Source organism: Castor canadensis, chromosome 9 (assembly GCF_047511655.1).
Source record: "Castor canadensis chromosome 9, mCasCan1.hap1v2, whole genome shotgun sequence".
Classification (NCBI taxonomy): domain Eukaryota; kingdom Metazoa; phylum Chordata; class Mammalia; order Rodentia; family Castoridae; genus Castor; species Castor canadensis.
Genome location: NC_133394.1, coordinates 11,124,255 through 11,268,433, shown reverse-complemented (window position 1 = coordinate 11,268,433; position 144,179 = coordinate 11,124,255). Strand labels below are relative to the sequence as shown.

General features: G+C 38.0%; 1 protein-coding gene across 3 annotated transcripts; it reads right to left on the bottom strand.

Annotated features, from left to right (window-relative positions):
* Positions 1-64,402: 64,402 nt before the first annotated feature.
* Positions 64,403-131,103, bottom strand: Il15 (interleukin 15). Of its 3 annotated transcripts, XM_020186894.2 has the most exons (9): positions 130,963-131,098; positions 125,473-125,645; positions 103,052-103,173; positions 76,244-76,342; positions 75,170-75,267; positions 73,759-73,843; positions 69,365-69,409; positions 67,417-67,554; positions 64,403-64,809 (listed from the first exon to the last, which is right to left on the bottom strand). In XM_020186894.2, exons 4-9 carry the CDS (start codon positions 76,253-76,255, stop codon positions 64,699-64,701), a joined length of 489 nt encoding a protein of 162 aa, XP_020042483.1. In that variant the 5' UTR covers positions 76,256-76,342; positions 103,052-103,173; positions 125,473-125,645; positions 130,963-131,098; the 3' UTR covers positions 64,403-64,698. The 3 variants fall into 3 exon arrangements, with proteins under 3 accessions (XP_020042483.1, XP_020042482.1, XP_020042487.1); XM_020186893.2 differs by lacking the exon at positions 125,473-125,645 and having other exon boundaries at positions 130,963-131,103; XM_020186898.2 differs by lacking the exons at positions 103,052-103,173; positions 125,473-125,645 and having other exon boundaries at positions 130,963-131,095.
* Positions 131,104-144,179: the final 13,076 nt, after the last annotated feature.

The window sequence follows — 144,179 nt, the reverse complement described above, 5'->3', positions numbered from 1 at the left end:
CAGAATTACATCAGTTCTGAAGAAAATAAATAAATAACTCAAATGTCTGAGTTGGGCACATGTGTCACGGGCTGACAAAGGAGTAGCTTCCCCCACATATGGGGACATGACTTAATGGTGCATGACTTAGGTAACAGCAGGATATTTTTCCTGTTAGGAAGCTAGCAATCTGCTCCTTCTTTTTCTACTGAATGATTTATTTTTTTCATTCCTTTCATATTATTCCAGTTCACAGCAGATACTTCTAAAATTCTTTTCATGGGTTTGAATTTCTTTCTGCTTCTAGTGAATCCTTCTGAGGGGGAAAAAATGTCATAGGTTTTGGTTTCAGGTCATATTTTTTGACTCATGTCAAATATAAAGAATACAGTTCAGGGATTCAAAAGAACCAAACAGATTCTTGGGCAACAGTTGACTCTGCCAGGCAGGTGCTCTGCCACTTGAGCCACACCCCCAGCCTTCTTTTTGATTTAGTTATTTTTCATATGGGGTCTTACATTTTTGCTTGGGCTGGCCTTGGACCATGATCCTCACACCTGTTCCTCCTTTGTAACTGAGATTACAGACTTGAACCATACACCTGGCTTATTAGTTGAGATGGAATCTTACTAACTTTTTTTTGCCCTAGCTGGCCCCTTACTGTGATCTTCCTGTTCTCTGCCTCCTGAAGAGGTGGGATTGAAGGCATTAGCCATCAGGCCTACTTGAATGTTTTATTAACAGAAAGGAAAAAGCACAAGTAATTCACAACATTAGAGATTTGCTAAGGATTGGGCAATAAAGGAAATTTTATGCAGTTATGAAAATTGATGGCTATAAGTTAACATATATAAAAACACAGTATAAAAACAAATTTACTGTATGACTAAAACTATGTAAGGATATGAACATCCAAAGTTATATCATTGACTCTCTTAAGGTGATGGATCATGAAAGAATTAGAGGTATTTCTTCCTATTTTGCAGAATTTCTATAATGCTGTTATATACCTTTTATAAAGAAAATTTTACCAAGCACCTCATTATCCTGTAGCCTGAAAGCCTGGGGTGGTGAAAATAGAAAGTCCTCTTCTCTGAGTAACTTTATAGAGCTGGAGGTTACTTGCTGGGCTGGAGCAATTTCAACATCAAAGTGGTTGGGGCAGGCAGCAGTACCTGAGAAAGCAAAGAGAAAGGTCTAATTTTAACCCAGGCCCAGGCAGGAAGGGGGGAAGTCTTTCATATTATTTCCACTTCTGGTGAAATGAAATTGTTTTATATTCTGAGCTTCCCTGTTAATCATTAGCAAAACCTAAAAAAATCATAAATACCAAGGAATTAGCACCTGGATTTTAAGACTTTGAGCAACAATATTTCAAATGGGTAGCTTGGAACTAGTTAATTTTGTATATAGGTCTAAAATTACATCCAACACCTTCAGTCTGCTCCAACTCTAACCTTCATCATTTTATGATTCATAATTTCTAGTCCCAACCTCATCACACTGCTTTTGCTTTGGAGATCTCATTCCTAGAACCAGTTTCATTTTTCCATGTCAATTTAGCCCTTGGGCTATTAAATACATTCCTACAGCCACGTGCCCTGAGTTCTCTGAAGTTCCTCTACTACTGTAATACATTTACCTGAAATGGAAGTAAGAAAACCACTTCTCCATGTCCTCTAGAAATAATTTCAGATGGACATTCTGCTTGCCTCCAAGTCTTCCCACCTGCTCTCCCCAGCAATTTATGATGCTTCTTTGGATCTACACTTTCTCTCTTCAACTGCAAAACAGCCTTATCACCATTATGGAGTCTCTCTGTACAGAAGTCAGAATTAAGACAGTCAGACCTTCTCAACATTTTTATATTTACTTTATTCTTCTCAGAATTTTTGACAGCAAACTTAAAAAGAAATTATAAGATCCAAAACAACATTTAAAAGAAAGCATATGTGTTACAGAGCAATTATCAGCACAGTACCACAGTGTTTCCAGTCTTTACAGAGGCATCCATGGCTAATGGTTCATTTGCTTGATCACTCCTCACAGCTGTCTCATGGTTGGAAAATGATGGTTTATCCCCAGGGTAAGCTCTCTCTTCCCCTTCATAAGATAATAAAACAAAGTTCTAAAAATTTCTCAGAAAATAAGAGTTTTCATTGGTAACCATCTGATGTTCCACTGGGCCTTTGACAAATCTTTTCATGCAGAATCTCATGGGCTGAGCATTTCAATGTTCTCTGTCACCCACATACTCAGTAGTGAAACAACAAATTTTACATATCAGTTAAAATGTGATGATATTTGGAAGTAATATCAGCAAGATGATAGAAAAGGAAGCCTCAACCTCATCTTCCCTCATGGAGACACTGACTTAAAACAGTACACAGACCAATTTCCTTTATGAAAAAAATCCAGAAAACCAGTAATGGGTTACTACATACCAGGCAAGCCTGAAACCAGCCTAACTAGATCTAGTAAGTCCTTTTGGTGGTAAAGTGGATTTTAAAAAATCCAACTATATTCTCAGTACAACAGACTCACTTAAGGCTTAAAGATAACATAAATTGAAAAAGAAAGAATGAAAAATGATACTCTGTGCAAACCAGAAGATAATGGGAGTATGTTTATATTGGATACAATAGAGTTCAAATCAACAGCTGCTGTAAGAGACAAAGGGTTTCATATGATAAAACAGTCAATTCTTCAGGAAGAGATAACATCTATAAACACATATGCACCCAGTTGCAGAGCACCTAAAAAGATGAAGCAAAAATTGACAGAAATGCAGAGAAAAATAGACATAAACACAACAGAGGTTTCAGGATTTTAATAATAGATAGGCTATCCAGACAGATGATCAATAAGGAAACTGAAGACTTGGAAAACAATGCAAAGCAAACACATATAACAGACATATATAGAACATTCCACCCAAAATCAGGAGAACACACATTACTCTCAAATATACACAAAATATCCTCCAGGATAGATAATGTGCTAAGTACAAAACAAATCTTAATATATTTAAAAAGACAGAAGTCATTACAAGTCTCTTTTTAATACCACTATGGAATGGTATCAATGACATAAGAAAAAAACCCAAAAATTCACGACTGTATGGAAATTAAAGAATATCTCAAAAAACAATGAGTCAAAGAAAAAAAAATCAAAAGTTAGAAAATATTTTTAGGCAAAGAAAAGTGAAATTAAAAATATCAAAACTTATGAGATGCGGCAAAGCAATCTTAAGAGTGAAAAATTGATAATCATAAATGCTTAAGTGAAAAAAGAAGAAAGTTCTCAAATAGTCTAACTTTACAAGCCAAGGAATTAGACAAACAAGAAGAAACTAACTTAGAAGGAAGGAAATAATAAAGATTAGAATCAGAAGGAACATAATAGAGAAAACAATAGGAAAACAATCAATGATACTGAGTTGATTTTTAAAAAAAATCACCAAAATTAACAAATGCTGTCTAGGAAAAAAAACACAAAAGAGAGAAGAGTCAAATAGAAAAAATCAGTTATGAAAGAGAAAACATTATAACTGATGCTACACAAATAGAAAATGGTACCAGAGGATCAGCACAGCTATCTCTATTCTTACCTGGGTTATAGAATTCAGGCAGTATGTGAAATATAGTGAAAGCATTTGAAAGTTTATTAATAGTAAAGTTTGCTGGGCACTGGCATTTCACACCTATAATCCTAGTTACTCAGAAGGCAGAGATCAGGATGATGGTAGTTTGAGGCCAGGCTGGGCAAATAGTTCAGGAGACCTTATTGTGAAAATACCTAACACAACAAAGGATTGTTGGAGTAGCTCAAGAGGTAGAGCACCTGCCTAGCCAGCATGAGGCCCTGAGTTCAAACCCCAGTACTTCCAAAAAAAATTGTAAAGTTTATATAGAAAGACACTTTCACAGATGAAAGTAGGTTATCTCAGAGAGGTCGAAAATAATGATCACTTTTACCCAAGCACAGGCTTTTATTGAAGTTTAAGGGGCTTGGAGTGTCAAGTCCCTTTCTAGGACTGGCCTACAGGCAATGATTGACATGAAAGTTGTGAAAGAATTGTGAGATGTCTCAATAATCACTCTGTTCATGGAATTGCCTAAGAAAAACCCACAAGATGAGGAAAACTTACAAGTACAATGAGATTACAATGTCATGGTAGGGGGCCAAAGGCAACTTTCTGTCAAAGCGGTCCACGTTAACCTGAGTAGATCAGACTTGTCTTTCATATGGGACCAGATGCAGGGGACAAAACTGCATTCCAGAGCACAGTTAATCTTGAGGAGGATCTAGAGGATCTAGCCATATCAGACCTTCTCCTTGCCACTCCCACCAAGCCTCCTTCCTATTAGTCATATTGGGGTCTTTGCATATCTCCATCACTCACGTCTAACTGCTACCAATCAAAAGGACTATAGGAGACTTCTATGAACAATTACAAATTGGACAGCCTAGAACAAATAGATGAAATCTTAGAATCTTAGACACATACAACTATACAAACTGAAACTATGTTGAATAGAAGTGGTAAGAGTGGTCATCTTGTCTTGTTCCCGATCTTAGAGGAAAAGATTTTAGTTTTCAAAACATTAGGTATGATATTGGGCTATGGATTTTCGTGCATGACTTTTATGTTCTGGCAATTTCCTTCTGTTTGTAGATTGTTGAGTGTTTATGATCATGAAATAGTATCCAGTTTTGTTAAATTTTTACTGTATTTATTGAAGTGATCATGCAAATTTTATCCTTTGTTAATATGTGTATTACATTGATTGATTTTCATATGCTGAATTATTCTCGCATCCAGAAATAAATTCCACTTGGTCATGGTGTATAGTACTTTCAATGTGATATTGAATTTGCTTTCCTCTCACTCTTATGGAGGAATTTCACATCTATGCTCATCAGGGATATTGGCTGGCAGATTTCTTTTCTTGTAATGTCTTTGGCTTTGATATCAGGATAATTCTAGACACATAAAATGAGTCTGGAAGTGTTCCTCCATTTTGAATTTGCTGGAAGAGTTTGAGAAGGATTTGGATTAACTCTTAACTTTGCTATAATTCTCCAGTGAAGCCATCTGGCCATGGATTTTGACTTTAAGAGGGTTTCAAATACTGATTCAATCTCCCTACCCATTTTAAATCTGTTTGGACTTTCAAATTCTTCAGTATTCAGTGTTGTTAGGAATTTTATCCTCCTTAAGCCCTGAAGGCTTAAGCATACTGCGTGAGGCACAGCTGGCTAACAGTAGAGTCAGGACTGGTACCCAGAGCCATCTGGCTCCAAAGCCTACACTCTTTCTGAAACAGTGGTGTGTCCCATAGAGTCCAGGAATGAGATACTTTTAGACATAACAAGAAATTATCTTGAATAATTTAGAAATGCTACATTAAATAACAGTAGGCTTTATCAGAGTTTTTTTCTTTTCAGTTTACTTTGAATATTTTTAACATAGATGTAGATATTCTTGTTTGGTGCTAGAATACCCTTTAATAGCTCACTACTAGTTGCTAGTATTCCTTTTCAATAAAAAGAGTTCATGCATCAGGCTGAGAGTTTTGGCAGACAACCAAATCTAGCTAAAATTTATCAGCAGTTTTTTGTTTTTATGGTTGCTTTCTATTTTGGGCAAATGACAAAATGATTTTCTACATATAGCAATGATAGTAATGTGAAATTTTCTTTAACAACAAATGAGTTTTGAAAGTCAATGTCAATAAAAGCATTTAGTAAATAATAGCACACCTGCTACTCAGAACAGCAGAACTCATGGTAATGAAATGTGAATAGATAAAATGTGGGGTAAAAGATCAGATCTAAGCTGTTTCCTATGACATTGGCAACTTTTGCTTATCAGATATCTCTCAATAGTGAGGAACTCATCCCTTCAGTGACCATGCTTCCTCCCACTAGAGGTTTGCTCAGGTCAGAAGCAGAAAGGCTCCTATGTCACTGAGTCCAACCTCCCATTTCATGGATGAAGAATCAGGCTCAAAGACAGAGGTGGCTTGTTAAGATTACATAGAACACTAAAGCTGTTTTGGGACTAGAAATCACATCTCCCAATTTCCCATTCATACTCTGCTCTGTACCCTACTGCTTCCATTACATACATCCACCACAGGATATCTATTTGTCATCACTCACTCTTTGTTCCCACAGCTGAAGGACATGCCAAGCAAATCCCTCTCAGATCAGCAAAAGAATTAACCACTATGCTCCAAGGTATGCATGATGTTGTATGTAATAATTTATTCTTTTTTTCTTATGTCCCTAGGAGGAAAATAAGTAGGTATCATCCTTTGGAAAATAGGAAAGTGCTAAAATAATTTTCTGTAAGTTTAATTATCTTGCAGAATCCTAACTGACAATAAAACATATTAGGAAGATACATTAATCACTAATCTCTCTCTCTTTCCAGGGCAGGGGTGGGGCACAAGAAGAGGTCATGTGAACACATGTCAAGATGGAGTCCACCTATAAACCAAGAGGAGTCTCATCAGAACCCAACCATTCAGACACCCTCATTGTGGACTTCTAGACTCTAGAAATGTGAGAAAATAATTTTTGTTTAAACCACCCACTCTAATTGTATTTTCATTTGTATTAGCCTGAGCTGACTAATACAAATGAGTATACAGTTTAGGCCATGAAAGATGAATAAACTGTAGACGTCTGTTGTGCAAAAAGGTACATACAGTTATAATTACAGTACTGTAAACTTGAAAATATATTAAGAGAATAGATTGCATACCCTGTGTTTCTTAATGGAATAACGAAAATGTGGTACTACTTACAAACTCTCATGCTTTACCTCATGCTCTTCTATAACTCATGTCTTCTCTCTCCACATACAATTTTTCTAGCCGCTTTGCTGCTTTGAGCATAGGTTTTGTCAATTATCTCTTAGATTTTGTTTCATTGCTTTAATGTCTTTATTTTCTTCCTTTTAAATTTGAATGTGAAGAAGTAATAGAACCCATGGTATAAAATTCAGGAGATACCAAAACTCATACAATCAAAAGTAAGTCTTCTCCTATCTCTGACCTCTGTCATTCATCCTGTCTTCATAGCTTTCTAGGAAGAGTCTATGCATAGATAACATGCATGTATTTGTCAACACAATGACATTTAAACAGGATTTCCCATTAGTCTCTTTGCACTTTTATCTAAGTCATGGAGCACACACAGCACATCCATATAAGTACCTCATTCTTTTTAAGACCAGTAATAAAAGAGTTCATACTTTTTGCAGAATAAGTTCTGCCATGCTATAGTTAGAAGATTAAATTCTGGATTCAAATCCCAGATCTACCCAGATCCCATATGCAAAATATTTAAATGCTTTGTGCCTCAGTTTCCTCATGTATGAAAGAGAAGTAACCATCATCTCTACTTCACAGGTTTATCACAAAGAAATTAATTAATCAATACATATAAAACATATAAAATGGTATCTGATACACAGTAAACACTCAACATTTTTCTGTTGTTACTCATACAGTTTTATACTGAAATATATTGAGGTTGTTTTCAATATTTTTATTTTACAAATAATTTTTTCAATAAGTCATAAAAAGTCATTCTGTATGTATGCAAGAATAGTCAGAGGAGAATTTCTGAAGGTAGTAATTTCTAGGTCAAATGGAACATGCGTTTTATATATTCATGCATATTGCCAAGCCACCCTCCACTGAGAAAGCAATAATTTATTCCCAACTAACAGTGATATAAGAGTGCCTTTTCCCACTCACGATTGCCAAAATGACAGTTAAAAAATGATACTGCAGCAAAATTCTAATTTCAATTACCTTTTCATGTTAAGCATATTCCCAGATGTTTAAGTCTCCCTCTCCCTCTCCCTTTCCCTCTCCCTTTCCCTCCCTCCCTCCCTCATTTTTTAGCAGAACCTACATCTGTTTTGTTTGTACAGATAGCACAGAAGGACCAAGTCTCCCGGCATATAAAAGCCCTTCTGTCTTCACATTAGTGACAGAGGTCTTTGCTAGACCCTTCATGGGGGTCTGCCCACTATTGGAAGCTTGACCTGGAGCCAGAACTAAAGCTGGAGCTAAAGTCTGAACCTGGCCTTTGGCCTTGGTACGAGCCTGGTCTTGGCCTTGGGTGGCAGAGCCTGAGACCCTAGGCAGTGTGTCCACTAGCACACTTCCTGAGTAAGAGGTGGCTGATGTAGGCAAGTCCATTGAGCTTGTGGCTGACACCCTTTGAGATCATGGGCTTTTCCTCCTTGGGCTCTAAGAGTGCCTCAACAGGTATGTGCGCCCATGGCCTTTATTTTGTTTGACTGCATCTTTATCAGGCCATTCTTGTGCATCTTTGCAAAATGCATTTCTCAGGAATTTGGATCTAAGCCCTAAAGAGAAACCCGTCTTTGTGACAGGGTTTTCTTGATGCCATCATTTCGTCATTCTGTTTCTTGTACTTGGCCATATCTGTATTTTAACGCATAGCTCTTGAAGTAGCTGGGAACAGAACTCATTTCTCTCAATCTCTCTCTCTTTTTCTCTCTCCTTTCCCTCTTTCTTCTCCTTCTCTCCTTCCCTCCCTCTCTCTTTCAATCCATTCATATTTATCCCTCATTTTTTATTTCTTTCCTTCTGCTTCAAAAATACTCTGCAAGTACCAGTGACTGGATGATTACTTCTTTTAATTGTCTTCTCAGTAAGAATTCTGAATTCAGAAAGTATTGTCTTTCTGAATCATTGACCATCTTTCCATGTCTTGATCAGTGTCCTCCTGGGGCACTCAGGCGACTATTAAATCCCACATTCCTGTTCTTCCTGGCAGCACGTCCCTCTCCTTTTCAATTCTTCCAGGCTGGCTATGTGAGCCTCGTGCCAATCTAGCTTACCATATAATTTAGCATCCATGCTGGGATACTTTTTTGAGAGGAAAAGAGAATCTTTTAGTAATTACCCCAGGGCAATAGTTGTAAACGGGTTCTGTGTTATATCTCAACCAAACCAGAACATATGCTCTATGTAGTGAGGTCCTGTAGACATTTTCTTTTAATTGTTTTCTTCCTTCTCAAGGATCCAGAGCTTCCTTTCTTAGAACAATTACTCCTTGGATTTGCACTCTGCTAGATGGGGTAAGTAGTAGTATAACTCATCATAGTCCCTTTTTCCTTACTTCACCACAAAGCAACCACATAATAACTTGGAATTTCAGGGATTTTTCTACTATAACTTTAGGGCTTTCAGACAGGGTAGTTATCAGATGGATAGAGGAAAACATGCCCAGATCTTAGTACTAGCTAAGGGGACAGCCTGAAATGAAACATGTGATCAGGGAAGATGATCTGACTTCCTAAGGGTGGATACCTTCAAGAGCTCTAAAGTGACTACATCATTGCAACAAAAGATGAAGGTTAGTTAAGTTTTATGCCATCTGCAGACCTAGTTCTGATCCTGTGAATGTCACAGATTTATGGAAACCATCACAGATGTTTTCAGTTTTGTTTTGTTTTGTTTTAAAAACCAAGACAGCAGAAATAATTCACTCTCCAGCCAAAGAGACACTACAGGAACAAGAGGAAGAAGGCAGACCACTGACATGTGACACTGTGGATCTGGAACTCCTGTCACAGGGAGGCAGCTTGTCCACACCACTAACCCGTGAGCCACACAGCTGCTTGGGATTTTCATCAAGGCTGGATTGGCATTGCATCAATCAGTCTTTCCTTTATCTCTTTCCACTTCCACATGTAAGCCTGGCTGATAGGGATAACCTTGTGTCTTTTGTGTGGATTATAAAAGGATTGTTTTGTGTATGGCTAGAGGCTGAAAGGCATGATATAATATCTGTGCCTGTAGAACAAGAATTCAAGAGGTTGAAAGGGATTCACCTTTATAAATAAGTCTTATGTGAGGCAATGTAAGGATTTGCTACAAGCTAGGCTCTTCGCCCTAATAAAGTCCTCCATAAAGACTTACCTACAGGCAGGAGAGGCCACCCAAGGCGACAGGAGAATTAAAAAATCTTCAAATACAAAGCTGATTATTGGTAAGACTATGCTTCTCTATAGTTTTGTACACATTGAAATTCTTACTTACTCATATGTAGTGAGAATCTTCCATGCATCATACACATGAATTTGTTAGCAGACCAAGGAAGAGTTCACTGAAAAGGCCTTCAATAGACATATACAGTGTGGAAGGATGAAAAAAATTGTTAAGAGCAAAGGCAGAAAAAAAAAAAAGCTAAGTATGAAATCCAGATAGGAAGAGGATGATAAAATTAGACAAAAAAAGTCAAGTTGAAAGAAGATTGAAAGTAAAATAAAATCAGATGAAGACATTGAGTTCAAATAAATAATTTAGACTGAAGAGAAGAAAAATGAGGACATTTTCCCCCCTTTACCTGGAGACTAATATGGATCTCCTAAAAATGCCAGATAGTTTCAATTAACCGTGTGGGACTGAGTATGGTCAAAACTTCTGAATTCTGTTTAGTTTTTCCAAGCTAGAGTTCTTAAAACTCTAACCTAATGACTTCATAGTCAGGGTAGTCACCCTACTACTTCCTTACCTGAAATCTATCTCCTCCTTTTTAGTTGTTAGCACATCTCTGAGGACACACTGATCTTCCAGCTTATTCTCTGCCAATCCATTCTATGCATTGCTCCCCTCAATGATCAACTTTAATCCTACTAGGTCTGATTCAAAAATCTGCAATGAAAGCCCAGGCTTAGTGGCTCACATCTGCTGCAATCCCAGCTACTCGGGGAGCAGTCCAAGCCTGACTGGGTAAAGAGCAAGATCCAAAGTACAAGGTCAGGGGTATGGCCCACATGGTAGAGCATTTGACTAGCAAGCCCAAGGCCCAGAGTTCAATCTTCAGTAGGCCTCTACCCCCCAAAAATCTGCAATGATTTCTTCAGCTTCTAAGAGTAATATTTAAAGCATTCATCACTTCCTCCCCTCTAGAGCACTGAACTCAATATACTTTCAACAAATGCTTATTTTTTAAAATTTCCAACCATGTAACTTTCAAACAAAGCCAATAGTATGTATGAATGCATTATTATGCTTTTATTTGCAATTTATTAATGAGCACCCTGAGAAAGATACAGAAAATATTGCACAATTAGTCAGGAGAGAAAAAAGGACAAGAGTGCCAAGCTCTGACCTTGATGTTTACAACTTTCTTGTTAGAAAATGCTCTTTTGTAAAATTGTATTTACTTATTATTTATTTATTTATTGGTGGTGCCAGAGTTTAAACTCAGGGCTTTGTGCTTACTAGTCAAGTGCTCTACAACTTGGGCCAAGTCCCCAGCCCTTTTTTGCTTTAGTTTATTTTCAGATAGGGTCTTCTTCACCTTTTGAATAGGTTGGCCTCTAACCATGATCCTTCTATCTCTGCCTCCCAAGTAATTGGGATTAAATTTGTTCTCCACTACATCCTGCCTCTAGAACGTGCTTATCTCTTGTTTGTTGGGTTGATAAAGGAAGCTGACCATTGTCCCAATTACTGAGACATAGTTACATTTTTCACATCTGGGGTTTTCCCCACTGACTCTTTAGAGGAAGATAGAATTCTTTGCAAAACAATTCCACTGTATACCGGGACAGCCAGATGTTTCATGAATAGAACAGAATCCAAAGATATTGCAGTCATAATGGAAAATAATAGATAGACCTGACTGCATGGTGTGGATGCTTTGTAGATGAAGGGAGAGATACAAACCTATAAAATGAACAATACTCCGGGCAGTAAAGGATCAACTCAGCAGGCTTGGGGAATTCAAACTCTGTATGTTCCAAAGAAAGTCCTGGGCTTTCCTGGCTCCTGAGTGGGATAACCTCAAATCCCATGGAATGCTCTGCCTGGTTCATGTCTTTCAATACTTGGGGACTTTCATTACGCCACAGAGTTCATACTAATATGATTTGTGGTAGGTACCTTGGATCATACTTAATCAGTTTGACCTCTATAGGAACCGGAGCCTGAGGTCTGCCTCATAGATGCTTGTTGTATATGTGACTGATCCCCATTGAAACTTGGATTCCAAGGCTCAGCTGAGCAAACTCTGTTTATCATACATCATTACTGGGAGAATTAAGTTCTGTGTAGATAAGCCCACTGGGAGAATAGAACTGGAAGTTTAAACCTGGTCTTTCCTGGACTCTGCCTTCTGCACTTTCTACGGTTGCTGATTCTAATCTCTATCATTCATGGCAGAAAACCACAACCACGACTGTGACAGCCTTGATGATTTATGTGAGACCATCTAGTGAATCATTGGCCCCAAGAGTGATCATGAGGATTTCCAATGCAATACTCTCAGCAGCTTATTTACAATTAAGGGAAAAGCTAAAAGACCATTAAGCTGACCTAAAATGTGGTAAATTGGCATGTGAAATAATTATGGTAATTATAATTTGTATTGATACTTTATATTTGCAACTCACTTTCTTTGATCCTTCCAAAACTCTACAAAGTGAGCATTATCCTTGTTTTTTGGAAAAGAGTTTTGGAAAATAAATAATATTTATTACTGTATAAAATATTATCTCACACTTATTTTTTTTCATTTTTCTTTTATTATTCATATGTGCATACAAGGCTTGGTTCGTTTCTCCCCCCTGCCCCCACCCCCTCCCTTACCACCCACTCCACCCCCTCCATCTCCCCCCACCTCAATACCCAGCAGAAACTATTTTGCCCTTATTTCTAATTTTGTTGTAGAGAGAGTATAAGCAATAATAGGAAGGAACAAGGGGTTTTGCTGGTTGAGATAAGGATAGCTATACAGGGCATTGACTCACATTGATTTCCTGTGTGTGGGTGTTACCTTCTAGGTTAATTCTTTTTGATCTAACCTTTTCTTTAGTACCTATTCCCCTTTTCCTATTGGCCTCAGTTGCTTTAAGGTATCTGCTTTAGTTTCTCTGTGTTAAGGGCAACAAATGCTAGCTAGTTTTTTAGGTGTCTTACCTATCCTCACCCCTCCCTTGTGTGCTCTCGCTTTTATCATGTGCTCATAGTCCAATCCCCTTGTTGTGTTTGCCCTTGATCTAATGTCCACATATGAGGGAGAACATACGATTTTTGGTCTTTTGAGCCAGGCTAACCTCACTCAGAATGATGTTCTCTAATTCCATCCATTTACCAGCGAATGATAACATTTCATTCTTCTTCATGGCTGCATAAATATCTCACACTTATTTGACTGTAACAATGAACAAGTATTATCTTACAAATTCTAAAAGTCAGAGATCCCAGAATGGCGTAGCTAAGTGGTCCTGGCTGCAGGTTTCTCGTGAGATTTAGTCACCCAGAGTCACCTCATGGTGAGAACCCTTGAGAAGACTCCTTCCAATGGCTCTTGGTTGGTGCCCTCAGTTCCTCACACGCTGCTGTCACTGAGTTTGAGTTTCTTACCCTCTAGTCTTCTCCAGTCCTGCAGCTGAATTCCCCTAAGGTGAGACAGACAGAGGGAATGAATGTATCAGGCACACTAGCCTCTCCTTACCTGGAAATGTCTTTCATCTTCTCTGAGGAACTTGTTGATTTCTTCAGCCTCCAGTTACATTGCTTGGAGTCTAAGAGGCAATCCTTCACTCCTATCTCAGAAACACAGCACAGTATAGCTTCATTATTTACTTATCAGTAGTTATTAATAATCATTAGTTTTTCTCAAATTTTTGTTAATTGTTTTGACTCCCCCTAAAATAATTTTAGTTATTCTTCTATTAGTGAATATTTGCTGTTGGTTGTATGCTTAATACTGGTTTCAGATTTTTTTACTATATTATTATAGTACGGAGGGTACAGTTTGACATTTACAGAAGTTCTTACAATATATCATAGTTGAACTCATCCCCTCCATTATTCTCCTTTACCCCCTCCCCCCATTCCTGGAGTCGTTTCCATAGGTCTCATTTTTCCATTTACATACATGAGTATATAATATTTCTACCACATTCACCCCCTACACCCTTTCCTTATGTCCTTCTCCCTCCCACTGCTACAATTCTCCAGACAGGACCTGTTTTACTTTCCTGTTCGCCATTTTTTTAAAAAAGGTGTTTTTGTTTAAGATAGCTCTGCAGGGAGTTTTCTTGTGTCATTTCCACGTAAATATGTATATACACATATATGTATTGACAAATATACATATATATAAAACTTCCATTGGTTCAAATTTTGTGAAAATCTAACCATCTCTGAATCAATGAAATTTTATCGATGTCCATGTTTTACTGTAATCATGGCTGTCACCTCCTGCCTAATGTAAGGTACAAATCAATTTAGCCACAATGAAATCCTGCCTCTTTCACCTCATTCCTCATACCTTCAAGCAACTTTTTTGTTAAAATGTTCTGGAATCTCCCAAGAATAAGTGAGAAATCAATTTAAAAAACTATGCTACCTTGACCTACAGTTTTTCAACTTTACAATGATGTGAATGCAATACGCACATTCAGTAGAAACCCTACTTTGAATTTTGTATTTGGGTCTGTTCCCAGGCTGGCAATGTGTAGCTCCATACCCTTGCAGTGGTGAGCAGTGGCAGCAAGCCACAGAGCCCATCAGTCAGCCAAGCAAAAGTGAGGGTAAGCAACCCTACACTACTGCTGCTAAGCTGTGAAGTCTCATAAGTTAGGTGGATTAAATGCATTTCTGACTTACGATATATTGAACTCACAATGGGCTTACCAGGATGTGCCCATCATAAGTTGAACAGCATGTATATTAACCGTGATGTCCAAAAGTCAGTTAATCATCCATCAGAGCATTTTATGTCAGCATGAGGTAGGTGCTCACACAGACAGACTGACAGGTATTATTTAGAAAAAGGGAAGAATACAGTTTTCTTTCCAAGGAAGGTCCTGTAAGTGTCCTCTGAGCAGCAATTTCAGTAAATGTAAGTAGATTCTCAGATAAATATCAGAAATGGGTTTCTGAAAACTTATGGAGGGAGATGTGATGAGAGGCAAGTGCCACATGTGATTACAACATCCTGGGAGAGTTAAGGCATTTGGGAGATATGTGTCATGTATTCTACTAGCAGTTGTTTGTTATTCAGTTACATAAATTTTAGAGAAAATTTGTGTAAGTTTTCCACTCATTGCTGAATCTAATTACAAGCTATGTAGCTTAAAACAACAGATATTTATTAATCTTATAATTCTTGAGATCAGACGTTTGACACGGATATCATTGGGCTAACATTAACATGACATCAAGGTAGTCATGATTTCTTTGCATTCACAGCTCCTAGAGGTCACTCCCATTCCTTGGTTTATACTGCCCTATCCTTGTCCTCAAATCCAGCTATGTTGCATCCATCCATGCCTTCTTCTTTGATCCTATAATCTTCTCAGTACCTCTTCTGCCTCCCTGTTCCACTTTCAAGGACCCTCAATCACAACCATACAATTCAGTACCTATTTTAAGGTCAATGGATTTGCAGCCTTCATTCCATCTTCAATCTTAATTTACTTTCTGTACGTGAATTAGTTAATCAGCTAATAGGTTCACCTGTTCAGGACTAAATTATGGACATCTTGGGGTGTGTGTGGGAGGGCGTATTCTGCCTAATTACCTTTGATCTTCATATGGTTAACACTTTATTGATAAAATCATTACAAATTTTTCAACTTTACCTTGGAGTACTAGAGATTTTAGGCTCCTTTATTCCACAAAGTATATTCTAGTACTCACCACAAACTTGATAAAAGGCCAACAAGTTGAGTTTTAAAATGGAGACCACAGTTCCTATCCTACTGTGGACACACTGGGGCAAATAGCATGACTCTTCTGAGTCATGATTTCTTTCTCCTAGCATATGGGTGACCATATATTTCCATCTCAGGTCACAGAGTTATCATGTAGGATGATGTGATGAATATATATATATAAAAAATATATTATATTATATTATATATATAATATATATATAAAATATATTATATTATATTATATATATAATATATATATAAAATATATAAAATCTCCTTACTTCATAGACATAAAACAATATATCTATCAGTAGTAATGTTGATAATAATTTAAATGTTCTATTTAATTGCCAGTTTCTTATTTCAAAGCTTCAAGACAATAAATGTTATAGGAATTAAAGGCCCACAGGAAAAAAATGTCCCTTATACTTTCAAAGAATGAACTATAAGTCCAGCCTTTCTTTCCTAAGTTAATTGCTTTCTTGAGGGGCTGGAGCTTTTGGCTCCCCCAGCGTCTTTTCTTCAAAGGATCTGGTTTAAAGTAGACACTCTCTATTACTGATGTAAATTCTGTGATTATCATTATTGGCTACATCTTCCACTTTCTGCAGGTGGCCTTTTTTCTTTACCTGCCTACAATTGCATCAAGAGAGGAAACTGATACTTGTTTAAGTGAGGGATGCACACAGGTGGGCCAGAGCCCATGGTCCTCCATTTAAGGGCACACTTTCATTTTCTATGCAATTAAGGGTTTAATTGAGCATCCAAATTTAGCAGTGCATTTGCATGTGCAATTAATTATGATTTAAAAGCACTCTGTGTTAATGGTTTCTTTTCCATTATCTACAAATGTAATTACTGAAGGATGGATTGAATTTGGAAATCATTAGGGAAAACGTTTTCTTACATACCCTGAGCCCAAAGCTGTAAGTGTCAACATTGCAATTAGAAATATAAGGCTGAAAAGGGAAAGATGGGGGTGGGGGCTCTAGGAAAAGGCCAGAATTACTAATTTGGGGAGATCACAATATTTTTCTTGCTTACTGAAATTAATTCATATTATAGTCTCCATATGATTTCACTCAGGCAGAGCAGAGATAAACCCTGGGTGTGCAAAACTACATTAGAAAGGTAAAACCTCACATTAAAATATTCTAAAAGGAGGAAATAACCTTACTAATTTTTCATAAATGACAAAATTAATGTGTAGTTCTGCATAGAAGTATTTGGTTTTCTTGATCAAAGAAAGTAAAGATACGACCTTAAAAAATTGAGATTAAATTTCAATTAGGAACCAGCAACAGGTGGTCAAGGATAGACTGACAACATAGATAAAGGAGAGAATACAAAAGTTTTGAATAAAATTGGATGTGGTGGCACACACCTGTGAGGCCAGCTACTTGGGATGTAGAGATAGGAGGATCTAACTTCAAGATCAGCATAGGGCAAGGTTAGCTCTAGACCTAATCTGAAAAACAAGCTACAATCCCCAGTACCATAAAAATTATATATATATATATATATAGTATTGTAAATAAAGAAAACCGAATAGAACCTTATAAAACAATAAACAAATGTATCCTCTCCCAGTTGGACTCTGATTCTTCTCTTTGTAAGTCACTTTTAGGTCACCACAGTTAACATCTGTGCAGCACTGATCCAGAAAAAAAGATAGCATGCTTTGACTTGCAATTTTTATATTATAAAATAGCATGCCTGTTTTGCTCCTTGCTTGTGTCTCTCTCCTCATTAAAACCATTTAAATTTCCTTGCACATCAAGACATTCAGATCTTCCTTACTGAACACTATTAAACATATATTTGACTATTCTTATTGATGAACATCTACATTTTTCTTTTGTCTTTTATATACCATGGAAAGAGCATTTATATAATTACATTGGCATACTTTGATACAAACATATAAAGAATACATTTTTAGAAATAAATCTGCTGACTCAGATGATATGTGCATATGTACATTTTAGATTTTGACAGGCCTTAGAAAAATGCACTAAATATACATTAAAATATGACAATATTTATCAACAACAATGTCTGAGAAGGCTAATTTCCCCAACACTTTTAGCAATCTATTATCAATATATTAAACCTTTTGCCAAGCTAGTGAAAGAAACATATTGTGTTTAATTTGCATTCTTGTTAGTTTTGATGTTGGTAATATTTCACGAGATTATTTTAGAAGTTAATTTCCTTTGTTGTGAATGGCTCACTTAAATTCCTTTTGGGTTTTTCTTTCTCTTCTTTTTAAACTGCTTTGCAAATTCTAATATTTAGACCTAATCAGTTGTCCATTCTGTATGCTACATGTATTTCCCATTCTTTTATTGGTCCGTTGGTTCTTGCTGAAGTCTTCTGCTTTGCAGTAGCAAAATATCTCTGATTTTATGTTAGTTATTGTACTTAAAAACTAATTTGTAGAAATTATTGGAGGTGTAAGAAAAGGAGGCTTTTTCTAAAGAAGATTCATATATGTGTTACAAGGACAATCTTAAACCAAGTTCAAGGTCTGAGTCCTGTTTCCCACAAAACATGACCATTCATTTACTGTTGAGGTATTACTTATTTTTTTTCTGGATAATAATTTACTGTGGGGATTATGTCCACTAGAATGACCACTGAACTCCCTGTCTTCTATAAACCTTAGAATTTGATGCTTCCTTTACCTCTCTTATCTTTCATGGATCTGAAAACAAAGTTCAATTTTTTTTTTTTTTTTTTTTTTTAGGAAGGGCAGATATTCTTAATGGAAAACTATTTTTAGGCTCTGCTCATCCTTCTAGAATGCCTGCTTTGTCTTCCAGTCCATTTTGTCTTGGCGATTTCTTGCTTTGATGTCTATTATTTGATTGCTTTCTAGAGGATTCTTAAAGTGCTTTAGCCAGCAGTTGCAGTTGTAAGCCGTACGAGGTTTGCCTCCATAACTTGAGACATTACCTTCACTGGAAGCACTTGGCTTTTCTCTTCACTAATTCCACCCCTCTCCTTGGGTGAAGGCAGTGATTTTCGGCTCTTTTTTCTAGTTTTTTGAGAATAAAATGAAGGTGATTTACTCACTTTTGTTTTCCTTTTAGGTAATGCATTTAGTTAGTTGTATGATTCTCAGCTACTACTTTGGCTACATCCACTAGTGTTGATATATAATTGATTTTAAATAGCAATTTAGTAATTAATTTAATTATAACTAAGTTACTAAAAATGGTTTCTTCTTAAGATGTCACTGTTTATATTCTTATGGCCACCTCTCTCTTATTAATCCCTTATTTATATTATTCTATGCTACTTATGTGGCTTATAAGCCATATAGTTTATTTTTTTTTGAAGTAGAAATATTTACTTTTTAACCTAATACTTAAACAATTTTTATATCTACCTCTTAAAATGATTGTGTATGTTTAAAAGTTTCCTTTGTCTGGACCTATTTTAAGATATCTACTAGGATAAGCATTTATAAATTTTACATTTATTTCAAAAAAAATTAAGATCTATTTATGAAAATATCTGTGCTAACATTCCATTAGTTTTCAAAGTGTTCATTTACCATTAATAAAGAATTCCCTGGAAGAATTGCCTTTGGTTCAAATACAGTTCTTCAAATTACAGTTAATAGTTAAATCCTCATCTACACACTCAGAATGAAGTATGAACCACTTGGCAAAAGCAGGTCCTCAGTCTCTCAAAAATACTTCTCAATAAGAGAAAGACAAGATGTGGAAAACACACCACTCTCACAACTGTAGAGAAAACCCCCAATAAGCTATCAAAAAACAATCTAGCTCACAAACTTTAAATATAAAACAACCAAAAATAATCCATCCTATAAGGAAAGCAGTGTCATAAAAGAACAGAACAAGATATATAAAGAGCCCCAGAATCCAATAAAATAATATATATATATACAAATATATATGAGTAAAGAAGCAATACAGGAAAGTGAAGAGAACTTACATGTTCTAATTATTATCTTCAGAGAAAGTCATGGAGAATGCAAAAAAATTAAAAAATTAAAAAATCAAATTGGTAAAATTCAACTATTAGTAGAATGCTTGAAACACTAGATTCGATAGATGATAAAGTCCAAAACATTTTGGACAATTGGAAGGAAAACTTAAATGTACAATATATGAGGAATAACACTGCAGAGGACATGTAGTGTTGGACCAACAGCCAACTAAGAAGCACTGTAGAAGAAAAAACATAACTAAGTTATATTACAAGGCTTTATATGCTAGGCTGAAGAAATTAATTCTATGGTGTCACCATAGTCTATAGTCTATAGACATTAATACTATATGTCTATATTGAGCTATCTTGTAATCTATCATCTCTCTCTCTCTCTTTCTCCTCTCTCTCTCTCTCCATGTGTATCTATTTTGAGAATTAAGTTTGCGAGTGACATTAATTAGTATTTCTTTTAGGAAACTATTTCTTATCAACAATGTAGATTATAGACAGGTAAAAATAGTTAAGTGTTTTAGGAGTTTACATTTATAAAGTGCTGTCACGTGTATTTTTTTTACAACAGTGATGTGGGACATAGTTGTTATTATTCACATTTGACGATTCCTATTCAGAGAAAGGCTGTTGCTCACAGAGGTCAGATCTGAGACCAAAGTCCAGTTTTCCTGATTCCAACTGGGCATTCTTTTTCCTCTTAACTGTTCTCTGTTCTTCCCTGACATTTCAAGTGTAGATGGCACCATTTCTGCAACAATACCTAGTCTTCAACTCATATGGAAACTTCTCTAATAAATCTAAGGACATGTCTGAGACTGGCTTGCTATTCAATAAATCTGTTTTCTCTTATTTTTAGGAAAATGGTTAGGTGACATTTTCCAGATTGCTTCCTGTTAGATGTTTCTATGAACTAATTTCTAGCCCATGGAATTTGAGAAGCAATTGTGTGCATCTCTTCCAATCCTGGCACCTAAATCCTCTCATGCTCCTCCCTCTTCTGCCATTTTAAGATAGTTATGGAGAACATATGGAAAGCCAAGTGCTGAAGGTGGTTCACCATCTCAGACTGGGTCATTGTTGGGAGGAGAGCCACCAGAAAAATAAGGACTTTCACAGATTTGACACAGGAAATAATTTTCTACCACGTGGAGCAAATTATAAATAATATTTAATCATATATTATAACTACACATTATATATGCATATATTTCTAAATGGCAGCTAACTAAAACAGAAGAAAATTCAAAATCCACATGAGAAGATATTTAATTTTTCCATTGTCAAAAAAAGGCCGAAAGTAAGAAAGGTTTAGATTACAATGCAACTTTGTGTTCTTGAGTGTTGTGGCCTGGGATGAATTAATCTGCCTTTCTGAGTGTTATGTCTTCAGGAATACCATACCTCCTTTCAAAATTGAGAAAAAGATTCCTGGCAGCAGTGCTTGGCACAGAGTTGGTCCTCAGTTACATGTTCTTTCCTTCTTCCTGCTCTGCATGTTGCTATAAAGTTGCCAGGAACAACAATAACACAGTAAGGAAGGGACAAAAAACATATTGAAGAATCAAGATTTCCTGGAGTATTTTGATATGAAATCAGTACCTCCAATATTTTCCCAGACTTACAGTGAAATAAAAACACATCTCTATTTACTGTAGCTATCTTGCCCACATTAGGTTAAAATTTTAATTTTCTAAAACAAATGAAGTGTAAATCTACAAACTGGAAAAAAATCCATACCTTAATAAAGTGTATTTCATTTGAATGTCCCTTCATTTCCTATTTACTCTCCAAGGGACTCTTTGAGTGCAGACAAACTGGAATCCTTAGCTGTTAAGTAGCCATTTGGAATTGCTTAGTCAATGCTGAATTTCAAAGTGAATGCATAGACAAACTTTATTATCACAGCTACTTTCTAAATGAATTCCTAAGAACGTATGTCCCAGTGTATCATGTATTTTCTTTAGATTTCTCTAGATAATGCCAATTATACTAATTAGATCTATGTACCTTAAATATATAGACACATTTTCTTATGAGTTGTGGAAGATTTCTTTCTAACAAAACATTTATTCTGAATGAGTTCAAGCTCTGCCCACTCTTGAAAGCATCATAGACTTGGAAGTGAGGACTTCAAGTGTCTAAATGAGCCAGCAGCTAACTAAACATTTTCTCTGTTAATTGCTTCAGGTATTTTGCCGTAGTAGTATGAAGCAAAGTAATACAGAAGATTACAGGCTTTATTCAGCTAATAAGCATCAGGGGACACCTGAAGACAGGTGAGCTCCAAAGTGAAAGTAGGCTGAAGTTGCAGAAGGTGAGAAGTTTTCACCTGTGACTGCTGTGAACCTTCCTTTAGAGGTTTTCTGAGATTTGTGCCTGTTGCTCAGCATTGTTAGTGCAATTCTACCCTCATACCTGCCCTATGATACTTTTCATACTCAGGTTTTGAAGGGAATATGGTTTGTTGGTTAAACAAAGTGTGAGGGGGAATATATGAATGTTGCAAAAAACAAGAAAAGAAAAAAGGAAAGGGAAAAATTTGAGACTTTCTCTCATGGATATTTCAGTCCTTTAGATGGCATGACTGTTACTCCACACACATTCTCTTCCATACTCTTTCTCAGTTTTGATCCTTAGCAATAAGAGAAAGATCTTTACCATGTAATATGTCTGCATTTCCACAATATGAAAAACTATGTTTGCTTTTGGTTTACAACACGATTTCCTCTTTTATCCTTCCTGTAAACAAACCGCCTGTTTGTTCATTACTGAGTTCTTTTTTTTCCTGTCTTCAGCCTAGAGGTTCTGGCTTAGTTTGCAAACCATGCTTATTTACACATTCATTTCTTCCCAGGACAACCTCTTAAAACTTTCAAAACCTCCCTGCTGACCTAAGAATATTTGCTTAATGACTTTAGAGTATTAAAGCATGACTTTAAAATATATTCCTTTGTTGGGAACCAAAAGCCACAGTCTGACAAGGTCACTGTGGCCTAGCAGCATTCTGACAAGGTCGGAATTTCAGGTGCACCATGTCTGTATCACGGTGGGAAGGAACGCTAAATGGTTTCCCTTGACTGAAAAGAAGTTTATACTTAGTCAAGGACACTGGCAGTAAGAATGCAGGGTGGCAAAAACAGAAAGGTTGTAACTAGGTCAGAGTGTTTGTGATATTTTAGTCTCTTTGTCTTTTGTATAAAGTTTGCTGAGAAAAATAAAATTTTGCCAGTTGGTCGCCAGCCTTTTGGTCACGTGTCTTGTCATTCCCTTCCTGAGTGAGTCCTTTCGTGTGTCTTGTCTGTTCATTCCTTTCCTGAGCCCTTTCGGGTCAAGGACCTCTGCGATGATCCTGGCATTACTTTTTTTTTGGTGGTTGTAGTCGCTGGTAAGTAGAAAATACAGATTCTTGTAACCTACTTGGATGCATCCAGACAGGATATGCAGATGAAATGAGGGTGATAATAAAAGTTTGTTAAAGGTTAGGAAAGGATTTACAAAAGGCTATAATGGGCCAGGTTGGAGGTGGAAGCAGACACAGAGAGAGTGCTCTGTTATAGGATGTTATTTAAAAGATCACACTAACCTGTGGGAGGGAACAAACCTGAGCAGTTTTTGATCACTGATAATCAGCAATGTGGGGAGGGGTTTGAGTGTTCCCTGGGCTAAGGGGGTGGTTTGGGCTAGGATCTGATCAATATTCATGTTTCTGTCTGAGGGATAATGCAGAGTAGAATCACCCTAAGGCTTTGTCTTACAGTTTTCAACTGCAAAGGATAGCATTGAGCTGAGATACAAGTTAAGCATGAAATGGACCAAGAATAAGCCAGCCACAAGAGGTCTGAGGAATCCTTCTGTTCTAGTCTGCCTCAGTGGGACTGGAGTTTGAACTCAGGGCTTCATGATTGTAAATCAGGCACTCTACTTCTTGAGCCACACCTCCTGTCCACTTTGCTCTGGTTATTTTAGAGACAGGGGTCTTGTGAAATATTTGCATGGGCTGGCCTGGAACCACTATCCTCCATATCTTAGGCAGCCTCCCAGGTAGCTAAGATTATAAGCATGAGCCACTGGAGCCAGCCTAAAATATACATTTAAAAGAATATACAGGCCAGGCACAGGTGGTACACACTGTAATCCTAGATGCTCAGGAGGCAGAGATCAGGAGGATTGCAGTTCAAAGCCAGCCTGGATTCAAGAGACCCTATCTCAAACAAATCTATTACAAAAAAGCAGGGGGTGGGAGGAGACTAGTGGAGTGGCTCAAGGTGCAGGCCCTGAGTTCAAGCCCCAGTATTGCAAAAAAAAAAAAAAAAAGAGCATAGATTTTTAAAACAGAGAGCAGTAACTGTTACGAAATCTGCAGTGATAGCAATATGAAGATTAGTATTAGACCAGCAGTTCTTTGAAGCTTTCAGTGATGACTAAACTACTTATATTTGGATTACAATTATTTTTTATCATATTTTTATTAATACAAATGAAATCACTGCCTTGTTGGAGTTCAAAATATATACCTTGAAACTACTGGTTAACTGATTATCCCTTTTTATTTCATTCTAATACACAGATGATATGCAGGAATTTTTGGGTGTTGAGGGTTCTTGGTCCACTCTTAGAAAGTAAAGGCGGACTCAGGCAGCAGAGGTCAGAAAGATTTTGTTTGTACAGAAGAGGAAAAAAAAAGGCTGCATGAGAGCATGTGGGGGACCCAGAAACCAGTGTTCCTGTGGGTCAGGTTGGAAATTGAGTTTTATAGCCTTTTTTTTTAATTACACAAGGGCGGAGTTGTCTCTCTGGTGCAAACAGACATTTCCTGGGAAGGAGAAGTGTCTCCCTGGAAAATTATCACCTTTTGGGAACACACAGACCTCCTGCAGTCTGCCCTTCAATTCTCCTTCCCAGAAAAATATGACATACATGGCTCCAAAGGTAGACTTACATTATTCCTCTCCTTAAGATTCATAACTTCTTGGAGTTTTCCACACATATTGCAAACACTCTCTGATAGATAATGCTTTGGTAATTTCTAAAGTTCTTACCACAACTGAGACACATGTCACACTTAAAAGCTGATTTGTGATCATTAATGATATAAACTATTGAATTATTTTATCATAATACTAATTTAATCACAAGTCCTTTTACTCTACACTCCAGGCAAGTCTTCCCATCACACAGGTGGACATAGAACTTTGCTGAAGTCCAATAACTATTAAGTCAATTAATTTGGCCTCTTGATGGCTCAACCTGCCCAACAAGGCTGTAAAAACATTGTTTCCTTACCCTTTGTGTCATTTGGCCATGACCATTTTCATGTGCTATTTCAAAAATGGTGGCTTTGTCATTTTCCTAGGTGAAGTGGAGCAAGAAGGTGACTTTGGTAACTGCATGGTTAACCTCACAAGCATAAGAGAAAAGTACTGTTTAAGACCAGCAATAGGCAAGAGACTCTGGCAGGGAAAGTTGGTTATACACAGGGTCTTGTTCTCTTCCTACATTGTTTTTGCTGTGAACCTCTTGTACTGCAACCATATTTCCATAAACAGAACTGAACCATGCTGCTGTTGCCATCAGGGACTGTGTGACTGACCTGAAAAAGGCAGGTGGTTGAGAGGTGTGTAGAATGCAGAGTACATGCCCCTCGGAAAAATGCAACTGCTAGTAGTTGGATCTCAAGGACTTGTGATAATTAAAATGGTGTTCTGTGATCATTTCTCTTTTAGCAAACATTCTCTACACTCCAACTTAAAATTGCACATTCTTTTTGCCTAAATATGTTCCTGAGGCCCAACTGTTTAGTCCTACTATTTTGAATTATGATTGTGAACAGTGATAGAAGGAATATGAATTTTCTATTTCATTAGAGGGCACTGGTTATATGACTACTGACATGAAAATAAACTACTTCTCAGAACATTAAAACTAGAACATAGTAAATAATGCTATTAATATGATTTTTATGTCTAAGCCTTCAAACATGAGGGTTTCTACTAGAAGCTTTAAAATTTTAAGGTTTATTTTGGCTTTAGTAACAAATAAAATTTTTATTCACTTATTTTTATCTATTTATTTATTGGTTTTATTTGTTCATTTATTGTAGTATTGAGGATTGAACTCAGGGTGTTGTATTTGCTTGACAGGTGCTGTATATCTTGGCCCACACCTTCACCCTTTTATATTTTAGTCACTTTTCAGATGAGTTCTCACATTTTTTGCCTGTGCCAACCTAGGACTATGATCCTACTACTTAACCTCCTGAACAGCTGGTATTACAGCATGACCCACCAGGCCTGACCTGAGAGATGGAATTTTTAGATCATTAGGTTGGAACTGTTTGAAGGCCTCTGTGATTTACCAGGCAATATCAAACAGCAGTAAGACACCTTAGTGATCACAGTGGTCTGAAAAGATGAAGAGATAAATGGAGTTATGGGAGGAAGAATGGAAAGGAAGAAGGAAGGGAGAGGAGGGAGGGAGAAAAGGAGGGAGGAAGAAACATGGATGAAGTAGCTCCATTCTCTAACCTATGAACTTAATATGAAGCTTGAATAACTTCTCATAGGATAAGATTTATGTCCACAAAGGCAAAACTTTTCTCTCCTCTCTGAAAGTAGGAGAAGGATAAGTCATGATGCAGCTGCTCAAATCCAGTTCCATTGGAAATAGGAGGACACCAGTTGAGTTTTCCCCAAGGCAAAGGCTGAAGCTCTGGAATCTAAGCACCATCCCCCTTTCCAAGCTCTTGCTCTCTGTTCCTGCACATCTGTTCTCATTTCAAATGCAGTTCAGTTCTGCGATAGAGCCAGCATGACCTCACCCTATCCGGCTGAATTTGCAAAGATTCAGAGGAGAAGATGAGAGCAAGCACCTTCATTCTGAATTTCTTTTGGGGGACAAGATGGTGACAAAAAATTGGGTGTAAACAAGACTTCTATTTAGAGTAACAAAGTTTTGCCAAACATGATTAAGAGTTTGGTCAGGGCTGGGCATAGTGACTTATGTCTGTGATCCCAGCTACTTGAGAAGGGGAGACAGAACAATCATGGTTTGTGGCTAGCCTGGGCAAAAAGTTAGTGAGACTGAACAAGAAGATTGTCTCAGGCAAGGCTTTAGGACATGAGAAATTGCTACTTACACTATAAAAGTGAGTTCAGGGCAGAGACAAAGAGCCTCATGCAGAGATAACTGTCCATTTCTGCCTTCCAATGTCTCCTTTTGCAAATAAACTTTCTAAAGCAGATCTCCCCTGCTGCCCTTATATAAACAACCCCAGGTCTCTAACCCAGCACTGGCTCACCTATTAACACCTAACACGTTCCTTGTAACCTGATGCCTTGCCCTGCCCTTGAAGTATCCTGTGAATCCATTGTTGGAGGTCCAGCATTTTGAGTGTAAGCTCATCTGGGACACTGGCATAAAATAAAATCTGAGTTATCCACTCCAATTGCCATGGAACACCCCACTGTTGCCCCTCAAGAAGGCAGGAGGAGATGATTACTGGCCTGACCAGGACCTGCGGGCAGTCAGCAACACCATTATCATACTGCACCCAGTAGTTCCCAATCTCTACCCTCTCCTGAGCCTTCTACCACCACAAGCAAGTTGGTTCACCTGCCTGAACCTAAAGGATGCTTTCTTCTGCCTCTGCCTAGCCCCAGTTAGCCAGCCTCTGTTCCCTAATGGGAAGACCACCATACTGGAAGAAAAACACAAATGACCTGTACTATTTGCCTCAGGGATTCAAAAACTCACCCACCTTGTTTGGGGAAGCCCTAGTAGCTGATTTGTCAACTTACCCAGAAGAAAATCCAAGCTGTGCTTTGCTCCAATATGTGGATGATCTGCTCCCAGAAAGCCATGACCAGGAGAAACGCTGGAAGGAGACAAAGGCATTGATAACATGACTCTCTGAGGCAGGCTACAAAGTTTCCTAGAAAAAGGCCCCAGTTTGCCAGCAAGAGGTCCGATACCTTAGATTCGTCACTTCAGAGGGACAATGCACCCTGGGTCCGGTGAGGAAGCAGGGTATGTGCTCCATCCCTCAGCCGAAGACCAAAAGAGAGGTCTGAGAATTCTTGGGAGCAGCCACGATTCTGTCACATCTGGATATCTGGATATTCAAGCCTGGCCAAACCACTTTACGAGGCCACAGCAGGCTCCTGAAAGGACCCTCTAAACTGGGACAAGACCAAGAAAAGGTTTTCCAGGAGATAAAGAGATGGTTAACCAGTACCCCTGTGCTAGGGCTGCCAGATGTAACATGACCATTCAGTCTCTTCATCTGTGAGAAAAATCACACAGCTCTGGGGGTCCTCACCCAAACAGTGGGTCCATGGCAGCGGCCAGCAGCCTACCTGTCAAAGTATTTGGACCCAGTGGCCTCAGGGTGGCCTCCATGTCTCTGAGCCCTGGCTGCTACAGTAACCTTAATCAGGGAGGCCGACAAGCTCACCCTGGGACAGGACATTGATGTTAAGGTCCCTTATGCAGTCATGGTTCTAATGAATGGACAGAGTCATAAATGGCTGACTAGGTCCAGAATGGCCCATTACCAAGGACTACTATGAGAAAATCCTCAAGTCAGGCTTGAAACTATACGAACTTTAAATCCTGCCACCTTCCTGCCAACAGAGGAAGGGCTCCCAGATCATGATTGCGAAGAGTTGATAGACAAAGTGTACTCCAGCAGGCCAGACCTAATGGATGCCTCCCTCTCAGATCCAGAACTCGAACTCTTCACAGATGCAAGCAGCTTTGTCTAGGGCGGATGACAAAAGGTCAGTTTGCAGTAACCACTGCTAACGACATCATACATGCTGAAGCCCTACCACAAGGATGATCTGCACAATGAGCTGAACTTTGGGCATTGGTCCAGGCATTACTATATGCAAAGGGAAAGCAGGTGAACATCTACACAGATTCTAAATATGCCTTTGTTACCCTGCATGTGCATGGAGCAATATATAATGTAAGAGGACTGCTGACAACAGGGGGAAAAGAGATTCAAAACAAAGAAGAAATCCTCCACATGCTAGAAACAGTCTGGGAACCATCTCAAGTGACTATTATCCACTGCAGAGGCCACCAAAGCAGCACGGACTTGTCAGTAGAGGGAACCACCTGGCTGACCAGGTAGCAAGAAGGGCAACAGAAGAGCTAAGCTCTCTTGAAGTGCCAAAGCAAACTGCCAAACTTCTTTTGGCTTCAGAGCTGCCTCCCACCCCAAATTACACCAAGGAGGAAGAACAATGGGCAAAATATGAAAAAGGAATAAAACAAAAGGGAGGCTGTGGAAGTTGCCTGACCAGAGACTCTCTGTCCCCAGTGCTGTAGCAGCCCCTGTGGTAAAACAACAACACAAGCTAATGCACTTGGGGAGAATGGCCCTGGAAAAACTGCTGGACAAATACAATTTCATTCCCAAGATCCCCACCTTGTGCACCCAAGTAAGTGCTAGATGCATTACATGTGCACGAAACAACACGAGTCAAGGGTCTAAGCCAAGCCCTGGGGTACAAATAACAGGTACCATGCCTTTTGAGGACCTGGAAGTGGACTTCACAGAGGACAAGTCCTGTCAAGGATACTGGTACCTCTTGGTTCTTGTCTGCACTTACTCGGTGAGTTGAGGCTTACCCCACATGCACAGAGAAAGCATGAGAGATAGTAAAGACCCTTTTAAGAGAAATTATCCCCATATATGGGCTTCCCCTTTCTATCAGATCAGATAATGGACCAGCCTTTGTGGTGGAAATAGTCCAGGGTCTGGCTAAAATTTTTTAAATAAAATGGAAGCTCCATACAGCATACAGGCCTCAGAGTTCAGGGAAAGTAGAGTGCATGAATCAAACCCTTAAAATTACCTTAGCTAAACTTTGCCAAGAAACACAATCTCCCTGGATAAACATGCTACCATTAGCCCTGCTCAGAGCACACTGTACGCCTAAACATTCCAGCTACTCACCCTTTGAGATTTTATAGCAGACCCCCTACCGTAATAAACAGGCTCAGAGGGGACCTCAGGCAAATTTGTAATCTAGACATGTCCCGGCATCTCCAGGCCTTAGGAAAAACCCTACGCCACATTTCCTGGGAAGTCTTAGAAAGGTCCTCAATTCCCATGGATAACTGGGCCCATCCCTACCAACCCAGGGATATGGTAAAAGATTAGAAAAAGGAACCGCTCCAACCCAGTAGGATGGGTCTCCATCTAGTAACATTAGCAACTCCCACAGCTGTTAAAGTTGCAGGTATCACTCCCTGGATTCATCACTCCTGAATAAAGAAGGCAGCAGCTCCAGCAAGACCCCAACAACTGGCAGGCCGTCCATGACCCAACTAACCCCCTCAAATTGAGGTTCCAGAGGACGTCACAACAGCACACCATTGCCCAAGAGAGCTCCAGCCCGGCTCCAGCCACCTCCCAGAAGCTGTTTGGTCAACACACAGGGAAGCCTGAGGATTCTCCTGCCAAGACATAAATGTATCCCCTTTTCTGCCACCCATACCTTATTCTGCTGATTAGCATTCTTGCAATACTGTTTGCAGTAGGACTGGCCATCACTGCTGTCCAGGATTGAAACATAAGCCAAAAATTACTGCAGGCCTTCTGTCATCTCCTCATAGTAGGAAGTCTTACTGCTGTTTGGTGCTATCTGTAGCCGAGACCCCAGTCCAAGGCATGAGGGCTCTGATGTGTTTTTGCCTTCTGACTCTAATACATTTTAAAGTTGTCCTATCTAGAGAGCGGACTGACTGCTAAGCTTGTATAAAACTGCTCTCCTCAGGGAAATCTAGGGTATGCCTTCACCTATTATCAATACCTGTCACCCGCATGCAGCACATGAATTTCTGAATGTACCAGAGGAAGGACAATTTACTATAAAGGAAAACTGACAGGCCTCACAGGGTTCTGCAGGAAAAAAGGCACTATAGGGCAAATGGTTTGCTGGCAGAAAGATGGGGACCTCTTAAAGTCCTGGAACGATGAAATGACAAGAGGAGGAAATAAGCCTCCTTATGTCTGGGCACCCTACCCATCTACTCCATCCTCATAAGGGAAAAGCTGCAGATATAGAGAGGCCATCCAGAGCTGATTACCTAGGCGGCTATGAGCCTATAAAAGACACTGATCTGCCAGCACCATGATCCCCATTAAGGCTTCCTTCCAGGACAGGAAGTTTTAACTTGGAACCCCAACTGTACAACATGTTAAATGCAACTCACTGCCTCCTTAATCTTATAAACCCACCATTGGCTGGTGATTGTTGGCTCTGCCTGTCCTCAGGTCCTCTCCATTATGTGGCAACCCCAGTGAGCCTCCTCAACCAGAGTGTGCATTATGCAACTTCCAACTCTACCAGCACAAAACCTAAAATAAGAAATATACAGCTATCTCAGAGGGCCCCTAATTGTATCTACAATTCAAGAGGATACTATCTAGTTGGAGAACTGGCTGCTAGCCAATGTGCCCAAATCCAAAACTGTACAGCCACCACTATTAGATGTACAGTTGGCAGACCATGGTGCAGTGGCCAAGGAACCTTGCTTATCAGTGCTTGCCAGCTAACTGGAAGGGCATTTGCACATTAGCGCTCCTCACTCCCCAGATAAACATAGTGCCTAACAATCAGACCCTCCCTGTACCTTTGATGGCCCACACAAGGTCAAAAAGAGCTATCCAAGTCATACCTTTATTAATTGGATTAGGGTTAATGGCTGGAATAGGAACAGGCATAGGAGGAATTGCCTTGTCAACCTCCTACTATAATCAATTATCCGTGGACCTAACAAATGACATAGAACAAGTGGTTAGGTCCATAGTGACCATGCAGGATCAGCTGGACTCCCTAGCATCAGTGGTCCTCCAAAATCAGAGAGGGTTGGACTTACTCACTGCTGAAAAGGGAGAGCTCTGCCTTTCCCTAAATGAAGAATGTTGTTTTTATGTAATCAGTCGAGAATAATCAGAGATATGGCTCAGCAATTGCAGGACCAGGTCACATGTAGGAGACAGGAATTAGCGAATTCCTGGAACAGATGGAGCAGCATCTGGAATTGGGCCTCATGGCTACTCCCCTTGTCTGGTCATCTTTTCATCCTCCTACTGGCACTGGTATTTGGCCCTTGCATTCTTAATGCCATAACTCACTTCATTAGCTCACGAATGGCGGCAATAAAGTTGCAGCTCTTGGTAACACAATATAGGCCTTTGGGACAGGAGGAACCTAATGGAATCCCTGAAAATTAGGGTTGATGCTTGACAAGTAGGAAAATCATCAAAAAGGGGGAATGAAGAAGAAGATTATCTCAGGCAAGGCCTTAAGACATGAGAAATTGCTAATTCAGCTATAAAAGTGAGTTCAGGGCCGAGACAAAGGGCACTATGTAAAGATAACTGCCCATTCCTGCCTTCCTTTGTATCCTTTTGTAAATAAACTTTCTAAAGCAGATCTCCCCTGCTGCCCTTATATAAACAACCCCAGGTCTTTATCCCAGCACTGGCTCACCTATTAACACCTAACATGTTCCTTGTAACCTGATGCCCTGCCCTGCACTTTAAGTATCCCATGAATCCATTGTTCAAGGCCCAGAATTATGAGTATAAGCTCATCTGGGACCATTGGCATAAAATAAAATCCGAGTTCTCCACTTTTCTGAGAGTCACTTTGTTTCTCATTGACAATATTTCCACAACAAGACCCTATTACACTGGTTATACTAGTGTATAATCCCAGCTACATGAGAGGCAGATGTAGGAGGATCATAATTTAAGGACAGTCAGGACAAAAAAAAAAAAAGAAAGAAAAAACACCCTACAAGAACCTATCTGAAAAATAAATAAAACAAAAAGGAACAGGAGTGTGATAGAGTATCTGGCTAGCAAGCAGGAGGCCCTGAGTTCAAATCCCAGTCACACACATACAAAATAAAATAAACTAGTAAGAAAAAGTATAGTCTAAGATAGTTTAATATTGGCCGGAGCTTTCTAGGCTTAGAGGAACAATGAGAAATTGAGTTTATTGGAAACTTTTTTGAAATGCATGCACTCTTCCAAAAAACCATTATACTTAGAAGTTAACAGCATAAAACTGTTGCCCATTGCAAGTTGCTTGCTGAGTCTGGAAGCTGTGTGATGCAGACTAATCCTCTGGTGGCTGTCTTCACCCCCATTGTTTTCTTTATTAGGAAGCAAAGATTCCCATATGTTTCCTTATAAGACAGAATGACTCAGCCATTCTATATTTAATGCACCCTTAGACAGCTGCTTTAGGTTTTATTTGCTGGTACAAGAGCACAGCAATCCATTGTGACACCGTCTGTTGGTAAAATGAAGAGAATGACCCTGGTGACAGAGAACTTTATATTTCGGTTGAAATATGCAGAAAAATCTGAATCTTTTCAATGCTATGATTTGCCAGTATCTCTCAAATGGATGCCCATTTAAAGCCTAGCATTAAATCTAATCACATATTAAAAGTGTTCATATTGCCTTGATTAATACGGGGGTCAGGTACATGGTACATATTCACTAGCAGTCTTCAGCAATCAGTAACATGTTTTCAGGAAGTCATGGTGGGCCCTGAAAGGAAGAATTATGTGAGAGGACTTCCATTTTTTCTAAAGGTGAGGTCTGCTAAAATTATCTACTACCTTTTTCTTTTTCCTCTCCACTCAGTTGCCTCAATACTTTGAGGCATATATATATAGCATATAAGGACTTCCAAACATCAACTCAGAAGGTTTGAATGAGAAAAATGTACTTACCCAGCTCCCTTTTGCTACCTGAATGTTTTGTTTTCTTCATTAATATGTCTGAACACCATTCACCCAATCAAAAGTTTTGATTCTTGGGCAAAATCTTAGAATTGCTATTTTTATCACTACAAATCTAAGATCACCAAGTCTTTTAGTCTCTTCTCTCTAAATATTTACTGTTTCATCTCTTTCTGTATTAACTTTTAAAAATTTAGTTCCAGTAGTCCTACCTGCCTGATGGTAATTGATACGCACTTAATCATCCTCAACCAGTGTCTCTTCTCCCTTATCCATGACCTATAAAACTATTGTCCACAGTGGTGTTGAAGTAGGACATCTCACTAAACAAAGTCAAACTGGTCTTTAACTTTATTTAAGGCTATTCAAGATTCTTTATTTATTCAAGGTTATTGAAATAAGGAAAATAAATTGAACTCAAATATGCTGAAACAAATAGCTGGAAGGTTTTTAAGAGCTAACGTGGGGGAGTTTCCTGCCACCTGTGTTTGCTGATGGCTCTTACCCAAAGGAAAAGTAAACTTTCTCTCATCGTCATGATGAAGATAGTTTTACAACTTGGAGCAAGGAGACTCTGAAGTAAGTTAGGTGCCTACCCTCCCACAAAGACTGACAGATAAGGGCAATATCTACCTCCATGATTACATTTCAAAGAAGCTCCCAGGTTTGGCACAAGGCTTTTGGAGATATTTTACATACCTTCTAAAGGAGCCCAGAAAGAATTTGCAATTATTAGTTTTGTAAAGCACATGTTCAAAGAAAAGGTCTGAGGCCTCAGAGTCCTGAGGTGTGTTAGTTTTTTATCACTGTCACAAATGCCTGAGATAATCATCACACAGAAAAAAGGTTCATTTTTCCTCACAGTTTTGGAGACTTCAGTTCATGGGGGCCTGTGGTGAGGCAGCATATCGTAATAGTGGAAAAAAGGGCTCACTTTACTCCAGAAAGTGAAAGTGAAAGAAGAGGAAAAAGGGCTGGAGTCCTGTTATCCCTACCAAGGTTCTATAAACCCATGACCTATAAACTTTCTACTACCCCACCTTTCACCACCTCTCCACAGCATCAAGGTGGGGAGTAAGTCCTTAACACATGGACTTTTGGGGAACATTTTAGATCCAAGCTGTAGCAGGAAGAAATCTGACTAAAGGTTAGTCAAAAATTAAGGACATCTTAGTTTATGGCAATGGAGGCACTTTTTCTAAAATACAAATATTTCTGTTCTCATTTAGGTTAAAATCTAAACTCCTAATTTGTCCTACAAGACACCTTTACCACTTTTCCACAGTTTCGTGTTTCAGACATATTTAAGAATTTGTGAGTTTCTAAATTCAGCATATGTGTTTTTGGCTCTGTGCCTTCATGTTATCCTACATGCTGTGTTTTCTATTGAGGGGGTAAATTTTCCTGTCCTATTTGTTGACTAAACTCAAATTCCATGACCTCTATGATGCCTATTCCAGATGAAAGTATTTACTCTGTCATTAACCACATGACAGCTTATAAAATTATGCCTTACTGGATGATAATGGGTATTTCTAGGTTTCTAAAAGGTTACACAGGAATGGTTAGAAGTGTGTAGTTTTCATACAATCTTCCTAGTACCCATGATAGAGCCAGTTATCTTGAAAGTACTCTGTAACAGTTTCGATATGAAGAGTCTCCCCAAAAAGTTCATGAGTTGAAGGCTTAGTCCCCAGCCACTGGCACCATTGAGAGTGACCAGATCATGACAGGATTCACTTCATCAGTGGACCAATCCATTCATAAGTTTAGAGCTAAATAGGTTAATAGAAGGTAGGGGGTCTCATTTTAGGAAATAGGTTACTGAGGGCATCTTTGAGTAGTATGCTTTGTCCCTGGTCCCTTCCTCTCTTTCTGTCTCTACTTCTTGGCTGTCATGAGGTGAGCAGCCTCCTAGTCACATTCTTCTGACACCATGATAGTTTGCCTTTGTCAGGGCCACAGCAATGGAGCCAGCCTACCTGCCATTCACTGAACCCTCTGAAATTGTAAGCTAAACTAGAATTTCTTCCTTTAAATTGTTTTTCTTGGATATTGTGTCAGAGTGACAACAATTTAAATGCTGGTTAATATTTTCTAACCAAATTAAAGATTGAGGAATGATTTAAAATGTCACAAGAATGAGATTACAAAATTATTTAGTCTAAGGGAAGGCATGAGGCATGACACTGCATTCCCCAAAGTCATTCTGACCTAACATGGCAGGCTTCTGCAGGTTCTCAGACCCTATAAAGACAATAAGTAACACTACTGAAAGACTTTTCCTCCTCCTAACAATTCTTACCCTGGAAACTGTAGCATAATTGAGCAACAGCCCGTTAACATCCTGTGCTAGTCTAATTGCTCAGTGTAACTATACTTCCTTTATCCCCTGAATCTTGCCAAAATTTGTTGGAGGTGATGTTCTTGATGATGGCTATTCTAACAAGAGTGATATGGGATCTTAGTGTGGTTTTGATTTGCATTTCCTTTATGACCAGGAATGGTGAGCATTTTTTCATGTATTTTTTAGCCATTTGGATTTCTTCCTTTGAAAAAGTTCAGTTCAGTTCAGTTTCCCATTTCTTTATTGGGTCATTGTAAATCACCAGCTTTTTAAAGGGTAGATTTAAAAAAAAATAATAATCAAGTATAACTCAGAATAAATTTTGAATAAAGAATATAAGTCAATTTTTAAAAGCTGTATTAGCATTTTTCATATTTTTTAAAAATTAGTGCTCAAGATTTTAAGCAAAAAGCATATCATTTGTAAGGACCTAGTTCCAAGGACTTGCAAGGGCATCACTGACTTAGGTAAATGAGACAAATATGTTAATAAATTAGTATTAATACTTTAAATATGTTTGGGAAGCACCTCTGGGTTTGGCTATCTCCTCTGTGAGTTCTTTTTTGAATACAGGTTGACTTAATAGTGTGCAATAGTCTCATTGTTTAAGGCTTCATGGCAAAATAAAGATTAAGTCCCCTGCTTAATTAGCTTAACACACTTCCTCCCTGTGAAGTCATGCTCCACTGTGATAATGAGTCCTTTAGTCAGTCTTGTAATGCTGAGGTACTTCCCACTAAACAGCTGTCTTGCACCTGCTAGTGAATGAACCTCATTCACTGTAAGAGTGGTTAGTTCAACTTAAGTTGGGTTCATCTTAGTAAAAAGGAAAATTTTAAATCCTCAAACATTTTGGCAAAAAATGACATTCTTTAAATTATTTCAAATAATGAAGCTGATATCAGGCTTCATTATAAACCAGTTCCATAGAAGGAGAAACATTTTAGGTCAAAAATTAAATTGGAAAACTTAAAAAAAATATATTTTTTCATGAATATAGTTTACACACAGTGAAATACAGAAGCATAAAGTGTACATGTCAAAGGTTTTGGAAAATGGATACATTTGCCAAAATGTATATGGTATAAACCATATCTCTACTACATACAGAATATTTCCATCACTGTGGGAATTTCCCTCCTGTCAGTTGAAACCCCACCTGAAGAAAACACCCTAGATTTGTTTTGTCTATTTGAGAACTTCATGCAAATGGAATCTTACAAGACATGTTTTGGAGAAATTCTTAATGGTTAATATTAATGTCGAGGGGCCATTCCGGCTGTTCTTGTCTTTGCTGGGCTTAGGAATAAGCTCACGAGACACAAAGAGTGCACAAACAGGTAGATTTATTAGGGATACAAAAGGCTTAGCTAAAGTAGTGCAGTGGAGCCCAGAAACCAGTTCTGTCAGAAGGAAGGGTGGAGGTTTTCTTCTTCCCCCATCTATGTGGTCAGCACCCATTAGCAGCCTATCAGTGGCAATAGGTCAACACCCATTAGCAGCCTATGGTGGTAACAGGTCAGCACCTGTCTGCAGTCTATGGTGACAATATCCTGTTTTCCACCCTGGCGTTTTTCACTCTGATGCTCCTTTCTGGGACTCACTTGTGAAATAGCTCCACTGGTTTTGGGAAGTGCAACAGAAAGTCACTCCCTGAACTAAGTTCTTTGTTTTCATGCTTCTGAGATCCAACAAGTCCTCCCTGTGAGAGGGATGCCCAACTTCTGTTGGGATGGGGCAACAATTCATCTAGAAATTTCTTCCTGGAGGGGGCAATGTGAGGAAATGGGAACAGGGGTGTTGGTCTCATGCATGGGTGGCCTTGTGTGGTCTCCAGTGGGCCACAGTAGAAACTGGCTGAAGTTTCTTGTGTCAGAACCTGGGGATATTCCCAGACAAGGAAATGGAACTTGATCTTGTTCACCTGTTGAGAGATGAACCAGGCTGTAAAAGGACCAGAAGATGGTCATGGACCCTGTACTCATTCGGGTTGTTTCTTCTTGAATAGCAGCCTTAAGTTCTCCAGAGTTTCACAAGAGTAAGTCAATGGTGCTGACCATTGGACTTCAGGAATGGGAGCGTTCTGGTCTGGCGTCCAACGTTTGACCAGAGAAATATGAATCCAAGAGTCTAATCTGGAGACCTTTGAACCTGTAGGGGTAGACAATAGGGCCAGATAGGGCCCCTCTCAGGGAGCCTCAGAAAATCCCTGAGAGTCATGGGTAAGTTTGACCAGAACCATGTCACCTGGACAAAAGGAAGGAGGGCCTTTTAGTGAAGGTTCATCCCATCCAATTTCAGATAAGCTCTGTTGAAATTTGGCTAGCTGAGTTGTATGGGAGAGGAGTCTTGTTGTCCTTCAGGCTTTAGGGGATACTGTTTTTGATGTGGAAACTGTGAGGGATCTTTAAGTCTTATTTGAACTGTAGTGAAAGGCCATTTTTGCTTGTCCTACAGTCACTCCATCAGTCCATACTGTGGGATCCACTTGTTCCTGAAGAAGGGGGCCACAGAGACAGTCCTCATGGGGACTTTAGTTGAGATAGTAAGTCCTACCCCAACAAGGGCACTGGTCTCGGGGCTATAAGAAAAGAGTGACAGAAGTGGAGGTCTCCTCCTTAGCAAACCAGAGGCCAGGTGAAACAGCGCTCTAGAAGCTGGCCAGATATGCCCCAAATGATAACCTTATCATTGGACTGGGGACCAGGAGAAAATGGCAAAACAGAAAAATGGACTCCACAGCTAGGAGAAAGATGACCTTTTGTTTCTCCACTCTTATGGTTACCCGAGGCTCCTCAACATTGATGTCAAGAAGTGGAGCCTGGACAGGAGGCACTAGGGCCCATCAATCCCACCTTCTGCCTGGATAATGGAACACTTAGACCTCCAGTGGTTACCCTTGCAGATGAGGCAAGGTCCCAGTGGGGGCCGGGGCTGTCTCCTGGACTGTCCCTTTAGGCTGTCCACAATGATATCAGTATCAGTTGATATTAGATCAACTACTATAAGAGAGAGTTTAAGGAGGGAGGGAGTCAAGAATTGAGAGGAAAAAAGCCTTGGTGCACTGAGGTTTTAGCTTCACCATATAGCTTTGGCAGTCCCATATAAGCCCCTGGCTGGCCCTCTAGTTCTCAGGTTGCCTGCCTTAACAGCTATAGAGGGCTCAGAGCTTCTTCCCCAGGTTCTCAAAGGAGAACCCTTCCTTAGCGAGAAAGAGAGAGAGAGAGAGAGAGAGAGAGAGAGAGAGAGAGTCATCTTGAGAGATCAACCACAGCTAAGACATGATGGGGGCGCTCTTCTGGAGGACAGACTCCATCGAGTGCCAGACAATCATGGCCACTTCCTAAGCAGCCTTCCAGTTTGGTGCAACCTGTACTGACCTCAGGTGAAGAAGCTCCCCCTTCATGGTTGCCGCAAATGTTGGGGGGCTGTTCCAGGAGTTCTTGTCTTTGCTGGGCTTAGTAATAAGCTCACAAGACACCAAGAGTGCACACACAGGTAGATTTATTAGAGATAGAAAAGGCTGCACCTAAAGTAGCAAAATGGAGCTTGGAAACTGGTAGCTCCCTCCAGCAGAGGGGCTTTTAATGTTCTGTCAGAAGAAGGTGGAGGAGTTTTCCCTTCCTCCATCTACATGGCCAGCACCCGTCTGTAACCGATCAGTGGGAACATCTTGCTTTTTTCATCCTGGTGATCCTTTCTAGGGCCCACTTGTGAAACAGCCCCTCTGGTTTTGGGAAGTGCAACAGCAAGCTGCTCCCTGTACTAAGTCCTTTGTTCTCATGCTGCTGGGACCCAAAAAAAGACTGAGTCATGTTGCTGTATGTATTATCATTTTTCTTTCTATTACTGCATAGTATTTTGTTATGTGACATCACACTTTATTTGCCCATTCTTTTTTGTTTTGATTTCTTTTTCTTGTTTCATTTTGTTTGTTTTGCATCTGGGATGTTTCCACTTTGGGACTATTATGAATAAATAAACTATTTAAGTCATAATACCTATAAGTGCAATTGCTGAGTTGTATGATAAGTATATGCTGAACTTAATAAGAAATTGCCAAATTGACACACCTAGTAAGAATGAATGAGATACCTATCTTTTCCACATCCCATCCAACATTTGGAGTATAAATCTTGGTCATTGCAGTTATCCTAATTGGTGCATAGTAGATTCTGATGGTGGGTTTGATTTGCATTTCCCTGATGACTGGTGGTGTTCTGCACCTTTTCATGAGCTGGTTAGGCATTTGTATGCCTTCTCTACTTAAGTAGCTATCAAGTCTTTTGCCCATTGGGTTGTCTTTTTATGATTGAGTTGTAAGAATTGCACACATATTCTGGGAAAAGAATCCTTCATCAAATATTTGTGTTAAGAATATTTTCTCTGAACTGAAGCTTGCCTATTTATTTTCTTTATGGGGAATTTTCATGAGCACAAATTTTATTTTTTGATGAATTTCAGTTTAGCAAACCTTTTCTTTTACAGTTCATGCTTTACTTAACCGAAGTAGTGAAGATTCTCTTATGTTACCTTCTAGAAGTTTGATCATTTTAGCTTAAGGTATAAGCCTATAATCCATCTTAAATTATTTTTCATGTATAATGTGATATGTTCTATTCTTTGTAAATATAAATATCCAATTCTTTAAGCACTATTTGTTGAAAAGATTTTGATTTCTCCATTATGCATTTACATTCTTGTTTAAAACAACTTGATTTTGTATGAGCAAGCCCATATCCATGCACTTTGGATGGATGGAAGCTACTACCTAGAATGACTGTGGGGTTTGCTCCTGCTTTCTTCCTTAATGTTTGCACCTCTGCATCAATCTGGGGAGTTTCTCTCGGCTCTTTTGGTCCTCAACCAGTGGATGGCTACCATCACTTACTACTCAGTGCAACGCTTGGATTTCTGTAAAGTGTCTCAGTCCTCCTTCCTGTTACCATACTCAAGTAGACAGAGAAGGCTCTGCTCCATCCCAAATCATAAGCTGTTATTGTCTCATACTCAGTGGAAGGTCTGATGTCTGGAATATCTCTCTCAGTTCTTTTTCTCTTCCCAAGATTAAAGGGAAGCATAATTGCTTGGGCTTGGACCACTTGTACCTTATAAAATTTTCATACTTTCCCTGCCTTGCCATCAGTCTTTCTGGGGAGCTCCAATGAAGGCTTGTGTTAAACTGTTGGCAGGTAGTGTAGAGTCCCTCTTTGTCCTGGATACTCAGGGTTTATAAATTTTTACACCAGCCTACTCATCCTTTCAAAATCCTTAAAAGTTTACCTATTTTCTTTATACTGTGTCTACAGCAGCTCCCTCTTCACCATCTACTCTACCAAAGTTGAAAATATCCATAGGTTCCTTCTCTCCCAAGAGTGAGGCAGACTAGCAAACAAGGAACAAAACCCACCAGGAACTCCCTTCTCTTAATCCACCTGATGTCTTCATACTAGACTTTTTTCACTACTCCCACAGCACCACACTGAGCCATTTCTAGAGCAATAAATCCTAAGTTGTAAATACACTGGCAGTCATAAATGTCTTTGCAGGATAGGATCTAAAGAGGTGCCTTTGAGTCTGGCTTTTCTGGTAGACCTACCTCCAATTTGACCTTTCAGGCAAAATCCTCTATTTAAGACTTATGAATATTGGTTGCATCTAACAATATGATTAAAGACCTGGAAAATAGCATAAGCACATGCCAAGAATGCTGATGTTTTGTCATAAGGCTATGCTAATTAAACCTGCCAGCCGCCTTAGCCTCTCCCTAAGGACAGCCTAGATTTTTCAGGTCTTACAACTTATAAATTATGCTTGAACAAAGAGATCAATATTTCTGTGCCACCCTGGTAAGAATCTACTGCTGCTCTTGCAGTGCTTTCTCTTATTATTTCTTTCCTTTTCTTTCAATAAAGTTTTGCTATTGTTTTGCAGTTTGTGTCTCTGCCCAGTTCTCTGCTCAGGTGACAGCTTTCTCCATCAACAAATGGCTCACTATCAGAGGAAAGGTCTGTTGCACTAACTGGTAAAAAATGTCCATTGTAGAGAGAATAGCAGTCAGTGCAGCCACTAGACACTGTTCAGAGGTGGGACCTTAGAGATGACTGAGTCATGAGAACTCTAAATTCATGAATAAAATAATCCCTTGAAGGAGTCGTGGCTTTAAAGGCTGTTGGGAAGTAGTAGAAACTTCAGGAGGTGGGGTCTAGTCATAGGGGAGGTCCTTGGGGAAGTGTCTTTGAAGCAGACAGCTTGTCTATGGCCCTTTCCTCTCTCCCTGTTTCCTGGTCATCATGACATAAGCAGCTTTGCTCCACTATCTGCTCCATGTCATGATGCTATGCCTCACCACAGCCTAGAACCAATGGAGCCAAGTGACCATGGACTGAAACATTCCTCCCGCTGAATTGATTTTGTCAGGTATTTTGTTATAGCAAAAGAAAGCTAACAACCTCAAAGCATTTACAATGAGACATCTGAGTTACAGTAACATCATTCTCTTTACAAATATTATTAAATATTTAAGCATTAAACAAATAACAACAAAAACATGATCTTTAGCAGAATAGATGACACTATTACCCATCAGTGGATAACATTTACATACAGTAATTAAGCCCTGGATATTAAATTAACCAAAAATTATAGTATTGATATATTGACATGGGAAAAGTATGTAGGAGTGTCAGGGCAAATGAGGGTGTAAAGATCTCATCATCCTGAGAAGATACTCAATAGATAATGACTAGAATTAAAAATAAAAACCAAGATTATGAGCTTTGACTTTAGAAAGATGAGGAGAAAGAGGAATATATGAAAATTCTTGGTAGTGGTTGGCACCTGACAGCAAGACTTAGCATGTAGTAGGGACACGTTTGCTTCATTAATTAGATTTCGTGTGTTATTTGCCTCATAAAAAATCTGTACATGATTAATTTTATAAAAAACAAAGATACATATTTAATAGAACAAAATAGTTTTCATGTGTGACATGCAATAACACTACAAAGTTATTTTTTTCTTGGATACATTTTATGCCAAAACATAATTTCTCAATTTTGAATAATAGTGAGATTTTAGCACTTTCATTTTAAGTAGCATGAGGAATCCCATCTGCAGGAAGAAAAAAAACCTCATGAATAGGCTGAAATATGCTTTATTTTGTAATACCAGCTTCCAAGTCTAGACAATCACCATAACAGATTACTTCACACAAATGCTCTCCTCTTTCTAATATATGGTTCAGGTGAAAACACCATTAAAAGCAACATCCAAAGGGAAAATAAGTCATAATGTTAGCTGAAAAGTCACACACTGAATAAAGGGCCAGGGCAACCCTGTTTAGCTTACTGAGGAAGGGCACTAAATGGCTTAGAAAAAAGAACTGAGAGAGTGGGATAGTTTAGTACATTATTATATTAGACTTAGTCTTCTGGTACCATGCACTTGTTACAAACTACCATCTCTCCCCCGTACCACAGTTTAAGCTCAAAAAATTAACACTGTAATTTCTTTTTACAAATGTTTTTAAAATAATTTAAAAATCTTTAAAAAATAACTTTTATTTAACTGGATTACATAGAAAAGTTTTTAAGTGAAAACTCAAATATGTTTGAACTATCATTTTGAACTACATCATGGGGGAAGGGAAGAATAGATTTGCAATGAAATTTCTTTCCCTCACTTTTTTTCTACAGGAGGAAATGGGAAATTGCTAATGGATAGAGAATTGCTAAGCCATTAGATCTGTTTGTTTTCAGGATTTGAAAAACAAATTGAGTAGTATTTTCCCACATGCTGGCTCCAACTTTTTTTTCTTTGGGTAGTACACAAATTCTTAAAATTTTTACTTACATGTGGAGACCTCTTGGAGATGATGCAGTGCAAGTGGTCAGGACCACATGGAAATTTTTTAGAAATTTCTCTGAAAGAAATTTTAATGTAAGTTATACTTGTTGGGGGATAAAGAATCAAAATCCTTAAGTTCTTGTCTTAAGTCATTCTTCAAATCATTTGACAGTATTAAATGAGGGTCCCAGTTAGCCTGCCACTTTCTCCTTTAAAAATATAAAAAAGTAAAAATATGCCCTAATCTATGGCTGGAGAGAAAGAGTGTTTTTAGGTTTTATGTCTTATACTTAAATAAAAAATGTTAGCTCTGTTCAAAGAAAAACTATTTTAGAATCATTATGCTCCTTTTATATTTGCAGATCCAAATCTCAGTGACACCAACATAAATAAGAACACAAGAGGATACAGTTTACAAATTTACAAGATTTATGACTGCCAGGAAACCAGAAACATGGACCCTCAGGCAAGAACCTTCTCTGCCTATGAGCAAACCAAACAAGCCAGTTTTTTTTTCTTATTCAGAGAGCTGATTGTTGAGCAGAGAATCAGAGCAAAGAAAGCAAGGAGAATTCAAAGACTGAATGAAGTTTAGGATCTGGAAGCTTGTACATCTATCATTGTGGGAGGAACAAAGCTACCTCTGGTAGGAACTAGTCAAATCTTCTGTGACGAGCCCCTTTTCCAGGGATCAAACACATGATCTTCCCTCAGGTTTGTTTGCCTCTGTGACCTCCTTTATCTGTGCCCTGGTGATGATCAAAGTTCTGTACCTCTGACATGCTGCTTTTTCAGTTACATGAACTCTATCAAAATAGGTATATTCCACTCACTGACTCTTTCAAAAGGCTTTGCAAAACTAATTCGCTATTCTCTGCAGATGAAAGCAAGCCAGTAAGCTTTATTCCCAATCTACTCATCGATGCCATTTTTCTGTATCTTTGTTTGTGAATATTGCTAATGCCACCAAATAGATTCTTTGCTCAAATAACAGAAAAACAGGCAGACCAAAGAAAAAGGATTGAGAGTCCAGAAAGGATCTAAGAGTAATTATGGGAGAATAATCTCTAATGCCTTTGGTTAATCTTTTGAGGAAATATTAACTCATATCTCCAAGCAAAGTAATGGAAAAAATTATTTCAAAACCAAAATGAAACAACAAAACCTAACTGGATTTAATTTTGAACTAAGGAAAAGATTTCCAAGCGCGATGACAAGGGCTAAAACATAAGGAAAACTCTTGATAGGACTGACCACTGCTATACAGATATTTAAAAATTCCTGCTGAAAACACGACAAAAGTACTTGATAACATGCTCAGAGTCCTTCTTATGCCCACACTCCTTTTGAAGGCAGTAGTCATATTTATATATAATAATTTTTGTAAACATTCATCCACCCTCTAATCCTGGTTCTACTGATGAGAGAGAATGCACAAAAGAAACAGCAGAGAAATAAAGCACTGATTGTTCAGTATTGACCAGGGCTTAATGCCACTTCTGCTTCCACCCTCCTCCCATAACCACTAACGCACTGGAACAAGTGAGGACATGGCTTAGGACCTTAGGACCGGGTTTTAAGTAGGACTTCTTTTCTCCCACTCTAACCTCTGAACGTGGGGACACTTACCCAACCTCAGGAACTTGGAGCCAAGGGAGAGATTTGTGTTTTCAACTCACCTCCCATTCAATCACTATCATGGTCAAGAATACTAAGAGTGACTAGTTTAGAGAAGGCTAGAAGGATGGTTAAGTTTTGGAATAAGGCTTCAACAGAAAATGAGACAAAACAAGAACCCTTCTTGCACCCAAGTCTGACTTCTCATTTAAAAATTTTACCTACTAGTGGACAAAAGAACTGTCAGTGTGATTGTGCCCTTTGACCAATGTAACTAGCCACTCTAGTGGAAAAAGGGAGCATGACAAACAGGGTGTAAAAAACCAGATGGATCTCCATTTCTCTAAATGTGCGAGGTAGAGGTGTGTCCAGTCTTATGGGTAGAAACAGAAATATCCAAAGGGGAGAAAGTTCCCACTCAACATAATGTGTCCTTAAAAATATTTATTGTCTTTCACTGGCACGCAAGTGTCCTAAGAAAATAATTAGAAGTATGAAAAAAGTTTTATATCAGGGATACTCACTGAAGAGATGCTTCAGAATAGTGAAAGTGTAAAATAACTAAAGTACAATAATGGAAGAAACAACTGGCGGGGGCACTGACTCACACCTGTAACCCCAGCTCTGCAGGAGGCATAGGTAGAAGGGTTGCCACCCAAGTGCAGCCCTGTTAAAAAGCAAGACCCCTTTCTGAAAAATAACTAAAGCAAAAAGGGCTGGAGGTGTTGCTTAAATGGTAAAGCGCCTGCCCAGCAAGCACAAAGCTCTGATGAGTTCAAACCCCAACAATGCCAAAAATTACAAATAAAAAAATTTGTACTGTGAGGTTATGTTAATACCACAAACTGCTAAATTTCTGTTAAAACTGAGGTTTGCAATAAATTAGGTAAAGATCACTTAAAATATTTCAGACTGAAGAAATGCACATACGAAGGAATGGACAATTACTTTAAAACTGTTCACAGTGATTATCTCTAAGTGCTAAGTAGTTCTCTATGTGCTTTTTTATTTTTCCCTTACTAAACTCTGAATTATCTAATTTCCCCATCACAAACATATGGAGTTTGTATAAATTAAGGAAATTTTTCATGAAAGAAAACAATTGATAATATGAGTTATGGTGCAAAGCAGAAATGTGTCAGAAGTTGAGAGACAATGTAACTATCTGGCTTTTTCAGGAACCACTTCCCAACAACTCAGTAGGTGACTCGAAAAGCTTGCTTTGAACTTCTGATTAGGACCTATTATGGCTCTCTCTAAAGTAAAGAAAATTTGGTTTCACATTTTTCTTTTTTGACTCTATGAATGAACTAAGTTTGGAGATCTTCAGATTCATTCAACTATTTATCTAGTTATAAGTGGACTGAATGCATGATTTACTAGTGCTTTGGAGATGCAAAAAAGAGAAAGTCTTCCTCTGAGATCAACTTGATGCATATTCAATACCTATTTTGGAAAACAAATTATGGCTGCTTTAAATACTTGATTACAATCATCAGTAATATGGTAATACGACACAATGCATAGATTTTTTACTAAAGATTACAAAGAGTGAAACAGATCTGGATGGTCTAGACTGTCATGATGAAAGATTCTTAGAGAAGATGTAACTTACACTTGCCTAACTGAGCAAAAAAGAAAGACTGGCACAGCTAATAAGCATAAGAGGAGAAATACAGAGATGAAGTTAGAAAACTGAAGTGGGGTCTTTTGATGGAAAGTTTCAGGATCCAGATTGAGGAAATTTTTATTTGATTTCAAAGACAATTATAATTTTTTGAACTTGTGTCCATAATTCAAATCTTTATCATTCTTCCATATTTTTTCTATGGAGTCAATTGATGACCACTCTAGTGAGATTTAGGATGCTGCTATTTTTGTTTGTTTATTTGTTATACCATTTCTAGATAATATAATCCTCAGACAAGTTCCCTTCCAGGACTTCTAATTAGAATTGTGGTTTTCTTACTCTAAAGGCCTGGTCCCTGAGCACTGAGATTCAGAGAATGAGTTTACAGAGTTCAAGGAAAGATAGATCATGGAGACATCACCCAATATAGGCCAAGGAGGACCCAGAACCCAAGCCAGTGATAATTGTTTATGCAAGTGCCTCTGTCTACTTTCATCTTTTTTACGTATTTCTTTCTCAGAAACCTCTCTGAAAGAGGTAGCACTGACAGCCAGTATTTGTGGTCTAAGTTCAGGGATTCGGAGGTACTCCTTTATGTGAAAAGTAAGTGGTATTATTTTCCAGGGATCGTACAGTGAAATGGCTACAGGGATCAGAGTTGCTCAAACGTGAAGGTTAGGCACATGATGGGTCCTGGGACTCTAAATGGCCTTTGCAATGGCATAAAAAACACTGGGCTAAGCTGAATACTTCATCGAACCTCCAAGTGACTTCAAAATAGCATCAAAATGTCACAAATAACCCAAATCACTCTCAAAGACTACCAGAAAAACCCAGGGACAAGTCTGCTGGAAGATTCTTCCTAGACTATGTAAGAAACTTTACCTTGAATAAGCCACCAAAATTCCCTGGTAGATGGCTGAAAACCAGTCTTTCTGTGGACACTGCTCTCCTTTTCGACACCAGTCATTATTTCTGTTTGATTAATTTTCCCATGTGTTATTGTTAGGGTGAAGAGGAAGATAGCCTTGAAACAGGGTTGTAAAACATGGTAAACTGTCAATTAAAAGCTGTAACCTCGGACAGAGCTGTGAGGAATTGCTCATTAGAGCCATGCAAAGGTTTGGGACCAACTTGAAAGGCACCATGCAGAGATAAGCACCCATTCCTGCCTTCCTTTGTCTCCACTTGTAAATAAACTTTCCAAAGCAGGCCTCCCCTGCTGTTCTTATCTAAACTTTAGGTCTCTAACCCACTACTAGCCCTACTTTATGGGAGAGCACATTCCTTGTAACCTGATACCCTGCACTGCCTTTTAAATATCCTGTGAATCCTTTGTTCAGGGCTCAGACAAAGGTACACCTCTGAGCCTGTTAGAGTAAAATTAAAATCTGAGTTCTCCACTCCTCCGAGTGTTGCTTGGTTTCTCCTCTGACTATATTGCCACAACAAATGGAGGGCCCAGCGAGATTCCAACTGACTGGCCCCTTGTGCCACCAGCTGGCGGCTGGGCTGCATCGGAGTAGGGAGGGACACGGGACTGAACGAGGTGCCGCGCCACCCGATGGTATTTGGGGTTCTCCTTCACCCCGTGCCCCAACTCTCTGAGCAGCCTTGACTCAGCTTGGACTCCAAGGAGAAGTGGACCAACTCATCTGGCCGTCTGATCTGGACTCAGTAAGCACCACCCCTGGGGAAATCAGTCCTAAATCAGGTCCCGTCCCACTGGACGGAAGGGGATTTTGATCCACTCCTGGGAACCTCGGAGAGGAGTTCCACAGGTCAGGCTCTTCTCCCAGAGAGGGGGAAGGAAAGTGTTATAACTTCGGTCTGAATGTGTATATGTGTGTGTGTGTGAATTTGTTTAAAGCATGGGCAAAATTTAATCTGCTCCTGGAATTCCAGCCCATTTTATGCACGTTTAAATTGACAGTTTTTCTGGCATGCTTAATTTATAAAACTTTTTGTGTGTGTATGTAAACATCTTAAAATGGTTCTTAAATTGATACTATAAGGTTAATATGATATTCAAGGAAAAAAGACAGGATATTTGTTTTAAAGATCTTTGTTATAAACTGCTTAGGCTTTTACATTTAAATATGTAAACACCTTAAGGACGATTCTTATTATGTAGTAAATGTAAAAGTTATTACTCTGTTCTACTGCTACCTTAAACAACAACAACAACAAAAAACAAGCTTTCAAATTTATTTCAGTCAGGCCTCACTAGGATGCAGACACTCAGGGGTTAACACTCTGGCTTAGCCAGGAAGGAAAAAAAAGAGGCTACAGTCTGCAACAAAGTCTTGGAATTTAGGTAGTTAAAATGACCTTAGCCTGTTTCATTCTGTCATAAATAAAATCTGGGATTTAATTCTCTCTTCTAATATGGGTCTATTAACAAATGAGTTTTCTATAAATTGCTTTTATACAAAAAAAATAATTTCAGGGTTGCTTTCTTGTTTTTTTTCATGCAAATATAAGGCTCTAAGTTAAAAGATTTTATGAGTTATTTTCAACAAGTAACAAAATATATAAAAGTTATTAAGGATATGGTTTTTTCAAAATAAATAAAGGGTTAAAAAAATACTTTTAGATAAAGAAGAGGATAAAGACCAGCTCCCCAGAGGATACAAAATAAATTGTCACAAAGATACAGAGTAAATTGTCATAAAATGGTACAGCTTATAGATGGTATATAACTGGTTAAAGTTAACTAAAATCCAGTTAATTAAAGGTTTTATAACTTCAAAGTTTAATGTACTGATGTTAAACTAAAATTTAATTCTCTAAGCTCATAACAACAAGGCTACCTTAAAAATATTATATTGGTCTAGATAACATTTACAAAAATTGTCTTATAATTATTTTGTTTTGTCAAGATAACTCAAAAATTTTTGATACTCCAGGTTAATCCATAAATTTGTCAAGATAACAAGAGTTTATTAAAACACAGAGAGACAAGAGGCAGCTGAACACAGGGAGTACTGCTGCACTGATATGAGGGTTAAGACAGATTTACTTATGTAAAGCCAAAGTGCACCTTCCAGATAGGATATAAATAAATAAGTAAATAAATAAAAACTCCAAAAAGGAGCACTACACTGGAAGTCAAGATCTCCAGTTTTTATTAGACATAACAGAGTGGAGGTGTTAGTCCTACTCCTTCCACATGGCAGGTGGAGGAAATTTTTCCCTGAGATGACCAGATTGGGGCTGTTATTTTAGGGGGGGTTCCATTGACTGCAGGTTGATGGGATTCTGCTATATGTCAAGAGCCATCTGTTAATGTCAACTATCTGGGATATGATTTCTTATCAACATCTGAGCCATGGTTCTTGGCCACTATGTTTCCTAACTTCACACTTAGTCCCCATAAATATTTACCTGTGTTCTCTGGTGATTTTTGTCAGGGTTTTAACTACTAACTGAGTCATGCTCATTTAAGAGTTGGTTTATGTTGGGGTTAACAATGAGGACAGCCATGTTAGGACTAGACCCTTCCCCTTGCAGCTGGCTCACCTTTGTCATCCTGGATATATGCCAAGGACAGCTGGGCAGACAGTGACTTTCCTGGTACTTTTCCACTAGCCCCCTATGGGGCTAGTCTAACCCAAGCCTGTATATGGCATTGGGCTCTTGCTGTCTTGCTGGGGTCCCCCTCCACAAGGCTCCTGCCTGAATAATAAACCCTGTACCAGTGTTTCAGCTGTCTCTGTGCCTATTCCATGCCTCTTATTTTCTAACAGTTATGTAAAACTTTCTAGATGACCTCATGGTTAAACAACTGTTGTCTTGGATGATTCTAATACAGTTTGTACCCTAGGCTAGTTTGTGACTGGGCTGTTTGGGTTTGCTAAAACTGTTCTTTCCCCCTACAACTGATAAAAATCTAAAGTTTTACTTCAAGAGCAACAACTAAATTAATATGTATATTAACCTCTATAGAGTTGTGATGCTGTTGCTGGTTCCTGTATATTAAGTATATTTGTATTTTCAAGTATATCAAGTCTTCTACAATACAAAATTTAGATAAACATGGTAACAAAAAGTTAGTGGTACTGATGTACTGTTCTGTTGGTTGCTAAATTGTCCATCAAAATTTTAACCATGGCTCTTTTAAGTTTTTGTCATTTCAGTTCTGATCCTCCTGGGACATTTATAATCAAGTCCATAAAAATGACTCTAATGAGTGCCTATGTGTCAACCAAGCTAACTAGACATCTGCTTTTGTTAGATTTTGTTTTGTATTGTCCTTGTCTAAAAGTGCACTGCCTAAGAGCTGTTCCTTCTAAGCCTCTTTGTTGCTTAAATTAGGCCAAAAGGGTCTAGTTGGCACTGACTCCCACCTGATCTGCTCATTATTCCCTCCCAATGTGGGACTGAAATCAAACAAATAGAATCCAGGAAAAAGCAACCAATCAAGAAAGATCTTCAGTCTGCAGCCACACTACCCTGAATGCACCCGATCTTGTCTGATCTTGGAAGCTAAACAGGGTCAGGCCTGGTTAGTACTTGGATGGAAGACAGATCTTCAGAAGAGACTGTTCGGAGACTAACAATTTGGAGACAAAGCGGGGAATGCCATCAAAGTTCCAATGGAGTCATTGGTGCCAGACCTCTCAAAGATAACCAAGGCCAAGAGGATTAAAGAAATGGTTCTTATGCATGCGTGGCTATCTGACATTAAAGCTTTTCCAGACACAAACTCACATTTTTAGACAGGGTCTTCTACTTAAATAGAGGCAAAATAACTATTTTTACTGGATCTAAACATGTCCTTTAATACTTAAAGATGGTGTTTTTAACTTTAAAAAAAAAAGTTTTCTTGGACATATATACTGACAGTATATTGTTGCCAAGGTAATTCTACTCAGTTAAAAAAAAAAAAAGGAGAGATATGATACATAAAAAAATTAAAAAGAAACTACTCCAACCCAGTTGTACGGGTCCCCATCTAGTAATGTTGGCAGCTCTTAGGACTGTTGAAGTTACAGGAGTCACTCCCAGGACTCATCACTCCTGGATAAAAGGACAGCCGCCCCTGCAGAGCCCAACATCTGACAGGCTCTCCATGATTCAACTAACACCCCTCAGATTAAGGTTCCAGAGAACTTCACAACAGCATGCCATCACTGGAAAGATCTCCAGCCCTGCCCCAGCCACATCCCGGAAGCTGGTTGGTCAACACACGGCAGAAGCCTGACGATTCATTCACCAGGACACAGATGTATCCTCTTCTCTGTCACCCATACCTTATCCTGCTGATTAGCATTGTGCAATCTGTTTACACGAGGACTGGCTGTCACTGCTCCCCAAGATTGAAATGTAAGCCAGAGATTACTGCTGGCCTTCTGTTATCTCCTCATAGTAGGAAGCCTTACTGCTGTTTGGCGTCATCTGTAGCCCAGACTCCAGTCTCAGGCATGAGGTTTCTGATGTGTTATTGCCTTCTGACTCTGCTACATTTTAAGGTTGTCCAATTGGGAGGCTGGGATGACTGCTCAACCTGCATAAGGCTGCTTTCCTTCCAGGGAAAACTAAGGTATGCCTTCACCTTTTATCAGTATCTGTCACTCGTGTACAACATATCAATCTCTGAATGTACCAGGAGAGGGACAATTTACTATAAAAAAAAGCTGATAGCCTAACTGGGTTGCAAAAACAAAGACATTATAGGGCATATGGGTTGCTGGGAGAAAGACAGGGACCCCTTAAAGTCATAAAACAGTGGTGGAAATAAACCTCCTTATGTCATCCTACCCTTCCACCCCACTCCCATATCAGTTTACTAAAGGGAGAGCCGCAGATCTAAAGAGGCCACCCAGAGGTGATTACCTAGGTGGACCTGGGCCAGTAAAAGACATTGATCTGCCACCACCATGACCCCCGTTAAGGCTTCCTTCTAGGACAGGAAACCTTAACTTGGAAGTTAAGCTACCGCCATTATATGTACAGTTGACAGGCTATGGTGCACCAGCCTGGGATTCTTCCTTGTCTGAGGGACTCTTGCTTACCAGTACTTGCCAGCTGACTGGAAGGGCATTTGCACATTAGCATTCCTCACCCCAGATAAACATAGTGCCTAACAATCAGACACCCCCACCTTTAATGGCTCATGTGCGGTCGAAGAGAGCTACCCAATTCGTACCTTTATTAATCAGACTGGGGATAATGACTGGGAAAGGAACAGGCATAGGAGGGACTGCCTCATCAGTCGCCTACTATAATTAATTATCTGTGGACCTAACAAATGACATAGAACAAGTGGCTAGGTCTATAGTGACCATGCAGGACCAGCTAAACTCTCTAGCATCAGTGGTCCTCCAAAATGAGAGTGAGTTGGATTTACTCACTGCCAAGAAGAAGGGCTTTGACTTTTCTCAAACACAGAGTGTTGTTTATGTAAAGCAGATAGAAATGGTCAGAGATAGGGCTGATTCCATTGTCTGGCCTCTCCTTATGCTTCTGATGGCACTTGTGTTTAGTATGTGCCTTCTTAACGCCGTAACTAACTTCATTAGCTCGCAAATGGAGGTGATAAAGTCACAGCTTCTGGTAACACAATATAGGTCTTTGGGACAAAAAAAAAAACCTTATAAGATTTCTAAAGTGTAGTGTTGATGCTTGTCCACAAGTGGAAAAAGCATCAAAAGGGGGGAATGAAGAGGAAGATAGCCTTGAAACAGGGTTGTAAAACATGGTAAACTGTCAATTAAAAGCTGTAACCTTGGACAGAGCTGTGAGGAATTGCTCATTAGAGCCATGCAAAAGTTTGGGACCAAGATGAAAGGCACCATGCAGAGATAAGCACCCATTCCTGCCTTCCTTTGTCTCCACTTGTAAATAAACTTTCCAAAGCAGGCCTCCCTTGCTGTTCTTATCCAAACCTTAGGTCTCTAACCCACTACTAGCCCTACTTTATGGGAGAGCACATTCCTTGTAACCTGATACCCTGCACTGCCTTTTAAATATCCTGTGAATCCTTTGTTTGGGCTCAGACACAGGTACACGTCTGGGCCCCGCTAGCGTAAAATTAAAATCTGAGTTCTCCACTCCTCTGAGTGTTGCTTGGTTTCTCCTCTGACTATATTGCCACAACAAGGGCACTGAAGCAAAATCACCCAGAGTGACAATTTTGTTTTTAAGTATTTGCGGAAGCAGCTGTACAGGAAAGATCAAATTATTAGGCCTTGAGGAAAGTGAAGTTAGGGAGAAAATAAGAAATAATTTTGTTGTGGCTCTAATAGAGAACAATCCTGGCAGCTTTTATGGCCAAAAGATCATAAAAAAATTTTTCTCCAATATGAACCTAGGATGAGAGAATTAAGCACTGAACAGAGTCCTTGACTTCTTCTACTCTTCTGTAAAAGGATGATTGATATGTCACAGAGACAGGAAGACAGTGCCCAAAAGGGGAAAGTGATACACGTATAGAGTAACACTCAAAATATCCAGAAGTCAGAGTAAAGGTAATAGGTAAATTTTTACTTATCCTTCAAACTCTTTGCATTGCCTCTTTAAAGAGACATGCTTTAACTTCCATCGGGCTATTTTAAAGCCTTTTGAACACTCTTAAGAACATATGTGTAACAGTGTGCTCCTATTTAGCCTCTATTGGGTTAGAGATAGACATTAATTCACACTCTTCACCTGCTACATATGCCCTTGGAGAGATTGGGTTTCTGTTGGTGTGGAGTGGAAGTTCTAATTTGGAAAGAAGGAAAAGAATTAAACAAAGACATTGACAATAAAGTGATGAGTACAAGGAAAGTGTTCCAAACCTGATACAGTGGTTCCCAATGGTGCCATCTACAATGTGTTATTAGAAATGCAAATTATTTCTCCTCCTCCTCTCTGGATCTTCTGAAGCAGAATCTTGAACTCTGGGTCCAGCCATCTGTGTTCTAAGAAGGCTTCCAGGTGAACCCAGTATATGCAAAAGTGTGTGAGCTACTGCAGTAGACAAAGAGAACCATCTAAAATTAATAACTGAAAACATGGCATGATGCCTAAAGGGAGTGGAAAAGAGTGGGCCTGCCCATTACCTGATAATCTCCTTCAGGGGTCTTTCAGTTTTTATCAGGTGAGCCCTTTAAATGTGATTTTACCACCTTATTCCTTATCCTGTCCTCCTTGAGATCTGGAAAACCTGGCCCTGAAACATGGAAGACCCAGAGCCACTACAGTTTGAAAAATCAAAGGACAAAGGAGAAATACATTTATAATTTTGCATTAGTAAGTTACTCATGAGATGGTAAATTTGTTGCAGAATGTGTTGGTCATACAACAAATTTTTTTAGTCAACTGATGATGATTTCCATAGACATTAATTCATTCTAAAATCAAAGATTATTCCACTGTTCCAATTTATGGTTAATAAGCTTTCATTAGCTCATTTTTGTCATCTAATGCAATAGTTAATACTTGTATTTCTGTTTTATCAATGCAATATTTAAATTACTGTACAAAACATCATGATGTTTCTGTAACAAGGTACATTGCTGGGAATTAAACAACTCATTGAAGGCAGCCATAAGTCAAAGCAACATCAGAACATCCTGGACTTCAGAGGAACACTCAAGAGTTGGGTAGAGAAGTCAAATCCATCCTTCTTGGTCCCTCAATTTTTAAAAGTATCAGAAATGTGTTTTTGTGGATTATCAGCCAGAATCCTCTTCAGAAAAGGAGAAAGAGTACTCTGATTGATTGATGTCTCTGAGAAAAAGAAGTCACCTTTTTTAGGGGGGTAAGGGTGCTTGTTTCTATCAAGCAATAGATGTGTCAGAAGCAATGTCCCCGAAGTGCTTGCTAGCTCAAGGGTGCCTGTGGAAAGGGTATTCTTTTTGTAGCTAATGTAAATTACAGTGCCTTCCTTTTTAGTTCTGTGATTTGAAGTGACAGTCTATTAAAGGTGTTCCTGACATAAATAGGATTAGGTGGTAATGGGAGAATTAAACAAGAATTATGCTTGGCTGGTAACCTTGAGCCTAATAGTTTTTTAGGAATAGCACAACATTCTTTCTTTCACTCCACTTTTACACTGTGATCTATTCATATAAGAAGCAACTTCAAGAACTGAAAAATTATAAATCAGAACCACTATTTTCCACCACATTTTCTTTATTACCATATATTCAGAGACTTTGTCAATGATTAGAATTTGATTGTAGGTCAAATTAATATGAGTTCCATGATAACCATGACCTTAATTCCTTGCTAATCAAAAAAAAAGTAGTGGCCAAATTGTCCTGCCTTTGTCGCTTAATGGTGAGAATATGAAATCATTCATTAGCAAGGGTAATTAAAGAACCTGCATGAAAAAATAACTGTGACAAATTCCAAAGCATTCAATCTCCCAGCAACCCTGATACTTAAGAGTTGCAAAGCAATGCAACCTGCTCAGTATTCTATTGGGTTAGAGTTGTGATGCAATGCAGCCTTTACAAGTATGTGATTCTTGACCAATGTGAGTAGGACAAAATGAGAAGATGCATACCTAAGGTCATTCATCATAATATAAGCAATGGAAGCAATTGTACTCAGTAGTGATAACAGGGTAAGCACTGCAGGTTTTGTTATAGTGAGATAGGCAAAATCTAGTGGCTAAAATACTTTGAAAATTGGAGACAGAATAGGAATTTGGGGACATTGTATTTATTCCCTGTAGAAGATAGCAATTAATCAACATTAGTAGTACACATAAGTGCTGAAGTTGGACTCGGTATGAAAAGGAGCAGTGACTAGTTGGGTTAAGGGTGGTATTCCTCAAAGCAACCAGCGACTAAGCCAAAAAGCACAGCATATAGCCAACTTGTTTTAGAAGATTACTGGTAAAATTTGATGGGTAGAAAAGGCTAGAACTCTAGTTCTGTTTATAACCAGGAGATTAAAAAAAAATAGAGGGAACTCTTCAGAGGAAATCCTAGGAATAAATAAGACTGGACTTGTTTTTGACCTGAAGTCACCCTCAGTTATGTTGATTATAACTCTTAGTGACAGAAATCTAAAAAATTCAGGAAAGGGGGTGGGGAAGAAGTATTTAAGATCTACTCTTTGTTAAGAACTGAGGTTGACATCTAATTTAATTCACAACAATCTTGCTAGTCAATAATGTTTTTTGAGCTTTTTAAAATGTAGTTAAAGGGCTTGCTCAGGACTGGATGACCAAGATCACGTTTACTCTCATATCTCTCCAGGTGGCATCACTCAGTCATGGCTATGGTTTCCTGGAACAGTTAATAGGCAAAATCTCTCTGGAGGAAACTTTATGAGTTTTACACCTTTGCTGCTCTGGTGTGACCTCTGGACCAGCATTATCATGACTCCTGGGAACTACTGTGTAAGAATTTGCCTCTTAACAAAACCTTAAAAGGCACATTAAAGTACAAAGTTGTACATGAATACAATGTTGCCTGACCCTGTGGCTTAATAGGAAGCATTAGGAATTCCTAGAGGCATTCTTAAATTCTTCGGATTCATGGAATGCTCTAAGAATCTGAAGAAAACTTTGGACCTACTCCTGGACAAGACTACATGGATGGATACTCACACTTTTACTTTCTGAGTTTGAAAGACCCCTAAATACTATGTATGGACAACCTAGTTTTGTGTAGACTCTATGTTGAATTTGTCTTTGAAAGGTGACTAAGGCAATGGAGAAATGAAAACCAATATAAGAAGTTTGGAAAAAGTGAAAAACAATAGTAAAAGCAAAAGTAAACTATTTCCATTAGCATTCTTACAATTATAAGTTGTGCTGAATATCCATTCCTAGAAATTGGCAGAAAACCTTAAGTCACTTGTGTGGACATGATGAATTTCTCTACATGTATTTCTCTTTTTATTTCTTTAAAATCAACTTTACTCATGGTTATTTAATGTCTTAGCACTGCTACAGTTTGAATGTTAAACGTCCGTGTGTCAAATGCATGGCCACCCAGGTTGGTGCTATTGGGTATTGGGGAAACCTTGAAAGGTGGGACTTTTGGAAGGACCTTAGGTTATTGGGACATACCTTTGAAGGGGGTTGTGGGGCCATGGTCTCTTCATTGTCTCTGTTGCTCCCTGGCCATTAGGTGAGTGGTTTTGGTATGCTTCACCACAGGCCCCAAATTGATGAGTCTGCCTAATCTTGTACTGGAACCTCAAAAACTAGGAATCAGGATAAACTTTTTCTACTTGTAATTATCTCAGATATTTTGTTATAGTGACAGGAAGTTGAGTGACACAAATCTCAACGCCACGATCTTCCGTGTTCATAAACATGCTTTTCTAAGATGTCTGAATACCTTGTTCTTAGGGATTTTTAGATATAATTTGAATTATGTTTTCAAAAAATTATTTTGATAACTTTGTAACTATTTAGATATACATGAATAGTATTTTTATTAACTATGAAGTCTGGGGTGGAAAAATATTATTCTTTAGAATAAACTATGCAAGTTTTAAACACTTTTTTTTTTTTACTATTTAACAAAATTTCAAAAACCATAATCATTAACTGTTAACTGACTTCTTTGCTTTTCTCTGCCTGTCCTTCAGACAAGCGAGGGAGGTCTATGTTGTGAAGAAATTTCACTCTTTCCTAACCTGATTAGGCATCTGTGACAAGTTTTGGACAAGTAGTGATATAAACTAGATTAAGTCATCATCTATCCTTCTTCAACAGAGTATTGAGTCTTGCCCAAGTCTCTACTAGTGACTTCTTACTTCATCTTCAATAGAGTCTTTCTCTTCTCTATTATTTTTAAAAATATTTTTTAAACTCTTCCTAGCTGTCAGTACTCTTAGAAAAGGATTCATGATCAATCTAGCTTCATGTGGTATGAGCTCCTCACATAAATTTCTTTTTTTTTAATAAATTTTTATTGGGATGTATTTGTTATACAAGGAGGGTTCCATAGTGACAATTCTTATTAGACTCCCACATAAATTTCTTTATAACATTTAGAATAATTATGAACCAGCAGCAGTTTCACAAAAATACTACAAAAACAGCAGTAAGTTCCACTAAGTTTATGGAGAACAAAAAAAAACTGCTTAATTTGTTTACATCTACATGTAGATATTAGATTTAGACTTCATTTAATAACAGTCTGGTATGTATTAAATTTTTATATGAATAACCAACCAGTAACTAGTAAATAAATTCTAATAAAACTGAAACATCTATAAAAAAAAGATGCAATTCAGAATAGCTAAAAAAATCATATCAGTAATATAACATTTTATTTTTCACCTTTTTCTTTAGTTTTAAAGCAATTAACAAATTTTGAAGTGGAAAAAGAATGAACAAAAAATTGAATTGACTAAACTATTACAATTCAAAGTGTGTTCTCCTTGTCATTGTTTTAAATGTTAAAAACAACCCAAAATTCCAAGCAGTCATACAAAATTGAGGTAATGATCAAAGCAGTAAAAATGGTGCCAACTATCACCAAAGCTGGCTTGAAGAAAGCTGAAGTTTTTAGCAGTGACCATCAACTCAACTGCTTCTACCAGGGTTGAAGCCCAAGCATATACCTTAAGTCTCCAAATTTATTCCTATATATTGTGCAATGTTTATTAACAGGTACAAAGAAATGTACTAATTCATATAAATATATTTTTTTTAAAAAATAGTAACTTGAGAAATTGCATAAAATTCAGATTAGAAAAATTTTTAGGGAACAGAGTTTTACCACTGGCATTGTTTGCACATACTACTTGCTGACACATGACCATCATAAAGGTAGATAGACTTTTTTTAGTTTTATAATTGTTCCTAAATTCTACACAGACTGTGATCCCCCTACACCTGCACCTGGGATGTTTCTCACTGGTCTTTAGCACATTTCATGTTTGTTGTTGGAAATAAAATGATGACTAAGAAATCCAGTGAATCCCTAGAGTCAGGTCAGCTCTGATGAGAAACAAGCTCTCCTTCTGGGAAACCAAGTTCCTTCAGCCAGGGAAGTCCAAAGCTCAATGAGATGCCTTGGCGAGTTATGATCTCATCATAATGGCAAGGGCCATCATTTATCTTTTCAGTCCTGGCTCAGAGATGAGAAGGCCTCTGTGTGAGGTGAAAGAGCTCCTCTACTTTGCAATTATAGTTTCTCTTACCAAAGCAAAAATCTCTTTTACAATGTCTGATCACCTATCCAAAGGCCATCCTACTGAAAAGCAGGAATATTGCATCATTGTGGCTATTTAGGTGACGTCTGGTGGCCAAGTTAACTTTCTGATTCCAGAGAGTGCTGCTTGCTGGCCCATACTCTTCACATGTGAAGCTGTGAATCAGGGCCAAGTGAGCAGCAAAGACCATCACCATTTAACAGCACGCTGCCTTACGTTTGCGGTTATGAACTGAGTTCCTCATAGAAAGCATGACATCTTTCCAATGCTACCATGTGGATAGCAGGTCGGTAGTGTTCACAATTTAACACAGTCCAGGACACTGACAGCTTACACTGTACTGAACAGAGTGGAAATCTTCTCAAGTGAGGCATTTAAAGCAATGCTATTAATAAAGCTGTACATAACAGCTGCCCTTATTTATTCATAAATACAGCACAAACATCTTCCTTGTCAAAGGGAGAGGATTTTCATTTACTATAAAAAGTGAGCTAATTCAGGCCGGATAAACTTAATGGTGCATTTGCCATCTGGGCAAAGCAAACAAAACACTAGAATAGAATTGTGTAAAGAAAAAATAATCAAAATATGGCATAAAAATACATGCTTAAATTTTATTTTGATTTCTTGAGTAACAAATAATTTGCCACACCAAGTATTATGCTCATACTTACTTAAAAAGAAAGATAAAAGACAATAAGGCATAGAAAAATACACAGCTGATCATGGACAAAATTTTAGGTGGTTTTTGCCTTTTTTTTTTTTCTTTTACACATCAGTGATAAAAGTAAAACATTTCCAAGGCACTGCATCTCTTCTCATCTGTGCCCAAGAGAGTCAAACAATCTTACGAATAAAATAACATAGATAAAAAAGTACTTTGTGAACTTTAAAGAATCATAAACATATAGGAAGACTATTATCATTGCCATCAGTCATGTACGTCCGTAGAGAGGAAAACACTTGGACAAGTTGTAGGCTTTGGCTTTTCAGGAAACTGAACTTGGTTAATGACTGTGATCTTTAAAACCTTTGAAAAGGATGGCATTTGTCATGTAGAACCATCACTGCACTGACATTCTTGTTTCACCTTTATACTCTCAGCTGTCACTTTTTCAGAAACGTTGCTTCTTAGACTTTTGCCTTTCCTCAAACCCATCAGCTTTCGTCTCTGCTAAACCTCTGTCCAGCCTGACCCTGATTATATGAGGTGCAATTGTGCTTCCAAAGCTTCCTCTTCCCCCAGTCACAGGTTTCTCATCTTTACTGCACCTGTTGTCACTCAGCAAGGTGCTGTCACCATGCTCTTGTGTCTTCCTCTATCCATTTTGTCTTGATGAGTGTAATTGGCTTCACTTTATCAAACAATCCTCACTGAAAAGTGACTTAGAAAGTCTTCCTTTCACGAAGCCTTCTCTGTGGCCATATTTTGATCACAGACCAACTCTGACTGCCCACAGAGCCCGATGCTGGACCTACACGTTTATCTGCGTGACTTCAGCTTCTCAAATACACGTGCTGTAAATAGGCGTGTTGACAGTGAATGAGGAATTACTTGCCAGTGTTGCTCTGTTAAGTGTTGCAGGAAATTCATTAAATGATTGCAGTAATGAAGCTTATGGAAGATGGTGTTATTATAAATAATTTTATGAACTTGGAATTGACCAGTAAGGAGATTTTGACTTCCCTTGACAGTAAAAATGATGACTCCAATTATTTTTTTAAATAAATGTTGGAATAATAGTCTCTGTTCTTTTGGGGTATATGGTAGTCTGTGAAACCAGTTGATACTTATGTTACTAGCTCTCCTTTTCGGTCTCCCCCACCCACGCCTCCACTCTGACCATTCTGAATTTCCTTTCACTCTGTGAACGTCCCATGCTCCTTCCTAACTGAAGGTGTTGGCAGGCTTTTCTCCATTCAGCTCTTTCTGCTTCCCCCAGCTAATTACTAATCAGAATTTGTAGTTGAGTTCAGCTTTCACTTTTTCAGAGAAGCTGTCTCTGACACTTTGAACACATCTGATCTTCTCTGGTGCCTGCCATAGAAGTGTTCACAACTGAGTAAGCAATAGGGGAATGGTTCAATAATAGGACTCTCCTACTAGAATGCAAACTCCATGGGGACTGAGACTATGGCCTTCTTCAGTGTGTAAGTGCAACACCTTCCATAATGTTCACAGAGTATCTTTGTAATAATTAAGGCACCAATATGATTGAACGAGTGAATTCTCTAATGAAAAAAGTGACAACGATGATGAAATGATGAAGACATGACTTGCAGGCTGATGTTGGATTCTATGATGACAATATTCCAAAAGAGCTGACACTGTTCGCAAAAATTAAACATACGATTTTCAATTCAGCTTGTGTGCAACAATTTCTTCTTCAGTTCCTCTAAGTTAACTTACTTTAGAATGCAGGATTGAAAAGTGAGATAGAGGATAAAAGCATGACTCTTCATTAATGATTCATTAATATTTCCTTTATATTGTATTATATAGAGTACACAATTATGATTAGGCAGCTTCTTAATGCAGCTCAAATTTACCTTCAATAATAAATTCCTTCCCTAATAAATTCCACAAATTGTTCACCGGACATATTCAGAAACGACCAATTCTCTAAGGGAATGAGATTTCCTCTGGCAAAATATTTATATGTGGTATGCATGTGTCAACCATAACATGTATGAATGCAGAAAGCTTACACTATGCCTGATGTAACACAGAGGAAGAGGCAGAAATGCACTCTTCAGTATCCTTGAATTGGGTAGGGACAGAGGAGAGGGACCAATCACACTACTTGATTTTTGTTTTGTACATGTTGGTTTGACTTTATGAGTTATTGAATTTGATGGCTATAAACAGTAACACATTAAAATATATAAGTACCTCTTTATGACTACAACAACAGCAGCAAAACAAAGTAATTCAATTGGTTCATTCTTCTAAGACAAAGAATGAGATTATATAAAACTAGACTTGTAATTGGGTTTTAAAGTTCTCTTGGCTCACAAATTATATATCAGTTCTGCTTGTGTTTTCATGCCCCTGCCTTCTAGTCCTTTTGGTTTATCGCCAGGGAGGGTGTCAAGATAATATTTTCTTCATACATCTTCTCTTTGCCTGAAATTAAGAAAAGACAAGAATATAATTCACCAATATGACTTGGGAGTGTAAATCTAATTTTTATTAGGTTTGCCTTTACTATTTGAGATTAGAGGTATGAACTTGTATTTTCTTTATTATATATTATTTATGGTAAATATTTTTAGCATTTAGAGCAGTAGATGAGATATAAATACAGTATCCTCTAGACAAATGTCAATGGGTTGTTCAATCAAAGAGGACAATATGAGGGCAGATTTGAAATACAAGTGACATATTTTGTGAAGAGCACAAGCATGAAAAATAAAATTTAGATTGTTGTAAATGATTACTTTGCTTCTAATGTTAACTAAGAATGTTTTGAAGTTTCAGGTCTATGCCTTGAGTTTCTTAAAATCAACTGAATCAAATCAGATCAAGTAACATTTCAGAATTCTGATTTTGAGCACTGCAAAGTTCCAAATATTAAACCTACTATGTTTAAAATGGGCTTTTGGTGACTGTACAGTATTATTATCTAACTGGTATTATGATTTTTCTTCTCCCCACCTTAACAAACACCGAAAGAGGACTAACCTTTGTCTGTAGATGATATGAGAAATTTAGATTTTAAAGTGATTTATTTTTTCCTATTCTTCACCAACAGAAAAGCTAGAGAGGATACTAAACAATTTAGTCAGAATAGTGCCAAAACATCATAAGAAATTATAATTAATAATAAAACAATTATTATCTGTCAGATAACATGGACTCCAAAAAACAGTAGTTTCATTTTTGTTTTTTAATCTACAAGCATGGTCAAAAGAACTGTAAAACAAAATACCTGTGGTGGGAAAGCATGACAAAGAAACATCATTGCAATCACATTTTCTCTACACCCTTCTACCTGTCAGTGAAGGTTTCTTGTGGCCCCCACCACAAGAATTTACTGGGTACACTTCATGCTAGGTATTGCAGCTTTTCTTTCATAAAAAGTCCTTACTTGTTATCAATCACTTAGTTATCAATAACTGCTGAATAAAGCAGTGCTCATGCATCGTTCCTCTTTTCACATTGGTAGTCTATTCTTCCTCTGGTGGCTACACTGACTGAGAAGTCAACGAGGTTGACAGTGAGTGGTTCGGCACCGGCAGGTGTATGCCAGCCAGTACAGCTGTTGATCTGCACCCTTGGTCACGACGCACCTTTGTTACATAATTTAACTATTACCCTCAAACAAATGCTCCCTATTTTCATTTAAAAGGTAAAATACCAGTGCAACTTCAATGGATAAAACGTGTACAATTTTATTCAACATTTTAGATTATATTACAAATATGTACAATTCCAGTAATAAATTAAAATAAATGAACAAAATAAAGGGAAAATTCGTAGTTACTATGTTACTCAAAGACATTTTTCTGCCTTCATTTCTAAGTGTTCATCTGATCCAAGATCCTGTTCATCAGCTCGCTAGAAAAACTTGTTTTGACAGCATGTTTGAAATGCAGAATGTTTTATTGCCTCTGAGCAGTGAGAAGATGTTTGTTAATAATAGAAACACTGAAGAGGATCCACTGCAATCACGAAGGGTTGATGAACATTTGTACAATATGTACAAAACTCTGCAAAAATTCTTTAATATTTTTTTCTTCCAGTTCCTCACATTCTTTGCATCCAGATTCTGTTATGTTCTGCCAAATAAAAAGAAAGAATTAGATTGGCATGTCTAAAATATTTCTTTCCCAAGAATATCTCATTGTGTGAACCCTATGGCGAGGTCTTCAGACAGGAACCTGTGACTCATTAATATTGTATTAGGAAGAACAATGAGAAAAGAGAATTGGGAGACTTGATATGGGGTATTTTTTCCTATAATGGATTAAGGTTATTGAAAACAAAAAACAACAAGCCAAATGCATGAGACCACAGACTTCTTATGAAGAGCCCATCAATGGTTTCTTATCTGCTTTGAGCATGAAACCTATGCCTCCTGGTGTGGTGCATGGGCCCTCTGTGAGCTGTTCTTCACCTATTTTTTCATCTTTCCCGACAGCCTTGATCATTGTGCTCTAAGAACACCCTTGTGTTCTTAGAGTGAGCCCCTGGCTTTCCTTCCTATGCAAGAATATGTTAGTGGTTGCCTCTCTGCCTTTGCTTTTCTCTCTGTTATGTTCAGGTACTGTCTCTTTTAGGAAGGCTTCCCTGAGCCTTGAGCTCTTGAGGCTCAGCTCAATGTATTGTCTCTGTATCTGAGAACTCTGTGTTTAAACCTCTCTCACAGCCCCTCATGTATTATACTCCTATTACAGAGTTTTACCCTTTCCTTAGCACCAGTCTCTAAGCTCTCCCAGAAGGGCAGGGTAACGCCATGTATTTTTATTTTCCCAGCATTAAACATAAGGTCTGGCACATAGTAGCCACCCAATCCTTATTGACTGAAATGAACCATGTAGGTGAATACCACAAGTTGTTGTAATTCAAACAAGTATAGACTCATGGATAACTAGACTATCCCAAATGCAATAATCATGAATAAACATTTTAGAGATCATTGGAAAATGAAGGCTGTGCCAGCAAAAATTAAAATTAGATTTTACATCCATTAATCACTTGGAATCCAGATTCACCAACATTTATCAAGCACAGACTGTATGCCAGGCACTGTCATATTTCATGTAGTGCTGTCTTATTTGATCCTGAAAATAATCATGTCAGAGAGGAAGGCAAAGATATTAAGTGACACATCTCAGTTGACACAGTCAGTTGAAATTCTTCACACTTGTCACACAGGTCTTCTGACTTGCAGTCCTGCCCACTCATTCCAGAATGTATGCACAGCATGTCACAGTGGGGATGACTACCAACATGCACTTCCAAGTGTTCAACACTGATATTGTTATGAGTTATCTGTTGCATGACTCACCATCAATGAGATGGAGCTAACATATCATATGAGTATTCTAACTTAATTAACTCATTTACTAAATATATCAAGTATTTCGAGTATGCAAGGCATTGTTCTGACAGTTGGGATAAAACATTGAAAAAACTGCCTGCTGACATTCTATGGGGAAACAGAGAACACCCATCAAGTATATAACACGCCAGAGAGTGGGACATGCAGAGAAGGGGCTGCAAAGTGCTGAAGTGGGGAAGAGGTTGCAACTGTAAATAGATGACTTCACTGAGAAACTGGCCTGGTGTTTGTAGGAACAATGTGCAGCCACCACTCAGGGTCACTGTGTTCTCAGTTGTCCCTGCCTGACCACACTGTCCCAGGCATCCTCAGTGCTCTTTCCCTCACATCCTTGTCACGTCAGCTTATTAGTGAAGTCTTCTCTAAACTAGAAGTTTATCCCCTTCACCTGGCTTCTTTATTGCCACTAGACTTAATAAATATCTAGTTTTTTCATCTGATTCTTGATTGGTTGATTTGCATTTCCTCCCTCCTTAAAAAGAGGGTGTTCATTTATTTTCCATACTGGACTCTAAAGGCCAAAAGTATTTATTAAATGAACTAATTTTACATGTCTTCTATGTTTATGAAACTCTTTTTGTCCAGCTTTTCGGTGACTGGTGTTTTGCCATGAAAGCCATGAGTTTTTTGTCCTTCAAGGATTTTACACAGTTCACCTCCTGCACACCATGGGAGTCCCTGGTATTTGCTCCTGGAACCTCCTACTGCTTATGTTGTTTGGGATGTTCCAAAGTATATTAAAATTATTTATATTTTTATTATTGTCTATTTTTAGCATTTAACATCTCAGGTGAGAGGACAGACTTTGGAGTGACACTGCTTGGGTAGAATGATGGGTCCCATTTTACAAGTTGGAACAAGTTATTCAGTTTCTCAGTGCTCAGTTTCCTCAACTTTAAACTAGAAGTAAAGATTACAAAATCTAAAAAAAGAAAAGAAATACAGATTATGATCTCAAAGACCTATTGTGAGGATTAAATGATTTATCTCTTTAAAGCCTAAATAATGATGTCTGGCATATCATAACAACCCAATAAATGTGTTATTGCTTCTGATGATAAACACTTGATTGCACAATCCGTGTATCCACTGTTGTTTGGCTCACCATCACAACTCTAGCATCAAACCATACTGCCTGGCATAATTTAGCAAATGTCTGTTTACCAAATTTGGCTATGGCGCTACTTTTGGATGCCACTCCACTGGAACTGAATACTCTCTCCTTAGTGTCCATTAGGAGGATTTGCTTGTCTATTCACAACTTCTCCCAGTCAAGCCAAGAACATCAGGTGTAGCTCATTACAACTATTGGGTAACTCACCCCATTAGAAGATAAACTGCTGTTTGCTAGGATGATCAGATTTCTTACTGTATCGTTAATGTCCCCATCTCTGGACTCATGTAAAATAACTCGTAACTCCAGGAGAAAGCACTTCATAGCTGTTACTTTGCAACTGGGCTAAAAAGGAGAGTTACAATGAATTATCTGAAAAAAAGTTTTCCATTATTCATTTTCACATTGATGTAATTTTGAGTTTTTAAAAAGTCAATCCAGATAATTTATGAAGATACTCAATACCTCTAAAAATTTTACATAGCAAGCAGTTTATTTTTTGCTCTCTCAGTTTTGAAATCAAAACCAAGACAAACCAATGGGAAACAAGGTTAGTGCTATTCCACAGAGGTAAATGTAAAAATAGAAACCATGGATAGAGTGGGCTCACTTTTCTCAAAAAAGCATTTCTCCTATGGAAACAGTGCTAACAGTGGCCCTTGACTCTCAAAACATCAGCTCAGATAGTACATTTATAAGAATTTTTCGAATCAGATTGAATGCTGTCATTTCACATAGTGGTAGCGGTTAATCATACTACTTTTGCAGGTTCCAAAGTCCCAAAGGCAGAGCAGATGCCAATAAATTTAGGAGAAAAATCAAAGCAGAAGTACTTGCCTAGTCACAGGCTGGTCAAGTCAGAAAGGTACCAGAAAAATACATTTTCCACAAGTTATGTAACAGAAACGTAAACTTAGAAGTAAGGAAACATTGCACAGTAGATATGACCACAACTTATTTGATGCTAGGTTCTCAGTGCCTGGCACAGTACCTGGGTCCCAGCAGCCATTTAACTGCCCATTAAGTGGATGAGAAGATGAAGAAACACACCCCTGTGCCAGCACTGCAGCTGCTCAGGATCAAAAGGTATATCCTATCATATTAATAGTAATAAAACTGAGGTGTGACATCCAAAGTAACACAGATAGGAAGTGGCTGAATTAATGATTAAGTCTAAATTTCTATAGCCCATGAGTTACAAGGTTATCTTCTTGCCAAAAAAACAACTGCAAGATGTAAATGTCGGTAGTTTATTGACTATTTTCTGCTTAGGAAAAAAATGCAGAAAAAGAAAAAAAAAAAGAAAACATTCTGAAGCTTAAAGGAGGGGGGGGCAATTTCTCTGTGCAGCAGCCCTACCCAAATGGTTGATGAACATCTGTTTTTCCTAGTTCTGGCTATGGCTTCTTTCCAATGCTGTTAAAGTGTTACTAGGGGCAAACTTTCTCTTTCAGTAAGTTCTAATTGAGGAATAACAAAGAGTACACTGTTTGAACACATACAGTTTGTTTTTCATGCAATGAAATTGGGGATTCATTTCTTGGTTTTAGTAAAAATCCAGAGAGGAAAACTGTAATAGCATGACAAAAATCCTGCAAGCCGTAGGCAATGTCAGAGTATTTATGAAACAAGTTCATCATTTTTGAATTCTGGCAAATTGTGTGGATTACATTTCTTTTCTCACATAGAGAATGCTTAGAATACTTTTTTGATGAATGTGGAGAGCCATGCAAAATATAGAATGTAGATGTCCTTTGGCAATTTGTAGAAGATACGATCAGAAATGGTGATGCACCAGAGCACTGGGAGTAACTGAGGGATAGGATCCTTTCAAATTGACTTAGTTAACCTGATTATAGCATATAATTGCACATGATCAAACTGCATCACAGAATTGCATACTATATTCTGTTTGACATTAACAGAAAAGGCTTTTCAACATTTTGATTTGACACTATTACAAAAATAGTATTTATTTAGCTCTTTGTTCCCAAGTCCCACAAACTCAACAATCACGTACACAATTCATTGGGCATATGTTAGAAGAACACACCAAAACTTGGATTTGAAAACTGTGTATTTCAGCTAAGTTATGAAAACATGCTTTTGAAAACTGAATAAATTGCAATTTTGGAAAAAAAAAAGAACTACTCACATGAAAGTCACTCTCAGTATACAAAGTAGCATCAATATGCATAGCCTAAAAGGAAACAAGTTAGGTACTATGAAAAACCACGTCACAAATTAGATGTAACAAGAACTGACTGAAAACAGCAAATTCAGCTAAACTGTTTTATTTTGAGATAATTTCAGATTCATATGCAGCTGTAAGAGAGAATATGGAGAGATCCTGTGTACCCTTCACACCTCTGGCATGTCTTACACAACCACAGTACACACTAGCCAGGAAATTGATTTTGGTGCAATCCACCTCCCTTATTCAGATTTCACCAGTTTTAAATGCAAGAGCATGTGTGCACGTGTGCAGTTCTATGTAATTTTACCTTACAACCACCACCACAGTTAAGATGCCACACATCTTCATCACCTCCAGGATCCTCGGCTATTCTTGTATAGGCAAACCCACTTCCTCCCACAGATCCCCTCCCTCACCTTCCTAACCTCTGGCAACACTTCTGTTTTCCATCCCTGTAATACTGTGATTTAAAGAATGTTATAGAAAAGGATTCATACAGTATGTAACATTTTGAGATTAGCTCTCAAAAAGTACAGACTCTTGAGCAGCTGCAGGTTACAGAAAAAAAGCAAAAAGTACAATTCGCATATACCCATTTCCCCTCCTCCTCTAACTTCTCCTATTGCTAATATCTTGAAATCACATGGCATATTTGTCAGAATTGATCAGTCAATAGTGGTACAATGCTATAGCTTGGATGTTGAATGATCCCCAAAGTCCCATTTGTCAAAGGCTTGGTCCCCAGGGTGGCGATACTGGGAGGTAGCAGGACCTTTGGGAAGTTAGTCATCATGAGAACTCCTTAAACAATGGGGATTTGTGCTTGAAGACCATTGTGGGACCCCCATCCCTTCTTTTCCTTGTTTTGATACCTGGCCATCAAGTGAGCAATTTGTCTGCTCTGTTCCCTGCCAATGTCTCCTGGAACCTTCACCTGAGGACTAAAAGCAGTGATTCCATCCACTCATGGACAGGAGCCTCTAAAACCACCAGCCAAAATAAACCTCTCTGTCTCTTTCTTTTTCTTTCTCTCCCTTTTCTCCATCTCTTCCTCTATTGTTACTGTCATCATCATCATCATCATCATCCTTTCTCCTTCTTCTTCATAGTCTTCTGTAGTACTGGGTGTATACTTTGACCAATGTAAAGACATGGTACATCCACCAAATACAGCGTTATATGAAATAGTTGCACTGCCCTAAAAATCATCTATACTTTATTTATCCCTCCCCCCACCCAAACCCCTGGCAACTACTAATCTTAATTCCCTGTATAGTTTTGCTTCTTCCACATTGTCATATTTGGAATTCTAGAGTATGAAGCCTTTCAGATTGGCTTCTTTCCTTAAGCAATGTGCTTTTATGGTTTCTCCATTTTCTTTCATGACTTGCTAGCTCATTCCCATTTATCACTGAATAATATTCAGTGTATGACATACCACAATGGAGACAGATTTTGTCATATAGCGTAATACCCTAGGGTGTTACGCCACCCAGCTTGTTGCGTATCACTTGTTTGTTCCTGTTTATTGCACAGGATTGTTCCATGGATTGATATATCACATTTTGTTTAACTATTCACCCAGTGAGGCATATTTGGGCGTTTCTGGTTTAGGAGCAATTATAAATAAAGTTGTGTTAACATCATGAGTATGTTTTTGTGCAAATGTAATTTTTCATTTCTCTGGAATATATGTTTAATAATACAACTGCTGGATCACGTGGGAAGCTGCCAAAGTGATCTATAGGATGTTTGTTCCATTTTACATTCTCATGAGCAATGTATGAAGGATACAGTTTTGCCACATTTTTGCCTGTATTCTCACAATTTTCTGCTTATATTTTATTAGTAATATTTATATTTTATTTACATTTTTCAGCATCATCACTTCTTTTTATTTTGGACATTGTAACAACTGTATATGTTTATATAACTGTATATTGTTATAACTGATAATTCTGTTGTGACTTTAATTCATATTCCCCAAATAAAATACACTCATTTTTGGTACTTTCTTCCCAAGCAACTTGTAGCGATTTATAATAATTCTCCTTTACAATCTTCATGCATTTTATTTGTACTTTTTACCACATGCCTTTTATTTTTTTGCTTGTTTTATTGATTTGGATAAATTTTCAATATCATGTTGAGTAAAAGTGGTGAGATAAAACATCATTGCCTAGTTTCCAATCCTAGAGGAGCAGTCTTTTACTCACCATTGCATAGACACTGCTAGGTGTTTTCTACATGCTTCGTATCTAGCTGAAGAACTTCCCCTATATTCCTAGTGTGCTGAGAAATTTTATCTCGAATAAGTGGTAAGCTAGTTCACTAGGGCTGCCAGAATCAAGTCCCACAGATTGAATGGCTTCCATAACAGAACTCTATTTTTTCTCACAATCCTGGAGGCCACAAGCCTCAGGTGGTAGCATTACCAGTGGTCTTTTTTTTTTTTTTTAATTATTGCCTTTCTTTCTTTCTTTCTTTCTTTTTTTCATGTTTATTAGGATATATTCATAGTACAGAGGGGGTTCATTGTGACAACTCCAAATAGGCTTACATTGTACATTGGTTAGGTCGCCCCCACCATCTTCCCCCCCAATCTCCTTCCTACTCCACTTAAAGCAATTGCAAGAGGTTTCATCGTTCTATTTCATCTATGTATATAAAGACCATCAACCATATTCCCTCATCTTCATTTCCTCAATTCATCCTCCCTCCTCCCATAAATACCCCCCCCAACACTGTACCCATTTTACAGTGCTGTCTTTAGTTATTAATTCCTAAGTCAATATTAAAAGGGGTTTCTCAATGTATCCCCACTGTGAGTAAAACTTTACATTGGTCTGTTCAACCCCTTCCGTTGCTCTCGCTGACCCCTTCTCTCCCATCCTCCATTATTCAACAGCTTTCAATACATATTGTTGTGTCTTCTACCTAGCAGTGGTCTTCTGCAGTCTCTCTGCCTGGTCCGTGAAAAGCCATCTTCTCCTTGTTTCCTCATATGACCTTCCTTTGTTGCACCTGTATCCTAATCACCTTTTCTTCCAAGGACCTCAACCATATTGGATTAGAATCTGTCCTAAAGACCTCATTTTAGCATAAATAGCTCTTAAAAGATTGTTTCTCAAAATATATAACATTCTAAGGCACCAGCAGTTAGGATTTCAACATGTTCACGGGGGCACAATTCATTCCATGTAGAGGTACTGTATGCTATCATGTGTTTTCTAAATCAATTGATATGATCACACCATTTCTTCTTTAGGCTGATGACAGATTGGATTGCACTGATTAACTTTCAAATTCTGAACAAGATTTGCATACCTGGACTGAACATTGTTTGGTCATGGTGCATAATTCTTATATTATTCATTGCTGGATTTAATTGCTAATATTTCACTAAGTAACTCTATATCTAAGTACATGGGAGATATTTGTTTTTAGTTTTATTTTTTGATACTATATCTGATTTTAGCACTTTTAGTAATTCTCATTTAGTTCCTTTTATATTTTCTTTTCCTTCCCCAAGGTTTTCTATTTTTTCATGTGCTTTAGTGGTATCTATAACTGCCCTTTGAAGCATTTTATATTGTTGTTTTTAAATCCATGTCAGACAGTTGCATCTTGGTTGTGAATTTGCTCTTTGGTATGATGGGTGATTTTCAATTGTATCTAGGCATCGTGACTACTATGTTAGTGGAGGGTGGTCCTGTTTAAATTATGTTACCATGCAGTCAGTCTCTAGATTTACCATGTAGGTTCTGACCTATTTTCATATGCTGTGATTCCAATGTCAGCTTACTTTTCAGGGCCATTACAGTGGCACTCCTGGGCTCGCACTGATACTTTTGGTGTTGCTTGGTAGGATAAAAGGTACTCCTCCTGACCACGTCACCAGGTAGAGGATGGGAGACCTTGGCTCCCAGGAATAAAGTGCACTTCTCAAGGTAGCTGTTTGGAGTGGGATTCTTTTTCTCTTTTGGCTGCTGGTTCTCTAGGCCACCTGGTGTCTCTAGTGTATAGACAAGAAATTCCTTACCAGGGTCAGGGCCCCCTGGGTCCCCTGCTGGTACAACCAAGTTACCAGGTTTCTCCAGATAGAGGAAAGAAGTCTCTGACCTATGGTGACAAGAGCTTTTAGGGTAGGCCACTTATAGATTGATTCTTCAGATAATTAGAATCTGAAAACGGTATGAAAAAGATTTTTTTGAAGTTTTATAAGGCTCAAAATTTTCTACAAAAATAATACTGTTTCAAGTGGGATTTCATTAAAGCTGACAGAAAAACAAAAGGAGAGACATACTTCATAGCAATTTTCTCAGCCATTTTATAGAAAAATGTGTACTCACTTGAATAAGATCTTCAATTCTTTTCAAATCACTTATTACATCATGCCAGTTGGCCTCTGTTTTAGGAAGACCTGCACCGATACAGCTGAAAGAAAACCAGAGAAAACCACTTTGCGTGATCACAGCATTGTCTTGTTCAATACTAAAAGCAACAGAGCAACCAAGGTATTTTCTATTCTGCCTGAGAAAGTCAGTGCTATCCTCGTCTCCATGTATTCAACAGCTTTGTAGATGAATGTAAACATCAAATATATGGTACAACTTTGACACTTCATTTAACTAAAGGTGGACTGACCAACCTTGAGGATTAGAGAAAAGCCTAATTAGAGTTGTAATTTATTAAGTAACCTAGTGTAATTCATCATAATGAAACAGAAACAGTGCCAGATGTGTGGTACTGGTCAATAAATGTTCTTGAATGAATTACTAGTTTCCTTTAGGAGCTCCTTGATATTGTGAAACCTAGTAAGTAGGGAAAAATCTCAAAACAAGCAATAATCATTTGCTTGTGAACAGTGACAAATGGTCCTGGCAGTTGTGTTAAATGTACCTCTTCCGTGCTGCTCACACTCTTCCTATGCTTGTAGAAGTCTTATTCATACACTTTACTGATTTAGCCCAATCTAGAATGGATGATAAAATTGAAATTGAAGATCCAAATGAAAGACACACTGGGCAAGTGATTATAGAATGATCTTACAGCTTCTGGAAAAATAATCATTGCTGATGCACCTTGTGCAGAGGCTGGACAGTCAGTGCTAATCCATCTCATGAGGAAGACTGACCTTCACAGAGCTGTCATTCCCTATACCGTGAATATATCACTAGAGGAAAAGTGAACTAGGAGTCAGATTATGTAACAATAAGTTGTATGCTTTGGGCCAAATGGATCCAGTATGTTAGTTGCATCTAAGACAGAATAAAATAGTTAACAGACATGGAAAATATAATTGTTTATTAAGAAGAGAAACAAAAAATATAGAGAGAGAAAGAAATGTTTTAGACTGAGCAAGGATAGAAATCAAAGAATAGGAGGATTCAGTGTCAGGAAAAGATAGAAAAGTAACATAAGCAAATCCTAAATGCCTACCTTTATGGCTTTTACCTTTACAGCTTTTGCTCTTACTGCTTTTGCTTTTAAAGTACAGAGGACATCAATAAGTTGCTATCAAAAAGCCCAGTTTATTTGACAGAATACTCATTAAAGGATATTACCAGGATATAAAAATGGCTAGTTAGGTGTTCACCAAACCTCTTCTGAATCTCCATAATCCATCCCTTATTGTCCCCAAATACTGAGTACCTACAGACATGAGCAAACCAAACACAAAGCAGCTTCATAGGGCAAATCTTCCGGGACAGTCACCATGGCCATTAACATGGTGACATTTATGCCTAAAGATGAAATTACCCAAAAATGAAGACATGAATGCCAGCCTCAGCTAAAAAATGACTGTTTAGAAGTAAACACAAGTAGCATTGGATGGAAGGACTTCTCAAATATGGTTTCTGAAAAATATAATCACAGACAAAATGACGAACATTTTAGATAAAAAATTAGATATAAAATAACATTTTATCAAATTTTTAGTTTCAAAAGTATAGTTATTTACCAATCAGAAATAAAGAAAGCAGAATTTATTTTTCCTTTTGCTTTTCCCCACCTCCAACACTGCTTCCTATGCACAAAATTGTTTAATGGGTATTTCTCCTGCTGTATGTCTAGGATAATTTAATAAAGTTTGTAGACTCAGTAATTTATGAATATACTAATGTTGCCAATTAACTTTTACTATTATCTTTGAATTCCTTTCATCCTTTTTTATTTTTAATAGACCATTATATTTTATATGGCACAGATTAATAGCATGAATTAATAGAAGGTATATTAGTTATATGTTAATTTCATGTAACTATATGAAAATTAATATATTAAATCATTTGGAGAAAACTGGAAAAAATGGAATGGACTATAGATACTCTATTCCATCTTAAGAGCCAGTATATAACCATTCGTCATGGTGATTTAGGAAAAGCATTTATCTTAGAAATTCCCAGAGTTTGGATACTTTTGCCTGACTCTTTTGTGTGCTCAAAGCTTTTATTGTTTTAGAAAGCACTGTTAGCTGCCACCTCACCTACTAAGAGTCTGTGCTTCATTTAATCTCTGCTGAAGAGATGAGTAATACCAGACCTTGCCCTCAAAGACTACACAATTTACTGAGGAGACAGACATTTTAAGAACAACATGGAGTGAGATAAGAGAAATAAGGTGCTTTTGGTGACATGAAGAGCATAGTAAGATTGTTAATCTTGTTTTGAAAAGCCTGTTATTTATGAAGACAAAACTGATGTGAACAGACATGGGTCCCAATCCAAGATCTTTAGAGAATAACCATATAATTTATTATGAAGTATCTGAAATATTCAAGTGACTTTTTGAAGAAAAGTAATATGCTATTTTCATCTTTATTTTTTTTCTTACCGAAATTCTCATTACTCAATGCCAGGATAAATCCTTACGTATTGAAGAAGAGCTGGCTAAGGCAATGGGCTTCCAGAAGCCATCCATCCAGAGCACATCCTGCAATACAATCCAGGGTAAAGGGTGATCCATTAAAACCATAAGTGGGCAAGTGAGGGAAAGAAAAAGCAGGGATTAATATTGTTTGGGCTCCTACATTTTAATAAGCACTGTACTGGCTCCTGAATGCGTGCATCACATTTGACCTTCGTGACAATCCTGTGGGGTGAGGTAGCAGCACTTGGGTGTGCTGACCTGGCCCCACAGCAATTGCATGGCAGCCAGGATTTATGACAAGGTTTATCTGATTACAAACCTTGTCTGATTATGTCCCTGAACTGACAAACTCCAGATTGACATTCATGAAAATGAGATGCATTCAAATACTTAGGTTCATACAATCACTGATGAATAATCCAATTTACAACACCAGTAACTACTTCTATAGACCTTAAGTAGATGTCTTCCACCCTTGAAATAAATCACTGTTAATTGGAAAATCATTTGAGAGTTTCATAAATAGCAAAGTTTTATCTATTTCTAATTCAAAGTAGGCAAAGAATGTGGTTAGGATTTCCATATTTAATTCCATTTCATTAAAATATTTAAAACCAAAATATGCAAAATATAATTTTTACTGTTCTTTAAAAATAGTTCATATTTTTTACCTCACTCTTCCAACTGAAATCTACCACATCCCTGATATATTTAATGCAGCTAAGTTCCGTAAACTGAATGACTAATTTCTCATACTTTTCAAATGTTTCCAAAACATAAAAATGGCTGTTTTAAATCTATAATTCATTGCTATGAATAGGAAAAACTAACATTTAGCAAGACATCAAATAAGACACTATTAGGGTCTATGCAGCAGGAAGATTTTTTACACAAGAATGTATTAAATCTAACCTTCCTGTTACATATAATTTAAATAGCCCAGCAGTTGGTTTATTTGAGGCAAGTAAATTACTCTCCTTAATTTTTACTCTCATTTCATCATCATTCTGTTTGTCTACATTACCTTAGTGCTTCAAATATCTTACAAAACTTCAGGATTATCTTTGTAATTTTATCCAAAGACTCTTAAATTCCCTACATCCTTTTTAGTTGTGGTATCCCAGACTCCACACAGTTCAAAACACAACTGTGTATTGACTTGGGATGACTAATGCTAAGAGTGATACAATTTTTCAAGTCCTCAAGAAGCTACTTTATTAAACAATGGAGGTCTCACTCCTGGGCTCTTACAGCAGAGAGTGTCCACAATGTCACAGTGACACGGTGTGCTGCCCCACGCCCTCCTGCTGATACAAGGACAAGAAGATGGAGTGCTCCAGACAAACACTCCACAGCAGCATGAAGTTGCCAAGCATGAAGGAATACAGTAGGAAATGACCTCAAAAGCTTTTACCAAAATAATGGTAATGGAAGCCAGTGTACTGAAAAGGAACATGTTTGTTTGCCATTTAGCAAAAGAGTTTACATGACTTTCTGGACTGACAGAAAAGAAGGCGTTTTTCCAGCAGCTTTTGAAGCATTCAACCTGCCATATACTGTACTTCTGTGGACAATTTTCTTAGGAGTGTGTGTGTGTGTGTGTGCGTGTGTGTGTAATCCTTGTGGGTCAAAAATACTGCAAAAGGTAAAATCTCATATTCCTTTGTCCTGGGTAAGATTCAATGCTAACTATTAATGAAATTATTATTAGTGATGATAATATTAATTAGAATGAGTATTGTCTTCTTCGTGTTTTAAGGTTCACAAAATTATTTCATCTATGTTATCACACTCTTTATGTGGGAAATACATTGCTCTTATTATCCAAGCAAGCAGTAGAAGCTCTGAGAAGCTAAGTGACTTGCTTCAGTAAATATCATGCACATAGCCATCAAAATTTTACCTATTGATCCAGGCTTGGCCAAGGGAGGGAAATGCAAGAAATCTCATTGTGGTGAGAAGCAGAGAGTCCTTTCTATAGGATGAATCTGACTCATCTACATGAATAATAAAAACCTGCACCTCCTGCAGAGTTTAAAAGCAGATCTTTCACAGTTCTGACATGTAACAGAACTCAAGTTCAGTCACATAATTTTCTTACTGGACTCTCACAAAATACCTTATACACTTTTAATCTTGAATGTCCTCCAAAGTACCTGTGTTAAAGACTAGTTCCCATGGTGGCACTACTGGGGGGTGGGGCCTAGAGGGCAGTCTTCGGGTTATTGGTGGTGTGTCCTTACAGTGGACTGTATGTTTTCTCTCTCTCTCTCATTTTTGTTTTTGTCTGTTCAGTAGACATTTATCGAGTTTCTCATATGTGCCCAGTGTTAGTTCCTGTCCTTTCAGGGCATTATAGAAATACAACATATACTTTCACTATTATATTATAGGGTTTTTTGGTTGAAAGCAAACATTCTAGAGAAGATGATAAAAATAAACTAACTTAAAGGGAGATTAAGGTTGGTTAGGCTAAGATAGGAGAAATGGGCTTCCAGGAAGAGGCAAAATAAAGGGGCAAATGTGCAAGGGCAGTTCATTTCTTGTTTTTCAGGGTTTTTTATGGGGACTGAACTACACCACTTGAGCCATACCCCCAGACTTTGTTTGCCTTTTGTTTTCGAGAAAAATCTTGCTTTTTGCCTGAGCCAGGCTTGAACAGCGATTCTCACATTTCTGTCTCCCACTCAGCTGGGATTATAGATGTGAGTCCCTATGGCAGGCCTTGGGAGTTCATTTTATAACACATAATGTCTGGGAAAGGGGTGGTAGTAGGATAGTGAAAGAGAAGTGGGAGGAAGTCATAGAGAGCCTGGATAGTGGGAGCTGCTGTTACTGTGTTCTTAAGTGTAACGGCATGGCTAGATTTGTATCTGATACAGGTCATGTTGACCACTGTGCCCAGGGTATATGGAAAAGAGGCAAGATTAGATAAGGAAAATGAGTCAATCATTTTGAAATTCAGTCAATTATTTCTAAACTGAGGAAGTAGTACTATAAATCAAGGCCAGAGAATAAGTAACTCAGTGTACAGCATGTGCTTAGCAGGCATGATGCCCTGGGTTCAATCCTCAGCAGCAAAAACAAAAAGAAAGAAAAACAAAGTTGAAAAGAGAGAAATGACTGGAGTAACACTTCATAAGAAAATTGGCAGTTCTTGTTGGCTATGAGGATTTACAGGGTGAGGGAGGAGGAGGAAATGTCTAGTAAGACCAACAGATTTGTCAGTTTGGAATATCAGAATAGTGGCACCACTAATTAATACTGGAAAGAAAACTGGCTTGAGGGAAAAGATGACTCACTCACTGTTGGTGATGTTAAGTTTGGGAGGCCGGTAAGATATCAAAAGAGTAGGTTCTGGCAAACAGACAAATATTGTCAATCAGAAGTTTAAGGGAAGGCAGGATTTGAGACATAATGGAACAGCCTAAATCCTTGAGATCAGAAGAAAGCAAGTCAGGAGAGCATGCATGCAAAGAGACAACTGCAGGGAGAAAAGGGAAGAACAACACTTTTAACCTTCCTTTAGAAAATGCCTTCAGTGAAAAGCTACTAATTGCTTCAGGTTCTTGGTCACAGCGAACGTGATCAGACGCCAAGCAATTACTGCATTCACATGTATCCACTTCCTTGAATGTAGGAAGAATAATTTTTTTTGAGCATTTCTGAAACTGGGTCACATACTCTAAGTGATCTCTGCCCTCATCCTCAGAAAAGCTATTATTAAAAAGATTGTGTTTCTTAAAATATTGATTGTTTCAGGTCCCTGAGGCAGATTTATGCACTTGAGTGTGTTGGGGCTTGCCTTCAGGGTTTCCGGTAGGGAACACAGCTAAATTGGGAAGGGAAGAGAGCTAAGTTATAGTGCTGTCCTAAGCTGAGTGCAGTGGTGCTCTAAAGCTGGAATAGCCCTTGAGAGTAGAGTCAAGTTGGAAGGAGCAGGCCAGAGCCTTTGTACGTGACCCCAGCCACACTCCCACTCAAGGAACACTGGAGGAAGGTGGACCTTGGGAAGTGGGTGTGACCTTGGGCAGGTAGCATTTGGCCTCTAGAGGACTAGGAAGCTGCAGTCCCAGCCAAGTGGAGTAACAAATTCCTCATCCCTGAAGGGGATGCTGCTGCTACAAATTACAGTAAGAGTGAAGGAAATGTGATACTTTTACCTCAATGTGATTTGATCTTAACATGATCATGAAACATTACACAAATGTGCCCTGGCTCAAGCCATTTCAAAGTCTGCTTTAGTAAAAGATTGGTCTCTCTGAAATCCTACCCTGCTTGAATAGAGCGAAGAAAAAGAATAGAGAGCCAGGCATGGTAGTACAATGCCTGTGATCCCAGACAAGTAGGAGGTAGAGATTGGGAGGACTGGAGTTCAAGGCCAACCCAGACAAAAAATTAAGATGCCATCTCAACTAATAACCCTAGGGGGTGGTGCACAGCAGGAGGTGAAGATTGGAAGCTGTTGCCTTCATATGTGTAATTTTAAAAATATCTGTTCCATCAAGTATTCATACTTTTCTGCACTTTGGCCTGCCTCTTATAGTTGGACACTGCATAATCCCTCTACAAATCCATTTGCAGTATGTTTGGGTTATAATTCCTTTTAGAACTCTCACTAGATAAAAGTAGAAAATGTTTCTCCCCCTCCCCCACATTTGCAATACTCTCTTTCCCATAAAAAGCTCTCTTCTGCCCCTTTAAGACACCTGTTTCCATTTTTAAACAACTGTTACTATAATAATTAAATGAGAAAGTGTATTTGTAAATGTTGTCTTAATATAATCATACTTCTAGAGCTGGAGGGTATTGATTTCAGGACCCACCCATAGATACCAAAACTCACAGATACTGAAGGCTCAAATAACATGTATAACTTACACATAACCTCCTGTATTTTCTAAATAATCTCTAGATACTTAAAATACCCACTATAGTTTAAATGTTAAGCAAATAACTATACTAAATTGTTTAGGACTTAATGAGAAGAAAAAAGTCTGCACATATTCGGTGCAGATGTAACCTTTTTGCAAAATATTTTTGATCCATGGTTGGTTGAATCATAGTTGCAGAACACATGAATACTGAGGGCTGACTACATATGGACAAGGTAAAAGTGAGCCTGTGTTATTACATCACCTGTTCCAGATTCCAACAGTGCAGCTAATTCAACAATTGGCTCTTTCCCTAACTGCCTATGGGAACTTTCCAATGTTGGCTTCTGCTTTGTATTCCACTGTAGAGAACAAAAGACACAAAATTCTTTCCCTTACAGAGCTTGTATTTTCATTAGTTTACATTAGTTGTACAAGGGCCTTTCATTTCGATACTTCCACAGAAGCATACACTGCACTTTAAATAAGTTCGCTCCTCTACTGTATTCGCCTAACACCCAATCCTCCTCCCCACTTTTTCAAGCAGTATTTGGTGGGATTCATTACACTATCTTCACATATTATACGACACATATTTTGATCCTGTTCACCCCTACTATCCTCTCCTTTTCTCCTCCCTCATCCTACTGATCCCCTCTCCCTGACAGTCCTCTCAGATCTTTAATGCGACTATATATTTTATGTGTGTATGTTATGGACCTTCAGATGTAAATACAAGTGACTTCTGATACCTATATTCTAGATAGGACTTTATGTCTTAAAGTGTTTTGATTAAAAGTTTGATATGTATAACTCTTGATAAAATTAATTTTATTTGTGGAATTCAATTATCAATATTTTCCATGGTGAGGCTTACCAAAGAAAGATCAGAATTAGCCATTATTAAGTGACATTTTTCTTAGTATTCACACTTTCTCTTAATAAAAAATATGTTTTAAGAAGAAAGAAATATGTACACAGAGAACAAAACTGGATGCTAGTGTATTAATTATTTATATGTGAAGATAACAGGTAAGCTCGTTTTCCATAAAGTTTGTTTCTTGTTGCTGTTAACTGTAAACAAGTGTTTGAAAGAGAAGAGCTCAGCAGAAAGTGTTTCTGAAGGCGAAAAGTGCAGAACAAAGTCCAACATAAACACTCCCTATTGTACAGTCTACCAGTTAACATGTCCTATCTAACATTGACTTTAAAAGTTTGAACAACTGTCTAGAAAAATTACATCTCAGCAGACAGTGCACAGTAAGTTTGTGAATTAAATTGATCTCTACAGTTAATATATGACCACCAGAAAATAATGACACAGCAACAGGAACAATAAAATAGGTCACTTACTGTCTGGAAATTATACACAACCAATGTAGAGAATAGCTTTCTGCAGTAACAACCTGTTAGTCAAGCCAATTAATGACTTAACTTGAGCACCAGAAGAGAAATTGTTCATTATTAATGGAAAAGAAACTCTATTGTAGGGTAAAAGGCCATGCAGAATAATTGCCTTTGGAAAAAAAAATGTTTTCTGAATTTCTACTAGAAATATATAAAACATCATTTGTAAGGGAATAAAAATATGTTAAGAATCTTGTTATTTCTTTTTAATTCCCTCAGGCACCCATTATAATGCTGGAAATGAATATTTACATGGAGCAAACAACATTAGCAGAAAAGAAGATGAAGGAAAATTCTCTTCCCACTTACAGTATTTCAATATCTGTCTACCATGAGGAAAGAAGGCACAACTAAACAACATGTCTGGACCACCACTTGCCTTGTATTCATTTGTTTTTAAAGGCAAATGTGGAGAAATACCTGAGTAATTTAGGCTCTCTTTGGAGACTAAGCCACCTGTTTCCAGGCAAAGTGAGACTCCAATGACTTCTATTGGCCCTTAGTTTTTCTTTGTACTTGGGTTAGATAAACTTGCCAACTCATAAGAAAAGCTAAAGGGAAAGGAATCACATTTCACAATGCATCTCATGTAATACTTCAGAGCAAGAGTCCAAAAGTGTTCCAGGGATGGAAGGAAAATGTACACTGTTAGGAGACAGGCACTCTTTCAAACTCCATTCAACTAAGGTGAACAGAACCACTAAGTCATATACCTTCAAGGAGAATGCAGGTGCGTGTACTGGCTCAATTGAACATCATAGAGGTCAGCAGGTAAGAGTACATAGCCATTAAATTATGTTCACTCCAATAAAAAAATCTTCCAAAAACATTCAACAAGTGTTCACTGAGGACTCCTTGATGTAAAGCACTTCTTGGGAGCTATGTCTGGGTAATAACAGAGGTGAATTGTTGAACTTAAATGATATTTAGTCATTGGCATTGCAAATATTCAAAGAAGACACACAAAGGACTTGGTTCTATTGTACAGCAAGGGTGGGTTAAACATGGGAAGCTGGTGGGAGAGACTTTCTACAGGAAGAAAGTACTAAGATGAAGGATTTGTCCAAACACCCAAAGCAAACACAGCTCCGAGTTAAAACACAGGTTCTGAGTTTTAATAACAAACAGAATGGGAATCCATAAACACAATTTCTGAACAAATTTTATGGAAGTTTACTTTATAGCAAAGACATAATAAAGCCATCTCCATGAAGGAAACTTTACAATAAGGCTTTCCGTCAAGTATTTGACAGAAACAGAGCAATCTGACAAGTCTGATGCTCAGACAGAAAAAGGAAACGCGATACAATATTCATTCCATAGAATGAAACGCATAGAGCCTAGGAGCAAGCTCACTTCTGGGCCTGGTATTGGTGGCATTTGCCTTCCTGCCTCTAACACACATACTCACACTCTCCCTCCAGCTACAATAAAACATTGCTATCAAACTAGAAAATCAACACATTGACTTCCAGAGCACATGGACCCAGTAGCTTCCCTAACAGAACCCTACAGCTTTATGAAGCCGTGTACTGACAGAATAGCAAAGGAAAAAGAAAATAAAACCGAAAGAAAACAGATAAACAGCTGTTTCCCCTTGCACTAAGGCATCATTGCAAATATATGGTAGCATAGGTACTTGCATAGTGAGAGCCTGTTTTATTTCCTGCATACTGAATGACAGCATGAATAGTTTTGTGCTGTTTTGGTTGCTATTTTCCAAACTTTATTACTAGAAAAACTCTTTCCCTATGAGCAAGTTACCCATAATATCCTCCCTTCTAGGGAGAGAAGTTATGGCTCAGCCCCTAATTCTAATTTTACTGCTCATTTCATTTTCTTTAACACTTTAAAACACCATGTGAATGCTTCTGACTTGTCAAAACTGAACCATCAATTTTTGGAAGAACCTACCAAAATGACAACACCAGTGTTTCATATAATGTATTTCTCAGAAACAGGCAAACCCAACTTTGCCAAGACAATGTATGACACTGGCCATCATCTGTGACGTCACATCTAGTTCTATAATATTCTGGTCATTTAGATAGTAAGAATATTCATGTCTCATTTAAAATAAGTACAATCGTGCCTAAATTGTGATAAAATAACATTCAACATAAAAGATATATCTGATTAAACAAAAGAAAAAAGAACACATATTTGAAAAGTCAAGAGTCTTATGAGGACAAAACAGTTTTAATTCCTGAAGAAAGAAAAAATCAGCTCTATACTTGATTTAGTATGGCAAGTACCATGCACACACCAATAGGTTTTATGAAAATATTCATACACATTTATCTATACATTTTTCATGTGTTTTTATGAGATTCAGAAAACAAGTTTCTTAGCAGTGAAACCAAAATTAATTAAGTTTCCAGCAACTTGGATATTGGCCTACCTATATCATAATAGCCATTATTTAAAATAACAGAATTTTTGAATTATTCATGTTTATAATTAGGGTCAATGAAGTCCACAGACAACTAGTGTCTTGTCCCAAATTATTTAGTTATCAAGTAAAGTAGAACTGGACTTTGTTTCATGCACAATCCACACTGCTCTTAATAATCCCAAAATGGTTATAGTCTGTGGGGCTCTGTCTGGCCTGGTAAATGACAAGGGAAAAAAACAAATAACTGTCATTGTCTTCATGGGAACAAATAAGATTCAAATGCTTTCAACAAAGAAATCAAAGGTTGTCTCAAAAAATATAAAACTCAACAGTCTAAGAAATGTGTGCCATATAGTTGCTAAGTTATTTCAGATCAACAAAATAATCTTTACCTGTTTATTTCATTGTGTGCACCAGATGAATATTTTTCCATGAAATTTCATGTGATATCTATTTAAATAGTAGCTTTGTATGATCAAAAACATTATTTTTCTTGGTTGACTTTGTATCTTTTTCAATTTCCTTTGCACCTTGCTATGGGAATTATGGTCTCTTGATTTGATTACTTCTGATAAAGACTTAAGTAAATAGGAAAATTGTAATTGTACTCAGATTTCCAAAAGAAATCTCAGCATAACTCTTTTTAACCAACTTTTTCAAGTGTGTTCATGAGACAAACAGAGGGGAGGCAAGGTACAAGTAGCAATGAAGCTTGTAAGAAAATAGGGCAGACTAATAAACACGAGTGCAAATCGCAAAAATATGTAGAGCATAGCAAAACCTAATTTATGTGATTCTTGGCCATCTGGAGCTCTTATTTTATGGCACTAGCGAGTGTAAAACTGATGCTGGAGCCCTCAGAGGTGGCACTGTTTATGAGGATGTGGACCAACACAGTTGGCCTGGACAGCAATATGGCTGGTTTCCATAATGCACAGAGATAAAATCAGGACTTCTGACGCATGTGGTACAACGCTCTGGGGTTCAACCCAACCCAGGCTCATCCACCAACCCTACCAATTACTTGGAGTCAGCAGAATTATGTGCCTCCCCCAACTTATTATACACAAATGGCGCATATGATATCACTCCTGTGATGGAGTTCTGTTTCATAGCACAGTTGACCTTAAGATAGGGAGATGACTGAGGTAAACTGATCACATGGACCCTTAAAAAGCAGAGAACTTCTTCTGACTGGCTGCATAACAGAAAGCCAGACTGATTTAAATCATGAGAAAACCAACACATGACATTGATGATCTGAAGATGGAAGAGCCCGTGAAGGCAATACAGGCAACCTCTAGGTGTGATAAGCAGCCCTGGCTGATAGCAAAGAATCAGAACCTTCCCTTTCACAATGACAAAAACTGAATTCTGTGAGCAATGCAATAAGTTTGACCATGGATTCTTTCCAGGGTCTTCAGATAAGAGTGCAGACTGGCCAACGCCTTGATTTCTACCTTGTGAAGCTGTAAATAGAATAGCCAGTTGAATCTGCCTGAAGTCTGATTTAATGCAGCTGTGATATAATTAATGGTGTTATTTTAAGCCTCCAACTTCACAATGATTTGTTACACAGAAATAGAAAAGTAACATGTTGGGAAGTTTTTAACTTCCAGAGCTGCTGAGAAAAGGAGATAAATAGCATGAATCATAAATGGTATTAATGAGGTTATGTATGCAATGTGTCTATCACAGTATCTAGTATACAGTAAGAATTTAAGATGCAATTACTATACTTTAAATATTTTATTTTATGAAACGTCATTGTCCGACGTGTTTTATAAATCAACATTTCTGAAATCCTCTGAAAAATTGTTAGTGTATAATTTATGTCTGGGTTTTGCTATACCATAAATAGATTTACAGGTTTGTGTGAATAAAAATAAAGTCTCATATTAGACCCACAATAAAAATAAATGATTCCACAAAGTCCATGTGAAAATCAGTCTGTAATCTACATTTGTATCCTAGATGTAATATACTTCAGTTGAAAAAAACAAACAAAAAGCCCAAATAGATATTCTTAGTGAGTATTGAAACACTAGTAATTAAATAAATGCCATGAATGCTCAGGGTTATATTCACTATAATAAAAAGATCAACTGAACAGTTATCTGAAGCTCTGCAAATCTAACACTGACTTTAGCTAAACTTTCTAAAGTTCAGAACCCAGATAAGAAAGATCAAATGCTTTGCGAATATTTAATTTTCTTATATTGTTTGGCTGGTCCAAAATAATTCATTGTAGTAAAAGTATAAATATAGATCAAGATAAAAAGGCTGGTTATTAATTACATTGGAATGCTGGAATAAGATAAGAGTATAGAGTGTTTGTCTTCAGAAGGAATAAACCAGACAATGAAACATGAAATCTCTGATGCTGCTGTCATGGCGGATAAGCCGTTTTATATGGATGACATAAATGAATAAAATGAGGGAAATGTGTGAGTGGATATATTGTGGAATAATAATAAGCACATTATCTCTTGTGTGTGTTACAAGAGACAGAGAGGTCAAAGAATTTGTATCTAATACAGAAAGATCTGAGGGAAATGGGGCAATGAGGTTGTAATTACTGTAGACGGTAAAAGGAAGCCAAAGAAAAACTAGGAAACCAGAAAGCTATGCTCAAAGCAGGAAATATGGTGACACCAAAGACATAACTGAGGTATTTGAATTGGGTGACCATGATTTGCAAAGCAATGTGCTATCTACAGAAGTGCAAACAATACAAATTGAATCATGAAAAATACTATTCTTGATTTTAGAGTTCAGTGGAACTAGAGACCATGTGAATCCTGGCCTCCACAGAGAAGTGTCTCAAAGTATTGCAAACAGTGTTGTTTCATCTGCTGTGCTCAATGCAAAGACGGATCATTGCTTTTTTTTCTTTTCAATACCAAAAACTGTGAGAGAGTCCTGATCCAAAAAAGAGGGATTTGATTGCATTTTTACTTAGATAAAGAATGCATAAGGGAAAGAGGGAAATTTTACTGGAATTTACTCTAAATTAATTCAAATATCAATCGCCCATTACAATGCTCTAACTGCAACAGCAATTAAGAAATGATATAACCAGAACAAGGTAAAGATTGTGCTGTCCTCATTGAGCTCACAGTCTAGTGAGGAAGATAAACAAGGCCACAGCCACCTATAGGAAGGCAGAATATAGTAGAGGAGGGTGTTATGAAAGCATGCAGGGGAGGTGTCTGGCTTGGGTAAGACTGTCTGGAGCAAGTGACATTGAAGTTGGGACATATAGGACCAGAGGAAATTCACTAAGAAAGGAGTAGGGAGGATTCCACAGTGCTCCAGCACCATATGTAAAAGGCCAAAAGATAAGAAAGACATTCCCCATTCCTACTGTGAGACCGTGACTCACATGCATAGCTGGATATAAATTGACGTATTTTTCTTCATTACTCAATGCTTTTATGCAGTTAAGGTCTACAGTGCAATCTCACTATTGTGACTATTTTTCAATGTAGAATTCTTGCTACTTCCAAATGTTTGAAATTCCCTGTTTTTATCAAAATGGACAAGTTTGTGTTTTTTGTTTTGTCATATATACCCTCAAGAGATTACAGTCTATAAATTACAAAGTCACTGAGGCTATAAAAGAGCAAAGAGATCAATGCAACAAAATAAACTTCTGTTGTGAGGTGCTTAAGAAATGAGAGGATTATCTCATTACAAATGACATTAAAGCTCTTTGTTTAATTAGGTAGAAAAAAGAGCTGGTATCTAGCTCAGTGGTAGAGCATTTGTCTAGTATGTGAGAGACCCTGGGTTCCATCCCCAGCATGGCTAAAGAAAACCAAACCAATACAAAACCACTCCCCACTTCAACTACACTCATTCTACCTTTTGGTAATGTATGGAGATAAGCAAAAGTGAATTAAAATATTTATCTTCTTGTCACAGAAGTATAAAAGTGATAGCAATTAAGAGACAGAATTCATTTCTTATTGTTAAAATCCTAATGATCAAGTAACAAGACTTTAAAACTCCCAAAGTACTAGATTTTCTCACAGAGATCCTTACAACAATTTTGTTAGCAGTTGCAACAACTAGTATGAACTATGTAGAACAACTTAAGCTATATCTTTTCCTGCTGTCATGCTAGTAGTGAGTACTTAAATATAAAAAAATGCAACTGTTATCCACCATAAATAGAAAAATAAAGTACTTATGGTTTACCATATGGGAAATTAAAATTTGCCACGGATATATGTTAGCTAAGATGTTCACAGTAATCCCTTCATTCCATGGCCCATTTTCAATATGACTTGACCTCTTCTTCCACAAAGAAGTACAATTTATTTCTCTTCCTTTAGAATCTGGGATTGCCCTGTCCCTTTAAATAGCTCTGATGAAGACGATGTGACAAAAGGAATGGTGACTTCTAATCTCACCACTGTTTGCTCTATTTCTAAATGTTTCTGCTTACATATAAGAAATCCCAACTAGACCACAAAATGAAGAAATTATAGGCTTCAGAAACTCAGACCACAGTCAGTCATATGAACACGTTCTTGGGTGAGACCAAATAAGACTAGCAAAAACAAAAAAAAATCACTCAGTCAACCAATAAAGTCATGAGAAATTAATAGTGTGATTTTTAAGCCACTAAAATAACCAATTCACTACATGTATTAAGTATAGGTTTCACAAATATGAGTTAGTAATCTCTTGTCAAGATCCCTCAGTCTATCATATATGTTACCTAACCTTCTATATAATTTTGCAGTGCTTTCAGTCACCTCTTTCTTTCCCCGGGGATACCATTATGAGCTACATATTAATATTATCCAGTCTTAAAGAAGAGAGAACAAAAATTGGTTGGTTTACCCAGCAAATAATCACACTCAAAAAACTCTGAGCCTTCACATTAGGCTATGAGTTTCATTAGTAGGGGATATATTACTTCTTTAAGTGGAGCCCATCATCTTTGTGTCTCTAATATGTATTTTACTTTTTTAAAAAATTGGTCGATGGATGGACACATGGATACATGAATCTGTTCCCCTCCTCTACTATTTTAAATATTTAAGGCAACTCTGATGTACATACAACCCAACTCCCAGGACCCCCAAAGTCTTTCTCTTCCATTCTAGCTGTTTCTGTTGTTTTTCACTTGAATTAGTACTTAGATATGTTATATCCCCAGTTTTTTCCTTCTAAGTAAAATCCAATTCATCAATAGTTCTCTCAAAGTACCATGTACTTCAGGTACTAAAGTACATGGGCACACTGTTGAATTATCTTTCGTGATCTGAAGTCAGCATCTATCTGTATGAAAAAAATATACAAATTTTAGGAGCTTATCTGAAATAAGGTGTCATCTTAAAAGAAAAAAATATAATTCTTAGATTGTACTGGAAAAATTTGAATCTTTCTAGAAATTTGTTGCCCAAAGCAAAACATGTTGGTTAAACTTCCAATCAATAAAATTGTATTAGGAAAATATGTTTAAATTCTAATATCTACTTAAATTAAGGAAATAAGTGAACTCATTAATTATGGCTAGCTTAAGAGGCTTCTTCAAATTGTGCCATTGATTTTCATTAATTTGGACAGAATGACAGAATTCAAATTATTTTAACTTAAATTCTATCTAAATTCATTGACCTTGTTCAGTTGTGTAACACCCTCTAGACCCATCTCAAAGCATAAATATTCCAATTTCCAGTGTCAAATGCATTTTGTTAAGTTTTTATGGAGTGTTTCATTCTATCATGTTTCATAAGGCTCTCATAAACCAGGCATTATTTTTGTCTCTGTGATACCCAGTAAGTCAAATATAATTTTATATTATTTCCCATAGGATTATAAAATTAGGAATTTTCTGAACATTTTGTAAAATTCAAAACAACATTTAAAAATTTTTGTATGATTTTTTTTGAATCAACTTTTATATCTAGTCAATAGAAGTCCTTAGGAGGACCACATATATACATGGCAAGTTTTAATTTCCCATGTGGTAAAATGTAATTTATTTTTCTATTTATGGTGGCTAACAGTTGTATATTTTTGTATATGTTCTGTAACTTTACAGTGCTCACAAGAACTTGGATATGGCTTTAAAAATCTATTTCTGGATAAAAATCCTTTCAATTTAAATATTTATATAATTTAACAGTATTCTACTTTACTTTAATAATGCTGATATATCCAAAACAACAACAAAAAAACGCATTCCAACTCTCTTTCTCCTACTATCACTCCTACTATTGCAGATCACTTCTGTGGTCCCAAAATGTATGGAGATTTTTCCCCATCAGTAAGCAAGCAAGCAAGCAATTCTGCAGCAGGACACCAGCTCCTCTGCTAATCCTCTTTTATTCTGATGCTGTCTATCAGGAGATAGCATCAGGAGGTTGCAGTCTCATTCATAAGACTAACTCCACTTCTGACACCTGTTGTAAGTGTGGAACTTTTGATCCACTGGCTACCAGTTGGGGTGCCCACCTTAAGCTCCAGTGATGTGCTAGAGAAGCTCACAGAACTCAGGGATTTACCAGTTCTTTTATACAGGGTATTTTAAAGGCTAGAAATAAACATCTAGATGAAAAGAGGCAAGGTCTGGAAGCAACCAGGGCACAGGTGCTTCTGTTGCTGTGGAGTTGAGTTTGACACCCTCCTGGCACCTTCCTTAAGCCTCCTCATGCTCAGCTTTCTGCTCCAGAAGTTCTCTGAACCCCTAATCTTCTGCATATTTTTATGGAGATTTCATTGCATATGCATGACTGAAGCACAGAGGAATGGGTAGAAATGTGACTGAACACAAAGTGTATAATCTAATTCTAACAGACTGAGTAGAGAAATGAGGCCTGTCTCTTCAAATGCTTCTCAGTCCCTCTACTTCCTATCAGGAAGCACTCCTTCCTGGCAGGGCTGAGGCAGGTTCCCTCTAAAATGGAGGGGGAGGGGTCTAGCAATTTACTATCTGACAAGATAGGTCAGAGAATTTCTTTATGGTCAACTTCAAGACAGAGGAAGCTGAGAATATTTTTAGTCTCTATGGCCTGTATTGAGGAAGAGGAGTTCTAATTTCTATGACCTACCTTTGGGAGAAACAAGACCAAGTACAGGGCAGGAGAAGGCCAGAGGGAGGCTTCACTTGCTGAGGTTTGCTCTTAAAGCCTAAAGCATTCCAACAATGTAATCGAAGACCCAAACAATAGACATGCTTATTGTTCTAGTCACTTAAAAAATGACAAGGGCTATTGGAGTTATAAACTTGAGATCATTAGAGAAAAAAAGAAAGATATGTGTGTGTGTGTGTGTGTGTGTGTGTGTATGTATCCTGATATCACAAATGCTCATTCATGATTTTTAATAATGATCTATATGAACAAGATTAATCCACATCTCTAGGTCTAACATTTCAGTCAAGATTTTGTCGTTTTATAATAATCTATAGCAGGAGATGGCAAACTCTGGCATCCTGGGCCAAATCAGGTTGCAGCTTGTCTTTGAGGTACATTTTTACTATATATATATATATATATATATATATATATATATATATATATTTAAAGACTAGCAGTCCAGATGTGGTGGCTCACATCTGTAATCTCAGCTACTCAGGAGGCAGAGGAGATTGGGAAGACTGCAGTACAAGGACAGTGGGCAAAAAGTTTTCAGGACCCCAATCTTCACCATAAGCTGAGCACAGGAGTACATGCCCATGGTCTCAGCTATCCAGAAGTCACAGGTGGAAGAACTGCAGTCCAGGCTGGCCCATGCAATAGAATGAAAAATAACTAAAGAAAACGGGGTTGGGGGTATAGCCCAAGTGGTAACAAGGGTCAGGCCTTGAATTCAAAGCTCAATACCATCAAAGAAAAAGGAATGAAAAAGAAATTACAAGGAACATGTGACAAAGATATTATCTGGTCCACAAAGACAAAAATATTTCCTGTCTGTCCCTTTACAAAAATAATGTTTTTCAATCCTTGACTTCTGAGATATTGCTACTTGAATTATCCCATTATAATCTCAAACTTAAACTAAAATTAAAGTATTTCCTCCTGTTCTTTCAACTCTCCATTTGCGCTGGATTCAACATGGTACCGCACTATCATCACCCAGAAACAACTCCGGCCAGAGGTCCTTTCTGATCCTGATCACCTTCTGTCTTCCTTTGTCACCACTGCTGTTTGAAGCCACATAGATTAGGCTGGCATCTCCTTAAGGGTGATCCCTATAACTACATCTCAGTCTCATGCTTTGATTATACTGTGTTTCCTTCCAATGGGCTAATTTAAATCAACATGATTTTTGTCATATAATAACTCAAATTCTATCAAGTCTTTCTATAGCTTATTACTGTATGCTGCACTTCAGCAGATGGCCTTACCATATTCTCTTTACATTGTGTATGGTCAACTGTAGAAAAGAGAGAATTTTTTTCTATCAATCATAGCAGCCTTAAAAGAATAGTAGATAACAAATATCAGTGCCGTCTCCTTATCTATTACTATTCTCAGCTATTTCTGTGCTGCAACAACTTTGTGAAGAAGGTACTGTTACTATCATCATTTTAAAGCTGGCAAATCAAGGAACAAAGACATTGCATAACTTGCACAAAGTTACACAGCTAGTAAGTGTCAGCACCAGAACAGGAAGCTAGGCAGCCTGGCTTGCATCCACCCATGTTTTTACCACTGAGCTATGTTCCTGCTAGAATTGAACCAATGCCTCCTCTTATTTGAAAAATCCATCCTGCCTAGGTTTCCCAAGACTCCAATCTTGAAAATGAAACTTGGTCTAGATCTAGAGAGGACAAACTTGGTCTAGATCTAGAGACAAGAAACACTATTGGTTAGCAAAAGCTAAACATGGGGTTGCCCCAAGGAGAAGAAGGATGTGACACATGTTTGTGTTAACAGCTAGGAATGCGGGAAGGCAAAGAAACAGAAGTAGAGGACATGCATGTGTTAAAGTCTCCTTCCAGAGTTGATGCCCACTGGGAATGGGACAAGCATGCATTTTCTGGAGAGCTCAGTACTGCCCAGCCCCAGAAATCCTGATGGATACCAGCATGAAGACAAGTTCCTCTCAAGAAGCAGTAACAGAGGTAAGAGAAGCATTGAGTGACCATACCCATCCCTCCTCTCTGGAAGGGATTCAGGAGATTCTGCCAAAACCCACTGGAAGCATAAAAGGTGGCAGAGGACAGTCAAAGGTTTCCATTGGGACAGCAGTGACAAGGTAGTATAAAAGAAGCTAAACTGTTCACATTGGAGATAGTTTCACAGCTCAGCCTGTGGAGGTAGAACTGAGGCTCCAGCAGCATTTTCTCTCAAAGGGCCCTCCTTCCAAAGTAAACATCTCCCAACGAGGGTGCGTGTATACTGTCAGGCATATGTGGCAATAAATATGATCTCTATTACAAAATTGATCATTTAATGCACATTAGTAAAGCTAAACAGGGTTTAATCACAATTATAAAACATGTTTTAATAAAAGACAAATGTGTATCTTGCATAATTTTCAGTGCCCAAATTGCATTTCTGGTAAAGTGAGTTTTACTAACTGTGACAGTAGACAAAGCTTAACGTTCTGTAAAAATGTTAACAATGTTAGATCAGATTTCCACAGATTAGTAAAATAACCTATGATACCGCATAAACTCACTAGTGGTAGGTGATGATGGTGCTGACATGCATATGTTACTCAGCCCTAGATTCTTCTGACAACTAAGCATTCTGTGCAACGGAACAGGAAGGAAAACATAAACACACTCACATTGTAAGAGAACCAAAAAAATACGGTGATTAAAAAATAGCGTTTGATTCAACTCCACCCTTCCTTCCTATAAATGAGCCCTCAAAAACAGAAGAGAGGCCTGTTTCTTAATCTTGTTATCTTGGAGACAGCAGTAAACATATCCCTTTTTAAAGGCGAGTGGTATATGAGCGTGAAAAACAACAGGGTGTGAAGTAAACCATAGGCACTCAAACACAAGGCGGACAGATGTCTTTACAAGAGCCACTGCTGAGACTCCAGTCACATTTCTCACTCTTGCACTGCAAGTTGTCCCAGGGAACACATGATAATAAAGTATGGCTTCTTGAGTACCTTCTGTGTGACAACTGCCAAGCAAACAAGCCACGGGATGCAGACCCCCACGTTGTTCTGAGAACCTCTGTGAGATAGATATGATTTATCTCCATTTTACAAATGGAACGGAGAGAATGGCAGCTTACTTGAGGTTGTGACACGAAACTACTAAATGGTAAAGCTGGGCTCTAATCCTACTCAGCTCAATCGTGTAAACGCCAAACCAATAGTGATCTAACATCTGACAAGTTCTGTATCTATTACTATTTTTTAAAGTAATAAGTTCTCAATAAAGAAATAGAATGAAGTTCTTAGCAACTTCAAACCTATTAGCAAATGGCTACAAATGTTCTCTTTCTATTCAGGAGTAAGAAAGTGTTATGTAGGATTTTGGGGGTATTTTGTTTTGTTGCAATGCTGGGATTAAACCTGGGGCTTTGTGTGTACTCAGTAAGGTCTTTACCACTGAGCTACAACTCAGGCCCAGGAATAAGGATAAGATACACTGGCAGCTTATTTATTAAATAAGGAAGAAAAATAAGAAATTATGGTTGTAACAATTCAAAAAGAGAAAACAAAATGACCATTACTTCTATGATTTATAATTAACAATGTCAAACAAATTACCTGAGATACCATAAGGACTAAAATGCCAGGTTCTATGAGATGTTTGGAGCAAAATAAATGATGAATAAAAATTAAATAACCAATAACTTTTATATACATCACTTCATTCCTCAGCAATATTTAGATATTGAAATATCTAATCCATAAAAACCACAAAATTATATAATATTAAGGAATGAGTGTGATAAGGAATGTATTGGTGCTATTTAATCAACACAAGTCACTTTTTAAAAAGGCCAAATAAATAATTTGAAAAACATACTGTATTTATGGAAGGAAATGGTATATTACATAAAGCTATTATTTTCCCAAATTATTTCATGAGAAACAAAATTGAAACTGAAGTTGACATACAAGAGTTGACAGAGGAAGTGAAATTGACCTTGTTTCTTAAGTTCATCTAGAAAAATCCACTGATGAAAATAATTTTAAATAGAAAAAGAATGAAGAGGAGCTAGACCTAGTAGCTGTTAAAATGTACCACAAAACAGCTTGTCAACACTCAAGTATTAATAGTAGACTCAATGAAACACTGTAACTCTGAGTCTTGAAGGGGAGCATAAGAGGAGAGTTGTTATTTAACAAAGATTCTGGAAGTAATTGATTAGCTTGGGAAGACAAAGTTTATATTCTCATCTCCCATCGAATGACAAATTATAGATTTTTTTAAAAGAAAAAATATCAACAAAAAATTTAAGTAAATATTTATCTTACTTCTGGGTTACAATACAAAGCATTATTTTTTAAAAATCATTTAACAAGGGAGGATTTGTAGATTGGGCAAAAATAAACAATTAATAATAAAAATGGTATGATGTATAGAGTTTAAAAAGTGAAATAAGTGTTAAAATTTTTCTAGTTCCTTAATATACTAGGAGATTATAAAATCTGGTGTGAAAAGTTAAAATATTTCTAAATATAAAGAGATTAAACAATGACCTAAGCCACAAAAATACAAATTGGAAACGAATACTTTAGAACCCATTATTGCCATCAAGTCATCTTACTTTACAAACTTGTAAAAAACTTACAAATTTGCATTTTATTATACATTTTATATAAAGGTAATAAATTCACATGATTGAAAAGCAAAACAGCATGAAAGTTATTCACAGAGATCATGGTCTAATTCTGACCACTCTCTACCCTCGTCTCCCTCCACCGAGTCTCCGTATTCAACCATTCCATTAGCTCCCATGCATCCTTGAGAAGCTCTTTCATAAAATGTAAGCAAATTTTAAAATGTCTATGTATAGTCCCTCACTTCTTAAATAAAATTAAGCAGCAACCAGCATTTTATGTGGTTTTTGAGTATCTCCTTGGAGGAGCTGAAATACAGTTCAGTATCTTTATCCAACATGTCCACTCGTGTTCCTTTTCCATTGCTCTGTTGCTTTGTACACTCCCCACCATTTCTAAAAACACTGAATATATTAGAGAGAAAATTCCAGGTGATTTCTCTCCCAGCTTTTCATTCTCATTTTGAAAAATTTTCCCGCATTTATCATTCTCATTCTGAATTTCCCCAGACAGTTGGGGTTTTTTCAACTAAAAGGAGCTCTTTAAAAATGAGTCATATTTATGTATTTATTTATTTGTATTTTAGGTGTTGGATTGAACAATGGTTAGAAACTTTCAGTTATGTTCTTTTGGAGTTTTTCAGTAGTTAGTTATAAAAACAAACAGTTTTACTTCTACTTGTTTGTTTGAGTTCAAATGTTTTCTTTGCTTTGTTGGCTACACTGGTGCAGCATCACCAGTAGGATTGAGAGCTGTGTGCATTATCTCATTTGTACTTTTAACAGAAATGGGAGAATTGCTTCTGGCATTTTGCCAAGCTATTTTCTTTGAAGATGTGTGCATGGTTTGTCACAGTTACAAAATGTTTAATTCCTACTTTATTGATTTGTCTTTATTGTGTTCAACATCCACAATGATGGTTGAATACTTCTGATATCCAGAATCTAGATTAAATCCATTAATATGATGAGTTATCTTAGTCGAGTTAGTAATCTTTTATTATTAAAATGAACCTCCTTGATTATATTACTCCTTCAATGAGCTTCCAGATTCTTTCTACCACCCACATACTGTAGAGTTTTGCACTGCTCTTCATAAATAAAATTGGGGGAATCATTTTCTTCTTGTGAAATGCTGATCAAGCTTAATTGTCAGTGACATATCTTTTCATTAAAATAATTTGAAGTTTGTATTCCTCTGGAAGGGTTTAAGCCACACTGGAATTATTTCTTAAAAGAATCATCAGACACAATGTAATACGTGGGGATGCATGTTGTAATATGTAGGCTAAAAACTAACGTCTGGGGAACCTTAAAAGATGTGCGTTGTAATAGACAAGGTGACAACTAAGAGCACAATAATGTTAATTAATAGATTGATAGGAAAAAGGAATAATAAAAAGTTGATTAATCCAAATAAAGGCAAGAAAGGGGAAAAAAGCTACATAAATAGCTGAGTCAAGTGGGAATAAAGGTCATGATAGATACAAATGCAACTGTATCCATAATTACATCAAATGAACAAGAGCTAAATACTCTATAAAATACCAATATTGTCAAGGTGAATTAAAAACAAACAAAACATAAAATCCAGCTACATGCTATTTACAAGATTCACCTGCAACATAAAAACAAAGAAAGGCGGAATATAAACAGAAAGAGAAAATAAGTACAATGCAATCACTAAATGAAACAAACTGTGAGAGTTGTACTGTATTAATTGCAAAGAGACAAGTCAAGAAGCCTTCTTAGAAAGATGGGGGGACGTACATTACATGCTCATATGTAAAGGTCATGATGAAACCCCTTTGTATAAGTAATATATGCAAATAAAATAAAAGAAAGATGAAGTGCATTTCATAATCATGAAAAGGCCAACCTACCAGAGGGATATCACAATCCAAAATCTATAGTCTCCTAAAATCGTAGATTTAAATTTTATGAAGTGAAATTTAAAGAGAAAGACACATTTACCATCTGTGGATGCTTTTAAAACATCTTTTTAAAAAGCTGATATAACAAACAATAAAATAAAATTTCGGCAATGATGGAGAAGATCTGAAAAAAAGACAATTTTTGATCTATCAATTTGCATGATGCACTGTACTGAAACATTCACTCTCTTTTCAAGTCTTCTTGGAATATTTGCCTAAATTAAGGATATGTTGAGCAACCAAGCAATTCATTGTAAAATTAAAAGGACTGAAATTCTGGCTGTGAGAGCAGTGCACAAAAAGATATGTAAGAAATGCTTGATTACTTGAAAATTGAGCAATATGTTTTTATATAACCCATGGATCAAGAAGAAAGTCCAATAGAAATATGAAAAGCAATAAAGGTATGACGGCATCATTAAAAACAGAAGAAGCATTTTCATAAGGAATACAATGCCAGGAAAGCAAGAACTAGTAAAATGGAAAACTGCAGAAAAAGGACAACAGGTACTGCAGGGAAGTACTGCTGAGCTGGCCATTTCCGGTTGAACAGAGCTACACAAACTATATGGTAAGGAGTCACTTCCAGGCAGAGAAAAGGAGAAGGGTGTACTGCTGACTTTCGATTGCATTAGTCACACACTACTAATCTATCCACATTTCCATGTGAAGAAAACCTAGCCAAGAAGTGCACAAAGAAGGCAGGTGTCTCACTCCGCCTGTCAGGATGCATGTGAAGTTCACAGGTACTTATAAGAGAGTGTCACTGTTCTAAGCTGGTACAAATTCTCCTTGGTTTTGTTCTAGTTCATTTCTCACTCAGCACAGTTTTTTCCTTCTTGGAATATTTATCTGCTAGTTTTCACTGACATCCGTGGTTTTCCCTCTCTAGTCTTGTTCCTTCCTCCTACCCTAGTGGGGTCTCTGCACAAAATCTGATGGCCTCAGCTGCTTGATCTGCAAATGACATATTTTGGGTTTTATGGTTTTTCACTATTTCTGAGTTTTGCTATAGAACTAGCTTGTGAGCATCACCAAACTCCTTGTTTTCTGAATGGTTTCCATGGAGAGACTTACATTGTGCATAAACTATTGCCCTCTTCCTCATGAAACCAGAAGAGATTGCTAAATGTCGGCATTCATATATGAGGAGACAATATCACTAAGACTCACAGAGAGATGATCAAAGTGTACATTTGTACATATTTTCTGGAATGTGTGGTGAGCACCTTTTACATATTTGTAACTTCAGAAATCTGTAACGGTTAATTTTGGTTGTCAGCTTAAGTGAATTGAGGAGATGGCTGGTAAATTGGTAATCTGTACTTCTAGTAGTGTCTGTGAGGGTGTTTCTGGGGAATATCAGTTTGCAGTTCAGTGAACTAAGCAGGGAAGAACTGCAATGGGCTGGAGCCCAGATGGCACCAAAAAAGTGGAAGTAGGAAGCTAGCCCTCACTCCTGTTCTCTCAGTCTGACAGATCCCTTCGCTCTTCTGCTGTTGCTGCCTGTGGACATTGGACTCAAGATTCTATAGTCTCTGAAGCAGACTTGTACCAGTGACTGTCCACGGGCCTTCAGACCTTTGGCCTAGGACAAGAGCTGCAGCACTGGTCTCTCGTTCTGAGGTTTCCAACTTCTTGGACTGAGTAGCTACAAGTCCCTAGCTCTCCAGCTGGCAGATGGCCACAGTGGGACTTTCTAGCCTCTGTGATCATGTGAGCCAATGTAATAAATCTCCCTTTATAGCTGTATAGTCTACTGGCTCTGGTTTTTTTTATGAGAACCTTTGACTAATATGCCTTCTAAGAAATTTTCCTAACAAAGCTATCAGAAATCTAGACGAAGACTTATTTAAAAATACATCCAATGGAATATCATTTTTAACACCTAGCTAAATTAGGGAAATTACTGTTGGATTATTATAAACACATTAAAATAATATTTACTTATGTAATGCCACAAGGAAATGCCACAATTTTCTGTTGAATAAGCAGATCCATAAGGACATAAGACTAATTTTCCATCTTTTTTATATCAACTATGTAGAAAAAAATAACCCTGGAAAAATAATCTAATAAATTGCCTCTAAGTAATTGCATAACTAATGATATTTTTCCTGCTTCACACTTACCTAGAATTTTCACTTTTACCATAATGAGCATATATTATTTTGATAATTAGAAAGATTATAAGAAATATAATTAATTAGCCAGACATGGTGGCACAAATCTATAATCCTGGCTACCCATGAGTTTGAGGCCAGATGGGGAAAAGTTACAAAGACCCTATCTCAAAAACAAAAGGATTAGGTGTCTAGGGGTAAGAGTACCTGCCTACCGTGAATGAAATCCTGAGTTTAATCACTAGTAACACACACATTTACACACACACACACACACTTAAAAGCTTTACCTAAATTACACGGTGACTCAGAGCCATCCAGTCCCATGGGTTACAACCCTAGCTAAAATAAAAAAGGAGGCCTTGAGTGAAGGTATGCACAAATGCGTAGTAACTTACCATATGCCCAAGCTCTGCTTTATAAACTTATTTATTCTCAGAATGTATAAAAAGTAAAGAAGATAATGATGCATTGCAGGTGAGATTTGGCTAGCTCAAATTTCATGGTAGCCAGGGTATCTTTACCATAGAGCCTTTATACTTCCCAATTTATTGTCCAAAATAAAAGCTTCTTTGGAGGGAAGTTCGTACACAAATTATGCCTTTCTAGTCCTTGTTACAGTAATAGGGAGGGTCACTAAAAAACAAATTTCACTCAATTGTCTGCATTTAGGATGCAAACTGATAGAGATAGTTGAGTTCTCTAACTCCACATAGCCTAAATGTCCAATCCTCCCCCTACATCAAACAGGAATAGATATTACTGGTCACCATGAAATAACCAGTCAAAATGCCTCTATTTTTAAGTGTTCCAATAAAGAAAGCCAAACAAACAAAAAAAAAAGTCCAGGATTCAAAGTGAATTTACAAAAAGCAAAAGAGGAAGCGAATGACACTTTTCTTATGACTACACAACATTTATTTACTAGTGAGATTCTAGGGGAGATTCCTGTTACTTTTTATTTTTCATTTTTTGGTGGTACTGGAGTTTGAACTTGCTAGGAAGGAGATTCCTGATTAAATTCCTTGCATGGTCTAAGTATGATTTCACTTAAAGAAAGTTTCCTATCATCCATAGTTCATTTCCCTCTAAATTGACCACAATTTTTGAAAAATAGCATTCATTTTCATCAATAGCTCACAGTGACAAGAAAATTCAGACTATACTGCTGTTGCTAAAAATACCCTATCTTCTAACCCCTAGTGATCAAAAGGGTTTTCTGTGTCTTCTTTGAGTTTTCAATGTAAAAATCCCAAAAACGTGTACATACAAAAGATTTCCAGTAAATTAGTTCTTGAGTTTGGGGAATTCAGAATAAAATTTCTAGGAAACAAAGGACTTTCAAGAAAGCCTATGAAGGTAAGGGGTCAGTTTTAGTTCAAGTGAATACTGCCACAGGAATGTTCTTCACACTTTTTCTTTCAATTTTAATTTCCCTAATTGAACAAGAGAGGAACTACATTCTCTTCCTTAGGATTCTTGTGAAGAATTTCAGTCTCCATAAACTTTCTTACCTTCTGCATTGTTCATCTTGAACTAGATACATGCTACAGATGTTTTTCTGAAGGAGTTACACAGACATTATAAATGAAAGTAAAAGTGAAATGTGTGTATTTACCAATATGAAGCCACTACTTGGGTTTCCATATTTTTGACTTAACTTTGTTTAGTTCTTGTGACTGACCTTAGTCTTATAATATTTACAAATACTTTTTTAAGGTTTCAATTAGTCATTAAATAATGTAATGTATATTATTCTGACTGTCTTACATTATTAGTGAAGTTATTGAGAAACTGAAGAGCAGATAGTGAGATGCAGAATTTGTTCAGCTTGTATGTCCAGGATTGGCAAAGTATGATCCATGGGTGAAATCTCAGCTACCCCCTGTTCTTATAAGTAAGGCTCTTTTGAGTCGAGCCACACCCATCTATGCCCATGGCTGCAATAGGACAGAGGTGACTAGTAGGGACAGAGAAGAAAGGTTGTGTAGACTAGAAAGCTTAGAACATAGGACTGATAAAATGCTTGTCTAGCATGTGCAAAGTTCTGGGTTTGATCCCCAAGACCATAGGAAAATAGAGAAGCCTAAAATACTTCTTATGTGACTCTTTCCAGAAAAAAAAACTGACTCTGTTATATGCAATATTCTCTGTTTAAAATGCTTTAAACTCTGTATGATGGCATTTTCTTTTACAACCAAGATTTTCTTAAAACTCTGAATGTAACTTCACCTGTTACATTCATATATTACTTATCATTAACTATATTATTACATTAATGTGTCTATATTGTTTCTGCAATTTTAACAACTTTCTTACATGACCTCCTGTAGGCTGGCTATCTGCTGACATGGGCTTCCGTGCTCTGTGAGACATCACCAGCATCGACCATGACGAGACACTGCCTCAAACAGCCAAATGACCATGCGTTGGAATGGATTCTGTAGAAGTCAAAGGTAGTGATAAAGAAATCAAAAATTAGGTACTGACTAATCCTCTGTTTCTCAGATTAACCATTAACTGTGCACATAGTCATGCTGTAAAAGACCAGAAGACTGACATGGAGAAGCTCCAAAAGCCCACACTGACTTTTGTGTGTGAAATCTTCCCTAAAATCTTCAGAGTTCTCCATAACTTAACCCACATCCATGTTAACTATAATTTATATTGCTTCATACAGGGCTCTAGTAAAATGTTCCTTATTTTTGCACAAATAGTACAAAGGAAATGTGATGTCAGATGTGTAAGTGAATTTGATGGTACTATGTCTAAGAAAGGTGATGAAGAATAGCAAACATCTCTGCTCAGAGTGAAGTGACAAAGTCTCCGTTCAGATAATTAGCAGTAATATGCAGTACTACAGATAACATTGCATTTCAAAGTGTATCTGATTTTAAGGGGTTTAATTACGCCAACAGATTACACCATTAGAAAAGCTTAATTACACATCTCTAATTTTTCAACAAGGCAGTCCAATATATACCATTTAAAATGTAAAGTAGTATGACTTTTATTTTATAAAATAAATTTAAAAACACTTCAGCCAAATTTCAGGGTGACCCATGACATAAACAATATTTATATTAACAGTAATAGTAGTATCTTCGATAATCTCGTTCTGACCACTACCAAGGTAGTAAAAGTTTAATACAATCGTAATTCCAAGTTTTTCTAGTTTGTATGTACGCCAGTATGCTGGAAATTTTCTGAGCTATTTATTTAACAATATATACTCAGCCAGATGACTTAATAACTGGTTTCAAAGTCTCAGAAAGTTACCACAACTAGAAGAGAAAACCATGGAATCAAGTAGATAATGCTCTCTGGTTGTTTTTAAAGGAGAATGAAGAAAGCCCACGTGATATAATGGGTGAGGCAATTAATTCTTCGGGGACTAGAGTATTAAAGAGGCTTTAATGGAAGAGAAATAATCGCCTCCGGAGGATGGCCTCGTCCAGCCAGGACTCACCTGGCCTTTTAAGGGCTATAATACCCTCTTAGACTCCTTACAGAGTTAGAATCAGAAGGGGCAGCCAGGAAGTCATGCAAAGTAGGCCACAACCTCTTTCTCCCATTTCTCCCATTTATGCCAGATCAGCATAGCACCCTGGACAGACCGACCCCCACTCACGGGAAAAAGAGAAACTGAATAATAAGCAATAACAACAAAAAGGACACATAGCAAAGAGGGTGGGGCACCCTGAGCACCAAAGAAGGGGGAGGGGAAATCCCTCACAAATAAGGCAGCTGGAGTAGGCAGGAGCGGTGGCACATGCCCAGCAACCAGGAGCGGGACAGCTTGTGAGAGGGGCAGAGGGAGGAAAACTCCACAGAAGAGGGGGGAAGACCCACTTCCCACGTGAACTGTAAATAAACACACTGGCCCGGGAAAGCGGGTGCAGTGTCACCTCCCCCAGTGTGCTTGGAAAGGGGAAAGCTTGTAGCAGTGGCTCACGCACAGGAGAACTCTGAGTAAACAAAGCCTGCAGGGCCAGGTGAGTGCTAAGCTCACCCCAGAGATCTGAATAAATAAAGCCTCCAGCAACAGCAGGCTGACAGCAGCGGGCAGGCAAGCCACAGCTGCAGATAGCCATTCTCAGAACTGTCCCCAGACTTTTTTTTTCTCTCCCTACCTTTGATGAGAGAACAACTGAATTACACCTGCATGCTGAAAAACTTACTGAAACTGTACTGCATTTGAACTTGGGACACTTTGTGGGGTCTTATTTGGTTTTGTGCTGTTTTGTTTTGTTTTTTTTAGTTTTTTTCCCCTTTGATGAAACAACAACAAAACTACTTCTGAGACACCATCTTGAGGATTGAAGGCTGAAGGACAAACACTAAAATTATTAAGACTGAAACTTTATTGCATTTGGGGAGAGGTTTTTTTTTTTTGGTGTCTTTTCTTTTTTTGGTGCTAGGATCAAACCCAGGGCCTCACGCATGCTAGGCAAGCGCTGTACCACCGAGCTACATCCCAGCCCACTTTATTGCATTTGAACTTGGAGATTTTTTTTCATATATTTTTTTTCTCATTTATTTATTTTTTATTTTTATCTTTATTTTTTTATTTTTTATTTTCAATCCTCTGTCTCTCTAATGCCTGTTCAGCTTACTGTTGATTAGTACGCTATCTCTCCCTGTTTGAAACTTTTTTGTTCTTTGTTTTGGTTTTTTACTTGTTTATTTGTTTTTTTCTTTTTTCTTTAACTTCTTTGCTTTCCATCTCCTCTCACCCTTGCATTCTAAATATCACCATTATTATTATTACAAGCTAGAAAATACTTAATTGCACACAGTACAGGGACAGTAACAACACCAAGGGCAATGACGGGAAGACAGAAAAAACAGGGAAACCAGTTTCCCCACAGCAAAAAATTAGTACAGGAACCAGAGGGGAATGAAGAAAACAGATACTCAGATCCAGACTCCAACAAAATGAAGATAAACTATGCCAAAGGACCCAATGAAGCCCACAAGAATAATTTAAAAGAAGACATACTACAGGTACTCAATGAGAATTTTATAGAGATGATACTGGATAGGGTCAACCAAAATGTACAGGAGACATTCAAGAAATTCCAAGACAACAAAAATAGACAATTTGAAAAAGCACAAGAAAAATAAAAGAAACCACAGAAGCACTGTATAAACACCAAAGTGAAACAAAGAACACTATCAATAAAGAGATAAATGAACTCAGAACAAAAGAAGACAACAATAAAGAGGAAATGACCCAGGATATGGAAAACCTCAGAGAAAAGAATGAAACAGAATTGCAAAACAAAATGGAAGGCCAATCCAGTAGAATAGAACAAACAGAAGACAGAATCTCAGAACTCAAAGATGAAATGGTAATTAAAGGAAAAACCAAAGAACTATTAGTTAAACAACTCAAGATCTGTGAAAAGAAAATGCAAGAACTTATTGACTCCATCAAAAGACCAAACCTGAGAATCATGGGCTTTGAAGAAGGAGAAGAGGTGCAAGAAAAGGGAATGCGCAATATATTCAACAAAATAATAACAGAAAATTTCCCAAATCTAGAGAAAGATATTCCCCTACAGATGCAAGAGGCCTCCAGAACACCAAACAGACCAGATCAAAATAGAACTACCCCACGGCATATCATCATTAAAACAACAAGTTCAGAAACTAGGGAAAGAATATTGAAGGCTGTAAGAGAGAAAAAACAAATAACATACAAAGGTAAACCCATTAAAATCACAGCAGACTTCTCAACAGAAACATTAAAAGCAAGAAGAGCGTGGGGTCAGATCTTCCGGGCACTGAATGAAAATAACTTCAACCCCAAGATACTCTACCCAGCAAAACTATCATTCAAAATAGATGGAGCAATAAAAGTCTTCCATGATAAGCAGAAACTAAAACAATATGTGACCACAAAGCCACCACTACAAAAGATTCTTCAAGGGATTCTGCACACAGAAAGTGTCACCCAACATAACCATGAAAGGACAGGCAGCACCAAACCACAGGAAAAGAAAAAGCAAGACAGTAGAGAGTAATCTCAACTTAGGTACACACAATCAAACCTTCAAACAACTAAGACAACTAAATGACAGGAATCACCACATTCCTATCAATACTAACACTTAATGTTAATGGACTTAATTCACCCATCAAAAGGCACTGTTTGATGAAATGGATTAAAAAGGAAGATCCAACAATTTGTTGCTTACAGGAGAACCATCTGACTAACAGAAATAAGCATAGGTTTAGGATAAAAGCCTGGAAGAAGATTTACCAAGCCAATGACCTCTGAAAACAGGCAGGAGTAGAAATATTTATCTCTGACAAAGTAGACTTCAAACCTACATTGATCAAACAAGATAAAGAAGGACATTCCATGCTAATAAAAGGGGAAATAGAGCAAAAGGAAATAATAATTATCAACCTATATGCACCCAATGTCAAAGCACCCAATTTCATCAAACATACCCTGAAAAACCTAAAAGCATATATTAATGCCAACACAGTGGTTGTGGGAGACTTTAACACCCCATTATCATCAATAGATAGGTCATCCAAACAAAAAATCAATAAACAAATCCAAGATCTAAAATATACAATAGATCAAATGGACCTACTTGATGTCTACAGAACATTTCATCCAACTTCTATACAATATACATTCTTCTCAGCAGCCCATGGAATCTTCTCCAAAATAGATCGTATCCTAGTGCACAAAGCAAGCCTCAGCAAATACAAGAAAATAGAAATTATACCATGCATACTATCTGATCACAATGCAATAAAACTAGAATTCAACAACAAAAGTAAAGACAAAAAACATGCACACAGCTGGAAACTGAATAACTCATTACATAATGAACAATGGGTCATTGATGAAATAAAAAAGGAAATTAAAAAGTTCCTGGAAGTCAATGAAAATGAAAACACAACCTACCAGAACCTATTGGACACAGCAAAGGCAGTCCTGAGAGGAAAGTTTATAGCCATGAGTGCATATATTAAAAAGACTGAAAGATCCCAAATCAATGACCTAATGATACATCTCAAACTCTTAGAAAAACAAGAACAAGCAAATCCCAAAACAAATAGAAGGAGAGAAATAATAAAAATAAGAGCTGAAATCAATGAAATAGAAACAAAAAAAACCATACAAAGCATTAATGAAACAAAAAGTTGGTTCTCTGAAAAAATAAACAAGATCAACAGACCCCTGGCAAACCTGACTAAAATGAGGAGAGAAAAAACCCAAATTAGTAGAATCAGGAATGCAAAAGGGGAGATAACAACAAACACCATGGAAGTCCAGGAAATCATCAGAGACTACTTTGAGAACCTATATTCAAGTACATTTGAAAATCTTAAAGAAATGGACAGATTTCTAGATACATATGATCACCCAAAACTGAACCAAGAGGATATTAATCACCTGAATAGATCTATAACACAAAATGAAATTGAAGCAGCAATCAAGAGTCTCCCCAAAAAGAAAAGTCCAGGACCTGATGGATTCTCTGCTGAATTCTATCAGACCTTTAAAGAACAACTGATACCAACCCTCCTTAAACTGTTCCATGAAACAGAAAGGGAAGGAAAACTGCCTAACACATTTTGTGAAGCCAGTATTACACTTATCCCAAAACCAGACAAAGACACCTCCAAAAAGGAGAACTATAGGCCAATCTCCTTAATGAACATTGATGCAAAAATCCTCAATAAAATAATGGCAAACCGAATTCAACAACACTTCAAAAAGATTATTCACCACAACCAAGTAGCCTTCATCCCAAGAATGCAGGGGTGCCCCACTACTGACAAATGGATTAAGAAAATGTGGTATTTATACACAATGGAATTTTATGCAGCCATGAAGAAGAACAAAATGTTATTATTTGCTGGTAAATGGATGGAATTGGAGAACATCATTCTGAGTGAGGTTAGCCTGGCCCAAAAGATCAAAAATCGTATGTTCTCCCTCATATGTTGACATTAGATCAAGGGCAAACACAACAAGGGGATTGGACTTTGAGCACATGATAAAAGCGAGAGCACACAAGGGAGGGGTGAGGATAGGTAAGACACCTAAAAAATTAGCTAGCATTTGTTGCCCTCAATGCAGAGAAAGTAAAGCAGATACCTTAAAAGCAACTGAGGCCAATAGGAGAAGGGGACCAGGAACTAGAGAAAAGGTGAGATCAAAAAGAATTAACCTAGAAGGTAACACACGCACACAGGAAATTAATGTGAGTCAACTCCATTTGGCTATCCTTATCTCAACCAGCAAAACCCCTTGTTCCTTCCTATTATTGCTTATACTCTCTCTACAACAAAATTAGAGATAAGGGCAGAATAGTTTCTGCTGGGTAGTGAGGGGGTGGGGGGGTTAGAAGGGGGTGGGGGGTAAGGGATGGGGTGGGGAAAGGGGGGAGAAATGACCAAACATTGTATGCACATATGAATAAAAAAAAATAAAATAAAATAAAATAAATACACAGATAAAAAGCAATGAAGGACAGGAAGGTAAAACATGTCCTGTTCCAGAGTAGGTACAAGTGGGACAGAGAGGGTGAATGAAGAGACTGACGAAGGGTAAATGCGGTCAATGTACTTTTTATACTTGTGTGAAAATATAACAATAAAGCCTGTTGAAATAGTTTTAAGAAGGGGGATGAGGGAGAATGATGGAGCACATGAATTTAATCTCAGTAGATTATAACCATATATGGAAGTTTCACAATGGAACCCCTGTTCCACTAATACACACTGACAAAATGGCTTTTAAAATAATCTCTAGATGTCTCCCAATACCTAATACAGTGTAAACACTGTGTAAACAGTTGTACTACATTGTTCAGGAAACATGACAAGTACACAATCATAGTAGGCCTAGCCACACAGGAAGTTCACAGTAAGTTGAATCCACAAATGTGGAGCCCACTGAATGCAGAGAGCAGACAGAAAATGAGTGGCGTTGCTACAGGATCTGCTTGAGACTTTCTCAAAGGGGTAAAACTCCAAATAAGACCAGAGTTCCAAAGTACTTCATAGCTAGCAGACATAGGTTTTAGATACCATTTATCATGGGTTAAAGGGAAGAATTAATGATTGTTCAGAAAGGTTAACAAATTTTATGTCTATTTAAAGCAAATTCACATTTTATTGTTCTCTCCCACTCTGACAATATCATTCCTAGTCTATTGCCTTTCAAATTCCCTCTTAATTTTCTCTTATTTAATCCATTGCTATTGTACACTCAAAAGATTAACAAGAATCTTTATGGAGGTTTGTGCTGAAGGAAAAGATTAATGGCTTTGAGAAAGATCTGGTTCAATATGAAAGTTGATCTTAGACACAGAGATGTCAGTCTTCTGTTTTCTTTTTCCCGTGATTTCTCCTCTGCTCATGTTTGTGTAATGGCCAATCCCTTAATTTTGATTTCCCACTTCATTAAATCAAAAGAACCTTTTATTTTTCTTTCAGGTTTTTCTTGGATATTTTTTTCCATGCTTTTCTATGAACTTCATCTACTCTAGTAAGCCCATTCCTTAGGTCCTTTCCCCTCCTGCCAGGGAACAAGCTTCCATTATAGCTACCATGACTGGTGAATTCTGCGGGCAAGAGAACAAAATCAGCAAGTGCCTCCCAAGCTTCACAGGGGAGAGTGAGTAAGAGCTCCTCAGAGAGAGTATGAAAGCTGGGTGACTCCTCCCTTGCATTTCCCATGCCAGTCTAATTTCTCAGTTATGCCCAGCCTGGGCTAATGTTCCTATGATGGTAGCAGGATAGCTACTTCAGCAAACAGAACAAGAGGCAATCTAAATATATATATCTTTAAAAACTTTCTAACTCATCTCTTGTACCATTCTGCCCAAAAGTCTGCCCCAAGTGAAGTGGCATATGCTTAAACCACTTGAAGGATGCCCTTTCTTCCTAATGTACACCAGTGGTCAATAAAAGCCTAAGGCACACACACCACTGGCCTCTATTTGACAAAGCCTGTGCTCAGAAAAGCTTATCTCCGACCCTAGAATGTAATTCTTAAGTGCAGAAATGAACTTTCTGGTCAGCATCCATGTATCATAGCGCAAGAAACTGGGTCCCGACAAGACCCAGTGACTTTCTCCGGACAGCAAGGCCATGGAGAGACTGATAAGCATTTCCTTAAAGGGTCTGAAGATGCCACTCAGAGTTGCAATGAAAATTCTGTACTCATTGCTCCAGCTGGCAGTTGAGAGCTGAGTTCTTCTCCAAGAATCCTGTCAGTGGAAGCAGCAGGTCATGGCGCCTTTCCTGGTGTTGGAGCATCTCTGAAGGGGCAGAGCCTCAGCTGCAACTGCATCACAAATCAACTTCGCTGTCTGCCCACCTTGCTTCCATCTGTCCTCAGGTCTGTCAGGAGTTGTTCCAGAGAAGATAACCCATTAGCTTCCTGAGCGGTACTTCTCTATCCCACCATCTGCTTCCCAGAACACCCAACCTACAGGTTACTGTAAACGTCTTTGAACTTGATCACCTGCACTTGGAACTTGCAACAAATAATCAGAGTTACACAGTTATTCAGTCATAAAACCCTTTATTTTATTGAACATTTCATGAGCCTTGTGTTCTTGGTAATATGCCCTGGAAAATATGAATGTAGTCCACTCTAGGTGATTTTACAATCTAATTGTTGAAGTTACTCATATCAACATTTCCTGTAGTAGCAAAACAATACAAACAACCTAAATGTCCATTATTGGAGATTGTTTAAACATTATGAAAAATCTATACAATGAAATATTATGCATCCTTGTAAAAGAATAAGAAAATCTTTAAATATACCAAGGTATATTTTTAAGTGAAAAGAACAAGGTTCCTCAAAAGTGTGTATTTGCTTTATAAAACAGAAAGGATTAAGTATTTATGTACTAACGTTTCTTTTCTGTGGTACTGGGGGTTAAACTCAGGGCCTTGAGCTACTCTACCAATTCTTTTTAGTGATGGGTTTTTTTCGAAATAGTGTCTCATGAACTATTAGCTCTGGCTAGCTTTGAACTGCAGTCCTTCTGATCACTGCCTCCTGTGTAGCTAGGATTACAGGCGTGATGCACAAAGTATTTTTAAAGGCATACACTGGAAAATGACGGTATCTGTTGCATCCACAGGAGGTACCAAGAAAACCCTTTGTACCTTTTGAAGTTTAAGGCATGGAAATTTATACCTATTTATCTGTTCACAAATTAAGTATTAAAAACTAATAGCAAAACACTGCAAAGCAGTAAATTGCAGAGATGTAAATACTTTGTCTAATTACATCTGAAAAGACTATGAAAAAGCTATGATACCGTCTATCAAGTTCCTTAGGCTATGAACTCCTTCAACACATCAACCATAGCTTTTTCATGTGGCATGAACAAAGCCTGGCACAGTGTCTCATCCAAATATGGCAAAAATATTTCTTTTTTTCCAATTAAATTTTATTTGCTTCCAATAGAGCAACATCTAAGCAGCCTTTTTGGGAAGGTTGGGGAAAATCTAGAAAAGGCAAAAGAAGAACATGTTCTTCAAATCCTTTTTTTGGGGGGGTTAATCTTAAAAGAATCCAGAGCTGTGCTCTCAAATACAGTAGCCTTTAACCCTGTGTGTGATTAATTCAATTTAACAGTAAATTAATAAAATAAAATGAAACTAGAACACCACTTCCTCTGTTAAATGCCACAGCAGGATTAATTTTCATCACTGTAGAATGGTCTCTCCCTTAGACAGCACTGATCCAGGTGCAGTACAGAATTTGGCTTCAGACATATCCAGGTTTGAAGTCTAACCTAAGCACTTATTAGCAATAAGATTTAGAGCAAGTCAATTAGTCTCTCAGGGCCTCAGTTTTCTTCATCTGTAGAATGGGGAAAATCATTTCTAGCTCACAGGGTGATAGTGAAGTTTAAGGAGTTCATTCATGCAGATCGCCTGCCCACACAGGCAGCACTGAAAACTATTAGCTGTTTACTAACAATTATCCCCCTTGTGAACAGAACACTTCCCCATAAGCCAGTCATCCCAGCCGTCACAATCAAGCTGGGGAATCCTCCCACTGAACTGGCAAGAGAAAAGTTGGTCATTACCATCTTTTCAGTACAGTTTAGTGTTATGGAATGTCAGATTGCAATGAATAAACTCACACTAATTCCTTCTTCAGGAAATTCTTGCTATAAGAAAAATGTCAGGTGAACTAGACGTGTTTGAGACATCAATGATTGACATTCTGGAGAGAGCTGTTATCATGTCCATGACGAAGAACAAATTTTTTTATATCTTGGATTGTATCAGTCTCGTTGGGCAGACATACTCATTGATAGGATTTTAAAATTCTTACAAAGAAAAGGTCTGTCAAACTTTGCCATGACAAGGGCAAAGCCTAGTGCTGCAGAAGTGAAGGAACAGATAAGAATGGGGCAGTCAAGGTGAGGTGTTAAGAGCTGGTAATTTTGTGTGTGTGTATGTGTGTGGTGCTGGGGGTTTAACTCAGGGCCTTGCACTTGTTAGGCAACTACTCTACCATGTGAGCCTCATCCCCAGCCCTTTTTGCTTTAGTTTATTTCTCAAGTAGGGTCTCACTTTTCCCTGGGGCTTGCCTCAGGTCATGGTTCCCCTACCTATTCCTCCTGTGTATCAGGGATTATAGACATGAACCACTACCACCACTCCTGGCTGGTTTATTGAGAAGAGTCTTGCTAACTTTTTGCCTGGGCTGGCCTCAAACCACTATACTCCTAATGCCTACCTCCTATCTGGTATTACAGGTGAACATCACCATACTCATCCCTAGAGATGGTAAATTTGAGCTAAGTTTTGAAGAACATACAAACTATGATTAAAGAAGAGAAAGAACTGGAGATGAATGATAGAGGAATAATACAGAATAAAATGGCAGAGAAAGAAGGGAACACACCTTACAGCTTTAGAACTTCAAGAATAAAGAAATATTTTCCTTTCATTCCCTAGACCAAGTCATACCTTCTTTGCTTGTAACTTTCAGCAACAAAAAAACTAGCTGAGGTTTGAATTTAGCAGTAGCTAGTTTGGACTTACTATTTCTTCTACATAGTATCTTCATGTAATAGAAAGAGTTATACATACATATCATAATTTTATTTGATTGCGTGGCTTTTGCCATTACAAGCACTCACAGTTAAATGAGCCCCTCCCCCTAAATTTAAAAATCACAAGAGGTTCCTAGGTATGCATTTAAAAGGAATGTTCTTCTTTTGAATTCTTCTGATATTTATATTAAAAGACTCACATAAAATTATTCTTCCTCATAAAAATCAGTCAATCCTTACTAAACAATTTTCCAGTTCTGTCACTAGAAATAACTGTTTAACTATTAAAACGTACACCATGCTTATCACAGCCATAATGACGCCAGTATCTATGTGAAGATGTACCTGATTTGATGCAGCAGGAAATGCCATGTGGCAATCTGTAATGACACACATCTATTACCTACTGTTAATAACCTATCAGTGGGAACGACAGCTTAATGATATATCACATGCTGCTGGCAAATAACTGGATTCAAACATTTCTACTGCTCCTCACTAATCCCTGACAGAAATAAAGAAGAGCGATTACCACAGTCCTCAGGAATAACACGGTTCAGCAACACCACGGAAGGCAGAGCTGCTCTTCTGTTAAGCACAGACGCACTTTACACCATCTAATCCCTCTGCAGCTCTCCTGGCTCTCATCAATTTTGCTAATGCTGGCTGCTCTTCCTCTAACCCTTAATTACTCCTGCTGATGAGACCTCTGGCATCTCCCAATCCAGACACTTGGCTTTTTATGAAAGGTACAAAGCGGTTTACACTGAGCATCAGATCTCTGAAGCCACAGAGTGGCAACACATCTGCTGTAATAGTCCCACAAGGCTTGTTTCTAAAGCGTAACCTGCTGGGCTTCTTCCTGATGAGTAAACTAAACTTCTCAATTGACACAGCAAGCAGTGGTAGTTCCGAAACGGCTATGCACCATTCTGTCTCTGTTCATAAGGCTGGTGGTTGGCAGTGTTTGAACTGCTGAGTTCTAGTGATCGGTGGGGTTGCTGGTCTTTAGCTCCCTGGACTGGACAGTAGAACACATCCACCCTTTCACACACTACTGTTTTCTCCTCCACCAGGGCTGGTGCAGTTACCTGGAAGAGAGCGAACTAATACAGCATCTTTCCCCATCACAGAAGACTTAGTTTTGGTACTTTATTTCCTCCTTCATTGGCCTTCTTAAATATTTTTGTTTAAGTAGCAGTTATCAAACTATTACTATAAAAATGCCATTCTTATCTTTTTTTCTAATTTTTCTTTTTTTTTTTTGGTGGAACTGGCATTTGAACTCAAGGCTTCATGTTTGTTAGGCAAGTACTCCACCACTTCAGCCATGTTCCCAACCTCTTTTGTTTTAGTTATTTTTCAGATAGGGTCTTGGACTTTTTATCTTGGGCCAGCCTTGATCCACAATTCACCTATGCTTCCCTCCTGAGTAGCTCGGATTCGAGGCACAGGCCACCATGCCTGACTTGTTTTCTGAAATAGTCTTGCTAACTTTTTTGAACTAGAGTTGAACTGTGGTCTCCCTATCTATGTCTCCCAGGCATCTGGGATTACAATCATGTACCAACATGCTTGGTCCTTGTAAGTTTTGCTTCTCATTTTTCTCTGCTTTACATTACTTCTCTCATGCCCCTCAATTAGTGCAAAGAAAATGGGCTTTACAGACATCATCAAACACTGCTTCACCCTCTGCAGGATCACACATTTGTGACACTGAGATTTTGATCCCATCTGCTGGGTGTTCCTCTACCCAACATGACTACATTTTTGTGGTCTAATGTGTCAGACTTCTTTTGGGGGTTACATTTTTCAGCAGGGGTAAAGGGTACTGAAGGATATAGGGGATAGAAGTGGATAACTTGCTTTTTTTTCTTGGTGGTACTAGGGTTTAAACTCAGGACCTCATACTTGATCCAATGACTCAACTTGCTTCTTGTACCAGGGAAATAGCTATATAACTAAAACAGCACTATTAAATGACCAAATTACTGAAAAGAAGATTCTTTAACAAACATGGAGCAGGTACAAGGAAAATTGAAAATTCTTTGTTATGGTTTGGATATAAAGTGTCCTCTAAAGCTTGGTCCCTGATGAAAGCAGTGTTCAGAGAAAGAGTTTTTAGGAAAGTGATTGGATCATGCCTTTATAAATGGATTAATCCATTGAAGAATCCAAAATATGCATAGACTACAGGGAGGAGGTGGAGTTTGGGAAGGATGGGCCTAGTTGGGGGAGGTGAGTTGGGGTCCATGCCCTAGGATGATATACCTTCTCCCCAACCCCTTCCTTTAAAGCACTCTCCTTCCTGGCTTCCATGAGGTACGCCACTGTGATCCACACACCCTTCTACCATGTGTTCTACCTTACCACAGACCCAGAAACAATGCAGCAGGCTAACCATGAAACTATGATCCAAAATAAATCTGTCCTTCCACAAACAAGATGTTTCTAGCTGGTATTTGTCACAGTGATAAAAAAACTGACTAACACAGGCATAGAAAATTCTTTCAATTTAGTTAGAAAATGTAGCTCTCTATGCAAATAGCATTAAATGTATGACTACCATTTGCTGGGACCTCAAACAATCATTTCAATAGGGGCCAAATCTCTCTTTAGATGTGTTGTGTAAACAACAGTGAAGGTGTTCACCATCTCCTTTACATTACTCCATAAAGGCTACCATTTTTCCATTCTATTACTAGATACTGGCTACCTTTTTTCCATTCTATTGTCATTAAAATGTCACAATTTCCAAAATTGTAGTTTATGTAACACCAAGACTAAAGACTCCTAGATAAAGTCTGAAGTCTTGCTAATCTTAACAAAACCATGGGATGGACTGCAAGCCAAGAGACTTGGGTCCTGTCTTGGTTCTATCTTTAAATAGCAATGTGACTTTAGCAAGATATCTAATGTCACTAAACTTCAACTGCCATATCTTTAAAATAAGAAGATAAGAATGGAAGTGAGTCCCACCTAGTACCTAAGTACCATACATAAAGGTCATAATTGATTATCTCAGCATACACTGAATTCATCTATAGTTTATTCATCCTCAGCAGCAAAACATTTCACAACACTGAGGATTACAATATGTTAGTGTTTGCAACTCCACAAGTATTGATTATAGAGAGAGGGCAGTTATTAGCAGGTTTTGACTTTTTGTCATTTCACATCTTAGATTTACCACACCACCACTACCATCAGCAAAATGCAGCCACAATGCATTGGCTCCATTCCACTGATTTGTAAATCGCTACTCTCTGGATCAGACACAGTAAACATCCCACAGGCAAGTGCTAACTTCCTGAAGTTGAATTATTTCCCTTCTGTTTTGAATGAGTGATAAGATAGAAGTTTCACATTCTCCTCTACTCCAGTGACTAAGTTACCATCCTCTTGTTTTTATACTGTTTGGGACTTAGTAAATACTCAATAAAAATGAGCAGTTTTCATTTTCTTTGTCTTCAGTAGGTATTGTACTGATCCCAGCATCCTCATCATTTCCCAAAATTAAAGGAAATGTGTTTTAAATTTCTATGTTAAATTTGATGCCCATCAAAACAATTTTTTTTCATACATACAGTTCTTGAATTTTGGACGATCCCATTCTTCTAAGAGCTCTATGCTAGCTTTTTCTGCATAGCTAAGATGATACTGAGATTTTTCTGGTCCTGAGCTACTGATACAGGCTTCAAATAAACCATATTTAATTGCGGGGCATGTGTTCCTGCTGCAGGAGTTTGGGTAGTTTGTTTGTTATGTGAGCTAGTAATTTACTCAATATTGCAAAATGCCATTGATATTTTTAGTAGTCTGTCTAGCAACCCTGCAGAAGTCTCTCATTAATTTTAGTAATTTGTTCAGTTGTACAAATTTATCTCCCCACACTTACTCTTTATACTTGTTATTAATTGCCACCAGTGGGATTACCAGTTAGGGAGTGCCCTCTCTGTGAAGAGCACAGGCCCTAGAAAGGGATGTGAGTTCAAACTGTAGCTGTACCACTTCCTAACTGGGAGCTTCTTGGTGCTCCATTTTACTCATCTGAAAACTCAGGATGAAGTTGAAACTTGGATGAGTTAAAAAGGGTTAATTAAGTAAAAGTGGTTGGCCTCAAGGGAGACAATAAACATTACCACTGAAATATGTACTGAATAAAATTAAGAAGGAAAGATGCCTAATCCAGTCTTAGAGGTTCAGGGAACAATTGATTCCGAGGAAAGTCTTTATAGGAAGCACACAGACCCGCTATAACAAGTCAGAAGGAAGAGTTACTTAATGAAACAATGCAGTCCCAATGAGGGCATCATGTCTAGCTATGAAAGTGTGTCTAGAAAACAATAATACAATATATAGGGTACTCAACTCTATATACTAATACTAATTGCGTCACTAAATAATAAATTCCTGGAGGTTATCATGATTGCTTTTTTTTTTTTTTTTTAATCCCTTACAGTCATTGTCAGGGAGCCCTGAACAGAGAAAGTGATCAATGATTTTTAGCAGAGTTTATGGTCCACTATCAGCCATCCTGGCTTGAAAATCTTGCCAGGGAAGCCACACTTTATAAATTTCAGGGGCTGAGATTAGTGTGGCTTGAGTTAAGAAAGGTCGAGCTTTGTAACATAATTACCTTAACAACAAGTCAAATGAGCCATAAGCAAAACCAAGTCTCAAGATTCAGAGATCTTTCACAAGCAATGAGAACTAAGATCTTGCTTTATAAGAGTAGAGTCTAAAGATACAAAATACAGATGTTTGGATCTGGTATTTGGGGTTATGCAAAATTTTTTTTCCAAAAACACTTGGCAAATTGAATTAAGAAAACAAAAGCACTCCTGTTTTAAGGAATAGGGTGTGCCTTGTTTTAGTTTCCTTTAATTTACTGAAGTATTTGCTTTGCAATTATAAAAATATCCACCTTATAATAATATTGGCATAAAATATTAAACCACCCTGGTTGTATTTTGGTCCATTTTCTCAGTTCTAAAAAGCTCATACTCCTAATAATAAATTAAATATTCTATGTGTAGCCTGGATCAAATTAAGCCCTCAAGAAAACTTTATTTTCCTTATTGACCCTGACAATAAGGACTATTCTGCGGTGAGTTTCCCAACAGTAAGGTAACTTACTTTGGGTCAAATCTAGTCAAACTCCTTTTTCTCAGAACCTCATCTTACTTAATGCTTTAGCAACAAATAAAGGCTTACTGACAATAAAAATAACATTATTGTAACTACTTTGTGACAGGGAGGGTGCCAGGCACACAAGGATGCATTGTTTCCCAAACTTCACCCCTTCCAACTCCACCATCACAATTCTTGTCACCCTGTGTACTGGGTTTATCATTTACCTGACAGAAGAGGCAATGTGACCATATAACAAAATATTCCACACACTGTTGGAGAATCAGATGGAAATAAGAACATAGTTTTTCCAGGAGGCGAGAGGATGTAAAGTTAGGGTTTGCCAGGAAAACTTCATAAAGAATGTGGCTTTTTAAAGATGGACATGTAAGAATATGGTAGCTATAAAATTCCTCCAGGAGCAGAGCAAGTATGATGGGCACAAAGACTATATGAAGCCTAACATTCTCTTTTGAAGATCTAGAAGCTGGGCTTTTCCCGAAAACATTCCCTAAATACTCCATCTGTCAGCATATGTAACACAGTGAAAGTCCCACATGCAACCTTTTGTGACTCCAAGTCTTCTACATTTTCATTTGCCTCCTGCAGAAGGTTTCAATCAGTAATTCTCTTTAAAAGTCTGAAATCTCTTGTACAAATAGCTCACCCAATCTCCATTTCAGCACTCTCAATGTTCACAGGATATTTGCACTTTGTATGCTCTACTATTATTTTGGAGGTGGGGGGTAGTGTTTGAGGTTTGCACTCAGGACCTTGTGCTTGCTAAGCAAACACTCTACAACTTGAGTCCCCAGAATCCCTTTTTTGCTTTAGTTTTTTTTAAAATCGGGGCTCACCCTTTTGCTCCTCCTTCTGTTTCCCTAGTAGCTGTGATTACAGGAACATGCCACCACACCTGACCATATAAATTCTACTTTTTTTCAATCTTGATATTCCAAAATCAAATTTAATAATTCCTCTTCTGTATTCATCAGACTTTATGTCACTACAATCAAATACCTGAGAAAGTCAACTTAAGGAAGGAAGGATTTATTTTGGCTCATGATTTCAGAAGGTTTAGTTCATGGTATTAGAGGGACTAGCCCATGCATGGGGGCAGAACATCATGGCAGTAGGACTCTGCAATAGAAGAGTTTTCACTTCACAGCAGATGATAGAAAGTGAGAAATGCTCAAAAAAGGGCCAGGGCAAGATATAGTCCCCCCCACTGACCTATTTCCTCAAGAAGACTCTTCTACACTCTACCATCTCCAAGAGTTTATTCAAATATTGAGTTCATCAATGGATTAAGCCAGTCATTGTGTCACCACCCTCATGATTTAATTATCTCTGCAAAGCCCTACAGGCATGCTCTGCTTACGTCTTAGGTATCTCTCAGTCTGGTAAAGTTGACAATCAAGATTAACCATCACACCCACTAATCCAGTATTTTAACTGTAACCCGTACCTTCCTAGTACCTTTACTTTTTCTCTCTCATGATTAATATCTAGAAGCTCCCCAACTCTTCTCTGAACCTTGCCCCCCCCACTGAATTAAAGCCAGTCAAGTGCTTAGGAAAGTGCCTTACCCGTGCTAAGCACTCAAAATTATTGGGTGCTGAAAGAAACAATTCAAGTAGATTTTCCTTGAAAATAGTTTATCTTTCTATTTCCTATTAGTTTTTTTGTGTGTTTGTTTGTTTATGGTAGGAGGGTCTTAACTTGGGGCTTCATACTTGCTAGGCAGGTGCCTCTACCACTTGACCCATGCCTCCAGCCCTGCTATTTGTTTTTGATTTTTGGTTTGGATTTTTGATTTTTTGAGACAGGGTCTCACTATGTAGCTCAGGCTGGCCTTTGACGGGGATTCTTCTGCTTCTGTCTCCGGATTGCTGGGATTAGAAGTGTGAGATACCATGCCCAGCTTCCCATTAGTTTTATACTAACTTGTTCTGTAGCACCCATCCATCCATCCATCCATTCATTCAGGAAATATTTATTAAGAGACTATCATATGCCACGAACTGATAGATGATGGGGATACAGCAAAAGAAATTACCGAAAACACATGCCCTACTGTAGCTCATACTCTAATTGTTTATGAACAATTAAATGTACACACAAGTCCATAGTCCCTTATATGAACATCTTAAATTAAAAAATATCTCTAAAACCTAAAAGTTTCTCCTTAATTCATTGGCTAACAAAACATGAATCAAACATATGTAAGGCTACTTATAAGTCATATTTGTTTCACTTTTGGGGTGGTGCCTGACTAGACTTGCTTGTTACAGCCTATAAAGATATTAATAATTTCCCAAAATTTGAAATAAAGATGAAAGGAGAGAGGAGCAATGCGACCTAAGTAATATTTTAACAAGACCACCATTTGTGGCAGTTAATCTCTAAGAATAGCTATCATAAAGCAATACTTTCCTACCCATCAACATGAAAGACTCTACCCATCATGAGTTAGAATGTATGTCTTTTCATCTTGAACAGGAAATGGCCACCTGACTTACTTTTTCCCAAATAATGAGAAAAATGTGACAGTCTTAAAATTCAGTTCCTAGGCCTTACACGCTTACAGATTCTACTTTCTCTCCCACAGCTGAATACTGTGTAAGGAGTCTGACAGCCTTGACAGCATCATGCTATGAGGAAGCCCAATCAGCCATGTGGAAAGGACGTGTGGAACAGAACTGAGGAACCCAGTGACCAGCCAGATCTGAGTTCCCATACATGTGATCCAGTGTCTTGAGCCATCTCAGATACATGCTAAGTCATATCAAAGCCTCTGACATTGTGGAATAGAGAAAAATCATCACCACTATGTCTTGTTCAAAATGTTAATCTTAAGAAAAAAAAACCACATTCTTAATTTATATCTCTAGGTTTTAAGGGAGTATTACATAGCAATTAGTACTGATACTAAAACTGATGGGAGACCAGGCAGTGGGTGGACAAGTGAAAAGAGGCAAGGACAAGATTAGTGAAGGCTGGAAAGCAGTGATGACATTGTTACTGGAGGCTGGAGAGAAGCTACTTGTGTTATGTAATGACAAGATACCTGTAGCACTGTAGACTGTAATAATATAGAAGTGAGAAATGTACTTCTGAAAGTGTCAATTGGTTTCATTTAGCTGCCTATAATTAAGAACAGAAATTGAAAGACAACTAAAAGTGTTCAAGCAGAATTTAGAAGAAATAGTTCAACCCAGGATTTGCTAGGTTAGAACATAAAACTTATTCTTATTCTTGCTTGTGTAATACGGAAAAGATTTTCAAAGAAAGAAGTGGTCTTGGGGCAAAGATCAAATCCAAGGCTTACCAGAACAATGTGCTCTCAGGTTAAAGATCAAATTAAGTACGTACGTGCAAGAACCTTCACTAAGACCTTGGAAAGTTTTAAAGTGGTGCCTTTTAGACCTTGTCAGCGAGTCAAAAGATCTCCAAAACTCTTCAGGGCTTCCTCTACAGCATTCTGAATTGCAGACAGAATAATAAGGAGGCCAACCTCAAGGTTTGAGCCTTAATAAAATTCAAAAGAAACCTCCAAGATTTTGAAGAGAAATGAACTTTAAAACAAAAAACAAAATGCCAAGACCTAAAGGAAAGGGAGTATACAGAAAAGATCTCTAACATCTAAAAGCAAAAGGCAGACTACTCAATTGAAAATATGATTTAAACCAGAAAAGAAGAATCAGAGAAGCCCAAAGTTCAAAGGGTGAAGTTAATAGCTATAGAGAACCATTCTGTGTACCAAGTCGGAGCTTTAATCAGGAACGGGTTCTGCTTCTAGAGCAAGAAGAACTGAGGATACATGCTTGGCCGAATTTAGAATTGTTTGGGACTAATTGCTAGATGCCTTCCATTCTCTTGGTTTTAAATGGAATCGCCTATTACAATTACCCTATCTTTATCACGTTGCTGTGTATTGGGGTGAAGAGAACAAAGCAGATAACCTGCTTTTTTCGCTTATAGGTTTTAACACTCAACAAATGACACCAGAGCATTCTTATCCATATCAAGAAATATAATTTAGACACTTTAAGTCTGAACTTGACACCATAACACCATAAGCTATGAGGGTCTTGGAAGTCAGTCACTGCTACTGTTTGAATATTGAATGTTCCTCAAAGGCCCATGTTTTAAAGGTTGGTTCCCATCCTATGGAGCTATGTGGATATGGCAGAACATTTACCTAGCAGGGTCAACCTAGAGGAAGTTAGGTCACTGGATGCATGCCCTTGAAGGAACTACTGGGACTATCTTCCCTTCTCTAATTCCTGGCTGTCATGAAGTAAGCAGCTTCTTTCTCCACCCACGTGCTGCCTTGTCAGAGGCCCAAAAACAACAGGACCAACCACTATGGGCTGAAAGCTCAAAAACAAACCCTTCCACCTGAACTGATTATTTCATATATGTTGTCAAATGAGTGGAAAGCTGACTAACACAGTCATCATTGAAGAACCCCACCATCCTAGACCAGCATGATATGCAGAAACACAAGGTAGCTATTTGGAGAAGCTGCTTAGAGGCCATGTCTGGCCAGTCTTTAGCTTCTCAGCTATCCTAGTTGAGGCACCAGGCATGAGAATGTAAAAGCCTACTCGAATGTTTCAGTCCTAGCAGCCTAAGACAACCGAATCACCAAAATGTAGTCCAGATTGCACAGTATTGACAAATAACACATTGCTGGTTGTTAAGCCACTGAGTCCTGGTCTATTGTTTCACTTGTTCTTAATTTGAAGTGTTTGTTATTTTTAATGCAGGGGGAGATAACTGAAACAATGTGGCTGTGTTGAGAACAGGGTAGAGTATGTGGGTATGTGGGGTGGGGGAGGTACAGCAGAAGACCAGCTCTTGGCAACAAGACTGGGAGGCATAGTAATGGTTTGGACCCAGGTGGTAGCAGTGATGGCGGTGAGAAGCTAACAGGGGTGAGATATATTTTGAAGCCATAACTAAATGGTTCAGTTACAGGAACAATTTAGGCATGAGAAAAACAGAAGTTAAGGGCGACTCCAAGACTGATCAATTTCCTGTGTAACTCCTTAGAATGGAATTGCCATCAAATAAGATAGAAGAGATTGCGGGAGAAGGAGATCGAGGAGTAAAGTCAGGAATCCAATGTGTATGAGACATCTAATCAGAGCTGCTGAGTAGACTTTGGGTTCAAGTCTACAGTTCATGGGAGAGGTCGTAGCTGGAGATACAAACTTATGAATCATCAGCATATTAGTGTATCAAAAGTCATGAAACCAGGGCATCACCAAGGGAGTGAGTACAGATAGAGTAAAGGCTTAGGCCTAGGCTCTCAGACTCTCCTATATTTATAGGTTAGACAAATAAGGAAGGAACCAGAAAAAGAGGTTGAAATTGTTGCTGGTAAGGTAAAAGAAAAATAAAGAGTCAGGGCAGGGAGGCCTGGAAACCAAATGAAGAACCTTCAGGCCCTCCTGAAAGAAAGCCAAGATGTAAGCACTTGATTTGACAACATGGAGGGGCTTAGTGTTCTTGACAAGTGTGTTTTCAGTGGAGTAGTGGGCATGACATCCTGGCTGGTTCAAAATAAAATGAGAATAGAGAAATTCCAGACACAGAATATACTTATTTTTTAAAGTTGTCCTATAAATGTGGGCAGAAAAACCAAGTGGTAGTGGAAAGAAACATAAGGGGAAAAACATGAGGCTATTTTTTTTTCTTCACAGGAGAAATTACAGTATGACTATATGGGTGGGAAAGACTCACTGGAGAGAGAAAAATGATGGAGAGTAAGAATTACTAGAGCTATGTCCTTGAACATGTAATAGGGATGAGACCATACGCTTGAATTAACTGGATGGATTTCTATTTTCCTTCTCTAATTTGTCTTTTTCTACAATAAATTCTGCCCAGACTAATTTTCCTAAAATACTGTTTCTATTCCATTAGTTCAACATTGTTTTTATGGTTACTCATGTCGCCCATCTCCTTTACATTCCTCTGTTTGCCTCTTACTGAAGTAATACAAATCAACTCTGCAGCCAGCTCTCTGCTAGGCACACAGGATACGCTGTCCCATCTTTATTCAAAATGTACGTATAGAGGCAGACACATGACAAAATGAATCTACAGACACAAAACTGTTACAGAGAATGTAGTCAGCAACACATGAACTCAAAAGAGGGAAAAAATCATTCTGTCTGGGCAGTGGAAGAAGACAAAAGCTATAAAGTATGGACATTTTGAACAAGACCCATGAAGACTGAGGGATAAGGAATGACAAGTGTGACACCTGTGTGTAGAATACAGAGGCAGTGTGAGTGGAGCTGAGGCTAGAGGGGAGATGAGGACTGCATCGAGGTTGTTCAAGCCCTGTGAAAATCCATCTCCCACTGGTCCCCAGGGAGAAACCTCTACAGTAGCTGGACTATGTTTTCTTCATCCTTTGATTTTGATACAGTAAACCATTGTAATCCAGAAACCCAGGAGCGGGTAGGGGGTTAAGACAGAATTAGATCAGCATTCTGAGAATGGAAGAACACATACCTGTGGAGTGCCCTACCACTTTCCAAGGGGAATGTCAGCACAAAAAAAGAGCTAAATTCTTCCACATCCCCCCAGCAGAGGAGCCCCTTTTTATCAGTGACATGCTTGATATGCTTCTAGTTTCTAGCGAGTTTTTCATTCCACCTTCCCTTCTCTTGGTCACCCGTCTCCTCCTGTACAAAAGAAATTTCTCATTCAGAATCTCACCGTGTGCCCTGTCTTGCTAGGGTGCCACATACAGAGGAAATTTAAAAAGTTGATATAAGAAAACCTTCCATTAAAGCACTAATATCAAGCATATCCACTTCTTTGAGGAATATTTTTTTTTGCATTTTTATTTTTTTATTTTTTTTTTCATTTTTCTTTTATTATTCATATGTGCATACAAGGCTTGGTTCATTTCTTCCCCCTGCCCCCACCCCCTCCCTTACCACCCACTCCGCCCCCTCCCTCTCCCCCCCCTCAATACCCAGCAGAAACTATTTTGCCCTTATTTCTAATTTTGTTGTAGAGAGAGTATAAGCAATAATAGGAAGGAACAAGGGTTTTTGCTGGTTGAGATAAGGATAGCTATACAGGGAGTTGACTCACATTGATTTCCTGTGCATGGGTGTTACCTTCTAGGTTAATTCTTTTTGATCTAACCTTTTCTCTAGTACCTGTTCCCCTTTTCCTATTGGCCTCAGTTGCTTTAAGGTATCTGCTTTAGTTTCTCTGCGTTAAGGGCAACAAATGCTAGCTAGTTTTTTAGGTGTCTTACCTATGAGGAATATTTTTAATATAGTTTTAGTGTTGTGTCTAATAATTGTGAATCAAAAGTTATTCTGGGAAATCGTATACTGAAAATATTTTAAATAACATAAGAATAATTTTTAACAATACGATCCATTCATGAAAAAATTAAATTTCATTTTATTTATATATCTGTTTAGTTGTAGAGGAGTAAAGAAGACAAAAAATGGAAAATATTATAAAATCCCTAACTGGTAAGTTATCCAATTAAAGAATAATTATTTATACAGCATGGTGGTAGAACGCTTTCCTAGCATGTGCAAGGCTATGGGTTCAATTCCTAGCACCATAAAAAAAACTGGAAATTTTAGAGGCTGGTACAAAAATAGTGGGAGGTGTCTACTTCATTTTTAATATTTCAATTAGAAGGCAAGTGAGTGAAAGCCCATCAAGGAGAAGTATGTTCAATGTTAAAGGGATCTAGGACCTCCTCTGGACTCTTTTGGTGTGTTGCAATTATAAGTAGAGCTGCCACACCCACCCTATGACCATCATATTTTCTTCTTGGAGGACCATTTGCAGTTTCAATTCCTTTATTTGGCTAAATAATTTCTAGCATTCTGATTTTGTTTGTACCCTGTCAGGACTTGGAGGAATCACTGACATTTGGAAAAAAGATACTGTTCATTACACTCAGAATTTGGTTCCCCTCCCCCCTTTTTTTTCTTGGCAGTACTGGGGTTTGAATTTAGGGCCTCGTGTCTGCTAGGTAAGCACCTTACCACACCCCAGTCTGTGCTCATTTTTATATGGTTTATATACTGTTTGTTTCATGGCAAGGATACTAGAATTTTATTTTTCATTATACTGAACACTTGGCTTTCCCTGGAAAAGAAAATCAATTCAAAAAAGAGCATCAACTTTAGAGTCAAAATAAATCCCTCAGCATCTTGCTAGTTAGGTCTCAATTCAGGTCAAACTCTGCAGGCCAGAACCACTTGTTTGTTTGTACAGTGAGGACACAAAATTTGGTAGGGCCTGCAGACGACATGCAAGCGAAGTATCTGAGGCATAGTAGACGCTTCCTCTTGTAACTTTCATATTCATGTTAGGTTCCACTGCAGTTATATTTTTAATAATAATAACTTGTAATTCAGGATCTCTGTCAAGATTTTTGTCTACCTGTTTTCCCTTTCAATACAGTCTGGAAACAGAGCAAAAATTTTTATCTGCCCAGAGCTATTAACTCACACTCTATCTATCTATCATCTACCTACATCTATCTACATATATATGCAAACATACAGGATATATACATACATGCATATGTGCATACATACCCATAGTTGATAAGTTAGTGAAAATCACAATCAAATTGTTATTAGTTAACTATATTTCACTACTCACTAAAGCTACTTTTTTTTCCCCAAAACTCTTCTAGAACTTTTTCAGTAAGCATTTAAGCAATGGTCAACCTTAATGATGCAGTTACTGTGATCATGGAGTAATTAAATCTAAGAGCTAATGTTGAGCCAAAGGAAAAAGTTAGCTTCTTGTCAACCCTACTACCATAAAGGCTTCTTTCTGAAAGAGGACATCTCGACTAGTTAACTACTCCATTTCCACTTGTGATGTCATAGGAAATTCTTTTGCTCTGATCTGTCCACAAGAATTTTCACCTTCTGTTTGAATAGAGCAACAAATAAGTGGACAGACACAGATATACAGATCAGTCCAAATTTTTCTACTATTAGTCAATCTCTATCAGCAGAAACTGACACAAATTAAACAAATATTTTCATTCAGGGAACCAAGCATATATATATACCCATGAATATTATTTGATTATAAGGATAGTCTTCAAATAATTAATAATAATTAATAATGTCAATTACAAAAGTACCATAGAAGCAAGCACTTATTTTTAATTCATTTATTTCATCTTTCATTCAGTTGTCTATTCAATATTCTTTCACTCATTTCTTTCTTTTCTTACAAGGAATGGTTTTCATTCTAACATTTTCATATAGGTATATAATGTACTTTGATCATAGTCACCTCCTTTCACTGTTCTGCTTTCTTTCCTGAAATAATCTCCCTTCTACTTTCATGTCAAACGTTTATTTTAAAACCAATATTTTATTAACATAACATTGTCATAAAATAAAACAGTGATTGTCACTGTCAAGTAGTAGAAATTAGTTCAGGGTTTTTTGTTTTGCAGTACTGGGGATCAAACTCAGGGCCCGTACATGCTAAGAAAGCACTCTGCTCCTGAGCCACACCCCAGCCCTTCTGTAGGAACTATCTCAATGGGAAGAATACCATCCTTCACAACCACCACCATTCCTAAACCTGTCCTGAGTTGGAATCCCAGCTCTACCACTCTTAGCCCTGTAACCTGGGGAAAGTTATTCAATGATTCTGTACTTCAGTTTCCTCCACTATGAAACATATTCTCCACTACACAAGTTCTCCTCCACATGCTTTGAAAAATGCACATTTAACACAGAATTTGGTACATAAGAACTCAATAGGTATTGGCTATTATTCATATTATTGCAGATTCAGGTTCTGAATCTGAAGAGAGTAAGTACTCCTGATATTATCATTAACTAAGAGTAGTCACACAATAAACAAAACTTAACAGAAAACTAGGAGAAATGAGAAGAAAAGGATAGTCTTCTAAATTCTAAAAAGTTTTACATGTTTTTAGATCAGAGACACATTTAAAATGCTGATCAGAATTGTCGTCTATTTTCCTCAAGAACATCCACATATCCTCAGCATATCCAGGCTCCTTTTACAGTCTTCCTGAGATCCAGCAGAAGCAGCTGACGTGAGATGGAGGCCCCTAGGGCCAAAATTCAGGAGAGGTTTCATTGTCAAAACTTTGTGTCAATAAAGTTGAGGACATGGTTTTTCTCCATCTTCCAGAGTAGTTAATAAGCATACTTCATTGGCAAACATTATGTCCTGCAATAAGGCTATGACATTTGCTGTACTACAATAACTATAGTAATTTCACAGGGTTTTTTTTTTTTATAGTACTGGAGTTTGAACTCAGGGCCTCTGCTTGCTAGGCAGGTGCTCTACCACTTTAGCCACTCAGCCAGCCCCTGCTGTAGTATTTTCGGGAATTAAAACAGAAAGCATCCATACCACTTTTGCTGGGCATAGTGGTACATGCCTGCCTCCAATCCCAGCTACTCAGGAGGCAGGAGGATTGTAAAAGTGTAATCAGCTTGGACAAAGGTAGCAAGACAGTTTCAAAAACAAAATGAAAACAAAACAGGGTTGGGGATTTAGCTCAACTGGCAGAGCACTTGCCTACTACTATGCTTGAGGCCCTGGATTCAATCCCCAGTGCAAGGGAGGGAGGAGAGAAGGAGGGGGAAGGGCGGAAGGAAGGAAGGAAGGAAGGAAGGAAGGAGGGATTATGTTACTTTTCTTAAACCCACCAGCCATTTACAGGAAAATTCCAACCAGAACTACAGCTTCACATCAGACTGCGCAGTTGCCAGGGAAAAGTGGCAGACAGCAGACACCAAAACTTTGGGAACACCCTCATGGCTCCTGACCTGCCTATCAGAGCTTCTGAGGCTTCCTTGTACCTAACCTCTCTCTGTCATGTTGTGGAGCAGGTCACACAACAAGAGGTGTCTTCTGAGTCTAAAAACTCAGAGAAGAGAAAAAGAGAACTATAGATCAGGATACAAACACACAATCATGACAAACCTTAAGAACTTCCTGAGGATTCTTACCTTTAAATAAAACTTCAGTCTTTTCTTCCCTTAAAAAATCTAAAATGGCTATTGCTTTATCTCCAGTCCTTCATATATCTTGATTTCCCTTTCTTTATCCCTCCTACCTCTGTCTACCAGGCTCACTGCATGTTTAAAGAAAGCAACAGGAGTATGAGTTAGAATGTGTTTTGTAAGCTGATGACTTCAATAAAATGATTCACTTTACAGCCTCTGCGTGGCAAAGTGCTGTCACCATCCTCACTTTGCTTCTTTCCTAATCCTAAAGCAAGAACTCCACCAAGTCAATAAGGTCACCATACGAAAAGATGTGTTTGACTGCATCACTTACAAGTAAGGGCCAGCACAGTATCGCTTTATCAAAAAGTAGTTAAAAAATATCCAATGGAAAATTGCTAGTGTCGATAACTTTGCTTCCGGTTCCTTCTTCTCACTCATTCTGTTTAAGAATCTGTTCTGAGCATCATTTAAGTATTACTTTAGACATACTTTATAAAGTATTTTTTAAGTATTTATAAAGTATTTTTTAATTATAAAGTATTTTTAAAGTATTAGTTTATACATACTTTTAGATGCATGGAATTACATAAATCAAACCCAAGTGAACTATATACGCTTGCAATATGCAGTCTCAACAACACTTGGAAAAAAGTAGCTGGAGTTTCATTTAAAGCCGCCTTAAATAAAGATTAAATAAAGATTTCGATTTCAATGAAATTCGCCCGCACTCCTTCCCAGTTGGCATTGCAGACACTGCTTTGCTTAGTGGAAGGTCATTTGTACAGAGTCAGCACTAACACAGACCAGCCTGGCTGCCAACTAGTGACCATTCCTTCAAATTTCTCTCCCTAGAGCACGTGTCCCGATCAAAGAACAGGTCGTCTGATTTTGCAAAAGGAGAAATAAGAGACGCGCCCGCATGGGTTCGCACGCGCCGGCAGAAAGTTTTGGAGGGGACAAGGAGGAGTGGGGGAGAAGGAAGGTGCTGCGGTACCTTTCTTGAGCTTTGTGAGCTGGATTAGGTGCAGAACTCAACGCTCGGGATTGCTGGACCGCGTCTTCTTGAACCCCCGCAGCTTGGCGAGGATAGCACGCCGCAGATCGCTCGCGCCCCGCCCGCCTCGGTGGAGTCGGCGGGACGAGCGCAGCGCAGCGCAGGGCGCGGCAGGGACACCGCGGGGCGCAGCTCACTGGAGAGGCGCGCGAGGCGCACGGGACCCGCGATCTACGCTCCTTCCAAGCGGTAGGACGTGGCGCGCCCAAGCAGAAATAAAGCGTCAGGAGGGGAAAAACCTCTGCACGTCGTGCAGCGGAAAACTGAAGTCGCGATCAAGAGGGCGGGGCGACCTGGCCGGCGGCTGCTGGGGAGAAATGGGTGAGCACAGCCAAAGCTGGGAGCCGCCCGGGGCGGAGGCTTTCGGGGAAAATTCCATTGCCCTACCAACCACAGCCACTTCCCCTCCCAAAGCAAGAAGCTTTGTACCTCCATTGAGCCCCAGCTGTCAGGTGAGGGGGTGGGAGGGGATGGCAACCAGCGCAGCTGGACAGGGCAGAGAGCAAATTGGCTGGGATTCTGCAGATCACCTTGGATTCCCCAGATCTCCTTCCACCTCCCCCAGAGTCCCAACCCCCCAGAGAAAAGAAAAGTGAAAGAGAAAGAGTAGCCGCAGAGCCACAGAGAAAATACCCTCAGCGAGGCCAGGGGAGGGGAGGAGCGCAGCAGGCACCTGGGTGACCGCCCCAGGTGTCATGTTCCCCCGGAGCCGCCAAGTTCCTGCCTCTGCGCTGCCAAGTCCCTGTGGCACAAAACCTGAAGGGCGAGAAGAGGACGTCCAAAAGAGCCAGCTCCGCTTGGCTGAGTTGTGGGTCACCAGTCTGTGCCTCTCCCTTCTGAGATACAGAGAAGTCGCAAGGAGAGCTCCTGGAGCCCACAGGCCGCACCACAGCTACCAGCACCACACCAGAGCCTGGGGACCCGGGCATGGCGGGGAACCTTAGGAAAGGGAAAAGGATGTTGGTTTGGGGTGCAGGGCTACTCCAGACAAGCCTCCTGCTCCGCCTCCCAGGCTGGCAAGATTTAGTTTCTAAAGTCTTACTAGAGACTTCTGAAGTCTGAAGACAGTTTTGTCCAAGGCGGTTGTCAAGGACAGTGAACTTGGAGGACATAAACTTCTCTTGGAGCACTTTCCCATTGTAATGTTTAATCCATGATAACACATTGCACCTAGCCCCTGGGACCTTGAGATGTTGATATTGTAGTGTTTTCAAGTTGGAAGACAGGAGTTCTTTGAGGCTGAGCGATATGAATGACTATCAAAGTCAGCCCCAAGGGCCTCATGTCCAGTTTTGAAAGCACTTTGGAAAACCTGGCACTCATGTAAATCACCCAAAAATCTCTAGTGGACTCTGCATCCCAAAAACTTTTTACAGTCAAAGCAGAGAGAAAATGATAAAGGCTCCTTGAAGCTTAGTTAAAAATTTAACTATGTTCTCTTTAATTACATAAATATGATAAACAATGAAACAGGAAAATATTAGACATGATTAAACATTAACTGTGCTTAAATCCCACATAAAATCATTTATGAGAAGTTAGAGTTTGTTTCCATAAACTTACCTTCTTACATTGTTTTATATTTGAAATAATGTTTTGACGTTTTGATGACAATCTCTTCAAAGTTTAGGTAGCTATGTTCAACAAAATAAGTTAGAAAAAATGTAAAAAAAGTTTTTTTCACAGCCATTCAAATTTTACCAGAATCGGAAATTATATTTAAGAAGTGGAGTCATTCTTTTTTGTTCATAACAATGTAATGTTGAATTTTCTTGGGAAAATGGTAATGGATTTCAAACCCAGCCAATATTTTCCATAGCAGTATGTTGAAGCTCTGGTTTGCAGAATGAGCAAGCAGCAATGAAAGGCGAAATATGACTGTGCTTGAAGGTAGAGGTTAGGAATGGGCAAGGAGGCCCTTCCTGTACCTGTTCTTGGACTACCGCAGAGCTTCTTGGATTCCTGCAAGGTGATTTCCTCTGCCACCTCCGGTGCCCTCCATATGTGTTCAGTGTGCTCTGCAGCTGCTGAGGAAGTATGTCCACACAGGAAGGCATCTCGCGGGTGACATGCAACACCACCCAGCAGAGGCAGGCATTGCTGCCGCCGGAGAACACATCCTCTCCCAGATTCAGCTCTTCGTCTTCTGGTTTGGAGCTCTGCAGGAAGCTGCTCACTAGCCCTGGGCTCCAGACCCTGCTGGCTATCCTCAGGACAGAGGGACATCAACGTGGAAAATGTTCTGAGCTGCTGGAGAGTTTTCACAACACTCAACAAAACTGATGGGCACTTTTGTCACAGGTTGGGCTTTAAAGAACAATCTGAGCACCTAAATATAATAAAACTGGTCTGTAACTATGGATGAAACTTGTTCTAAAACAAGAATGTACTGAATATATAGCATTTATTCAGGTTAAGATGATAAAATAACAAATCACAATACACTGAAATGGACAGCCGTAGGACTTTTCCCTACTACTTCTCTCTCAAATATGTAGATAAAATTTGTTTCCTTAACTACAGACAAAAAAAGGAAATTTTGAATTAGTTATGAAGCGCCTGCAATTCAGTGAGGTTGGATTTACAGAATAATTTGTTTTTGTTTCATTGTTGCACTCAAACAGAAAAGTGTAATATATTCAGCTTGTATTTTCAGTTGCCACAGGCTGTTTGGCAAGATATTGAAAATTACTCACATCAATGAGCAAGTAAATTCTGCTGCATAAATTAAAAGCAAAGACCAAGGTTGATGAAATAATCTGAAACTGCCTTAAGATAACTACTAAAATTATGTGGGAAGAAGTAAGAGTTAACTAAACCTCACAGAAGTGACCTATTTATAATAATAATGTCTTTAATTCAAGGAATGAACAATAAAAGCACAGTTTAATAAGTATCTTATAATTAACTTATTTCCAAAGACAATGTTTGCCAATTGAACAGCTGTCTTTAAAATAAATCATTAATAAATGTTTTCTATAGCTTTTGAGACTATGTGGAAGAAGTTAAGACATCTGATTTAGTGTTTCAAAGTCCATAACAGTGACCTTATTTATGGTCTTGTTACGATTAAGCCCAGTCCAGGAACAAGTTGACCCTCTGGTCTTTGGAAAGTGGCTTGCCTGACCAAGATCCCTCATGTCCATTTGGGGAGGTGAACTTGAAGTGCAGCCTGGCCTTGAGTTTGCTCCAACGGTAGAGAAATAAACTTTCTCTCAAATATTGCTTAAGTGTTCAAGCGTTCCTGGGTTTGCAGCTACGTTAGTTAATGTCTCTGGTGCAACGCTAGGCACAATTTAAACTGTCATTGTGCACGCTTGGGGTACACCGTGATGTTTGATGCCTGTGTACCACACAAGCTCAGATGCTAGTTCATTAAATGCTCATAGCAATGTCCTGGGGTATAAACTATTATCTCCATTTACAAAGAGAGAAACAGAGAACAGAAGAGATTTTTCTTTTTTCTTTCTTTGCTTTTTATTTTTCTCTTTCGCAGTGCTGGGTTAGATAGATTCTTCTACCTACCTCAGCTCACATTGCAATTGACTGACCCAACAAGGACTTGCACTGGAGTAGGATAGCTGCAGAGCAGACTTCTCTACTCTCTGCTGCCTCTACATTGACAGCCACACTTGACTGCTTCTAAAACAAAGGTCTCAGGAGGAAAGGCAGGATCTCTCAGTTCAATTATGTCTGCCTCAGGGTGAGTTTAACTACTACCAAGGAGGAAACTCATCATTTGTTTTGGATTTCTGTTTCCTGGTCTCGCTGTGTTGTGTTTCAATAACAAAACTGCCCTGGGAATTGCAGCCCTGCTTCAAACCTAGGCTAGTTAAATAAAGTGGATGACAAAAGTCTGGCAGAGCAGTGCTGCAGATTTGAACCAGCAAGGTAGTGCTTCTCATGCAGATGGGTGATTTTTGTTTAACTGGAGTGTCTGAGTCCATCAATGGCAAAGAAGGAGAAGTCATCTGGTTTCAAGCTAGAGATGAATTAAAATAATAATATACTTAATTCTTAATGTATTTTAAATTATTCTTAAGTGCATTGGTGCTTAGTGGGAAAGAGAAGGGCTTTAAGCAGAACTAAGAGGTGAATTCTAAACAGTCTTAAAGTTGACCTCATCAATCAAGATCTAGTTCAAAAGCATTAATTTCCCTACTGACATATGTAACACGAGAGCATTTTACAGTGTAGCAGGGAGAAGAATCAAAAGAAAACAAAGTAGGCCTGTGTTCTGATAACGTGGGTGGTGGGGAGGAAGGGATGGCATAGCAGAGAAATAAAACCTAAAGAATTCAAAGGTGAAGACAGTCACATAGCACTAGGGATAGAAGGGCACTTAGCACTAGGGTGATGTAGCCTATAGAATTGCATGGAACCATGTATGGGTTAAACCTTGCTCTTTTAATTTTATTGCCTCTGTAACCTGCTTGCAAGGGTACATAAGGTGAGACCCCTTTGTTCTCAGGGCTCAGCCACTGGGCACCAATCTGCTGAGTCTGTGCCGCTTTGCTTCCTTGCCTCAGAGTCCCATGTCTCTATTGGAGTTTCCCATAGCATCAGTTCTATGATATAAATTTATGCATTTTTCACAACAAATCACTTTAACAAAAGGATGTAAGCTAAAGCCAATACCATTAATATGTGTATGTCAATAATGCTAAACTGACATTGACCTTGCCCTGTGGATAGCAAGTAGTACCTCAATAAATATTTGAACTTATTTTGCCAAAAATAATTTCACCTGTCATGTTTCACAATTTTAAATTTTTCATAAAATAAAAATCTGAGAATTTACAGATGTATGTATGCAGATATATGCATTTACACACATATTACTCATACATATCTATACATATGTATAATATATTTATATGTGTATATGATAGTTCTTTGAAAATATGAAATAATTTGATAATTTCTACAGTTTCATTCTGGGGTTTATGTGTATTTAATTATATATCACTCTTAATTTGTAAAACATTTTCTTCAAAGTTATTGGCCAAAATCTGATTTCAGAAGAAGCCCTCTGATGTGTATCAACTATACCAATAGATATCTGTAATCATTAATTAAAATATTATTGGTTTTGTTTTTATGATAATTCAATTGCCTTGAGAAATAATAGCCTCCAATTTCTATTCTAGAAATCTCAGAATAGAAAGGTTTACTGATCAAATTAAGGTGGTCAAATTCCATGGCTTATTAAATCAATTAAAAACATACTGTGTGAAGCAAAAAAAAAAAGAGATTAGGGACTGAGAGTGGTTATGTGTGCCTATAATCTCAGCTAGGTGGGAGGCAGACATAGGATCATGTGTTAGGCTGGTGCAGTGAAAAAGAGAGAACTTATTTGAAAATTAAAGTAAATCAAAAAGGTCTGGGGGCATGGCTCAAGTGGTAGAGCACTTGCCTAACAAGTGTGAGGCCCTGGCTTCAAGCCCCAGTACCACCGAGAGAGAGAGAGAGAGAGAGAGAGAGAGAGAGAGAGAGAGAGAGAGAGAGAGAGAGAGAGAGAGAGAGAGAGAGAAGGTGAGAGATAACCACTTAACACACTTAGGACAGAGTATGATAAGTGTATGGAAGGATTTCACTATCCAACTACCCAAATCTTGGATTATACAACAACCATCTCTCTTCCCTCTTTCTCTCTTTCTGCCACATCCACTCTGTCTGCTGACACTGAGGTAGCATTGACACTGTGGTGATGAAGACCAGGGTTGAGGCTCTATCAGAAAAACAGCACCAAAGCTACACATTCTCAGTCATCCCCCAAACAACTACAAGTTTTTCCCTACATTTCACAGACAGAGCACATGTAAAGTTAAGATGGGACCAAACTGGGTATCAACACTGAATGGCCAATTTAAAATGATACATAAAAATGTCTTCTGAGCGGGGCTGGATCATAACCATGACTATCCCTTCATACCTATGAGCACCCTTCTTTGTTCTGCAATATTGCTATAGTTTAAATCTTACATGTTCCCCCAAAGCCCATGTGTTAAAGGCTTAGTCCCAAGCTTGGCACTATTGAGAAGTGGTAGAACCTTTAAGATGTGGAGCCTACTGGAAGGTTTTCTGGTTTGTCCTCAAAGACCTTGAATGGGAAACCTCTTCTTCTTATGCTTTTACTTCAGGGACATGAAGTGAATGACTCATCCATCACACGATCCCAGCATTGCCTTGTAATGGAGCCACTGAAACTTTCAAAACTATGAGCCAAAGTCAAACTTTTGTCATTATAAGTGAATTTTCTCATTTATTACACTAGCTGAAACATCTACCTTTCAACTATCTTTAATGTCTTTTAACTTTCTAATTTACCATTTATTGAACACACCTCAGTTTCTCCTGTTTCATAAATTACTCATTTATGCACTGTCTGCATTTAACATACCTATTATGATATTTTTCAACATCCTAAAGCTACTGCCTTCTTACTATTGGTGATTAACACTTCAGTTTTATCTAAACCATTGTTTTATTGTCAACTGTAGAAAAATTAAATGTTCTCTAACAATATAGCAAAATCATATTGCAACAATTCTTTATTATAATTGATTATTATGGAAGTTAATTATCCTATGGGATTATTATGATATTTTTGTGATTATTTTATTTGAGATGTATATATAATTTGGCTCTATTGTGTTTATAAGTTTTTTTTCCTGCATCAAGCTTGATGATCCCAACCAAAGTGTCATGTAGTATCATGACTACTCTGAGGCTGAAACTAGGTCCCTCATACACCACTCCCTCCTATGACTCCTGAAATGAAGCCTAACCTGCTGTATCTCTAAGTGGGTAGAATATTAATTATGAAAGTTAGAGAATGAGAAATACTAAAACAGCCAATCTATATATGAATACAATATAATGTACTGTACTATAAGCTGTTTAACATTAGGGGAGCATGGTGATAGAAAAAGAGAAAGAAATAGGAGGGATTAATTAGAGTAAAGCATGATAGATGCAGGCCTAAAGTACCAAACCTAAACTCCTTGAACCATCAATACACACTTGAAAAAAGGAGGGCACGAGGCCAAAATTGGTATTTTCAAGGGGTGGTTACCAGTGTGGAGGGGTGGGCACCTGTGAGGGGTGGGAGGGGTGGTAGAGGGGGTAAATCTAAGATATATTGTAAGCACATATATAAATATTACATTGTATCCCCCTGTACAACCACTATCTGATAATTACATTTTTGAAAAAGAGAATATTATGTATCTTCATTGATTCAACCTTGAGGTATCTTCTTCCTGCCCATCCTTTATATTCCAAACATGCCTTATGCCTTAGTTGCAAGTAAGAAGAGTGTTTTACAATTCCCCAAGGTGGGTTCTGATAATTTCCCAAATTTAACAAACCGCTGAATAAACCATGTATCAAAGAAGAAATCACAAAAGGAACCATAAATCACGTGGAACTAAATAATAATGAAAAACCACATATCAAATGTGAGTGCTGCAGATAGTATAATTATTACACATTCATAGTTAGGAATACTTATAATTACAAATAAAAAGATAAAAATCAATAGAATAAACTTTTACCATAAGAAGCTTAAAAAAGGAAAATACAAAAAAAAAAACAGGAGGAAGAAAAATAAGAGCTGGAATGAAAGGGAGAAATCAATGAAAATAAGATTTATTGGAAAAGATCAATAGAACCCATAAACCTTTACCAGTGGTAATCAAGAAAAAGAAGAAAATACAAATTACCAATAATAACATTGAAGGGACAGACATCACAAATACACTGTAGATATTTAAAATAATAAAGAATGCTAAAAACAACTTTGTGGCAATAAATTTAATCACTTAGAAGAAAGGGAAAAACTCCTTGATGCCACAAGTTACAAAAGATGTCACAAAACCAAGCAGAGGCTGGGGTATAGCATATTGATAGAGCACTTGCTGACATATGCAAGGCCCTTTGTTCAATCTCCATTACCACAAAAAATTAAATGGATCCCTATCTTTTATTGAAATTGAACTTGAATTAAAATCATTCCCACAAAGAAAACTCCCAGTCCAGATGTCTTTATAGGCAAGTTCTATTAAAAATTAAGGAAACTATTACCAATCTTATAGTTTTTAAGAAAATACCCAAGAAGGAAACACTTTCCAAATTTTTATGAAGTCAGTTATCTTACGAAGAAGAAATGAAGATTATTACATGAAAACAAATATACAGATGATATCTCTTTTGAAAATTGCACAGAATTTTTTTTATTCATTATTGTTATTATTATTATTATTATTAGGTTTTTTGAGACTGCTCAGGCTGGTCTTTGTTTTTTTTTTTTTTTTGGGTGGTACCAGAGCTTGATCTCAGGACCTACACCTTGAGCCACTCCACCAGCCTCCCACCCCACTTTTTTGTGTGTGATGAGTTTTTTCGGGATAGGATCTCTTGAACTATTTACCCGGGCTGGCTTTGAACTGCATGAACTGCAATCCTCCTGTTCTCTGCCTCCTAAGTTGCTAGGATTATAGCCGTGAGCCACCCATGCCTGGCTCAGACTGGTCTTCAACTCATCCTCCTGCATCAGCCTCCTGAGTGCTGGGAGAGCTACAATGCTGGCTTATGACACGAGAATTCTTCATAAAATATTAATGAATCTAACCCAATGATGTAGTTTTTAAAAAATGGACAAATAGGTATCATCCCACATAATGCAAGGCTGATTTAGCATTTGAAAGCTAATCAATAAAATTCTGAATATTAATGCACAAAAGGAGAAAAGCATTTGATAAAGTTCAGCATTCCACAGGACAAAACCTAGAAACAGAAAAGTCCCTTAATCTGATAATGAATATCTACAAAGAAGTCTACAGTTGATACCTTACTTCAGAATGAAAAATGAATGCTTTATCACTGAAGTCAATTATAAGCAAACATATCTGTTCTATCACTCATATTCAACTGGTATTGGATGCCTGAGAACATGCAATAAGACCGTAAAAAAATTTTAAAGACCCAATAATATTAGGAATAAATAGAAAAATTGTCTTTAAGTGCCTGTAATTTAACAAGGTCATAGGATACAAAATAAATATATAAACATAAATTACAATGTTTACATACAAGGCATTGATAATTATAAATTTAAATATAATCTATAAAGCATCCAACACCAAATACTTAAGAATAACCTGAATAACATTTAACTGCAAAGTAGTACTCAGAGAAAATAACGACCTACATTGGAGGTTGGCAAACCATTGCCTGAACACTATGGTCTACTTTTGGTGTTAGGGATCTAGCTATATTTATATGTAGCTATGGCAACTTTTACTTTAGAGCAGATATAACACAGACCATATATAAGTTAACAAAGCTTAAAATGGTTACTGCTTTACCCCGACACACTCAAAAAAATGCTACCTTCTCATTGAAATGTCCAAAGAGATGTACCATATTCATGCATTAGAAATTTCAACATTGCTGTCAATTATCCTGAATACATCTATAATTCAGGCAGTCTGTAGGCTTTCTTATACAACTTGATAAGCTGATTCTAAAATTGATATGCAAGTGCAAAGAACCTAGAAGAGGCAACACGCTTTGGAAGAACAAAGTTGTAGGGCCTGTACTACCAGATATCATGACTGATTATAAAGCTATAATAATCAAAGGAATATGTTGATGGCCTAAGTATAGACAGACAAGTCGATGGGAAAGAAAATAGTCCAGAAATAAATCCATGCAAGTATGGCCAATTGATTTTGACAACTGTGTCTCAGAAAGAGAGTAGAAGGATAGATAATCTTTTCAACCAATGATGGCGGAACAACTGGATATTTTAGTGGAAAATAGGTTTCTATTCCCAAACTCACGTCACATAAAATTTAACTATAATTAGTAAATATAAAGCTGAAAATTGTAAAACATTTAAATGAAATCCTGGGAGAAAAATCTTCACAGTCTTGGAATATGCAAAGGTTTCTTCAACAGGACACAAACCATGTAAGTGATGTAAATCAAATATATCACCAAAATAAGTGATACAAATATAGCTTTAAAGTTCAAAATGGCTTCCAACATATTAGAACTTCTGAATTATCCTGCAATAAAAATTCCTATGTAATATTATTTGACTTATTTCTCAAACTTAAGAATTATTGTACAAACGAACACGAAGTAACCTTTTATAGAACTTGTATTACAGAAAATATACTTGCCAAGTGCTAATCGAAGACACATTACTTTCCTCTGGAATAAACTCTATTATCAGTACTAATTGAGGGAGAAGAATCACATTTTTGATGCAGACTGGGCTCTGTGTTTCAATCATTTACATTTTACTCTGATACATCTAATGTTTGGGAGTTATAAACATTTCTCTATAGCAATAAATATTTCAAAACAATATTCTGCAATAGCTGTACAACTTAACTATTCCTTTACTCTTCAGCATTTATTATGATTTATTTTTTATTAAGAAGTCTTTATATAAAATTTGGCTGGAAGAGCTGAAATTCTTAAGGTGACTCACACTAGTTAAAGTAGCCTAAGTCCTTAAGACTGAGGAAAAAGCCTTAGTCCTAAAAGTTGCGTGAGGAAACTCAGCCCATATTTCTACCTTTATTTTAAGAGAAATTGCAGTGTGGAGAAAAGAGATTATTCAGAAATCTAAGAAAGGTGCCGCCCAGAACACATGCCTTAAGCTGTGATAGTGGCATCACTAAAATTCCTCAGCTGTGCAAGTTCAAGGAAACAATGAGGATTCAGTTCCAAATTTCCTCCCGTATAGACTTTCCAAAATTCATCATCATGGGGGGTAAGTGATGGCTGAATACTGTGCTTTCTCCCCACACAGACTCTACAATTGAACAGGTGTTCTCACACCAATCCATCTCCACAAGAGTTAAGGAAGCCAGGTGACAGACCACAGTGCCATTGTACTAAAACAGTAAGAAAAAGACACATTGAAGAGGACAAGAGAGGAAGAGTTGCCTGAATCACCCCTCCCCAGGTAGAGGAGGGAGAGGGATCAAGTCTAAATCTTAGACTTGATGTCCAGTGTTAGTCCCAGAGTAAAGCTTGTGCAAACAAGACCCCACAACCTGTGCTCCAGGCCAGTACCTGCAGACTCTGCATTTGGATCCTCTTTAGTCTCCCCCACCCTCAGTAAAGTGAAGAGTTAAGACTCAGCAACTGGGCAGTACTACAGAAAAGTAAAGACAGTACTTTTCTTTGGAATTCAGTAATGGGCCCACCACCTGTAAAACCCAGCGCCACAGAGAGGCCAAAAGCCCAAATTCCTAGTTCGACACTCTTAGATGGAACCCTTAGTCCTGTGCTGGCATCAGGCAGAAACCTCTGTCCTGGTACAGGGGACTTCCATTTCAGCCTACATTAACACTACTGTGAGTAGGCTTATCACGCACACACAAAACTGTATGGATCCCTGAGGCTATTAACTCTTACACAATCCAGCTTTACATCAGCCTAGCTGGCCAAGGGACTACCTCCTACACCCCATCCAACCTTGGGCAGCAAAGCAAGAAGCAAGACTCCAGCTGTTGGTTAGCAGGGAAAGAAAATGAGCACAAAACCATATCTTAGATCTCAGTGCCAGGCTGATAACACTTAACACTGGGCAGATCCTAATGGTCTCTGGTGCGAGCCCAATTTGTGTGGATGGATCATCTGTATCTGCCCCTGTGCTAGGTAGATACCTGTGGACCCTGTTGATTAGACTTTTATTTCAAGCTCTAGGCCAGTCTGGACTGCACAGTAAGATCACGTCTCAATAAAAGAAAAGAAAATGCAGATTTGGAAGATTGAAAAGAGAAGAATGAAAAGAGATTAAGAAATCTTATAGTCTCTTTGGTTCAGCATTAAAAAGCATACGTGGTTGGGGCATGACTCAAGTGGTAGATTGCTTGTCTAGCAAACACAAAGCCCTGAGTTCAAACCCCAGTACTGCTGCGGGGAGGAGAGAAAGAGAGAGAGAGAGATTGAGAACACATCTGAGTTATTAGAACTCAAGAGGGAAAGAAAACTTATTCAAGGAGATAAAAGAAAACTTCCCAAGCCTAAAGAAAGGCACAGCTATCCAGGTAAAGGAAGGTCAACAGTCACAAGTCAGACGTACCAGGTTCACCTCAAGACATATAAAAATCAAGTTCTCCAAAGCTGATTATTTTACAGACGATTCTCAAGGCAGCAAGAGAACGAGCAATTGACACATGATGGTGTCTCAGTTTGCCTGACAGCCAAGTTCTTGTAGAAATGTAACAGGAGAGAATGAGATGAAATTTTCACAGTACTGAAGGAAAAGAACTGCCAACTGAATACTGTACCCAGCAAAGCTATCCTTCAGATATGAAGAAGATAAAAATAGTCCCAGATGAATAGAAGGTGAGAGATTTTATTATCACCAGGTCTGTACTACATGGACTACTAAAGGAGATTTTTCAAACTACAAGGAAGAAATGTTAACAAGGTAGAAGAAAATATATTATTTGGTAAGAGTATGCACAAAAATTCAGGAGGCTCTAATGCCATAAACATGGTGAATAAATCATTTATATCTTTCTTGTGAATTGAAAATCAATTAAAGTAATTACTACATTAATATGGACAGTGCAGAAGGTAGACAATGTAGGCACATGAAAAGGGAGATATCAGGAATTCGGGATATGAAGAGTTGGTCTTTTATTGCATGTTCTGCTCTCTAGGCCTCTAGCCTTGTGGTGACAGGGGCTAAGGTGGCAGGCTGGTCTGAAGAGCTGGTCTGAAAAGAATGGCTGGAGTTACTGCACTTTTTCCATAGTTTCCTGGTATTTGCAAGCTCACTTGCCCAGGGACTTGGATGAAAAGGGTTTTCAGGTGTCTGGACCCTACCTGTTCTGTGGGAGCAGGTGTTGGTTCTAGGGATAGGAGCATGCCTTGGGGTTTAATGTGCAGTAGACCATGCCTCTCCTAACAGAAGAGATCCAAGATAAGAATGATCATTATAGCTTAGAGGCCAGACTTGACAGCATTAGTAATTTCTCCACTTTCTTGAAAGCTATTCATTTGTAAGAACTTGCTACCTATTTTGCTACTAAAAATAGAATCAAAGTTACAGTGGAAAATGCAAAGTATATACAAGCAAATGCTTTTATTCAGACAGGAATATTTTAAGAACTCATGCT

Excerpts from the sequence above, each read along its gene's own strand:
- Il15 (XM_020186893.2), bottom strand. Across the intron at positions 69,410-73,758 it reads GAATTGAAGATCTTATTCAA|GCTATGCATATTGATGCTAC; the intron begins GTGAGTACACAT and ends GTTTCCTTTTAG. Across the intron at positions 64,810-67,416 it reads GCAGTTTATCTTCTAATGGG|AACATAACAGAATCTGGATG; the intron begins GTGAGTTACCCA and ends TTTATTTGGCAG.